This window comes from Arachis ipaensis, chromosome B8 (genome assembly GCF_059453495.1).
Source record: "Arachis ipaensis isolate K30076 ecotype BB chromosome B8, ASM5945349v1, whole genome shotgun sequence".
NCBI classification, from domain to species: Eukaryota; Viridiplantae; Streptophyta; class Magnoliopsida; order Fabales; family Fabaceae; genus Arachis; species Arachis ipaensis.
The window spans coordinates 5,693,368-5,823,061 of record NC_142443.1 but is presented as its reverse complement, the minus strand read 5'-3'; the positions used below and the strand labels follow the sequence as shown (position 1 = coordinate 5,823,061).

General features: G+C 29.6%; 8 protein-coding genes, 1 long non-coding RNA gene and 2 pseudogenes across 10 annotated transcripts; 4 read left to right on the top strand and 7 right to left on the bottom strand.

Annotated features, from left to right (window-relative positions):
* The first annotated feature begins 8,099 nt into the window (after positions 1-8,099).
* Positions 8,100-9,452, top strand: LOC148547066 (uncharacterized). Its single transcript, XM_088496595.1, has one exon. The coding sequence runs from the start codon at positions 8,100-8,102 to the stop codon at positions 9,450-9,452; it is 1,353 nt and encodes a 450-aa protein (XP_088352721.1).
* Positions 9,453-20,943: 11,491 nt separating this feature from the next.
* Positions 20,944-21,642, top strand: LOC107610400 (dehydration-responsive element-binding protein 1D pseudogene; annotated as a pseudogene).
* Positions 21,643-30,743: 9,101 nt separating this feature from the next.
* On the top strand, positions 30,744-33,674 carry LOC148547065 (uncharacterized; annotated as a pseudogene).
* A 15,901-nt stretch (positions 33,675-49,575) lies between these two features.
* LOC107614087 (stress-response A/B barrel domain-containing protein At5g22580) lies at positions 49,576-50,470 on the top strand. Its single transcript, XM_016316318.3, has 2 exons — positions 49,576-49,945; positions 50,070-50,470. The coding sequence occupies exons 1-2, from the start codon at positions 49,827-49,829 to the stop codon at positions 50,269-50,271; spliced, it is 321 nt and encodes a 106-aa protein (XP_016171804.1). The 5' UTR covers positions 49,576-49,826; the 3' UTR covers positions 50,272-50,470.
* Positions 50,471-63,839: 13,369 nt separating this feature from the next.
* Positions 63,840-66,212, bottom strand: LOC107610401 (uncharacterized). The gene is made up of 4 exons (XM_021110243.2): positions 66,122-66,212; positions 65,170-65,534; positions 64,943-65,009; positions 63,840-64,855 (listed from the first exon to the last, which is right to left on the bottom strand). The coding sequence occupies exons 1-4, from the start codon at positions 66,210-66,212 to the stop codon at positions 63,840-63,842; spliced, it is 1,539 nt and encodes a 512-aa protein (XP_020965902.2).
* A 35-nt stretch (positions 66,213-66,247) lies between these two features.
* Positions 66,248-69,048, bottom strand: LOC107610403 (uncharacterized). Its single transcript, XM_088495276.1, has 5 exons — positions 68,849-69,048; positions 67,920-68,692; positions 66,872-67,325; positions 66,568-66,778; positions 66,248-66,400 (listed from the first exon to the last, which is right to left on the bottom strand). Exons 1-5 carry the CDS (start codon positions 69,046-69,048, stop codon positions 66,248-66,250), a joined length of 1,791 nt encoding a protein of 596 aa, XP_088351402.1.
* A 22,602-nt stretch (positions 69,049-91,650) lies between these two features.
* LOC107614530 (uncharacterized) lies at positions 91,651-93,372 on the bottom strand. Its single transcript, XM_016316719.3, has one exon. It carries the CDS (start codon positions 93,135-93,137, stop codon positions 92,157-92,159), a length of 981 nt encoding a protein of 326 aa, XP_016172205.1. The 5' UTR covers positions 93,138-93,372; the 3' UTR covers positions 91,651-92,156.
* An 8,783-nt stretch (positions 93,373-102,155) lies between these two features.
* LOC110265619 (uncharacterized) lies at positions 102,156-102,827 on the bottom strand. Of its 2 annotated transcripts, none has more exons than XR_015896560.1 (2): positions 102,564-102,827; positions 102,156-102,472 (listed from the first exon to the last, which is right to left on the bottom strand). It is a non-coding gene; the product is annotated as an uncharacterized LOC110265619 (long non-coding RNA). The 2 variants fall into 2 exon arrangements; XR_002351778.2 differs by having other exon boundaries at positions 102,568-102,827.
* Positions 102,828-103,592: 765 nt separating this feature from the next.
* LOC107612982 (transmembrane emp24 domain-containing protein p24delta3) lies at positions 103,593-107,154 on the bottom strand. The gene is made up of 4 exons (XM_016314794.3): positions 106,575-107,154; positions 105,793-105,999; positions 105,299-105,375; positions 103,593-104,000 (listed from the first exon to the last, which is right to left on the bottom strand). Exons 1-4 carry the CDS (start codon positions 106,788-106,790, stop codon positions 103,856-103,858), a joined length of 645 nt encoding a protein of 214 aa, XP_016170280.1. The 5' UTR covers positions 106,791-107,154; the 3' UTR covers positions 103,593-103,855.
* Positions 107,155-108,575: 1,421 nt separating this feature from the next.
* LOC107612984 (PPR containing protein) lies at positions 108,576-110,743 on the bottom strand. The gene is made up of 2 exons (XM_016314796.3): positions 110,432-110,743; positions 108,576-108,879 (listed from the first exon to the last, which is right to left on the bottom strand). Exons 1-2 carry the CDS (start codon positions 110,700-110,702, stop codon positions 108,848-108,850), a joined length of 303 nt encoding a protein of 100 aa, XP_016170282.1. The 5' UTR covers positions 110,703-110,743; the 3' UTR covers positions 108,576-108,847.
* A 726-nt stretch (positions 110,744-111,469) lies between these two features.
* On the bottom strand, positions 111,470-112,706 carry LOC107612983 (putative ribosome biogenesis protein RLP24). Its single transcript, XM_016314795.3, has 4 exons — positions 112,549-112,706; positions 112,347-112,460; positions 112,096-112,232; positions 111,470-111,903 (listed from the first exon to the last, which is right to left on the bottom strand). The coding sequence occupies exons 1-4, from the start codon at positions 112,627-112,629 to the stop codon at positions 111,729-111,731; spliced, it is 507 nt and encodes a 168-aa protein (XP_016170281.1). The 5' UTR covers positions 112,630-112,706; the 3' UTR covers positions 111,470-111,728.
* Positions 112,707-129,694: the final 16,988 nt, after the last annotated feature.

The following is a 129,694-nucleotide window of genomic DNA, read 5'->3' as shown; positions in this document are numbered from 1 at the left end:
GTTGTGAAAGGATAGGCTGGGTGAAGGTGGTCCAGTTGCAGCTTGAAATTGAGGATGTTGGTAGTGTTAATTGAACCGGTGAAAACATTGCCAAGCTGTGAGGCCTACCTTTTCACAGAGCTGGCATTGTGGTACATTGTGGTATAGTTCCTTGCCACCATGTTAATCTGCCTCCTCCTCTGAAATTTTTGCCACCTTTGCCTCTTCTTGCATAGTCTCTATTACCTACTTTGCCATAGTTTCTGTAAATGCCATAGTCTTTTTTATAGGTGCTGCTGTCCGATTCATCTGCATCGTTCTTCTGAGCTACGTTGGCTTATATTATCGAGAGTTCAGATTTTTTAAACCTTTCATTCACTTCCTCCTGTGCTAATAGTTGTGATTTAAATTCCCTGATGGTCATTATTTCTATTCTTGCATTGATTACAGTGATAAAGGTATTGGATTCCTCACTTAAATCTCCTAAGGCAGCTTCAAAGTATTCATCTTTTGAAAGTGGAGCTCCTAGGGCAGCTAGTGAGTTTGTTACCTTGTTCAAACTTGCAAGATAGTATGCTGCTGATTATTCTTATTTCTTGATGGTTTTCATCTTTGTTTTGAGAATTCTGACTTTTGATTTCAATCTTGTTGTGAAGTACTCTTTAAGTGCATTCCAGATTTTATATGCATAGGTGTACTCAATAACTTGATTCACAAAATTTCTGTCCATGAAGGAGAGTAGCCACACTACGAGACATTCATCTTCTTGCTCCTAGTCCTCGAATGTCTTTGAGAGCACTTCATTTTCTCGATCTTCTTCAGAGCTGAATTGCTTTGGCCTAGAACCTTGAGTGAGATGACTCTAAAGCTTGTTTGATTTGATACACGCAAGAGCTTGCCGTTTCTATACTTTAAAGTTGTCTTCGTCTAGTTTGATGGTTGCTAAAAAATTTGCCAACGAATTTTGAGCGAGTAAGATAGTAAAGTTTGACGGAACTTGAGGTGCTGAAGGTGATCTCAGGGCTCTGATACCATGAACGGTACCAGAAATAATGAGGGAAGAGTATTTAGGGAAGAAAGACAGAGAAAATCAGAGAGAGAATGAGAGTAGAGGGTAGAGTGCGAGAGAAAAGAATGAGTGTATTTTCATTATGAGGTAAATTTCAATTAGGTTACATTACCGTGATGAGCTAATATATAAGAGGGAGAAAGTAATTAATTGATGCTTACTCGACAATTTAGTTATAATAAAAGAAATAACTAGTTATAGACTTAGTTATATGTAATAGACTTCACTCTAGGGATGGCAAAGCTCTCCGAGACGCGGGTATCCTGTAGGGACTACTCCGAATGGAGATTCGATTGCGGTAAGTTTTTTCGTGAGGATGAGAACGAGATAGGCGTGGGGACCACTAATCTCCGAAATTTATAAATTTACTTAATCGTTCTTAATAGTTTATTTCTCATATATATTTTTTAGTCATTTCCCATGCCATATATAGAGAGAGAAACCCAAAGTTCCTAATTCTCATTTGCATAACTCTTCTTCAATTCATAGCATCGTCCATACTCCATCCAATCTCTCTGCAGCCACCCCTCGCCACTCTCCGGTCTCACTGCATTGTCACCCGTCACCGTTTTATCACTCTCACCGCGTAGTTCTTTATACTTGTGGCATTCCTTTTCACAGTCGTCGTGTCCATTATCCTCTCTGCTATGTCCCCCACCTCGTCCACTACTTTGTATTCTAGCTCGCTGTGGAATAAGTCATCATCTTGTAGTTTAGACTTTTTATATAAAATATTGCTGTTTTTATATAAGATGGATACTTTCAACTTTATTTCTATGAAAATTAATAATTAGTCATAACTATCAGAAAGATAAGGAATGGGGTCCCAGTAAAAAATGGATCCGTATAGAAAATGAAGATAGGAAGTAATATTCCTCCATGACCGAAAACTGAGATAAAGACGAAAACAAAAACAAAGACGAAAAGCAAATTTGAGGACGAAAATGGAGAGTAAAGAGGCATCCTACTTAGCTTCATCCTTCTTCTAGCAGCTTCTAATAGCTATACTGACCATAGCCTTAACATGTATACACTATTATTGTATATTTTTTTTATTTTTTATATTGAAAGTAATCAATAAAAAATGAATAAATAAAAAATTTATATTTTATACTAAAAGTAATGCAAACATTAAAAAAATAATAAACAAATCAATTAGCGGCGTCAAACTACGTTCATAAGTTCGTTGTATAGTAGCAAGTTTTGGTACGGCTCAATCAGATAGAGCCGTAGAGAGATTGGGAGCAATAATGCTGCATGTTTAAGCTGCACTAGTTTAAGCTTAAACCATGTTCACAATGCACTTCAATTATTAGATTCTTGGAAAAAAGTCAACCTTAGCTTTTGCATATAACTTCATATGATATGGGAAGTCAACACCCTTTGGCCTCGAAGACTATTGTCTTTTGGTGGCGTTATGGCCGCACTCACCAGAGATTCTGCGGAACTTGCATGGACACATCAAATAAATGATTCTACTATATATGGACATTTCTTTAATTTGTGAAAATCTGGTTATTTATTTACACACATTGTATAGATAATAATGTTAGTGTTACAAGTGTGAGGAGTGCATGAAGTTAGTCCTATATCAAAAAAAGTAAGAAAGAGTGATGGGTTTATAAGATGAGAGACCCATTAACTTGACACCTTAAGATTTTGAGTTGAATGTGGTGTCTTCTCATCTTATGTTCTCTCGATGGTCAAGAGCTTTCTGCGGTTATCCCAACAAATAATTCTTTTAAAGAAAACAGATATAATACTTTTAATTTATATATTTGAATTTGATGTCTATTTTTATTATTCTTTTAAATTTTTTATTCTATCCTATTTGACAATAACAAATGACATATCTTTAAATTAACAAGTCATCTTTAAATCAACTTTACAAACTAAATATTATTATAGAATTAACACTAAATTATATTTGACTTCTCATATATTTTCATACATTATTTTATTTTTAGAATAATAAAAATTATAATATAATTAATAGTAATATCAGTAATTAATAAAAAATTATTATTTTATTTTTAAATCAACTTTACAAATTTAATGTCATTATGGTATTAACACTGTTTACATTAATAAATTTTGATATTTTTATTTTATTAGAAATTTAAGATTTTGTTTTGTTGTATTATATTATTTGATTTGTAATAAAAATAATAACGAAAATAATTAATATTAAAATTTTTGAGAGATAAATATCATCAAAAGTAAAATTGAACTTTTAAAATATTAAAAAATAATTTATAAATTATAATTAATTTTATGTAATTTAAATAAAGAGTAAAGTATCGTTTTTGTCCCCAACGTTTGGAGTAAGTCCTATTTGTGTCCCTAACGTTTAAATCGTCCTATTTGTATCCTTAACGTTTATAAAAGTGATTCAATGTTATCCTACTATCAATTATACTAACAAATCAGATTATATTTTTCAATTATTCTCACTTGGATGTATTCATTCTCGATTTTAATATTATACCCACTATTTGTGTTTAGATTCAATTATGTCCCTAGAAAAGTGAATTATGTAAATGTTGTAAGAATTAGTTTCAACATTTGATGAGCTATTTTTCGAAATAGATCATCGATTCTATCCCAGATATTTGTATTCTAAGGAATTTTTAAAACTCAAACTAAAGCGCACATGATGTGTAATTGACGGCAGGATAACATTGAATCACTTTTACAAACGTTAGGGATATAAATAGGACGATTTAAACGTTAGGGACACAAATAGAATTTACTCCAAACGTTTGGGACAAAAACGATACTTTACTCTTAAATAAAAAATCAATTTTAAAAAAAATCAATTTTTAAATAAAAAAATTGGTTTTTAAAATAAAAATAGATTTTTTTGTATAAAAACTAATTTTTTTCATATAAAAACTGATTTTTTTTAAATTAATTTTTTATTTAAAATTAATTTAATTTATTAACCTAAACGAAATTTTTTACTAATCAAAATTAAAATTATTTTTTTATTAATCTTAACTATATGTAATTCTACATATTAATAATAAATTTAAAAATAAAATAATTAAATTTATAAATTTTATTTTAATATAAATATTATTATATAATTTTTTATTAAAATTTCTGAGCCTTCAAACAAATTTTTTAAGTTCCGCTGCTGCTTTAAAGTACTCAAATTTCGATGTGATAGATATCATATGATTGATATTCCTGACAAACTCAATGAAGTAGATAATTTTTTTGAGAAAATTATATGGTACAGATCTGAATCTGTACAGATTTAAAGATTTGCTTACTTAAACTACACTTTTTAAAGCCACACTTTTTACTTAAAACCGTAACTCTTCACAAAGAAAAGCGTCACCTAATGGAAAAAAGTAAATTAGAAGATTTAAGAGAAGAAATAATTAAGTTATCAAAATTAATAGATCAAAAATTAATGATTTTAACTAATGTTAACTGTAATGACACCGAATTCTTAAAATCAATACAAAATGATTTTTCTCAAAATCTTTATTTTACTATAAATTTTATTGAAGGACTTCAAAAACCTGAAAAAACTTATTTTTCACACGGAATTTCTAAGAAATGTTACCATGGAAATGATTCCCCACATCTTTATCATACTTTTAACCCACAATTAAATTCTATAGTAGATATGCTTGAAGAAATATTAGTATCTATAAAATTTCAAAGAAATAAGGAAAAAGAAAATCCCAAAGAAGAAAAATTTCAAAATATAATCAACATAACAGATTTAAAAGTAAAACCACCACTAAAATTATGAATATTGAAGAAAAATTAGAAGAAGTTATAATGCTTTTTAAACAATTAAAAATGGCTCAAGAAAATAATATTATGGAACAGGGATTTCAGATAGAAGAAGAATTAGTAAATTCTGAAAATATAGAAAATGAAGAACACATCCTAGATTATTCAAGTGACGAAGAACCAGCAATTCCAATACAAGTAAAAAATGAAGCTGGAACATCTAGGGATAATCAATCTCAATTTAAATGGGAAACAGGTTTTGATAATTATGCTTTTAAAAAAGGGTTTATAAATAAAGATTCAAAATATACAAAAACACCATCAAAATACGTTCCTAAAATCCAGGAAATGGAAGGAGAGAGAATGCTCGATTTAGACTGTAAAAAGAATGAAAAAGAAATTTTCGAAAACTGGTTGAATTCCTTCTTATTAGAAGCCTTTACTAATCCAAAATTTAATGAATTATCTGGAAGAGATATTTGGAATTACATAGGGTTTCATACTAAAGGAGCTATAAGAGATTATATGACATCAATAGAAAACCAAATAATAGAAGAATTAGTAACAAAAACAATAGTTTATGATAAGATATTATATATAATGATGATTTTATATAAAGAATTTTTTGGAAAAAAGAATTATAGATCATAAACAAGAAGTCTATAATAAAGAATATCAAGAAGCAAAAAATCATTTAGCTAACATTCAAATATATGATCTATGTAATGTGGAGTCTTATATATGTGAATATAGAATACATTATTACAAATTAAAAGAAGAAGATAAAAATCATTATCTTAGTATGTATATAACAAAACTTCCATATCCTGCTAATGAATTTATTATGGGAAGATTTATAAGAGAAATAAATAGAGGAACAATTGAAAATAATTTTGGTGGAGCAACCTCTGCAATAAGAGAGGAAATAAAAGAACGTTGTATGCAAGAAGCAACTCAAAAAAGATTTGCAAATATAATTAGAATTTGCTGTCAGGATAATGAAGAGATACCTCAAAAATATGGTCTTAATAAAAATTTTCAAAGAAAAAGAAAATATCAATTTAGAAAAAGAAAATACTATCCAAACTGGAGAAAAAAGAGGTATTTTAGAAAAAGAAATAACAATAAAAACAAAAGACAAAAAAGTGATTATTGCCCGAATAAAAAAGAAAATTGTAAGTGTTGGTATTGCCAAGAAGAAGGACACTATGCAAATGAATGTCCGAAAAAGAAGGATAAAAAGGATCTTACTAAACAAATAGAAATTGCTAAGTCCTGTTTCATGGAACCATTAGAAGAATTTGATGATAACTTAGACTATATTTTTGAATATGTCTCGGAAACAGACTCAGAGACTGAGTAATAATGCTACATTTATTACTATAAAAATAACAGAAAAGTTTATAAATGCTTTCATAGATTCTGGAGCAACGCAATGCTTTGCTAGTTCAAACATAAAACTTGATTGGAAAAAATTAAAGAAACCATTAAGAGTTAGAATAGCTGACAAATCAATACATAAAATTAACCAAAAAGCAGAGATGGTTGAAATTTTTATTCAAAATTATATGTTCATTGTTCCATCTATATATATGTTAGACTCTGGAATGGATTTTATCATAGGAAATAATTTTTTAAAGCTATATCATCCATTCATTCAAGAATTAACATATATAGTTTTAAAAGCACCACACGATTCTTCAATAAATCAAAAATCAAAACGTATAAAAATACCAACTACCACTATAGATAAGATCTTAAAATTTAAAATATTTTCTATATTAGAGACATGTTATTTAAATTTATACTTTCAGATAAATATCCCAAAAAATAGTTTTGAAATAAAGATAGAAGAACTTTTGGATGAAATTTGTGCTGAAAATCCTTTAGATGTTAAAAATACAAATAACGAATTAGTAAGTATTAAATTAAAAGATCCTACAAAAGAGATAAATGTTCCAAATAAAATTCCTTATTCCGCAAGAGATAGAGAAGAGTTTTCATTAGAATGTAGAGATCTTTTGGAAAAAGGAATTATAAGATTAAGTAAAAGTCCTCATGCGGCTCCAGCCTTTTATGTCGAAAACAATAATGAAATTAAAAGGGGAAAACGAAGAATGGTTATTAACTATAAGAAGATGAATGAAGCAACTATTGGTGATGCTCATAAACTTCCAAGAAAAGATTCTATTTTAGAAAAAATTAAAGGAGCAACTTGGTTTTCATCTCTTGATGCAAAATCAGGATATTGGCAGCTTCATTTAGACGAAGAAACAAAGAAATTAACTGCTTTTACTTGCCCAACAAAAGAATCAACAAGTGTGTTACTCTATGAATGGAATGTATTACCATTCGGATTAAAACAAGCCCCATGTATTTACCAAAGATTTATGGAAGAAAATCTAAAAGAATTAAATGAATTTGTTTTAGTGTATATTGATGATATACTAATTTTTACAAAACGGGATAGAGAAGATCATCTTCAAAAATTATTAATAGTTTTAGAAAGATATAAAGAAAAAGGATTAGTTCTTAGTAAAAAGAAAGCAAGAATAGCAAAACAAGAAATAGAGTTTATTGGATTAATTCTATCTACTCAAGGAAAGCTAAAACTTCAACCAAATGTCCTAGAAAAGGTAAATTTATTTCCTAATAAAATAGAAGATAGAAAATAATTACAAAGATTTTTAGGATGTATAAATTATATTTCTGATCAAGGATTTTTAAAGAATATAACAGAATACACTAAAAGCTTATTTCCAAAAATAAGTACTAAAAAAGAATGGAAATGGGATGAAAAAGATAGTATGCAAATTCAAAGGATTAAAGAATTATGTGAAAAACTTCCAGAACTTTATATTCCAGAAGAAAATGACTACTTAATAGTAGAAACAGATGCTTCAGACATAACCTGGTCAGGATGTCTAAAAGCTAAGAAAGCTATAAAAAGTTTGGAACAAGGAAAAGAATCACTAGATTCTAAAGATTCCCTAAAGGAATTACTTTGCAGGTATATTTCAGGGACTTTTACTCCAACAGAACAGAGATATACCACTCATGAAAAGGAAACTCTAGCAGCAATTAAATCTCTTAAGAAATGAAAAATTGATTTACTACCCAGAGAATTTACGTTAAGGACAGATTCAAGCTTCCTAACAGGTTTCATACGATATAATTTAAAAGTTGATTATAATCATGGACGATTGGTAAGATGGCAATTATTTTTGTTACAATATCCAATAAAAATTGAATATATTAAGGGTGACAAAAATGTTATTGCAGATACATTAACAAGAGAATGGAGTTCGTCTACAACGCATTAGGTCAAGAAATTCAAAAATATGAGCAAGAGCTCGAAAAATGCAAGCATTGTCAGCAAATAAGGACACAGATCCAATCCCTCAAGAAGGCCATCGAAGCAATGAAATCAACACAACAAGCAGAAACATCAGAGTTCAGCCAGCTAAGCATGGTGGACAAATCAGGTGAAGAAAAAATTTCAGAAAATAAAACAATTGCTGAAATCATTAAAAAATTCACCCAAAATAAAAAATATTATGTAATTTATAACGGCCCCATGAAAGGAGTATATGATGCCTGGGAAAAAGCAGCACCATTCACACACCAGTCAAGGATAGTTCATAAAGGAGGGTTTCTAACACTGGAAGAGGCAAAGAAATCCTTCAAGGAATATAAAACTCTCCATCCAGAACAAACCCTAAAAAGAGCAGATAAAGCTCCAATTCAAACCCAGAGAACAGGGATAATAAGAAACATTCCTACAAGGGCTGAAATTAAGGAAAAGAAAAGGGTCTGTAGATCAAATCTCAGAGAAACCCTTAACATAGTCCTGAATTGGACTGAAGAAAAAAGGGCAATTTTGGGATATTATCCTATTGCCAAAGAACAGCTAACAAAGCTGGTTATATTTCCAGATGCTTCCCCATCTGACACCTATCAGTTTTTCCAATATGGATTAATTGATACAATTTTAATTTTTAATGATCTAAAAATTATTAGTGAGTTTCCTGCAGGATTCGTTGATGCAGTAAAGAGATTTAAAAATATGATTGACAATGTAAATCCAAGGGATATATCCCTAAAATTTACAAACAGTCAACCTATTTTTAATGAAGAAGAAGAATGCTTGGTTCCAGCACACCAAGTAATATTCATGTCCGTCTTCCCAGGAAACTTTCAACCAATTGATCAGATTCAAGACTTAACAATTTACAGTAATGAAGGAAGGCTGGCCAGCACATTAGCAAAGGTCTTTGAAAGAACTCAAAAAATAACAAAGGAATCTCACACAAGGATTAATTATAAAATTAGAAATACTTTGCTTGTGTCCAGTAAAAGAAATGAAATTGAAGAAAGAGAGATGAGACTCTTGGTGGAATTTGAATCAGCATTCTACAACTTATCCGGACTTTTAGAAAAGCTCCCTGAAGGGATAAAGAGGAATCTCTGCTATTTAATAAAAGACAGAGAAGACCACAAGTGCCAGCTATGTGCCTCAGAGTTATCTGAAGAAAGCAATAATGAAACGGAATCAACTCACATGATGAAAGAAGAGGACAATGCATCTGAGGGTCACATGATAAAAGAAGAGGACAGTGCATCTGAAGCATCTCTTAACATTATTGCATAGTGACGTAAGCACTTAGGTCATAGAGCACCAACAATGTAGCTGGTGCAAAGAGAACAAACAATGACGTAAGCAATAACGTCATAAGAAGGGTAAGGATGGGAATTGTCCATCAAACCCAACTATTATAAATAGGTTGCTTAGGCAATTGTAGAAGCATCAGACAATAGAAAGCAGGAGGCTAAGAGTACTCATATGCTAGGAGAGCAAGGAGAAAGCTGCCAAGGCGATTCTATAGTCTGAGGAAGAATTCCCTTAGGAAAAAAAAAATATATATATAATTCTAAACTCCCCTCTGGAGTTAGTATCTACAATCTCCTCTCTGGAGATAAAAACACCTTATGTAAAATATACTAAATAAAGGAAGTTTTTTTTCCAGAAAGGTACATCTTCATCCTAGTCTTTCATTTATGAATTATTTAGAAAGTTTAGAATTAACAGAAGAATCTGATTATTATAGATTAACTGCTTTATTAGATAATGAAAAACAGGCTGTTCTAAAAACAGAATTAAATCTCAAATCAAATGAAAATTTTAATAAACAAAATCTCTTAAAAGAAGTTTTTAATAGAAAAATATAATATACTATGGAAAAATTCAACTTGAAGCCCCTATAAAAATAAAATCCGCCAATGGAGAACTTGAGATAGCTTTGATAAATGATGAAGAATTGAGTAAACAGATTGAGAAAATTAAGGATCAACAAAAAAGATCTAAAATTGGATGGATTCATATTAGTACTATACAAGTCTTAATCAAATCTACATATATGAAAGGAATTAATTCACCAATAAGCTTAGCAATCTGTGACAAAAGAATTACTGATGACCCAATAGATCAAATAATCGGAATTGTTCATGGAAACCTGGCAAATGTAAATGTTAAATTCAACGCCCATCTTGGATATGCTATACCTTTATCAACTGAAAACCTTGGTAGATCTATAAGTTTGGCTTATAAATTTCACAGAAAGAATCTAATGGAACAAGATGATGAACCATTTTCGATTACATATGCTATAAATTATGCTTTAACAAATAGCCATCATAGTATAATATTTAAAAATAGAGAAAAAATTTATGTCGATGAATTATTTCAGAAAATTGTAAAAACAGAAATACCAAAATATAAAGCTATTGAAAACCCAGTTCTATTATTAAAAGAACCATCAGGAAAATTAGTTTCATCGAACTTTCAAATAAGAGAATCTAAAATTAATAGCCCTTTAAGTTTATCTAAGTTAAAAATTAAAGAAGAAAATTCTGAAATAAAAGAATTAACAAAAAAGGTCGAAAAATTAAATGAAACTCTAAACACTAAATTATGACAATAAATAAAGAAGAAATATATGTAACTTATCAAGACAAGAAACAAGAGCTCTTTAAAAGAGAAAATCGTTTAAATTATTTACAGTTTTCTGAAATAAATCAAAGAGCATTTGAAGCTCTAAAAATAATTTATGACAAGTTGAAAAGAGAAGTTGAAGAGCTAGAGAAATTAATAGAATCTCTGGAAAATAGTGATGAATCGATGATAGAGTTTGCAGAAATTCTAAAATAAATAATGAAGCATAAAAAGATTGAAAAACCAGAAAATAAAATAAAAAGAAAAATGGTGGAAAAATTAAAAAGTAAAATAAATGAATATAAAAGAGAATTAAATAATCTTCAGATCGAAATTGATGACCTTATAATAAAAAGGATAGAAATAAGAATAAATATAAACAAGTTGGAATTAAACTTAAAAAATTTATAAATGCTTGGAAAACCATATTATGACTTAAAAGAATTAAAACTATTGAAAGAAAAAATAGAAAATAAAGTTGAAAAATTAAAAAGATATTTAGAAACAACAGAAAGTGTAGAAATAAAAGAAGTTATTGAGGATTTGAAAAATTATATTAAAGAAAAAGACAAACAGATAAAAGATTTTATATACAATAATCCATACAAAAAAGAATATTATAAACTAAAACAAGATTGAAAAACTATAAAAATCAGAATTATAAATCAAGGACTAATAATAAATAATCACACAAGAAAAATAATAGAAATGGTCAATACTTTAGATTATAAATTTGCACCACCAATTGCATCTATACAAATTATAATTTTATTTGAAGTAAAATATGAAGAATTAATTTCGAAAAAGAAAGAAAAGTCGAATGTTAAAAAATTGGTATCAGAGTCAAGTTAACGATTAAGGGTAATACTTTCTCTTTAAGCAACACTTTTAGTGACATGCTTTTCAGCCACAAAAAGACAAAAATCTGTACACCCACATCTGTACACTAAAAAGTCCTTTTTTTTGTGACCTGACACCAACTTGTTCTGATACCATGTAATAGCTCTAGTATAAAAGAGACTAGCAGAATATGCTGGACATGCAGAGCACGAATGAAGAGAAGAGAAAAACAGATTTCAGGATTGTATTCAATTGAATATTGTGAACTAGAATCATATATATATCATAAGGCCATCCACTACACTTGTATATATATAATCGTGTGAGTGGTATGCATAGCAGAGCCTAAAGCTTTCTAACCGATTAGCTTAGCACACAAGAAACTGCTGTGACAGAATCTGGTATGAAGCAGAATCCTTTTTTACAGTTTGAGTTATATTATAAGGTTCATGCTCATTGGGTCGAAAATGAAACAAATAAAGCGCTTGGCTGAGATTAGAGACAAGTAGGTTCATGTGGCGAGTTCTACTCTAATTAAGCTTCATGTCTCGTTGGATTTTGTTCGGTTGCTCGTTGAGTCGGTTGGTTGTGACTTGTGAGGGACGGGACCTGAATACGAGTGCCGTAAGAATGAGTGACGTCCACGATTGTCAGTGGGTGAGTGGGTCGGCGGATTGGGCCACTTACAAAAATATTCCAATACTAAAATAAAGTGTGTACAAAGAGACGACAAAATTAAGATAAAATGGAGAGTAGATCTTTTTCCATGAAAAAAAAAAAATTAGATAGTGTTTAGTGTAGGATTTTATATTTTATTATTATTTTTTTTCTATTTAATTTTGATTCCACTTATAGAATTAAAGATGAGAGATCACTTTTTATTCTCTCATATATTAAAAAAAATAAAGAAAATTCATTCCCAATAAAATGTCACGTATTTTCGGAAAAGAATACTTTTTCACTTGAATTTATTTGTCTAGAAACTTCTGCCAGTTATCTAAACCATGGATAAAAGATAATGTCATGTGACGGTTCCGATGGATCAATAACCTGTCGAATAAGTGAATTCATCGAGTGAACCTCCAATTCTTGTTAGACTGGACCGAACATATTTTGTATACAAAAGACTATGGAGGCCACTCTGATAAACACGCCTAAAACGTCTTTTTTTAAAGATGTCTTTATGTTGTGTTTTAATTGGTTTTGGTATAATTTATTCGGTGTTCCTCATCACATATTATTAAATTCCTCAAAAGATTTTCTTTCCAAAAACAATAAAAAACATTTAATTTGGACTAAAACAAAAAAGGTAATAGATTAACTATTAGATTTTTTTTTAAAAGATTATTTACATAAAAAAATATATCACATTCATCAAAATATATATATATATATATATATATATAAGCTCTTAAAAAATTTTATAAATAAAAAAATAATTAATTTTTATTCGTATAATATATAAAATAATTACTATATTATTATTATATTATAGATTAAAATTTACTAATTTAAATTTTGTTTTTAATTTTAATATAAGCATTAAAAATAAATAATTTTTTTATAACAAGATATATTGTAATAAAATATATATAATATTAATTAATTTTTAAAAAATTCTGAAAAGATGGTTTTTTCTAATAAAGTGTTATTAAAAAATTAACATTATAAAAACTAATTTCAACCAATATGATATAATATGATATAATAGGTTATTAAATATATTTAATACAAAATACATTGAATATAAATTTTTATTGAGTTTAAATTTTAAATAATTTTTAATTGAATTTTGAATATTTTTATTTTAAAGAGTTAGAATATTTTAACATCATTTTTTTCGTATCTTTTTAATTGAATCTTTGATTTTTTAAATTATAAACCTTATTTATAATTAAGAGTAATGTTTTAACACCACCAATTAGTCACACATATAAAAATACAAGAACAATTCTATTGTCATAATTATAATCTAACTTTATAAGCAATACAATACAATGAAACTATATATAAATAATATAACTAAATTTTATCTACATCTATAGTCACATTTCATAAATAATATAATTAAATTATATTTATGTTTATAATTAAAATATGAATAAAAATACAAAAAAGTATCAAGATGGTTAATTTTTTTCATTCATAATTTTTTATTATTTTTGTTGTGAAAAATTTAATTGTTTTAATAATTAATTATTTTTTAAAAAAAGATAATTGAATAACACAAAAAATTCTTATTAAGAGTAATTTATTTATATATGATTAAAAAATAATTGAATAATTATATACGGTAAAAAATTAATATTATTAAAAAATAAAAATAAAATTTATTTTAAAATTAAAAATAAAGTTTATTTAAAAATAAAATTAAAAATCATGGTTTTTTTTCTTTTTTCCAAAATTTATCTACGAGTAATTCTATGAATATTTTATGATGAATAAAAATATTAAACTCATACTAAAATTTATTCTAATAAAATTTATTTTTATTCTACTAAACGTTAAATAAATTATTGAAAAGACTTTTGTTTCCTCCATTAGAGAAGAATGATAAACTTCCATACTTCTATTATGTTATGGCAATAATTTGGCCTGTTATTTTTTAATGTACATAATAATAATAATAATAATAATAATAATAATAATAATAATAATAATAAAACAAGTATATCACAGTAAAAAAGAAAGCACGTCACCAAATAATTTATCATTCGAATTATATATGAATCAAATTGATAATATGAGAGCTAACACTACAAAAATCGACAACAAAGTTAGAGACTTACAAAACCTTTCTTAAGATCATAGAAAAAAAACGTTTATATTTGTGTGATATACAAAGCAATTATCATAATATTATTATTATTATTATTATTATTATTATTATTATTATTATATATATATATATATATATATATATATATATGAGCAAAAAAAGTCCAACTGTATGTTTTAAAGTAAAATTTTTTTTAATATTTGATTAAATGTTCTTGTATTTAGTACTTTTTTTTGCACTTCCTCTTAGTTAAAAATATAATCATTATAATTTTTTAGTTATTATTGCTAGGGGTGTTTACAGATGGAATATGGCTGAAATTTCGATCCAATCCGCACTAAACTCATTAGATCAAATTCGATATTCGCACTTTTTATGTTTGGATCAGATATCAAATATATCCATAAAATAAAAAATATAAAAAAAATTATTTTTATAAAAAAAAGTCAATAATTTTTTTTGTTTACTTTTTTAAACATATTTACTTCTATCTGATTAGAGTGTGGATCCGATTCGATCCAATCCGATCATCTTACAGATCAGATCATATTCTCAAATTACAGATCAGATACGGATAAATACTGTGAATTTATATGGATATGATCTAATCTATGAACACCCCTAACTATTACTATAGGTTCATTGTTGCAAAAGAATGTTTCTTTTATTATAAACTATTATTAGATTTTAATTACCATTAAAACAACTGAATGGTCAACTTAATTACCATTATTATATCCATAGTTGTAAAAACCGAACTGGATCGGTTCGGTTTACTCTTTGGACCGTTTAAGGAATAAAATCGGTGTGAACTGGTAAGATCTGGTGCAAACTGGTCTAACCAAACTGGTCTGCTTGAAAAAATTTTTAAAATGTCTCCACAAGGTCTCAAACCAAGAATCTTGGAGCAAAAATAACCTCTACTTGCCACTTAGCCATTGCACTTCTAAGTACTATATTTGACAAATACTAATTATATAGTATACATAAATATCTAATTTAATTTAATTTTTATTTTTTCTATTTTTAAAATTAATTATATTTTAATTATATACCATTATTAATATAAATATAAATTTCACTAAAAATTTATTAATTTACTTGATCTATTTTATTGCTAGTATTGTGATTAAGGTTATTTGTTTTGATGTTAGTGTTAAAATCTACTGATATTATAGTTAGATGATAGGCTTTGTGAATTAATTATTTTTTTATTGTGTCAAAATAAGATACTATTGTAGTATTAAAATTTTATGATTTTTTTTATATTAGTTATTTTTAGAAGTTGAGACTTGATTCTTCATAAAATGTTAGTGAAGATATGCATTTCAAATTTTAATTTTAAGTTTTTAACTATTTTATATTTTATATTTACGTGAGACCAGTTTTATCGGTTCAACCAGTGATTTATCAGTTGAACCAATAAACCAGTGAACCAGTAGCTTGATCGGTTCGATCACTAGTTCAGTTCTAACAATTATATTTCAATCTAATTTTAAAAATTTCGATTTACTCAATTTAATAGTTATGACTCACAATTGGTTCCTAATCAAGCAACAACAAATTATGTCTCCCAATTGGTTCCTAATCAGTTCTAACAATTATGTCTCCCAACTTAATAGTTATGACTCACATTGGTTCCTAATATTATTTTTGTCACTGTCTCACAAAATCGTTAACGACATGCTGAAATGGACTAACGACTGCTACATTATACATTCTAGCGACTATTTGATGTGACAATTGAAATTTTTTTACCTTATTTTTTATTTTCAACTAAACACTTAAAACCCTAATATGAGTCACGGATACCTAAGTTAAAAAATCAAACTAAGTAAATTGAAACTTTAAAAATCAGATTAAAGCTCGAATATAACTTCAAAATAGAACTTTAACTTATGTAGTGATTAATTTAAATGAAAATCAAATAAATCAAAATTCAACATAATTTTTATCAATGTTTTTAAATTCGAAATTTCTATACCAAAATTAACTAGGATTTTTCTTTAAATTAAAAATTTAATGAAATAGTGACTTTAATTATCTTAACCAATGTCCTAATTAATTGCTTTTATGTCTTAAAAAAACCGTATATGAGAAGAAAATAATTAATTTGTCTACTTTAAAAAATAGTTATTTTACTAAAATGAGAAACTATTTTTTAAAAATTTTTAAGAACTAATTAATATTATATATATTTTGTTACACTACATTTAATTATAAAAATTTTATTTATTTCTAATACTTATATTAAAAATAAAAAAATTAAATTAATGAATCTTAATCTATAATATAATAATAATATAGTAATTATTTTATATATTGTACGAATATAAATTAATTATTTTTTTTATTTATAAAAATTTTTAAACGCTTGAGCTTGTTTTATATATATATATATATATATATATATATATATATATATATATATATATATATTGATGAATGTGATATATTTTTTTATGTAAATAATCTTTTAAAAAAAATCTAATAGTTAATCTATTACCTTTTTTGTTTTAGTCCAAATTAAATGTTTTTTATTGTTTTTGGAAAGAAAATTTTTTGAGAAATTTAATAATATGTCATGAGGAACACCGAATAAATTATACCAAAACCAATTAAAACACAACATAAAGACATCTTTAAAAAAAGACGTTTTAGGCGTGTTTATCTGAGTAGCCTCCAAAGACTATATGTTAATAAGTATAGAATAAAAAATATAGAATGCATTTAAGTTAGAAACTTAGGAGAGTTATAAAATTACAAGTGTATATTTGCTTGAGAAGCTGCATATTGTGTTACAGTCGTTTAAGAGGTACGAAAAATCAATTTTTTTTTAATATAAACGGTTTATTAGTTAAACAAATAATTTATAAGAATTAAATAAATAAAAGATTTTAGAGATAAATTTAAAAGAAGAAATGTAAGAGGAACACATATATTTACAAAGTTTACTGTATTAAAAATACATAAAAATTAGGACAAATTATTCAAATAAAATATTTGGATTCTAAAATTACAAAAATATAATTTTTTACGGTTTGGATACGAAAATATAACTTTTTACAAAATTATGTAAATTAGTAAAGAGGTTTCACGGTTTCTAAATACACATAAATGGAGGGTTTCACAGTTTACGTTCATGTTGCATTTGACCAGAAAGCAATGGAGAATTTATTTTTTTCTATTAATTTTGTCATTTAATCTCATTTACAACAAGAGATAAAAAAATAATTATCAAAATTTTTGAATTTTTTTTATGACTATATTTTACAAATAAATATTTTTTTAACATTATTGTTAGTACTCTTTGTTAAGTTTTGGTTTTTTATCTATCTTTTATTTATTTTTCTAGTTAATAGTATGAATATTTTTGTTCATTAATGTATATTATTGTATTTTTTTTAATAGAATTTTTATTATTCGTTGTTCATATAAATTTTTTAATTATTTTTATTAATACATATTTTTTTATAAAACTTTATTTTTTATTTGATTTTGTATATTTTTTATTATGTGTTTTTAAATTAGTATATATTTTATTTACTATTGTTAATTTTTATAATATATATCCCATTAAAAAGATATAATTAAATACAAAAAGAGTACTAAAAAATTATAACGAAAAGAATACTAAATTTTAACACATAAATTTAAATTTTCTTCTTTAGTATTCTTTTTGTATTTAATTATATCTTTCTAATTTGTATTTAAATTCTCCTCTCCTTTCATTTGTAAATGTGTGAAAATAACTCTCAACTATCACACCATAAATCGCTGGACCCCTTTCACGGTTTATGCTTATTTTTTATTCCAACAGAAATCATGAAATTTCTACTACGGTTAGTTTCTGAACAAATATAACATGAACGTAACCCGTGAAACCTCTCCAACAGTGTATTTAAAAACCGTGGAACTCCTTCGGCGATTTACATCATTTTAAAGAAAGTTGCATTTTTGTATCAAATTGCAAAAATTGTATTTCTATAATTTTAAAACTCAAATATTTTATTTGGGTGATTTGCCCTAAAAATAATAAACATTTCTCTTATGCATAAATTAGGGGTGTCAATGGGTAGGATAGGATAGGGTATGGTTTAGATCCAACCCTAACCATATCCGCTCTTAACCCACGGGTATCCGATCCTACCTACGAATTACAAAAAAGATATAATATTATTATATAATTTGATGATAATTTAAAATGGAACTGACTTTATGTAAAAAAAAAAAAAATAAATTATCAATTAATAATTTTTCATAGTGGTTATGAATTTTTTACATTTAGTGAGAGATTTTTGATTCAACATCCACTTAAAACATATTTTTATATAAATATATAACATATATATATATATATATATATATAGATAGAGTGCGGTTGGTCGAGTAGAGTTGAAACTCAACCCGCACAAAAATCTTACCTGCACTCTACTCTATTCACTGCAGATCGAGTTAACAATCCTACTCGACCGACCGAATGAAATCGGATTGGATACCGCAAATACATATTGCCACCCCAGCATAAATCAATTTTGCATTGACACTTACATCACGTGTACAGTGACGGTGTCTGATTGGTTGTATTGAGAAAGTCAACGTTGCACCGAATTATGTTATAGTTTTGTTATTGTTTTCTAATTAAAAGTCAAAGGTAATTAATGGGCTGATATGGCATAGGATTTTTTTTATCTTTTTATTTTAATTTCTTTGTTACAGGAGTAAAAAAATTGGAAAAATAAATATATTTATTTAAATAAAATAACAAATAAAATTTTAAAAATTTACATTTTAATTAGGTTAATTTTTAAAAAAAATATTAATAAAGTCTTCTATAATAATAAATATGAATAAGTTAGTTTAATTAAGACTTTTTATTCTAATTATAGAAATTAATTTAAAAATAGTGTGTTTATATTTTTTATTTTAAATATTTTATTAATATTTTTTTTAAAATTAATATATAAATTTTTAAAAATTTATTTGTTATTTTATTCTATTTTTTATAATCATAATTTTTATTATAATTTTATTTGATGTTTTTTTTATTATAATTTTGATGTTTATGAAGCAATATATTAACGTGCTTTTAACAACTTAATTATGATACAAATTCTCATCTTTCCAATTATATATAAAATGACGACAGTGGTAGGCTGGTAGCTGCTGATGGCGAAGAAATAAAAGACGAAACATGATGAAAAAAGAAAAAGGAAATAGAAAATGAACTTTTCAAAGTAAACACGTTCGTTGACCCCATAAAAGTTGACTTTTTATTTAGTCAGCGCTATGGACAGCTACCTGAAGTTGTCTTTGGTGTTAGAACCTCACAAACACAAACAAGCATGTAACGAATTCTATTCGTTTATATATGCTCCAAGGTTCACTAAATATTCTTTCATCATAAAGCAACACCAAAAAAATCATAAAAACGTGAGACATATCGCCATCAAAAGAGAACACGAGCTTATTCCAGAAATCCATTTTTCAGAAGAAAAATAATGTACAAATTAAGTAGCAATACTGTGCATGATACCGGTTAAGTTATATAGTATTTATACGAAACTAATAGATGTTATTATAGCTCTATTATTCAATTATTAATTTAGAATAGTACTACTGCACTTGTCTTCACTGATAATTCCAACGTGTAATGCTGCCATTAGTGCCATTGCCATATGCATGTCCGTCACCAATATATAGCACGGACCACTGTTAATACCTGGTCTGTGTTTCTGGGAGATATTTTTAAGAGGAATGTTAGGGACAGCAATTTTGGTGTTTTGTAACCATCAATTAGTCATCAATAATATTTTTAATGGTGTGAGATTACATCTAATAGTAGGAGATCACTCGCTTTTGTTTTGATAGTTAAGTGTTGGCTAGAAAACACAAAAGTTGCTGGCCCTAGACTTTTTCTATTTTTAATTAGAGTAAATCTTTTGTCTTTAAAATTTATTAAAAATTTTAAAATTATTTTAAAGTTTTATTTTATTTTAATTTTATCTTAAATTCTTTTTATTTGCATTAATTATATGTTTAGGAGCTAATTTTTTAAAAAATTAAGATCAATCCAGTTTTTCTAAATTATTATTGAATTAATTTTAAGTTTTTTAAAAATATTAAATTTTAAATCTTAATCTTAAACTAATTCTAAATTCTTAAAATACAAGAGTTAAAAATAATTTTATTATAAAAATGTAGTTATTAATATTGACTTATTAAAAATTAATTCATTATATTTATTTTTCAGTATATACGAAATATTTTTGGAACCAGCATAATAATATTTATTCTAGTCACCAAAAAAAATAATAATAATAATATTTATTCTAAACTCTCTATTTTAGTTATTGTTTAGAGTATAAGGTCACGACAAAATTCAATTCCATTAGTTTGCAGCACGTTTTCCCTTCAAGGCCTGCACCGATGTTTTCATCATCACTCTCTCTCTCTCATGGAGTCATGGTATATATATATATCCCTCTCTTCAACACCCTTGCATGCATCAACCAAGTATCCGCCATTGTCATGGAGTTTGAGAATAACGAAGAATCACTGTATTACTATTCTTCTTCTTCATCACTATCTTCTTCTACTTCATCTCAAACCCAACGCTCGGCCATCAGCCCACCGCCATCGTCATCGTCGCCATCACGCAGTCAGAAGAGGAGATCGGGGAGGAAGAAGTTCCGAGAGATGAGACACCCGGTGTACAGGGGTGTCCGGCGGAGGAACGGCAACAAGTGGGTATGCGAAGTGAGAGAACCAATCAAGAAATCAAGAATATGGCTCGGAACTTACGCTACCCCTGAAATGGCCGCTAGGGCACACGACGCCGCAGTTCTGGCACTTAGAGGCACCTCAGCCACCTTCAATTTCCCTCTCTCCGTCCCCCTTCTTCCCCTTGCGGAGTCATCTTCACCTCAACATATTCGAGAAGCTGCTTCCAAAGCCGCACAACAAACTAGTAATAATGATATTACTAACCCTCCTGTTTCTTCTTCAAATATGAATCTTTGTGTTGGTGTTGATGATGGTGGTGGTAGTGGTGGAGTGGGGTCGATTTCATCGACGACGTTCTTTGATGAGGAGGCAATGTTTAACATGCCTGCATTGCTTGATAGCATGGCGGAGGGTTTGCTTATAACACCACCGTCCATGAAGCGAGGAGCTTTTCATGATGATGATGAATTTCAAACTGACCTCACTCTCTGGAATTTCGATTAATCGATACCTATTAACCGATATATTAGACTAGTTCCAAAGCGACAATTTATTAAGAATGTTGTTAATTTTATAGGTCCCTGCATCCATGGTTTTTCTGCTTCTTTATCACTCAAATTAACTTGGGAGCCACTTACGATTAATCCCGTTTTATTGAGAAAGTCTAGGAATAACTTTTATTAAAATTTGGCTGGCACTTAATAATCAATAATAACTAATTAATAACTATACGTTACAAAATTTGTTGCACCTAGCACTCGTCCGTCTTATTAGTCCATAATATTATTGTTGTTCTTGTTGTGAGCTAAAGCTGATGACCACGCATATTGAATCCTAAGTATATACAAGAGAAACATTAACGATGAAATAATGACATTCATCCAATAAATTTTGACAATTTTTTTTTCAATATTTAATGTTGGTTTGTGATATATGCTTCATTAAATACTTAATTTTGGTAATACATACAGGATGTAAAGATGTTAGATTTAGTCTAAAGTCGAATATTTTAATTTTCAAATTTTAAAATATATAAAATAATTTTTAATTAATAACAAAGACTATTAGCATAAAATCTTAATTTGAACACGTGATAATTTAATATGAAAAATTTTATGGTACTGATAGAAGAAAAAAGTATGCTATGAAGACTATACATGTCTTATTTAAATAATGACGTGTAGTCTCTTTTTAATTCTCGTTGTTATGTAAGACTAGTAATGGGTAGGGTAGGATAGGGTTTAGATCCTATTCGTGAGTTAAAAATTTTATTAAAACTCTATTCTACCTTACCTGCGGGTAAAGAATCTCTAACCCTAACCCTACATGCACCCTAAAGTTGTAAATCCTACCCTATTCTACTCTATCCGCAGAAATATCAAATTTATTCAAAGCAAATATAAAATTCAATCATTCCAAATTTCATACATATTAATAAATGTTCTAAATTATTAAATTAGTTAACTAGTTTAGTAATTACTCACTTATTACAAGTTATTATATGAGAGAGATTGTGGGTTCAACTCTCAACTTCTTCATTATATACCTAATTTATATAAAATGTGTGTTATATATGAGGTGTGTGTAGAATAGAGTAGGGTACACCTTAACCCCTACCTTATCCTATCCGCAGGTATACTCAAATCGATCTCTACCTTACCTACAACGGGTCGAGTTGCAGTTGCGGATAGGATACCCGCAGATAAAATATGTATTGTCAGTCTTAGTGTTACGTTTGGTTTTTTGAATTGATTTTTTATTTTTTATTTTCCCATGTGAGGTTAACCACGGATAATTATGATGAGGTGAATTAATTTAACTATTTACACTGGATTAAACATCTAAAAGTTATGATGATGTGAATAATTTAGCTATTTACACTGGATTAAACATCTAAAGCTTTTGGCTTTTTTTCGTGTATTATTAATTTATTATACCTTTGTCTAAATTTTTGGTTTGGATTTTAGATTTTTTTTATAGGCTTCTATCTAACTAAAAGAAAAATTCTAGCGGACCAGCACTTTTTTAAAAATTTGGCCATCACTTAACCATTAAATATCATCTCATACCATTAAAAACAATGATAATGGCTAATTGATGATTACACATCACAAATTCTGTTGGTCTCCTAACACTTCTCTAACTAAAATTCCTAGTAATTGGAATCACAAATTTTATTTACTTTTAATATTTTAACTTATCACAACAATATTTGTTTAACTTTATTCCAAGAAAATAAAACGTATTACACTAACAATAAATCTATACTTTGTGTTAATATTAATATAATTGTGATGGTAAAATAAATAATATAAAACACACTTAATTTATCGGAGTTAAACCCTAAAATGGTTCCTGAGATTGGCGTCGTGCACTAAAATCGTCCCTGAGATTCCAATTGCACCAATTACGTCCCTGAGATTGAAAAAAATGCACCATATTAGTCCCTGACCTATTTTTCATTAACGACGTGATGACATGGCATGATGACGTGGACTGTAAGTGACACGTGTCACTTCATGATTTGGCCACGTGTAATGGTATGATGATGTGGTGACCAGTAACACGTGGCATGATGACGTTGATGGTTGTGCCACGTATTACAATGTTATTTGGCCACGTGTCCGTTTGTGCCACGTGTCGCAACAGTATTCGTCCACGTGACATCTATTATGTCATCGTTATATATGTACCAAATTAGTCCCTCACTTTGCATTAAGTGACTCATTTTAGTCCCTGAAATTGAATGTCGTGCACCAAACTAGTCCTTTCACCATTTTTTCTTCTTTTTTTTTTAATTTAAAATTTTAATATCTTGGATACACTAATTTCAATTCTATTTTTTCATATATCGTTTAAATACAAGTGCTTTCATAAAAATTTTTAAGATTTTAGTTTTAATTATATAATTTTTTAATAATTTAACATTGGTAAATTTTGTAATATATAAGTATGTTATTACAAAAAAATAATTATATGATTGATTAGACACATTTTTTTCACAAAAAAAATATGTGTTTTTAATAATAAATTAATAATTAAAATAAACATTTTTTGTCTTACACGTTTTCGTTATGTGTAAATAAGCTAGATTGAAGGCACTTCAAGCACCCTCACTACCATCTTTGACCTCTGTAGTCTAGACGAAAGAGGTCAGAGATGGTAATGAGAGAAGCTTGAAATGCCTTCACGTCAACTCCAAGATGGCGGTTATTAGGAATATCCGCAAGAAAAAAATATTTTATAAAAGTACTGAAAGAGGTCAGAGATGGTAGTGAATGTGCTTGAAAAGCCTTCACGTTAACTCTAAGTCGACGGTTAGGGTATTCGCAAGAGAAAAAATATTTTATAAAAATACTTTTATTTGAAGAACATGTGAAAAAATAGAATTGAAATTAATGCATTCAAAAATATTGAGAATTTTGAATTTATAGAAAAAATTGAGAAAAAACTGGTGAAGGGACAAGTTTGGTGCACGACATTCAATTTCAGGGACTAAAATGAGTCACTTAATGTAAAGTGAGGGACTAATTTGGTGCATATACAACGATGACATAGTGGATAACACGTGGACGAATACTGTTGCGACACGTGGCACAAATGGACACGTGGCCAAATAACATTGTGACATGTGGCACAACCATCCACGTCAGCATGCCACATGTCACTGGTCACCACATCATCATACCATTACACGTGGCCAAATCATGAAGTGACACGTGTCACTTACAATCCACATCATCATGCCATGTCATCACGTCGTTAATGGAAAATAGGTCAGGGACTAATATGGTGCACTTTTTTCAATCTCAGGGACGTAATTAGTGCAATTGGAATCTCATGGATGATTTTAGTACACGATGCCAATCTCAAGGACCATTTTGGGGTTTAACTCAATTTATCGTTATCGTAATATATTTGATTTGAGTAAATGCCCAAAATGGTCCCTGAAATAAAAATCGGTATTGAATTTAGTCCTTGATTTTTCTAAATGACCAACTAAATCCCTTAAATTCAGAAACGTGCGTCTCCGTTAGTCCCTCGCAGAATTGCCGTCTAAACGTTGTTGATGTAGAACGTTAATTGCCATGTGGGCATTCCATTAAACGACGTCGTTTGAAATAACATCTTCTCCCCCTTTGAATAACATCTTCTCTCCCTTAAGCGCAGAAGTTCAAATTAGACCCTAATTTGACAGTTAAAATGACGTTGTTTAATGGAATGCCTACATGGCAGTTAACGTTCCACATCAGCAACGTTTAGACGGCAATTCTGCGAGGGACTAACGGAGACGCACGTTTCTGAATTTAAGGGATTTAGTTGGTCATTTAAAAAAATCAAAGACTAAATTGAATGCGGATTTGAATTTCAAGAACTATTTTGGACATTTACTCTATTTGATTTATTTAAATTATTTAAAAATAAGTATAAAGTCACGAAATATGATTCACAATATTCAAGTTTTTTTGGGATAAACTATAGCATAGATTATTATTTGAAATTTATTTCAATGTTCAAGTAGTCATCTCTTTCGTTAGGATGATAGACTCGTAGTGAATAAAGGCTTAAACATTAATAATATTCATGTAAAGTTTAAGATATATTACATTTGAGTAGGAGACTGGTAATAAAATTTATCAAAGTTATTACATATACATTAAATATACATAAATATACACACAAATAGTTAAATACACCGTGATTAATTGATAATTAATTTTTAATATATATGCCTTACACTACAAGAAAATCAGCAGATAGCGGCGGTTATTTAGCAGCGGTTTTATTCAACTGCTGCTAAATAGAATTTGTCAGCGGTTCTTGTAGTGGTTTTAGGGGACGCTACCAAATGAGCTTATTTTGCAGCGGCTCTTGTGGCGGTTTTAGGGGACGCTGCTAAATAATCTCATTTTGCAGCAATTTTTTTGTAACCCCTGCTAAATGTCTAGTTGTTGAATACATTGATACTCGTTTTGCAGCGGTTTTTTTTCAACCGCTGCAATATTATTTTTAACTTGAATTTGTTTTGTATAAACATTATTGCCTTCTTATAACTATTTTAGTCCTCGCTATTTTTTTTTACGAAAAACATGTTTCAAATACTGCAACTTAATTAATGCATTAAATAAATTTTCAATTTTGTGTTACATAAAAAATAATTCAGTTATTAAAAAAAATATTTATACATGAATAACTAAAAACGAATTTACGAATCAGGTTTTCTCTTGTTGTATCATCCATTTTGAGTTTGTATTTAACCATAACTGGTAACATAAAAATCAAGTGAACGTCCGAATTCATATACTCAAAACAAAGTTCAATGGAGCATAAAAATCAGAATTACTAAAGTAGACAAACAAGTTTTGAGTCAAAATTTCTCATCAACATCGTATTGACCTGGCCAGAAATACTCTGTCAAAAAAGTGCTACAGTGACGTGATAACGGATCTGATAAGTCATCTCCAAACCATGGCAACTTGTTCAGATCGAAACTCCTTTTTGCAGCATGTACGTCATCTTCTCTATGTTGGGTGTTTAAAGTTTCATTGTCTTCTTCTGGAACCTTATTAAGCTCAACATCCCTGGAGATGTCATATCCACCAGAGGAGATAGCATCTAAATCGTCTTCTGAATCAGTGTCTGCTCCATCTAGAGTGTCAGCAACTATTTCGCCTGAATATTCAGCTGACACTAAATATATGAACATGCAACCAACAACATATAAATCTACTTAAAAGATAATGATAACTTCCAAGTCATTCTAGTTATTAAGGAAAAAAATTGCAGAATTATGGAAAGAGGACTTTCAAAATTAACAAATATAAAATTAACTATTACCGTCTCCTTTGTCGGTAGTTTGGACATATTTCTTGGAAAGAAGCTCTCTAATAGCACGTTCTATATACTTCAATTCCTCTTTTGAAGCAATCTCCAACTCAACACTATGCGAGTTATTAAAGCGCATCTAAACCGTAATAAAATGTATAGTTGATGGTCTATTTTGTAAAGCATATTGTGTCTCTGTAATAATACACTTTCTGTGCTAGAAGTTTATTTCTAACCTTTAATTCAGCAAGTATGTCTTCAGATGTCATACCAGCTACAAATGTCACAAAAACATAGCCAAATTTTTCCTCGTACCTTGATCCCCATTCATGAAGTTCCTAAAAATTTTAGCATGAACGTAACAACTATCACTGGTTAAATGTTGTAAGCATATAGCAACTTAAAATACTTATTATTCAAATAATGTTTAACTCAAGTGTTTAAGGGTACGGCTAATGAACAGACCTGCACAGTAGCTTCGTTCGCCGTTTTCAAGTATTCATTAGAACAAGATCGTCCTGATATAGCCTCCAACCAAGACCTAACATTCAACTTACGGGACTATATGTGTAGCAAGTGTCATGGGACCGTCCTCATCATTATTGTTTTTGTGATTACCCTGGTTTATCTGATTACCCAGTGCCTCGGCTGTCGCCTGCATAGCCGCAGCCATATTTTCCAGGGCAGCCATGAAGTCTACTGGATCATTCCCTGCCGGGCCAGGAGTAACGATGCCTATCCTACCTCTACCTCGGCCGCGACCGCGTCCGTGAGTCGACATCTGGTCCCTTCACACACCAAACAAGTGATATTAAGTTGATCAGTCTCAATATCGCAAGTCTAATGTTTCAAGTTCCAAATGCATGCTCATGAACGTTTATGCCACATATATCAATCAGATATCCTAATAGCACATACACACACCTAGAGTATGCCCAGAAGCATAATCAGTCCATCCCTCAGGCTCTATAGGAACGAACTGCTCTGATACCATAATGTAACACCCTACCACCCAAAACTTTACGCTTAAGTCGTAAAATAGAGGTGACGAGGTTTTACGACTTCTAAAAATTAAAATACATACTTATAATGGTAGAAAAAATATAATAGACTAGGAGCCTTGAAAAATGGGTAAAACAAAATCGCAAAATGAAAAGCGCCACGCTCTGAAAACGGAACAACTTGCGTGTGAGGAAAACTATAACTGAAAAATGTAAGATAATAAAAGTAGGAATAGAAAGCCATAGGTACCAAATATCAAGCTCCTAACTCAGTCTGCGAAGTCAAGGCTGGCCGGAGAAATATTTACATATATATACATATCCAAAACCCAGGATGTACATAAACAAAATCCTGCCTCTCCATAAACCTCCAAGAGGATCAAAAAGAATAAGTTATGTGGAGAGAAAGCTAAGTACGTGTATATACATCACTGCACAACAAAATGACACAGTAACCACTTCGCTTCAGGTGACCAGACGCCTAATGAGATACCTTTCGACCTGCATCTGAAAAACAACAACATAGTATGGAATGAGAACCGGAGGTTCTCAGTATGGTAAATGTGCATGCATAGTTAATATAAAAGGTCTCGGGAAAGCCAGAGGCATTCCTAGAACATCGACACTCAGATTTCAGCTTAAGAATTCAACTAAACCGGAAGTTAGGTAAGTTATCTAAGATATTCTAGTTCTGAATCTATCTTTAACTTAACATTCTACTTTCTGTCACTTCTAATCCTCTGAATCACTGGTGGAACAACCCTCGTCATTCCTTCACCAGACAAGGGGCCTTTAATTACATAGACAAACATTACAGACAAGGAAAACACAAATAGAGAAGCATTTACAGCAAGTAGAACAAGTAGCAGATAAGCAGAATTTAACAGTTAAGCAAACTAAAACAATGTACACTCAAGCAACCAAACAAATGCATATGATGTATGCCTGTCCTATGGCTGATGAGTCTCATCTGTCGGTTATACAGCCAACCCGACATGTCCTGGTAGTTAACCATTAGACAGTCCCTCTGTGCGCGCATCCCCAAGCTCAATAATATTCCATGGAGTCAATCTCCAAGCTCAAACATAATATTCCATGGAGTCACACTCCAAGCTCAATAATATAATATTCCATGGAGTTAAACTCCAAGCTCAATAATATAGTATTCCATGGAGTCGAACTCCAAGCTCAATAATATAGTATTCCATGGAGACGAACTCCAAGCTCAAATATAATATTTAATATTTATATATATATGCATGCCCATGGGGGAATCCGGGGAGTTAAAGTGCCCGGTCACATCTTGCGACAGAGGGTCAATAAATAGTCTCAAATACACAAGCCACGTAATAATCTCTTTCTTTTTTAAATACCACCTCAAATCAAAACTCCAATTCTTATAGAAGTTTTGGCAATATCTCCTCTAAAGCTCGAATTTCTGCCACCCTTCAAGGGTCCCAACTATCAAATCAAACACCTCTCAGTCCTTCAAATCATTTCCGGTAACAAATTATTTCAAAATCAAACAAATACCAATATTAAATCTTTTTCCAAAATCAACCAACTTCAACAGCAAATTATTAACAACAGCTAAACCACACATTTTATACCATATACACAATCCATCAATTATTCTTTCAATTCATTCCTATCTTAAGGTCTTCTAACCTAAGTTTTCACGTGATATTAAACATTAACTATGAGAAACCAAAACCATACCTTCGTACGAAATCAAAAATATTCAAAGCTCAAGAGAAGCTTTCTGAGTGAGCTATCGAAGAAGAAAATGTCCAGAATCGTCTGTGCCTCCTAAAACTCCCGTTGGCCAAACCCAAAGGAAAAAGGAGCTACGTCACTGTCAACTTTCACTAATCAAAAATGGTACTAGCATGTAGAGGAGGATGTTACGAATACTCTTACCGGATTAGATTTTTTATTGGAGTTACGGATAAAGGTACCTAGTATGGGCCATAAAGGTACCTAGTATGGGCCGGAAGGAAAAAATAATCTCTGTATATATAATATGTAATGAAATTAATAATGAGTCATTCACCATTTCTGCTTTAGTGTGTTCGGTGTTAAAATATTTAAGCTCTCATGCATGTATATATTTGATTTAAAATTTTTACAAATTTGTTATCTGAAGCTGAAATTGCGATGCCCCAAATATTCTGATACTTAATTTTTGACCCTTTGGTTATTGATAATCTGCTACTTTACATGCAAGATATCCCAGTTACTTTGCATTCAAACATTTACAAGATTAATTAGATATACCTGTAAAAATTGTTGATATATGAAGGTTGAATTAGTGTCAATATTCACTGACACTTACCCCTAATCTTTGGATTGTCGCCTCAAAACTGGGCATCACTTGTTTAGGGAAAATTTAATGCGATAGATATTTAAAGGTCATATGATTCTATGTAACAACTTCTCTAATGCTCGCTTTGCTTTGATTTAATCAAGGTTACATTAATTTCTCACATCACTTAGACAAGTGTTTGTTGGGGATCAAAAAGTTGTTGCTATGTCATTGTTAACACCACCAAGTTTGTCTCCTATATTAGCACCTTTGAAAGTTGATACTAGACTTTTCTTGAATAATTAATTTGATTTATTTATTATCATTCAGACAACGAAATTGTTAAATAGTGTACTATGTTGTTTGAAACTTGATTCATATATTTGGTATTATCATTGTGCACTATTGACTTTTACGTTGTTGTTCTCTTGCTAATTGTCTAATGACCTTGTGTTGTTTAAAGGAATAATCAAATGCCAAGGAAACCTCGGTACACTGTTAGTACTGCAGCCGGAACTGTAGCTGGCCCTAATAGTCAAACCCACGCTACTCCGGTGAGTTATTTAATGCACCAGTTATTTAAAATGTTTATTTGCCTTTTAGTATAGACTTTTATTCAATATAATTTGTGGGAAAACTGACAAAAATTGGTTGATGTACTAACTACTTTGTTTTTAGGACACGGATGGAACACATGAAACGGGAGCAAATACTTCAAGTGCACAGCGACGTGCTAGAGCGCCTCCACCTCCGCATTCCGGCAAAGGTGCTCGACAATCCCGTGTTAACGCTATACCGTTTCGACCACCGCGCAATGAAACACGGCTGGCTTCGTCAAGTGACATTGGGGACGCTCGAGCTCCTGCGACAAATAGAAAGCATCAACCGGATTTACATAAAGTTGTAGATGACCATTCAGAAGATGAAGACTATGACCCGGAGGCAGATGAGGTCGCGTCATTCGATGACCATCTCGACGACTTATTTGCCGCACATGAAGTCGAACGTCAAGGCAATGCCAACAGCAAAAAAAAAAGGACACCGATTATTGGGTTGTTGATGTCATAGGTTTTCTTTTGATGCTTGTTTCTTAGAAAATGTAATGACTATTCTCCGTGCATTATAATTCTCTTAGTAAACTAACATTTAAAGTTTGTTCATTCTGTTAGAAAATGGTGTGATCTCTTCTATGGAGCTGACTGTTAAGGAGGCATTAGCACTTCCTCCTGGAAAGAAGATCGTACTACACCATAACAGAGAGTTGCAATAAGTTGGTCAGGCAGCGGGTTTATTGAGTGGGTTCTTGGGGACATTGGGGTATGATTTTCAACAGTTACCAATTTGTGCAAAAAGTTGGAAGAAAATGAGCAAAGCTTCCAAGGAGTATGCGTTTGACCAGGTTAAGGTAATGTTTATTTTTTGTTTGATAAAGTAAGGCGCTACTAATACTCCATGTAAAATGCTTTTTTTTATCTATTAAATGAACAAAACAAGAAAAGATTAAGACGCACACACATGATATCGACCATACAGATTTTTATAGAATATCGATAAATTTCTAAGAAATTTTTTGTATAGTGTAAATTGCACTAGGTAATTATATAGCGTAATCCCCAATTAATCCGGTCCTTCGTGTATAGTAATGTAACTAATAATTGTAGTAATAATAATAACAATAATAATGATAAAACTTATAAACCTCATGAGAATGTTAAAGCTGCTCCTATTGTTATTAATTAGAGAGTGACTAGCTATTATTTATGACTTTCGGTTAAATGAAAATGTCTAAAGAAAATAAATTTGGAACACATTTGAACAAGTTGATTCTGTTCTATTCGTAACTTTGAAATTTTGAATGTTTATGTGGTTTTAATTTTTTGTTGAGAGATTATTTCATTGTTTCCTAACTATGAGGATGCTGTCTTTTTTTGCTGCAACTCTCCGTTAGTAGGTGGATTTCTTTGGTTTTCTATTTTATTTGTTTTAGTCTGGTAAATTAGAGAAGGATAGTGCATGTTGGGTTTCTTGTAGTTGACTTCTGTGAATTTTGTTGTCGAGAATTGTTCATGTCTAATGATGTGTCTTTTGATAATATTTAAGTCTGGTTGAGGTGGTTAATTATTATATGTTGTCTTTTGATCTGAACTACTTGTAGCGAGTCTTCCACTATGAGGACAATAAAAGAGGGTGGATAAAGCGGGGAATTGTACAAAGAATAGGAAGCTGCTAGAGGAACGCAAGAAATCATTTGTTCCATAAGGTTTATGATGGAGAACTAACTTTTGAGGAAAATATCAAGCGTAAGCCAACAAGAATAGAGGCAGATCACTGGAAAAAGTTTTTTCAATATCGGTTGGACGAAGACACAAAGGTAACAAATATTTAGTTGAAATTTCATTGTATTCGAATTTAAATCATAATAAATTACTGCTAAGTATGCTGAATTTATTGTGATAGTAGAAAAACTACTACCCAAAAGTTCATTACCTTATCCTTTTTTGTGTTTCCTGAAGTTGTACATACAAGGCTGACTTATAAAATCATTAACAGTGTAGTAATTTATCCAGATAACATTTAATTTTCTTCGTTTTGTGTGTAGGAGATGTGTAGAAAAAATGCCATTAATCGATCAAAGCAACTGTACACACATATCGGAGGTTCTAAAACGATGACAAAAAAGAGACACGAAGAAGTAACTAATTTAACTTCAGTTCCAGAATGTCGACGTGTTTCTGGTAATATAGTGTCGTCTGTTATATAATTGTGTGTTGATGGTTGTTATAGGAGCAACGACAGGGAAGGCCTATTGGTAGAGGAGAGGGATGGACCATGAGTCATAAAAAAAGGAATAGTTCGTATATGAATGAAGATGCGCGTTTGGTTAGGGTAAATCATGTTCTTTACTTTTTCAAATTTCTCTTTGCAATTACTACCATTGAATTTAGATTAGTGTAAATCCGGTCCTCACATGTTTGCAATAAGCAATTGAACTTGTTGAGAGCCAAGACCCCTCTAGCAAGGAATTTTCACAGAATGATTCCCTTGCACAAGTGCTTGGAAAAGAGCACCCAGGAAGAGTTTGTGAACTCGGTATTGGTACATGTCCGAGTCGGTGTTTTCGTAACATTCCAGAGCAGTCGGACTACGGTGTACAGATTGAGGAGTATCAGATGGAGATTGTGAAACTTAAGGCGGATGCAGCAGAACTCAAGGCAGCAGCAGCAGAGGAAAAGGCAAAGAGAGAGAGAATGGAGGCAGAGGCAGCAGAGGAGAAGGCAAAAATGCAGACAATGAGAAATTTGTTAAGATACATAATCCAGCAACAAGGAGGTAATTTGCCACCTGAAATAGCTGCAGATTTGGATTCTTTGAGAAGTGCACCAACCTCATCCCATGCAAGATAATGTGCGGGCACTAATGATTTGAATTATCAGTGTTGGAATCTAAATACTCTTTTATTGTTCACTGTCATAATGACTTTTGAGATATTTATTTGTAGTTTTTCATTTTGTTGACTTTATTTGTAGTTTACAGTCATGGATACATCAGATTCAAATTACCATTATAATGAGTCACCTTTGCAAACTTATTTTTGTTTTGTTTCGTGTGTTGTAGTTGGATTGGCTGTTGGTTATTTTAATAAATTAAAGCAATTGAGTGGATGAACGTATAAAGAATAAAAGAATTGGCATATTTTATTATAAATTCTGGTTTAACTTAAAAAAAAGTGTTACTCGACATTTGGCAGCGGTTTTAAATCCGCTGCTATATCATAACAGTAAACGTATGGCATTTTGCAGCAGTTTACAACCGCTGCAATCTCCAAGAAATCATATTTTTACGATTTCGTAGCGGATAAAACCGCTGCAAAATTATACCGCTGCTAAGGGTTTAACCGCATATTATCTTTCAGCGGATTTATCAATCGTTGCTATCTGTTTGGATGTGGTGTAGTGTTATAATTGAAAATTTGTTATATACATGCTATTTAAAAAAAAAAAAAAAGATTATGAAAATAAGACATTTAAATAATCCAAAGAACTAATCTTCGTGTTATTCTAAAGTTATGGTTATAATTAACTTTTTCTGATATAAACTCTCTTTAGGTATAATGCACAATTAACACGTGAAAGACAACTCTTTTTAGTTTGTGTCTACACTCATATAAGGAGTAATTCATAATGTAATTGAAATGGATAACATACCTATAATAGAAGCTAAATTATTGGAGAGCACAGTCCAAAGTTAGTGCCTTATACTATAACTGATAAATGTCAAACGAACCATGTAGACCATGATATATGAAACCATAGACATAAAAAACGACCCAACAAATAAGTTACTTTGACAAGGGTCTAAAGGTATTTCCTGTATTTCCATTCAAACTTACAATAGTGGTCTTTATAAATGTTTCAAAAATTTACTCCAATCTTTTGCTTCTCAATTGTTACCGTTAAAGAATAATTTTTGAATATTTTATTTAAATTAAAAAAGCACGCCACAAACAAATATTATAGATAAATTTTTTTTTTTTTGATGACTATAGATAAATTTTATTTAATTCTCTTTAAAATACGATTTACTATTTCTAATATATCAATTTTTTGTTAGTTGATATTTAAATAATTTAATTACTATCTATACTAATAACTTGAAATTTACTCCTCTCATGAGTTTTACTCCATTTTAATATTATTCTTAATCAAGAATTTTTCACTGTGACTAAAATTAGAGCCTACACTTAAAGTTACAAAGTTATCAAATTGAAAGAAAATATGCTTTCAAATATAATATCGTAGCGAATGTTATTATAATAACAATTTTTTATACATATGAATGATAAATTATTTATTTTCTTAAGAATGATTTTTTTTTCTACTTAGCCACTATTTTTTGTCAAATCGAATCTTTCAAAAGCCTCTAAAACTGTACCTAAGTACCTTCATGCTAAGACGGATTTCTTATGTTTTGTTCTAGCTATAGAGCCTAATTAATTGTTAATTAGAACCAATGTTTTAGTTAGTAAATTTGTAATAGTTATTTGATAACTTCTTTCATTGATATTAATTATTCTAATAGTTTTTTTTTTTTTTGCGAAAAAGATTTAAGGAGGAATTTTTGTTACCATGGTACAAAGAATTTAGAAAAAAAAATTATTTAGAAAAGTATCATTTGTTTTTATTCTTTTTTTGTGATTACAAGATTCTTACCGATATATAAATTAAGAGTACGCTAATAAGTACGCTACTTATAAAATAATATCCTAATAAATTATATTAATTTTTTTTACCCTCTTTAATATTTTTTTAATTTTATTCCCTAATTATGATATTCTAATACTCTTTTTTAAGGTGAGTAGTGGAACCACCAATACTCAACTTGGTTAGTACTTTAAGGAGAGCTTATCTTAAAACTGCTTCTCTCAAATAGAAGCTCAATAATGCTAATGAAAGCTGCTTCTTCTTGTTCTCGAGAGGATAGGAAGCTACGCGGGGTTAGGAACCTATGACACTGCCAAAGAAATCGCCATGGTTTATGACAGAGAAGCCATTCGCCTTCGAGATCCTCATGCTCAAAGTAATTTTCTCAAGCCTCTAAGGAGGAAGAATATGAACAAATTTTTGATACCAACAATATGAAGAACATGCCTTCTCCTACTTCTCCCACTTGGCCACTTCTGCTCTTCTATTTCATATGATGGATCTGGAAGTAAGGTTTTAGGAGAGGATCAAAGCGAGTTCAGAGATAAATCACCTTCTTCCTATTTTCTTGATGAAACTTGCCAATTCCATTTTATTTTCAGTGACAGCAATTTCAGTGATGCTACCATCGAGCAGTCTATTGAATTATGTAACTTGGATTTAAATGATTACTTTTTCAATTACACGCCAAATTGAAATAATCAAGAGGAAGCTTTTCATGTTTAGAAATCGGAATATATAGTGGATTAGTGAGGGAGTGATGTTTTAGATTTTTGTTCTTTTTTTCCTATGTTTTATTAGGCTAGTTGATGAGTGATGGGATATGTAATTAGAGATGGAGCATGCCTGAATTTATCATAAGTTTTGATTTTTTTTTCATATTTATTTTGTAAGGATGTTATTAATTATTGTTAGTATTATTATTATGCCAATTCTAGTGATTTTTTGAAAAAAAAATATTAGAATATTATAATTAGAAAACAAAATTAGAAAAATATCAAAGAGGGTTAGAAATGGTTGATTTTGAGTTTCTAAAATCTAACTTGCTCTAATATCATGGAAAAAAAATTATTTAAAAAAGTATCATTTGTTCCTATTTTCTTTTTTGTGATTACAAGATTGTTACCAATATAGATCAAAAGTACGTTAGTAAGTACGTTAATTATAAAATAATATCTTAATAAATTACATTAATCTTTTTCTGACCTTTTTTGATATTTTAGTAATATTATGATTTATTTTAAATAATAATTTAATTATTATAAATAGTATTTATTATAGTTAAAATATTAATTTTAATTAAATTTAAGTAATTTAAATTACTAGTATAATTAGTAAAATCAAAAGTTAACGCATTATAAAAGAAAATTATATATTATTCTAAAAAGAATCGGATAGAATTAATCAATATTATACTATAATTTAATCAAATATTTCTAAGTCTTTTATTTTTTTTAATACAAGAAAAGAGATTACATCGAGAAAAAAACCTTCGTCAAAATGTTTGGTCTTGATGAATATTTTAACTTTTTTTCTCGCTGTTTATAACATAGCCGGAGTCTCTTGTATGATATATATTGCTGGAAAACTGACGTTAGTTACACAATCAATTTTATTAGATACACAATAATTTTTATAAATAATATGAATAATAGATTTTATAATTGATCTAATTAAATAAAAAAATATTTTATTCTTAAATTATCTTCTAAACTTTAATATTAGGATAATTATTTGCATATTTAGCAGCCATTATTAACTGCATATAAGTAAATCAAATCGAAAAAAATAACAATTTAATTAAAAATAATGAACATAATCGTTTACATACCTATTAAATTGAACATTCAATATATCTATTATTCACATTGTTTAATATTTTTATTGTCTATCTATATTAAATAATAAACTTTAATTTCATGTTAAGTGTTAACTATTGACTTTTAACAAACTTAGAATAATGTTGACCAGTTGTATGTGCATCAGTTTATAATTGATTGTAGGGCTGGCAATGGGTAGGATAGGATAGGGTTTGGACCCTACCCTAATCCTACCCGCGAGTAGAAAATCTCAATAAAACTTTATCCTACCTATCCGCGGGTTGATAATCTTTCAACCCGAACTCTATCCGCACCCTAAATTACAAAACCCTACCCTACCCTACCCTACTCGCAGAAATATCAATTTTTTTAAAAATAAATATAAAAACCCAATCATTCCAAATTTCATATATATTAATAAAATAAAAAAATAAACAACTAAATTCAAATTAAAATAAAAGACAATAAAATCTTAAAGAAATTCAACATAAAATTACAAACATACATATTGTTATATTAATAAAATAAAAAATTAAGTTTAAATTAAAATTAAAGATAATAAAGTCCTAAACAAATCCAACATAAAATTACAAATAGCATAATTATCAAGTTCTTAATAAAATTAAAATAACATAAACAAAGAAATGTCTTCAAACATTTCTTTTAATTCCAAGTTCTTGCAACATTATTCTTCAGTCAGTTCAAAAAATGCATCATCATCTTCATTAGCAGTTTGATAATCAAGTTTTTTACCTAAAAATCAAATACAACAATTTTATTATATATAATTTTAACACAATTATAATTTCTAAACAAATTAAAAAACTTGAAAACATAAATAACCTCTTTTATAATATTTTGTCCACAACCAATTTTAATTGCACATAAGAGCTTCTACCATATCTTCATGAAGACTACCATGATGAGTAGCAATTATACGGCTACTTGTGTTAAAAGAAGACTCAAAAGCAACAGTAGACACAGGAATGGCAAATATATCTCTTATAACTGAGTCGCATCATAAAAAAAATTTTAATTTACCACAAATTTCTTTTGCAAGTTCCATTCCTCATTACTTAGCACACTTTTATAATTGGAGTCTTTTTGTTTTAGTCGAGCAAAGACATTTCTTACAACCATGCAGTTTCTAACATCACATAAGTGGAATTCCATCTAGTCATACAATCAAGAGATAATTTTTTGATAAAGGGAACACCTGACTTACTACACCAACTCACAAAAGTTTCATGTCTTTTACTAGTTGAAGTCTAATACACCACACTGTTACGAATTTTCTCCACACTTTCTTTAACTAAATTAAAACCATCCTTCACAATTAGGTTCAAAATATGAGCACAGCAACGCATATGCAATAACTTACCCTCTAACAACAAATAATTTGAGTCTAGACGTCCCAACAACACATCAATCATAGCATCATTTATAGAACAATTATCCAATATAATAGTTGATAATTTTCTATCTAAGTTCTACTCCAACAAAACTTTCATTAATGCAAAGAACTTCACTTGAATGAGGAGCAGGAACATAAGTAAAATTGAAAATTATTATAAATATATCAAATAAAAAAATATCATAAGTACATCAAGCATTAGAAAGCATATCTTATACTAGAAGCAAAGTTTAAGGTATTACCTCAATACTCAAATTTGTAAATTCCATGAACTATCAATGTAGTGTGTTGTAATAACCATGTATCCTTTTTCCTGATTGGAAGTCCACATGTCAGTTGTAATAGCCACTCGACTATCATTTGCATCCATCATCTTGTTTATATTAAGCTTCTCCACTTCGTACATTTTAAAGATATCCTTTTTGATTGTGTTTCGGCTTGGCATCTTAAACGTTGGTTGCATTGAAGCAAACACTTCTCTTGTTGCAACATGATTCACATATGACAAAGGATACTCATGCATACAAATGGACTTGGCAATCAATTTTCTTGTATGAGATGCATCAAATATAAAAGCATCTGAACTATTCTTTCCATGTCTTTGAAGAGATTCGGTAATTGTTGATTATCTTGAATTTGCTAATTTTATTCTCTTACAATAATGGAGCACATGTTTCTTCAAATTTGTAGTCTCATTCATTGGATTGGCACCAAGAACAGACTTACAATGATTGCACTTTACCTTTCACTCTTTTCTCTCTTTATATCTACTAAAGTATTGCCAATAAACACTTTTTAATAAAGATTTGTTGCTATTTTCACCCGAAACAGACTCGTCTGGAATAAAATTAGCAGTTTCTTCAACAGAAATTTCTTCTTGTTGTTCTTAAGTCACTATATCCATATTGGTACTATCCATTATTGTCTACACAATAATAAAATAAATAATTAAATATTAAAAATTCAAGCATGCCGAAAAATCATTAAGATTCAGAAAAACTATTTATACATAAAAAACTTAGGAATCCAATTTTTATACATAAAATTTATCAAACTAAATTTACCATTTATTCAGTCCACTTTCGCTCTTTCTTTTAATTACAAGTTTCTCTCCTTAAAAAAAAAACAATATCCTTTTATAAAAATTGAAAATTTCTTTTATGACCTGATTTCATATTGAAAAATCGTATGTGATTAAACTGATTTTTCATCGATTTAAGAATACAATTTTTCAATATATATTGCATTCACATCAACTGTAAATCTGAGCAACAAATTTGATCAATTCAAGCATTTACATTTCAAAAAAATAAAACTGAGCTGGTTGGACATAGCAAGCATTGAATAAAATTAAATAATACAGATAATTATAATGTAATGCAAAGGCATATATATACACATGCATATTGCATAAACTGTAATAGTAGGACCGAATAATTACATGAACTTGGTTTTTCTTTTCTTTTTTTTTTTCTCTTATTTTTGGTATAGCTACTTCCCTACAGCTACCAATCACATCATCTAACCAAACTCTAGCCTGAAAGACTTATGATTCACCACCAGTATAGAATTATAATCTTTTGAATACAGAAAAAGAGCAAAAGTCACAGATTCAAACACAAAGTAAAGTCCCAATTTTCACAGATTCAAACGCAAAGTACATACCAAGAAGAGCACAGAGCAGCAGCGTAGAGAGGAGAGAAGGTCACGAATCAGCAGCGTTGCGAGGAGAGCACAGAGGAGGAAGAAGAGTGGCGGGCTGGCGGCAATGGAGGAACGAGGAAGGAGAGTTGGGACTTGCAGTGAAGCACTGAGGCTTATGGCTTGGGAAGAAACGGCGCTACCAGCCTCCCACTTAGTCTTAGGGTTTCTGATTTAGTAATTTCTGAATCATGAATTATATATGATTTTTATTTTTGTTTAATTTTTATTTTATGGTAACTTTATAAATATACAAATGCAATATATTATCAAAGTAAGTAGCTAGCTTAGTGGTTATTTACTTGCTACACATGAAGGAGGTTGAGAGTTCACTATGCATATAATTTTTAAAAAACATGTCATATATTACCTGGACCGCACTCTACCCTACCCGCAGTGGGTCGGGTAGCCTATCCTACCCGAACAGGTTGGGTCGGGTAGTATACCCGCGGGTAGGGTATGTATTACCAGCCCTTATTGTTTGGAATGATAGAAAACCATGTAATTCTCCTATATTAAGAGATACTTTTAGTTTTGAGAAATTCTATAGTGCCTAAAACATTAGTGTCTAATCTGTCTAAAAGATGAGAGAGACAATAATAAATTTTACTTTTTATTTTTGTATTAAATAATTGAAAAATTAAACACTATAAAAGATACATTTAATTTTATATTTTTTTGGTGACTAAACAGAAAAGAAAGAAAAAAATAGAGACAAAACCAAATTAATTGACTAGGTTCATATCTAAATCTATTAGATGTTAAAACTCACTCCATGGTTGACCCCAATTCGAGTGAATGTCCGCACCAGAAGTAGCTGCTTTAGCCATACAATCTGCAACACTATTTGCATTCCTCTGAATTAAAAGAATAGAGACTCCCCAATTCCAATTCATAACCTCCTGTATATGCTTTGGCAAATCCCATTCCGGAATATCCTTACCAAGCATTTTTTGGTTTACCAAGAAAAGAGCTTCTAAACAGTTTGTTTCACAAATAACCTCACGAAATCCACTATTCTAAGCAAGAAGTAAACCTCTCCAAATTGCATATAATTCAGTAAAAAGAACACTTCACACTTCGACTTTTTCAGTGCAACCTTTCAACCAATATCCATCAGAATTGCGAATGATACAACCAAAATCAGCATAGCCAAAAAGAGCAAAACAACTAGCATCACAATTCAATTTAACAGAATGAACTGGAGGTGGAACCCAACGCAAACAAAACAAAAGAGAAAACAACATAATATTTTTAATGTATGATAGATAAATAGAACATAGTGGCATAAGAAATTATAATATTATCGCTATAATTTTTATTTATTTACATGGTATTTTTTCACTTATTCGTGATATATATAATTTAGTTTCCGTGTGTAATCCCACATACAACACGTGATATATATAATTTAGTTTCATTTATGTGATAAATTTAAATAAAATTTTATATTGGGAAATAACAATTTTTTTTATAATATTACTCTATTTTTTATTTTCTTATATTATATATTGGATGAATTTATAAAAAATGATATTATTAAAATTAGAGTGGTAATATCTATTTTTTAAAATATAATTTAGTTTTATGTATTTAATAAATTTAAAAAAAATCTAGGTAAACAAAAAACATACTTTGGAGAGTGAGTTGAATACAAAGTCCATTGTTAAAGCCCATGATCCTAATATGGACTAGTACTAGTACTAGTATTACTCCTCAGCCCATTCTTTTTTGGACACATACAGGGGTAATTGGCTTTGATGATGAGTTCTTTTCTATTTCTTCTGAGACACTCATGATTAGTTCGAGCCCATAAAGCTAGCTAGCTATATTCATGCTTCTCATTGCAAAATGCAAATGTCCAATCCCTCTATGAATCCATCAATTCCGGCATGGTTTAAAACCACAAACAGTTGCAGCCGAGGCTTGGTGCTAGTGGCAAGATCTGCTGCCTCGCAAGTAACTGCACCCGGGTTCAAGTCTTATGAAAGGATAAATGAACCCTTAAAATGAACTCATGTAGTGTGTGTGAGTGTGTTGTGTGGGTGTGTAATACATGAGTAATGCCTAGAATTAGGGGCTGTTTAATCCATCTGACAAAAAAAAAAAAAAAACCACAAACAGTTGGATCAATGGCAGCATCAACTACTTCACTGGGAGCTGCATCCGAATTCGAATTCTCAATAAAGAATATAGAACTCATGTTAGTAATAGTAGTATGTGTGAGTAGGGGTGTGTTGTGTTGTGTAATGTATAAGATAAAAAAAAATCACAATTATGTGTAGTGTGCATAAATTAATTTTGTTATTTTATAATATCTAAAATTAGGAGTTATCTAATTTTTTTGACCCAAAAAAAAATACACACACAATGACACAAACATAATTCTAATGGTAGTTAAGGTTAATAATACTAATTTTATTTGTGAGTATCCAATTTGACTCAATCTATTCGAACAGAATTGATAATCCAATTCACAATAAATTTAACTAAGAATTAATTGGATTAAATTACGAATAGAATCATGTACGAATAAACCTAATTCTATTTAACTTATTCGTATCCCTAACATATATATTATAGTACATAATTAAAATTTATTTTATATATGTATATATATATAAAATAAATTTAATGGAGATCAAACTTATATCTTCTCTTTATATAATTTCATCAAACTGTGGAACCAACCACTTCAACTGGTATTATAACACATTTTTTATTTCACAAATATTACTTGATATGAACGAATATATAAAACAAATTACACAAATTGATTTTGTTATAAATAGGATCGAGTAGGATTTGTGAGAAATTTTAGAATGTGGATAGTATTAGAACGGAGAGATCTTCAACTCGCATATAATATATATATAGTTAAATTTTTAGAAAGATTTTAAATTTATCAATAAAATTATTGTAGAATCTAATTTATATCCTATTTATTCATTGTCAATGTCAGTGACAATTCTTTAAATTGTTAAATTCATTATATTTTGAATTCAATTTTTTGAGTTGTTTGTGTATATATAATATGATTAATAGTCAAATTAGTTCTTAAAGGATTGGACATTTTTAAAAAAATTTTCTATAACGTTTGTTTTGAGGTACCGAGATAGAGATAGAGAAACCGAGATTTAGTATCATGTTTGTTGGTTTAGAGACTGGTACTAAAATTTCTGTCTCTATCTCCAAAATTTCAGTATTTCAGTACTTCTAAAAAGTGGAAACACAGGGGACTAAAATTTTTAGAGATGAAGACTGAAACTTTAATAACACTTTATACCTAAAATACCCTCATTTCAATTAATTAATTTTAATTTTACTCTTTGTGCAAATTAAATTAGAGTTTCATTCTTTTTTCAATTTCTGTCTCCTATTTTGCACCAAATAGACTATTGAGATTTATTTCAATCTCTGTGTCTCTGTCTCTCAGTCTCAGTCTTTCCGTTTCTGTCTCTTCACCAAACGCTGTATTTAAAGATTTTTTCAATCAAATTGATCCTTTTAAATTTATGAATTAATTATATTTGTCCTTCAATAACTCCATTAATGATTTTTGTCAATGATTGATGACGCAAAATATTAAATGATAGCATAAATGATACCTAATATGTTCGATTGAATGTTAACCAAATATGTTTATGAAAATTTATTAAGTTATATTAAAAATATAGTTTATATAATTAAAAAATGGACTAAATTAATAGAGTTTGATAAATATATCTAGTTAACATCTAATTAGATATGTCAAGTATTATATATATTGTCAATTAATATTTTTTATTATCAATTATTAACGAAAATTATTAATGAAATTATTGAAAAATAAATATGATTAGTTCATAATATTTGAAGAACTAATTTAATTAAAAAAATTTAAAAAAACTTCAAAAAATATTTTATTTTTTAGAGAGTAATTTAATTATTAACTTATATATAATATATGTATATCAACCTCCAAACCAACGAATGTCAAATGGTGAATTTCAATGGATTTAGTGATTACTCATTAGCTATCTCTCGGTAGAATTTGAAGTTAACAAGACTGAATCCAATATAATAATGTCCATATTAATTATGATTCAAGTGTATATGTCTAAAATAAATACAATAATTTTAATTTGTGTGTATTAGATGTTAACATAAATGTATATATTTTATATTAAAAAATATTTATTTATATAATAAAATATTTTATATTTATTAAAATTTATTAATATTTTTTTAATATTAATTTTTAATATTTTTTAAGAAAATTTAATAATATATATAAATATAGCACATTCAATATACACATAATTATTATATTGATTTTAGACATATCCATAATGACAACCTCCTTCACCGTGCATTTTTTCATAATGTCAGAAAACTAAATAAATGGAGCAAAACACTCATACACACACGTTTTGAGTTATGGCCGCAAATAGTAACTATATATATAGTGTTGCCTAGTGAGCTATAATTTCTTGCTAAGTAGTAAGTACTCCTAGTTGCTTCATTGATTTCCTACCTCCTACTGAGTTCTAGCTAGCTAGGCTCATGTGTTTCGCTTTCAAATTCAATTCAATTTAATGGATTCACATGGTACCGGAAAAATAAATACTTTAAATTGATATTTAAAAGATATAACGATAAATTAAATTAATTAAATTTAAATATTGACAAAATTGACTATAAAAAAATTAAATTAATTTTATTTGTCAAAAATACTCGTTCAATAAATTTTAAATTAACTCCATTAAAATTTTTAAAAAATTTTGAAATTATCTATTTTTACTTCATTCTAATTCCTTCAACTTAATCTCTTTCAAAATGAGAATCAACTTCTCTCATCCTCACTTTTTTTATTTTCCCTCACTCATCTGAATCAATTCTCTCATCCTCTTTACTCTCCAATCAATACTCTTATATAACTTAGTTTCTCTCACTCAATCACAGCGATAAGTTTATCATCTAGTGACACTGTCTTCAGTCACCTCTAACTCTCCAGATCGTTGCTGCTAGCTTTTTCACAGCTAGCTTCGTCGCCGTCAGATCTACTTCTCGCCAGCATCATTGTCTCAACATGATCACCGAGTTGCTTGATTGCTATTCTGCACCACTGATAACTCCTTCTTGCAGCCAACGTCGTCAATGCCATATCTGCATCGTCTCACCAACAAATCTCGTAGTCTCACCTTAACAACTGGACTTTTTTATTGCTATCTTGCGTCGTTGACAGTTGCTTCTCGCCGTCATCCTCATTGTCGCTAGAAGGAGGAGTAGCGCCACCCCAATTCCGAGTACAAATAGGGGTAGCAATACTATCCAAACTTGTGGGTACCCACTCTGCCCTTATTCACTCGGGGCGGGTTCTTGAGCGGAGTCAGATTTAGGTTAAACCCGACCCAGTATATATAATATATACATAAATATATATACTTTTAATATGTAATATATATAAAATAATTAGTAAAATGATTAATAATAGTGTATCATATTTAAATTTTTACTTTAATTTATGTTATGTATATAATGATGGCTATATAAATTTTAAAATTTAATTTTATTTATTGAATTTAATAATTATAGGGGCGTGTTAAGGTTTAAGCTTTAATTTTACTACCTCTGAGTAAAAATGGGACGGGTTCGATGCAGATTATTGTAGGACGGGACAGGATCAGGTAAGGCAAAAATCTACCCCTACTCGCTCGGTCGCTTCATTGCCACCCCTAAGTACAAATCCAATCCCTACTACGGCGACACCACAATTATCAATAACAACTATGTCTCTATAATTATACTTATAACTGCAACAGTTTTGAACACTTTTTTTTTTTTTAATTTGAATCTGAATTTGATGGAGGTATAAAAGGTGAGGGGATGTTCTAGAAAGCAAAACAAGAGGTTGTTTCTTTTGTTGAGTTGGGAAAGAAGTTATTGTTTCTTAAACTTGTTTTAGGTGGTGCAAATAGTGGCTCTTTGATGATTTTAAAAGAGATTTAATTTTTGATGGGGCTATTAGTACTATAATCTGGCTTGATGATTCAATTATTGTGAAAATTAATTTCAAAAGCTTATTGCCATTTCTTTGTGATGAATGCAACTCCAAATTTGGTTGTAGAAAAGTGCGACGGCTGGAAGTTAGGTCATGGCGGTGTCGAAAATAACACTTTTTCAATCCTTCTTAGGGTTGTCACTCTTCTATAGTTCTTCAATTAAAATTAAACATTTTTGTTTAATTTTAATTTGGTGGTAGTGTAAGTAAAGGTGGAGTGATTCTTTTTGTTGTGTTGTATTATTTCGATGATGTTGTTGATGGTGATATTGGTAGTGAAGGTAGTGATGGAAGAGGATTACAGAGATTATAATTTGAAAAATAGAGGGGTAGTTTTGATTATTGTTGTTTTAAGAGGTTGAAGATGATGATAAGAGCAATTTAGAATTGACATACTTTTTTAATAAAATTAATAAAAATTTAACGAATGAATATTTTTTACAAGCATAATTAATCTTTCATGGATATAAGATTAGTTTAATTTTTTTTTTTGTCAGTTTTGTCATTGTTCGAATTTTTCATGGTCAGAAATGGCTATTTACTTTTAATTCTTTAACTAATTCAAATTGATCGAATGGGTTAGCTTACTCGTTTTCTTAATCAAGTGTTTGGGTTCGAATCTTATCTTGTGTATGTAATATTTTATTGACCAATAGTAGAACAAACTCTCAAATAAAGTTTAAATTTATAAAAGATTAATCCTTAATGCTATAAGAAACAAAAAAGAAATTGATTTTTTTGTCAATTAAATAATAATATAATATAAAATAATTTATGTTATATGTTATAGACGAAATGATTAATTTGACTAAATTTTATATTCATTAAAAGTAAATTTGAAAAAATTTTTTAATAACAAAATTAACACGTGTAATCTTTAGGAACATTTTGAATATTAAACCTTAATTTAATTTCTTCCTCTCGTTTTCACTGTGCATTGTTACCATGGAGTGTCTATTATTGCTTGTTGCTGATTCAACCGCGAGTCTGGCGAAAAAAAATAGAAAAACCAGCCATTAATTGAAATCGTCATGAAAGAATTAATTTACCATTTGCGTATATCATAATGACTCTTGCTTCTTTAAGACAAGATCCACATGTGAAAGGAAATAGTGAGAGAGAAAACAAAAATCTGTGCATTTAAGCTTATGTCATTTTGTTAACAAAGAAAAATCATACAGGAACTTCAATTAAAGCTTACTATTATTCACTAATTAAATGCATCATCGTTATCAAATGATAGATGGAAATTGTGATGAGTCATACAGAAAAATTAAAAAGAAACAAAGAAAATCAATACAAAAGAAGACATTCTGATTGATTAGTGTTGATTAAGACATATTACCAGCTGGGGTCTAATATTTACTTTGATAGACATTTATAGATGACGGATCATTTCACAAACCCACATTATCTTCTGCTTTAATCTAATAAAACTTTATTAGACCATCCAAGGTATTTGTAGATAACACATCATTTCACAAATATACACAAGATATAGTTGCCCATAAATATGTGTGTTTAAGAGTATGAATTAAAATTATTAATTTAATTTTTTTATATAAAAAAATAGAATAAATTATTTTTCTATAAACAAAAGTTCAAACATTGACAAATATGTTCATATATAAATGAAAAAAATTATCCATATACTAAGAAAGTCAAAATATGAATAAATTGTTATTTTTATCACAAAAATTCTGAATATTAACAAATCTACCTATAAATAAAATTAATTTCGAATATTTTTGTCACACGAAAATTATTTTTCGTGAGTACAAAGTTTTTTTTTTTTTATTTCATGAGTAGATTTATTAGCGTTCTAAAATTTTATAAATAAAAATAAAAATTTATTTAAAAAATATAAAATAAAAAAGATATTTATTAAAAAAATATTTAATTTTTTTCCTAATAATAATAACCTGTGTCCTACTTAAATAAATAAATAAATCATTGGCGAAAATAGTGAATTAATTGAGAATAAATTAGTGAATATTGTGACAAGGGTAGTGAAGAGTGAAGACACTAGACAGACGAGAATATGAATTTAATGTGACTTAGACATCATTCCTCTTAAGACTAAGATTCCTTAAGGATTAAGTACAGAGCATGTATGTCCATCCAAGTCCAATAATTTACCCCCTTAGCTTGGCGGTGCACATGGCAAACGACATGGGCAAAACTCCACCAACTATCACTGCACATTTCTCACAAAAAGTAAAGTTTCTCAGAGCCAAGAAAATGTGTCCCCCTTTCTATCTTCATCATCATTTTTCCTCTCCTTCTAAATCAGCCCAACCACCCATCAAACTTCCATGCCAAAAATAAATTAAAACTCTAATGTAAATTTGGAAGAAACACTTTAATTTAATTAGAATAGTTTAACTTTATTAATCGGTAAAAATTTAGGTACAATTATTTTTATATGAAATTAAAATTAATAGTTAAAAATTATTAAATAATTTAATATATTTTGTTAAAGAGAAAATGTTAAAGACTAATACTTTTATTAAAATTTAATCAGCATTTAATCATTAAAAAAAGAGTGTGTAGTTTTACATTATTAGATATAATTTTATATCATTAAAAATACTAATAATAGTTTTTTATATCATTTAACTTTGGTTACTATATGCAGCAGGCGGGATTCAAATTCCCCGACACTTACTTAAGTCAGATGAGTGAGTTGACCACTCGACCAACCCAAGTTGATTAAATACTAATAATAGTTAATTGATGACTACAAATCATCAAATATACTGATCTCCTAATACTACTGTTTGTAAATTATTATCTAATAATTTTTAATTATCAACTTTATATATTTAAATTTCCAACTTATTATTCTACTGTGTGTCATGTTAAAAAATATATAAAAATAAAGAATTTAATTTAAATATAATTAATTTTGTACGTGCATTTAATAACATTTAATAACAGAAAAAGAATTTTTTAAGTCCATTGCACGAACCAAAACAAGGAAAGAAGAGAGCATGGATGGGGCCAGCCATTCATGTGCGATGATGACACAAAGCAACAAGACAAATTTTTACTGTTTGATGGTTAGGATAATTTTGCCTTATTATTTGATAAGTCTATATAAGATCAAAGAAGTGGGTACCTTTCATGAGATTGAGGCCATGGATGCTGTCTCCTACAACTTTTTTTGTTTTGGTAATTGAATGTGACTGTGAAAACAATGGGGTCATGGGGTTCTGACTTCTGACACTGAACATGTTTCAGGGTACTGTGGACTCTGTGCTTTTAACGCGTAAATAAAAACTCTGCTTTATATATTATCATGCTTATTGTTATAGCCTCTTAGTTCTTCTTCCAAAAGTATAGTAACTAGTAACTAGATAGATAGATAGATAACCATGGCAGACTTCAAGCACTTTGTGATTGTGAAGTTCAAGGAAGGTGTTGCTGTTGAAGATCTCACCAAAGGGATGGAGAAGTTGGTCTCTGAGATTGATGCTGTTAAGTCCTTTGAATGGTACTAATTAATTTCTTTCATTAATATTTATCTCCTTATTAATCCTAGTGAGAATAGCAAGCTAGCATGAGAAAGTTACATTCTTTGTATTATAATCATGTTTTGTTATGTTTGTGTTAAAAAGGGGACAGGACATTGAAAGCTTAGATATGCTGAGACAAGGTTTTACTCATGCATTCTTGATGACATTTGGAAATAAAGAAGACTTTGTTGCATTTCAGAGCCATCCAAATCATGTTGAATTCTCAGCAACATTTTCAGCAGCTATTGAGAAGATTGTGGTGCTGGATTTCTCATCTACTCTTGTCAAGAAGGCACCAGCATGATCCTACTTATAGTACAATAATAATAACAGTAATAATGATAAGGATTGTTCCCTCTTTGAAAAATGCTTGATCTCTTTATTACCAAAATGTATGTTATTTTTGTGTGCTTGCATTGTGTCCACTGTTTGTAGTTCAGTTGTGCTTTATTTAATATGTTCCTGCATGATTTCCTGCAATTTGAAATCTTATGAATTCAATGATGAACTCTTTTTTTGCCTTTTAATTGTTGATGATGGATAGTTCTAGGAGTTTGTGTTTGGTAATGTCAATTTCAATCTGAAAGCTCCTTACATGCACAAAGATGCATTTGGTGTATCATGTACTAAAACAATAATTTAATAGTACTAATTTATACCATTAGATTAATTTAGTTTATGATATGCCAAAATTAATGAGAAAATGCAATTGATAACTTGGAAAACCAGAAAAAGAAAACAGGTCCTAACTCCTATGTAAAAACTACAGCATCTTTTTCACCTTGACAGAAAGGCCTTCACTAACTTTGAGACAATAACATCATCACTTGCCCCTGCCTTAATTATAGAGCCTAAACACGAGTGGGAGAAAAAGATGCTTTCAATATGGCAGAGAAAACGAGACAGAATCATCAATGTCAATGGTGTTCAACATGCATGTATTTTACATCCCCATAATCAATTTTAAATAAAAATATGGCTCCAATTTATAAATATTCCATGTCAAAAAGGCAATGACAAATGAAATCAGAAAAACATAAAGCCCCACAGAGATTCCCCCCAAAAGCAATAATATAATATCACCTTTTTCTAATAAAAAAAAAATTAGAATATAAAAAATACCAAAAATAGGGTCATTAACATTATGCCCTGAATGAAAATTAGGTATGGTGATGCTGATCGTGTAGTTAATCTATTTTGTTATATTTAATATATAGTTTATTTATAAAATATATATATATTGAAAAAATTAATTTATTTAGTATACAAATCAATTGAATAGTTCATTTCTTTTTTTTATATTAATATTCAATCTGATTAAAAAAATTAATATATAAAATTTAAAGTGGTTAATATTTTTTAATATTTTAATTAACATTGATTTATATATTTTTAATAAATTCTTTTTTCCTTTGATGATTTTTAGAGCACATTTAAACAAAATTTATTAAAAAAATAATACGTAAATAAACTTTTTTGTTATATAAATGTAAAACAATTACTGATAATTTTTTTCTTTATACTAAATTAAGATATATATTTATTCAAAATTTAGATTATCTTTTCTTATTTGTTCAATTATCTCAGCCCAATATCTTTATTACAATTCAATTAGACCAAAACTCTTTTGGATCAAGTTCACTGATTTTACTTCTTAAGCCAAAACAATAATAAGTATCATGTTTTTGTAGGTAACTTTTTAAATATATACAACAGAGTTTAGAAAATTTTCAAATGTACTGGTATATTGGTGTTTTAATAATTTTTAACTATTGATTTTAATTATAAAAATATATATAAATATATAATTAAGATCAACGGTTAAAAATTACTGAAAATAAAATCACAATTCACAACTTAAAGTAACTTCTAGAAATAAAATTTCATCACACTTATTTAGAAACAATTATTCTCCATATACAAGTCATTTTTCTATACAAGTCATTTTACCCTAATTCACCTCACGCGCCTTTTAATCTAACTAATTTTTCAATCAATGCGCGAATATATAACTGCCTTTTTCGAAAGGATTTTGTTTCCGTTTTCGAATTTTTTCAACGTTTTCACTCTATGTTCTCTTCCATCTCTGCGTTTTCTGTGTTTCTCTTCATTCGTTCTCTACATTTTTTAAATCAAGTTTTAAAATCAGTTTTGAACAGTTATTTCGTTGTTGAATATAATGAATAATTTAAGTTCAGATTGTCAATTGAACCAGAACGAAGTTGATTATTGTTTTGGATTCAATCAAGTGGCTGAGGTGTGATTCAATTCTAGTTAATATTTTCGTTAGTAGTTTATGATTCTGTAGGTGAATAATGTTATTTTTGTTTGTGAAAATTGTTATTCATCGTTGATGGTTTAAATTGAATGTAATGTAAAAGTTCTGCATTAAAGAAAATATTTTCTGTATTTGGAGCAAATTTCGGTGTAATACGAAGATATTTGAGTGTATTATTTAAGAATTTTTGGTGTATATGTGCTGATAAGTTCTGCATAATTCAAAATTTTTCTTTTCCCTCCTCCTCATCTTCTGCTGCTTCTTCTTCTTCTTCTTCTTTTTCATCATCATCATCATCATCTTCTTTTTTTTAATTCATCTTTTTTTTGTTATTTTATCTTCTCAAATTTCGTCTTGTCTTACTCTCTTAACAAGAATAAAAGCAAAACAAATCAAATAAAGAAAAAAAAACACATAATGATATAAAATTACTTGAAAGAGGATGAACTTACATTTATTCAACTAAAAGAAAGAAAGAAATAAAGAAAAAAGAAGGAAAAAATACAATATTAGAGGAAATAATTTTCTGTATTTGCAGCAAATTTGGGTGTAACACGAAGATATTTGAGTGTATTATTTAAGAATTTTCGGTGCATGTGTGCTGATAAGTTTTGCATAATTCAAAACTCTTCCTCTTCCTCCTCCTCATCTTCTGTTGCTTCTTCTTCTTTTTTTTTATCATCATCACGATCTTCTTCTTTTATTTCTTATTCATCTTTTTATTTTTGTTTTACCTTCTCACATTTCTTCTTATTTTGCTCTCTTAACAAGAATAAAAACAAAAAAATCAAATAAAGAAGAAGAAGAAACACATAATACTGCAAAATTACTTAGAAGATGATAAACTTACATTCATTCAACTAAAAGAAAGAAAGAAATAAAGAAAAAAAAGGAAGAAAAAATGCAGTATTAGAGGGAACATTTTTCTGTATTTGTAGCAAATTTGGGTGTAATACGAAAATATTTGAGTGTATTATTTAAGAATTTTTGGTGTATGTGTGCTGATAAATTCTGCATATATAATTCAAAACTCTTCCTCTTCCTCCTCCTCATCTTCTACTGCTTCTTCTTCATCTTCTTATTTCATTTTTCATAATTCTTTTCAAATTCAATTTCACAACTTCTTTTACTTTTTGCGACGATTTTAAGAGATTTTTGAAAGATTTTGATCCTTGTTTGAATTTTGACCGTTGCAGTTTTGATTGATGGAAAAGAATTGTTTGCGTTATTCAAGAGTTAGGAAAGCACGTGTTTAGGCACGGATCCAGAAATTTTAATATGGAGGGGCCGAATTTTAGATAATCTTTTTCTTTCTATAAAAATAATTAACATATAGTTATTAGAGTTAATTTTTTAAAAGATTTATCAATATATATATATATATTTATAATTTTTTTTCATAATTTTATTTTTAATATTACATAAAAGAAATATAACAATATCAATATAGTACATTATAAAATTATAAAATACCAATAAATCATAGCGTGTTTAGTTAAAAATTATCACATATCTTATTAATTAAAATTAATTCTTTCAAAAATTTTAAAAAATTTGAAAATAAATTATAAATTATCAATTGTTTGAAAGACACAGTACCCTTATAGAATACAAGATATAAGATATATTTATAAAAAAAATTTTAACAACGTAAATTTAGAAGAAAAATGAGTATTTTTTAAAAGAAAATAATATCTAAAGTACATAATGTGATTACTAAAATATAACTACGTAAGTCATTATTAATATAATAATATAAATGTTAAATATGTTAATATAAAAAAATAATTTCTTTAAAAATAAATATAGAGATTATTATATAAAAACTAATTTAAAAAGTACAAAGACTTGAGGGTATGATATTAAATTAGTTAAGTAAAAAATATTAGTGAATTAAACAATTAAAACATAAATCCATCACATAGTAAAAAATAATACATATAAAATTACTAAATTATATAATATTTTTTTATTTTTTAAACACATATTTCATATATAAATATAGTTTTTTAAATTTTGGGGGGTCAAGGCCATTACTCGCTCCCTTCTAGATCTGTCTTTGCACGTGTTTACACAATCTAAATTGAAGACTGTTTTTATTAGATTTAGACTAATTTATATAAATTTATATCCTAAAATAACTTATATCTATAACAGATGTAATTTAGAAACCTGCTCTTCCTATGAACCCTCCTTTTAAATTTTTTATTTTGTTTTCAAATCAGTTTGTTGAAGGTAATAATTACATGAAAAATCCTCAAAATCATTCTACTAAAGATAGATAGGACATATATATAAAACAAAATTGTCCACTATACATTAAATTCTTGGAAGCTCCAACTGTAAAACATCTACCAAGCCTTGGGAGAGAATAAAATGATCAAATCCTACTTTAATTTTAGCATGATAATAAATATGCCGCTGAAGGTTTTGCACAGCTTTCTGAGTTCTTTGTCACTTTCATTACTACTTGAGTTTGGCATGGTTACGATAATAATCTTAAAATCTAGATTAATAATATCTTTCATCCATCAGAGTTAAACTGGTTACTTAAATGGAACAAAAAATAGATCCACATTAAGGGAAAAATGTTTAATGTTCAAAGAAATGATAACAAACACATTATTAATCATGTTAACAAACGATGATAACAAACGCGTTATTACAAAAATGCTACATAAAACTAACGATGGTATTGAGATTGGACATTTGTCTAGCAATGAACCTGCTACTACCTTTTTATTATATAGGTTTAATTATTTTATTAGTCTTATAGTTTTGCAAAATTTTTCAATTAAGTTTTTATATTTTTTTTTCCTTTTAATTGGATCCCTGCATCATTTTTTTTTCAATTTGGTCCCTATTGACAGTAAATATTACAAAAAACATTAAGAATGGGTAATTTGACCATTATATCCCTCGTCTACCCACTTACAAATCAATGAAAATCAGTAGGGTTTTGAGTTCTCACTCTCTTCGTCTCTTCCTCAAACTTCTCCTCTTCCGTTTGCTTCTCTTACTCTGTGAATACTTATGGATCAAAGTCACTTATCTTCAGGAGTTTCTAGTTCCAAAATCCTCGTTAAGAAGAGACATCTTTGTTTTTGTGGTGAGGCAGTTGCTGTGATGTCTTCTTCAGCAGTAGCAAGCCATGGAAGTAGGTATGTTGGTTGTGGGAGAATGCCAAAATGCAAGTTCTTCGAGTGAATTGATGATGAAGAAGATGAGAAGAGTGGATAGTTGAAGCAAAAGGAAAGGAGGGGTTCGTTGCTTTTGTGGAGACATTCTGATTCTTCGGAATTCAAGTACATCAAAAAATCCAAAAAGAAGATTCATTTCTTGCCCTAACAGGAGATGCAAGTTTTTTGAGTGGGTTGATGAAAAAGAAAAAAAGTTATCTGAAAAACACGGAGTAATCAGTTCACAGCAAGAATTTAGAAGGGTTAGAGAATTGGAGGCACAAGAAAGGAAGATAGACAGATTAAGTGTGGATCTAGAGAGATTAATTGCAGAGGTTAAAGAAATAGATGCTTGTGTAGAAAGGTTATGTGGTGAGATGAGTTCAATAGAAGATCAATTTGCTAAAATGGAAGATACTATGAAAAAGCAAAACAAGATACTAATTATGATAATTTTGATATTTGGTGTTTTGATTGTTGCAGTGTTATATGTAAAGATGTAGAAAGTATAGCTGTTATGATAATGTAATAGTCTATATAAGTCAAAAGTGTATTGTTTGTTTTGAGTGCAATAAAGATATATGAAATATTGTTTAATTTCTCTAAATAAAAGTTGTTCCTTTTCTATTTAATATGCATAGAAGTATGATATAGAAAAAAAGTAGCTAAAACAAAAGATGCATTGAATTATAATAGATATAATTGTTTTTTACATTATATAATGCAGGACACCTAGATAGCCACAAAATAAATGTGACACCCTCTCATAACAGTTTTTCACTCACATAACAAAAGTGGTCCACACCACATAATAAAAGTAGTTCAAACCATAAAGAAAGCAGAGTTACAGGTGAACACTAAAAATTCTACATAACACAATACATATAAAAAAGAAACCCTAAAAAGTCTTCAGCCTCAATCAAGTGTGAGGTCAACATATTTAAGTGGCTGACTTGTTGCCTTCCTAACTCCAATCTTAAGTCTTCCACTTCTTCTCACACCAAAGATTTTGGTCTTGGACAAAGGTTGAGATGCTGGTGTAGTGAACAGTGATGCTGGTGTAGGCAAGGTGGCCGGCTGTAATGGTGGTGCAGGTGTGTTTGGAGGCTGTGATGGTGGTGCAGGAATGTGTGGAGGCTGTAATGATGGTGCAGGAGTGTTTGAAGGCCCTAATGGTGGTGCGTCATAGGTGCAGCCTTCCCTCTACCCCTTCCTCTGCCCATCCCTACTGCTGCTCTTCCTCTGCCTTTCCTTCTAACCATCCTGGATCTAGCAGTAGCAGCAACTTCAGATCCATTTGCTTTAATAACAGCACCAAGTTCATTAACAGCAGCATCATCTCCTCCAGTTCCAGCAGCAGCATCAGATCCTTGTGTGCCTTCAGGAGCTACAACATGAAATAGCAATTAGTAATAGTTTTTCAACACATGAACAAAATAAAGGAGCAACCAATACCTGTTACTATAAGGCTTGGACAGAGTCTCCTATTGTGTCCATATTGGCCACAATTACTGCAGGTAACAGAAGTTCCAATTCTTCTATGTTTTGTTTGTGTTCTGTTTTCATCGGGTTCCCTTATCCAAATCATCATTGGCCTTCCTAGTTTAACTCTGAAAATTGGAGGGATGATGGTATCACATTGTATCTTTGGCCACATATTTTTTCCATTGATTGGTGATATTAACTGCCCATATGTAGCAAGGTATGCTGTCTTGTTGTAGTAGTTACTACAATAATCTTCCGGGTTGTCACCCTTCTCAAAAATAGCACAGCAAGCATGTGGACAGGGCATACACACAAAGCCCCAAAACCTAAAACTATACCTTCCAGCCATCAAATCGACAACAAACATTTCCATGATCATCCTGTTCTTATGGTGCACTTCAAACTTGAGGTCTCCTGCCCATTTAGCTTGCGATTCCATAGCTCTAATCGCAATGACATCTAGCCGTTTCCTGGGTTTTGGCAAAACAGAGCCCTCATACCTCTCTGTCTTCTTCTTTTTCTCTACAAACCTTGTCATTAAGTAGCACCTAATCCATTCAAACATAGTAAGAATTGGCTTGTCTCTTGCCTCTAGAATTCTTCCATTGAATGCCTCTTAGATGTTGTTCATTAACATATCACTCTTGGCCAGAAATGTGAAGTGACTCTTTGTCCACAATTTTGGATCCAAAGCAAACAACTTGTCATAACAGTCTTTGTTGATTTCCTTAAGTTGATTCATCATTCTTTCTCATTCTTCCACATAGGTAGCTTTGGCGATAAATAGAATGAGGTCCCTTAGTACAGTACTACCCCTAAGTATCTATGTACAGTAATCCCTTAGCTTAGCATACTGTTGGATTGTCCGCCCATGTACCTCTTCTCTTGCCTTCCTCTTTGCCCAGTAAGCCTTACCAACAGTGATATTGACCATATATTTGTCTTGGATGGTCTGAATAACTGTCATAAGCTTCATTTCCTCGCCTCTACTGATGTTGTTGGCAATCTTCTTTGAGATCCAACTACTTGATGCAGGTCTTCCGCTATAGTTCCTTCCACAAGTATGCTTTCCATTCAAAGTCTTGATCCTGAAACAGTCAGAACCACCAACCTTACTTGCAAAACAAACCCACTTGCACTTTCCCTTTATTCCTTTGCAAACAACTCTGCACCTCACCTTAACATTTTTTCGAAACCTAATGTCCCGACCATTCAATAGGGCATGCTCCTTAACAGCATCTTTAAATTGAATCAGTGATTAAAATTTCATCCCCACTTGAAATTCATACTCTTTGTTCACCTCTGCCTCATTATATTTGGGAAATCTCCTCTTTTTTATCATATCATCAGAGTCCCCTCATAACTGTCTATATCATCAGTCTCATATCCATCAGATATGCCCCCAACTTGCTCATCACCCTCTGTTAAACCTTCATCACCTTGAGCTATTCTAGCTGCTGCAGGTCTCTCATCATTCAGTGGGCCAATAAATTCTCCAAACGTATTTGATTGTGGATCATTATCCTCCACCTCAAACCCAAAGTGATCCTTATGGTCACCATCGTCAGCACTGTCATCAAATACCTCTTCAATCTTCATCAGTAGAAGGCTCTGACTCAGCATCCACTTCAACCTCTATCAACCCAGAGCCAGAGCCACTGTCTTCACCTTCCTCTGGCACATAATCAACATCACTAGAAGTGATTTCAATCCCGTCAACTTCTCTGGCTCCATCGACAACGTATACCTTGTAATGTTTGTAGGAACTTGACACCAATGACCTAGCCATTCTCATTGCATTCCCATCGGACTTCATCTCTCTACGACCTGATTTCAAATCCATCCAAGGTTCCTTGTACCATACCCTAGCGTATCCCTTATATCCTAGCTGCTTTAGCTGACTCACAATCTCTTGCAATGACCATTCATCAACGTCAAAATGTAAATCCTCCACAACCATTTCTCCTAAATACTCTAATCTGTGTCTACTGTCAACAAATTTGCCACCATGGTGGACTTCAATGGTGAAATCCGAATCACCCATAACTGCATACCAAAAACAAGAAAATATAATACCATAAATTCCGCTTCAACCATTTTCAGAAACAAAAAGAAGCTCTAATAAACAATGTGACAAATTTTTTCAGGAGAAAAAAAGAAAAACCTTTCAATGACTGATAAGGTTAAACGTTGTCTTACCTAGAAGCAGCATCAACGCCTACAACGACGGCAGTGACACCGGAGAAGCGAAACCCTCCAGCAATGTTCCAGTGGAGTTGATCTCGGCAGCTGACGGAGTGTGCAACCAACGAACGAAAAAGGGGAGGAACGTGAATGAGATTTTTCTCTAAGTTTGGAAGAATGAAAAGTTTTCGTTTAAGTCTGGGAGGGTTATTTTGGTCTTTCAGAAAATAAAAGTGAAAGAGAATTATGAATTTAGGAAAAATTTAGAGAATCATTAATTTAGGAACGGAATATTCCATTAAATCTAACTGTTTAGTCACAATAGGGACCTAATTGAAAAAAAAATTGGTGCAGGGATCCAATTTAAAAGGGAAAAAAATATAGGGACCTAATTAAAAATTTCGCGAAACTATAGGGACCAACAGAGTAATTAGACCTATTATATATTAACTACAAAAAAATAAAAAAAAAGTCTATTAAAAGTCTTAATAATTTAAATAAAATAATATATATTAATATTTTTTAAAATTCTTAATATCTATTTAATTTATGTTTTTATTAATATTTTTTAAAACTCTATCTCTTCAAATGTATATGGCTATTATTGATTCTTACTATATATCATTTATATCTTTAGTTCTTTTTTTTTTTTTTAAAAAGATAAATTGATTATATTACAATTTTTCAATTATATATTGTAATTGATTCTTTCTTTAATTAGATTTATAGAGATAATTTATTCAAATATTGACACCAAAATATGTCACATATTATTATTAAGTTTTCGTTTTAATTCTACCTATTAAATTTTCTATATCCAATATTAATATCTCATTATATCTTACTTACTTTGATAATTGATCTTTTTATAAATAAAATATCTAATTCGCTATATTTTCATTTATATCATGTGATTTATTTTTTTCTTAATAGAATAATATATCGAATCTCACTATGGATAATTGATTCTTTTCTAATTAATGTTATTATATTTAAATTATTACATCACATAATTATTCTTTTAATTTTTTTATTTAAATGTTAACAAATCTAATTATTTAATACATGATTTTTTTTTTCTAAAAAAACATCTATATTAAAATTATTAGAATTATTGATTAATAGAAATATAAAAAAAATATGATAATTACTAAAATATCTATTTTAATCATGATTTAATCGTTAAAAGTATATATTAAAATTTTATTTTATATATTTGTGCAAAAATAATTTAATCATTCATGGGAATAGACATTTAATCATTAAATCATGTATTAATATAAGAAAAATATGAATTAGGATAATTAGAAGAATTACTGATAATTAGGAGTATTTTAATATTAAATATTAATTTATGTATAATTGAATATCAGACATTTTTTTAAAAAAATTAAAAAAAAGAGGTATATATAACTGCACTAGAATGTGCCTTATTAGCATACTTGACGCCAATCATAAGATGCGTTGTAAGATAATACTAGTACATATATTTGTACGATGCACAAAAAAATGTCATTTCAATTTATTTTTTTTAGTGTTTTTTAAGTTTATTTTTTACTAATTTATTTAATTTATATAAAAATAATTTAGAGTCTTAATTTATTTTCCTGATTATTCTCTTAATTTGTAAATAAATAAAATTTTAGATTTTCTTGTCTTTTTAATATTTTAAAAAATTATTTAAATTCTTACTTATTTAAGTATTAAGAAGATGAATTAAGCCAACCTCTAATCATTAGTTATATTTTATTATTCTGTATTATATTTTTTATAAATATTCTTTAATAATTATTAAAAAATATAAATTTATGTTACATATTCGTATATAATATGATAAATAAAAATTAACATATTACAATACAATGGTATAATTATAAATAAATTGGCTAAAAAAGGGTATTGTAAATTAAATAAGATACTTATATTATTATTATTATTATTATTATTATTATTATTATTATTATTATTATTATTATTATTATTATTATCATTCTCTTTTCTCAAGGAAGATTCCAAAGGAGCTCTTTCATTGAAGTGTCTGCCGCCCGCGGATGATGCGGGCCGCCCTGATAAGGAGCAATTCGCGCTCTCGGATGAGCCAATAAGGTTGCACCTCTGTCCACCCTCTTTTTTTACTATGCATACGGATCTGGGGTAGTGCTAACTAATCGAAAATCTTGTTAGAACTCTTCTCTTTCTTATTATTATTATTATTATTATTATTATTATTATTATTATTATTATTATTCTCTTAAACGCATAAATATAAAGAAATTAATTCGAAATCACCATCAAATTTTGCTTCTAACCCTACCTATTACTCAAAAGCTAAATTCCCATAATTCAATTTTCATTATATCTCCATTAGATTCTCTAATTATTATTTTTTTTTTCTATATGTATATCACAATTAATTTTTCTTTTAAATGGGGTGTAAAAATAAGAACCTAATTCAAATATCCACGTCAAATCATCTCTAGTTATTAACTTTTGTTTATCAATATTATCCAATAATATGTTGTAAAATAATCTCCTCTAAAATTTTAAATTGCATAAATACAAATGGATAATTTTAAACATTAACAGAATTATATACAAAAACATATACATATTCATAATATATATAGATTTCCATTGTGAAAGTGTTACAAATTTATAAATTGTTCTTTTCAACAATTAATTTTAAAAACGAAAATGCTTTTCAATCAATATTCACTCAGCCAACACTTCAACCTATATATTATTCATAATATATATAGATTTCCATTGTGAAAGTGTTACAAATTTATAAATTGTTCTTTTCAACAATTAATTTTAAAAACGAAAATGCTTTTCAATCAATATTCACTCAGCCAACACTTCAACCTATATATTATATAATTCAATTTTTAACAAGGTAAAAAATTAATTTTAAATGTTACAGTTTATTTTTTTTAATTACTTTATATATTCACTTTTCATATTTTGTTTTCAACTAACATCAAATTCTAAAATAATTGGTGATTAATCTCATTTATATTAACCTTTTCATTTTTGTTTCTTTTTTACCGTTTTAAATTTTTCTTCTTTTTTACTAAAATTTTCATAGCACTATTTCACATTTAATTCCGTTTCCTTTATTTATATTCATCCATCAATATTCATTTTAAAATCAACTATTTTAAAATTTAAATATGCATCATAACATGTCACATTATCATATTTCACACTAATCTTATCCATACGATTATGTTATATCTTGATTATTTTTCTTAATTATTTTTTTCTATAAAAAGATAAAGTAAATCCTAATTTATTACATTTTTTTCTATTAACATGCAAAAATGAGAATTGATTCTTTTTTTAAAGAGATATATAGAATATAAAAACATGAATCAAAATGTGTCATATCACTAAGTTCATTTTATTAGGCTTGTTTCTTTCTTTTTAAATATTTATGTCGACAATTTTATTCCTATTATATATTAGTTTACATCCCTTAATTGATTATTTTTTATAATTAAAATCCCTAAATAATTACATTATCATTTTTTTAATTTTATTTCATGATTAATTATTCTTTTAAATAAATGTATAGGAAGAAAGTGATTCAAATATTAGCATGAGAGTACGACTTTCATCAAAATTTTTACTCAATTTTACGTATTTAAATATCTCATGATTGATTTATTCCAACAATATTTAAAGTATATTCTCTGATTAATTCTTTTTATAAATAAAATTTTTTATTTATTGCATTTCAATTTTCAAAATATATATACAAGACAATTTAATTACCCATTATGATTTTTTAATTATATACTATAATTGATTCTTCCTTTAAATAAATCTATATATATATATATATATATATATATATATATATATATATATATATATATCTTATTCAAATTAAATATTCACACCATAATATGTCACATATTATTAAATTTTCTTCTCAATTTTACCTATTAAATTCTCTATATCCAATATTAATACCTCATTATATCTTGGTTACTTCCGTAATTGATTTCCTTTTATAAATAAAATCTCTAATTCACTATCTTTTCAATTTTTATCATGTGATTCACTTTTTTTTAATAGAACAAGTTTAATTACTCGTGCCATGCACGTGATAAGATTGAAATTATAATTTTAAGTTGTTGTGTTAAAATTAATTTTAATTATAATAATTTAATTAATAAAAAAATAACTTGTATGCGTTGTTTTTCTTTTCTTAATATAGTGTTAATTGCATTAACTATAAAATAGTTATTTGATCTACTTTTTTCAATAAATCAGACATATATACTCAATATGATCATAAATAATCTAGTAATACTTAAATCCACCAACAAAGTTTTACATATTGGTTGACTGTGAAGTAAGAACATATCAAAATCAGCTCAAAATAAAGAACAAATTAATAGAGAATCCTAATGCAGAAAGTTATGTAATAAACAATAAATAATTTAAACCTACTGAATAACAATTTAATGCTATCCTTTGATACCTGCAAAATATATACATGAAATAACGCGGTATCAATGTTTGTATATAAAATTATATGGTTAACGTAATTATAAAATTGTTTATCAAGAGAATAAAATAATACAAATTTTTATGATAATTTTAATATTCTCAAACTATTAATGTACAATAAGAATTCATCTATTAGTTCCTAGAATTTCTAAATTTTTTGAAGTGATAGTAATAAATTTTAATAAATAAATAGATTTAGTAAGACATTTTGTTATTACCTTTTCATTATAGGCTCTCAAAAACTTCTCTATATACCACATTCATCGTGCAGTTATCTTCCAAGTATCCATGATCTTGCAACAGCACTCGCAAACCATCTTTACTCGTTACCCTTGATAACGCAACATACAATTGACCATCGGTAAAAACTGGCCTTAAAAGGTAAATTCCAACTTTCGATAGAGTTTGTCCCTGTGACTTATTTATTGTCATTGCAAATGACATGATAATTGGGAATTGTCTTCTTTGAAACCTAACCGGCAATGTTTCATTATTTGGAATTAGATTCAGTCTTGGGATAAGAACAATACTTCCAGCTTTGTTACCAGTTAAAGTCTTGCATTCTATCACATGATTTCCCATTCTTCTAACTTGCATCCTCGTTCCATTGCACAAACTATTAGTTTGGTCTATATTCCGCAGCAACATAACAGGAGCGCCAACCTTCAGAACCAACTTGTGTGGTGGTAGACCTGAACAATTTATTCCATTTAGAATCTCCGGCGAGAAAGCATCTAACTCAAATTCCATATTTCCCTCCTCAGCACACACAGAGTCTGAACTTAAGTAGACTCTTTCTTGTCCAGGTAACCCTGCGGTCATCTTGTTGTTGACATCAGTGACACAATCCAAAGTTGGTGCAAGAATTGCTCTATCCTTGAAATAATTTTCAACTGATAAATTGGATAACATATCTGGATACACGAAATCAATGAGGTCATCCAAAGCTGTCTCAGAGTTCTTAACCAAAATGTCAGATGGTATATGAACGATCGATTCATCATCTGTTGTATCACCAGCCAAACCATCACTAATTTTGAGTAGCCATTCTGCAAAATTTCTGAGTTCTTGTATGTTGTTTTCACCTAGTGACAATCTCATGTTTTTTGTAAGCTTCAAAACCTTACAGTTATGCCACAAATATGAAGAATTAATAGAAGATTGAATTATATCTTGCCTTGAGTCTCTGGGAATCACAGGTAAAATTTGTCTAAAATCTCCTCCGAGAACAACAACTTTACCTCAAAATGGCAAATGAGCATTATACGAATCTGAACACCTTAAGATGTCTTTGAGGCATTTGTCCAAAGCTTCGTAACAATACTTACTTATCATTGGAGCTTCATCCCATATGATTAATTTGGCCTTGGATATTAACCTTGCAAGAGAACTTCCCTGTTTAATGCTACACAAAGAATCTTCATTTATGGTAAAAGAAATTTTAAACCTTGAATGTGCAGTTCTTCCATTAGGCAATAAAAGTGCAGCAATCCCACTCGAAGCAACATTTAAAACTATACCTCCTTTAGACCTAATTGAGCATGATATAGTTGACCATAAGAATGGGAAACGAGGCTTTTCCCATGTCTCCCGAACACGAAGCCAATTTTCCATAACCACCTTGACCGTATAAGAAGAAAAGTCCACCCATATTACCGCTAACAGCACCAATTATTTGATCGTATGCAAATTTCTGCTCATTAGTTAGCCTTTCTAAATACCCACCTAGTTCATTCGCAAGAGCATTAATGTCAAAGTTCAACTCTTCCATTATAATTCTGTCTTCTAAGCTGGACACCAAATTTTCTGAAGAATATGGCATTCCACAATATTCTTTCAATGACTTGCCATTTGACTGGAGCAAATCCTCAATTTTTGCAAGTGCAATATCTTTTATTTGGACTTCTGACATGATCAAATCTGTATTTTTTCAATTTAAAATAACACAATTACTTGAAAAATTATTAAATTAGTCTCTGGTAAAAAATGTTTGAAATGCATTGTTGAATGATAAATAACACTCCTTATTTTTGGTTTAAAAAATGCTTCATTAGTAACATGTCCTTTTAAAAAATATTATTGTGATTAACATGAATATCAAAATCATTATAACATAAAAAAAAAGCACACAAACAACCGATGCAAATGCAAGTATTGGAAGTATGTGGATTTAGTTACGGTTTTTTAGATTAAGTAGATATGGTTTACAGCAATGAATCAAATTTTGTATTAAGAGGAGGAAGTAAAGCAAGTACGAAACTAATATATATATAATCCAATTTTTAAGTAATATTTTGTTATATTTCCTAAATATTATCAGAGAGAATGAGAAAAAGTTAAAGTGAACACTAATAAATAATTTGCCATATGTATGATAATTTTACTCCCAAAAAAGACATTTTGTTAAAGAAAATAACTCTTAAAATTTCTTATCCAATATTTTTGTTATAATTATATGATAAATTGAATTCTACCATGGAAAAAAAATTATAATAGACTATAGTTACCTTCCATTTGTAGTAATCTTCTTTGTTCATATAGTACGTCATCGGAGAGAAAGTTCCAAGTCTTTTGCCAAATAAAATCTGGCCTACTCATGTTATTTGCTGTTAATAAAACAACAAAAAATCTCCTTAAAAAGTTGCAGAGTGCCATGTTCCTGCTTCAGAGATTGCATCAATGAATTCTCTGTCATCCTGCAACAGTCCTAGAGCATAGCATACATCTTTGAAGGAGTCATAAACGACACCATCAACTGTTCTTAGATCACTGAAACTCGTGCATCCCTTTTGAATGTTCAAAAGTAGCCTTAGATAGTAATCTTCCTTATTCATTGGTGGTATATGAGATATCCTTCCTATGGCACATAGCCTTGCTTTCTATGAGTCCACATATGATGCTCTCCATTCCAAACAAATTTTGTTGGAAACTCAGAATAAGTCAGATTTTTTACATCATTATGGGCTTCATTTGCTTTGAACCATCCAATCAACATAGATTGCTTGAAAAAAGAAGTCTCAACAACTGACTGAATTGTATCGGTATCTTTGTAGACAATTGGCATATCATCAGGAAGATGGAATGGCAATCTTATTACTGCTGGTTCCTTCATTTGAATAGGATAACCAAACAATCTCCATGCAGCTTCACATGCTGATATATATCTACAATCATAATAATTACGTATTTCATCTACCTAAGATTCATTGTTTTGATAAAATGCATCTGTCACCCTGTCATTACCCTTGTGAAGATACTTGAACAGATATTTGATTGCTGAAGTTTGGCAAGTATACTCAACATTGATGTAACATCCAAATTTTAGAAAAAGACCGGGATTGTACGGAACTATGAAGGAATTGTCAACCTTTATATTTTTCTTTGATACAGTTCGCCCATCATCTCTTCTTTGATATCTTGGAAAGCCTGCTTCGTCAATAATTGTCCTATCTCGGAATGCTTTGGGAAAAAACTTTGAGCATTTACCATTGATCATGCATTGGCTCTTACTATTTAAATGACCGCATGGACCATGAACCATATATTTCTCAACAGCAGCATACAATTTTGGATTTTCCCTCTTATCTGAAATCTCTGTCTTAATAACCTTGTCTATGTCATCAACAGTTCGTGGTTTTGATTCCGGATGCATGAATAAAAGAAGATGGGCATGAGGTAGACCTCTCTTCTGAAATTCTATGGTTAGACAATCTGCAAATTTAAAAATATGATATTACTAATAATTTGGACAAAGTATATAAATATTTATGCGAAATTCTAAAGCATATAAGACTAAGTACATTGCAAATAAGTTAGATAGTGTGATTTAAAAAACAGTTGATTCTAAACTAAATTATATAAACCTAAGCGTGTAGTCCGAATAAGCACGATAAAGTAAATAGGAAAAAAATATGCTAAAATAAAATCATATAAAACTATATAAGTGTACCATACAATGAGCCTGAGGGAATACAAACTATATAAATGCACTGTAATACACTCAAGATAGTACACTATCGAATGATCGTACCATGTATATGCTATATACATAATTGTTTCTTAATAATGATAGTGTGCTATACAATGAGTGTACTATAGATAATATAGATAGAGTAAACAAAAACTCGTAGGAAGATTAGTTATACTTACATCCAATAATCTTTCCAAAAAATGTTCCTTTCTTCAATTCCTTAATTAATTTATCAACTTTCAACTTGAATATTCTACATAAGATGTCTGGTCTATCCTCTGCATGGAGTCCTTGGGGTGTTACCTCTCTTTTTATCTCATTCTATTCTGGATTACATGTCATAGTGATAAAGTAACTTGGATATCCAGCATATTTACATATTGTAAAAGCATCTTTGCAATTGTTGAACATGTACCTTGGACCACAGGTAAAGCTCTTTGGGAGAATAATTCTTTGTCCAGTGTTAACGGCATTAGTTTCACCACGAACCATACACTCATGCAATTGCTTGAACTTGCCTAGCCTCAAGGTTGGTTGTTTCAATCGTAAGTATAAAAGTCGTTCTGACTCAACCATAGTGTAGGCATCTACTGTGAATTGTTGCAGTAATCTTCTTGACCGCAAAAGGATTTGAGACTCGTTAGTCCTTCTCTGAAGTCTGTATGCAAAGAAGTCTCTCATGCTTATTGTTGATCTTTTCTCAGTTCTTCTGACATTTGGTCGAGAAGAAGTAGCTATATGTAATCTGTAACCATCCTCACCGTATGAAAACAATAAAGGATATTGAAGAGCAAGGTACATTGGATGTACTACTTCTATCCTCTGCAAGATTCTTGATTTTGTCTCAATTATTATATCCCTATTAACTCCGCTCTCGTCAATATCTCCAAGTATCAGTGCAGCAACTTCAGATGCCGTTGGCAAATTATATGTCCTTGCATCAGTATTTCTTCTGGTTATTAACCGTAACTTAACATCAGCAGAGCCATCAATTTGGTATCTATCCCGTGCTGAACGAAATGCCTTTGCTAGGACATTATTTTCATCCATCATGACTTTCAAGGACGAAACAATTTCAGTTTCCATCAATTCTGCAATGATGTTTGACCTGTTAATAAATAAACAATATATGAGAACTTCAATTCATTTGTTAAGCTTCGAGAAGATCGCATTAGAATTTAACTCATCATAATATATTACTATAATTAGCGTTTTAGATAAAATTAGGAAATAGAAGAATTACACGCGTGAGTCGAACAATTACCTAAATGATTCCATGCGGTTTGTAATCTCATTCTCAGTATCATAAATGTATAGCTGGGCAAATTTTGGTTTCTCACTTTTCAGTGGTAGTAAACTGCCAATACGGTGATAATTTTGACCTCCAGTGCGAAAGATAGGAGGTGCACCACCTTTGTTTATCGAATGTTCAACTCTTCCTGCCATAGAAGTGAATGCAAACATTCCGTTAAAAGCCCTTATGTTTTTAAGAAAGTATATGCTTTTTTCGTCCGTTCCACTATGTAACTCTTGCAACGTTTGAGGTGGATGCTTCAAGAAAGGCAATTCAACCTTTCCTTTCATACAACATAAAGAAAATATAGGATTGGAGCTGCATCTTGACTTTTCCAAGTATAATTATCCATGCCATGCACGTAATAAGATTGAAATTATAATTTTAAATTATTTTTTAAAAATTAATTTGAATTATAATAATTTGATTAATAAAAAAGTAACATATTATGTATTATTTTTTTTAATTTAGTATTAATTGGATTAACTCTAAAATAGTTATTAATCGGTTTTAATAATCTACTTTTTTCAATAAATTAGACATATATACTGAATGTGATCATAAATAATATAGTAATAGTTAAATTCACCAATAAATATATTAGTTATTATCACACTATAAAACAAATTAAATATAAAGGCTATTAGCATTTATAAATCTATAAAATCGCACTATCTTTGTTCGCGTGCAAGGGTTTACTTATCAGATAAACTTAAAATATGAACAAAAAATATTTATAAATTGGACCTAGCATCACTTGAAAGAAGAATAATGAAAAATAATCAACTTACCTTATCATCCATGAGAAACATTTCTATGTAAGTCGTCTTGTTCTTGTCAAATTTGGATGAGACTTTTCATAATCTTATATATTAATTTGGGTTAAATCTCTCTCTCTCTCTCTCTCACTCTCTCTCTATATATATATTATGATAGTTTTTCTTAATATATATACATATACATAAATAATTCTATACATATACATAAATAAAAAATATGTGAATTATATTTTGTTAAACTCTATGTTACCGGTTATTAAAAACATCTAAATCACATATATTAATTATTTTTTTGTTATAATTATTTCATTTTATATATATGATTATTTTTATTCTACAATCGTGGAATAATTTTTTATTTTTTATATCTATATATATTCTTCAATTCTGACTCCATTCATACGCATATTAACAGTTTTTTCCTAATAGTGATGTTTTAATTTTTCGTTTTCCTTTTTTTCATGTATCTTTCTTTTTTTTTTAAATAGTGATGTTTTAATATTTTTTTCTTTTTTTAAATACATTTTTCTTAATAATTACATTACTAATCTGAAATATAAAATGAGAAAGAAAATAAACTTAAAAATCTGGAAAAAAAAGAAATTTTATATTAAAAAATATAAAAATAATATATTCAAAAAGAATAGTCGTAATATATAAATTGAGTCAACAATTTAAATTTCTCTAAAACTAATTTAATCAAATATCAATATTAGAAATAAATTACTTAAATAATATTTAATCTATTCTAATCCTTAGACACGTATAGATTAGAGTCATTCTCGTAATGACAACGAATTAAAACAACGTCGTAAGTTCGAACATTTAGAATTCGTGCAAATTCATACCATTTTTTTGTTCTTTGAAAACTTTTTGTATCCCTGATAGAGTTGAATCGAAATTCTTTTTATGGAAAAAGAGTTACGGAGATGGCTTTGATGTGTTGGAGACCAAAATCCGGAAGTCACTATTTATATTTGAGTGTCACACACATTAAACTCGAAAGACCAAATAAAATAGTATCTCTAATTTTATTCTCATTTAATTCTAAATCAAAAGCAATAATGACTTATTTAATTCAACATTTATGATAATAAATGAGATGACCATTATATAAGTTATTTAATGTAAAATAACTTAATTTACGATTATAATTAATATATGTATTGCCCATAAATTAGGAAATAATAATTTCGTAAAAAAATAATCATTCAATTTAAATTACAATTAATTGATTGATAAAATTATAATAAGGGATAAGTACGATTTTGGTCCCTCACGTTAAGGGTTAGAATCGAAATCGTCCCTCGTGTATATTTTGATTTAAAATCATCCTTAACGTATTTTTTTGTATTAAAATCTTTTAAATTTTTTTGGACAAAAATGCCCTCCACTACCATCATCACCTTTACCTCCATCACCACCAGCACCTTTACTCCCACCACCACCACCACCACCTTTACCTCCACCACCAAGAAAAACAACATCAATAAAATCAACATCATCATCATCATCAACACCCACTGCCACTCCACCACCACCAACGCCGCCGCCGTCCCCCTCCCCGCTTTCCCCTTCCCCCTCCCCCTCACTGCCTCCCCCTTCCCCCCACCCCCACCCCGCGTTCCCTCCCCCTCACGGCCTCCCCCTTCCCCCCACCCCCCACCCCGCATCCCCTCCCCCTCCCCGCCTCCCCCTTCCCCCCACCCAGCGTCCCCACCCGTCCCCTCCCCCTCCCCGTCTCCCCCTTCCCCACACCCTGCGTCCCCACCCGTCCCCTCCCCCTCCCTGTCTTCCCTTCCCCCACCCCACTCCCACCTCCACCTCCACCTCCACCTCCACCTCCACACAGAGAAACAGAAACAGAAAATCAACAAATTCAAGCATAAATTTAACACAAGCAGAAACAGAAAAGCAAAAAATCAACAAATCAGCAACAATAATATTCCACAACAAAAGAAGAAGAAATCTAGAAATTCACAGAATTCATAGAAGAAGAAGAAGAAGCGGCGGGCGGCGGGCGGCGGGCGGCAGTGCGGCGGTGGGTCGGCGGTAAGAAGAAGAAGAAGAAGAAATGGGCGGCGGGAAGAAGAAGTGGCGGGCGGTGGTGTGGCGGCGGGAAGAAGAAGAAGAAGAAGAAGAAGAAGAAGAAGAAGAAGAAGAAGAAGAAGAAGAAGAAGAAACGGGCGGCGGTGCGGTGGCGGCAAGAAGAAGAAGCGGCGGGCGGCGGTGCAGCAGCGGTGCGTCCCCCTTCTCTCCCCCCTCCACCCTCCCCCACCCCCTTTCTCGGCCCCCCTTCCCCCCTTTCTTTCTTTCTCTCCCCAATCCCCACCCACCCCGCTTCTCTGATCCCTTTCTTTCCCCTCTTCTCTGCTCCCTGTCACAACCCCTTTCCTTTCTTCTTTCTTCCGGCGACGGCGACGGCAGTTCCAAGCTTTGCCGGCGCCGTCCCCTCCCCCCTTCCCCTTCCCCCTCTCCCTCCCCTCCCCCCTTCGCATTTCCTTTCGGCCCCCACCCCAAAAACGCGTTTCCTCTCCCCCCTCCCCAAAAACGTGTTCTTTTCTTTTTTTTAATAAATTTTTTAATTTTTTTATTATTAAAGTAGGGGTATTTTAGGAATAAAATTAAATTTTTTTTAAAAAGGACGATTTTAATACAAAAAAACACGTTAAGGATGATTTTAAATCAAAATATACACGAGGAACGATTTCGATTCTGACCCTTAACGTGAGGGACCAAAATCGTACTTATCCCTTATAATAAATTGTATGATATTTAAAAAATTAACCAAATCAATTAGTTGATATAATTAATTTATTATAATAAAATGAATTTAATGAGTTAAAAGAAATAAATCGAAAAACACCATCAGAAACATGTTATGACAGTTTTATCATTAAGTGCAGAAATTTAATTTTTTCATAATAGAATAGATATTTACAAATTATTATATTAAACACAGACTAAAAAAATACACTAAACAAAATAAAAGCATCAATGGTAAAATATAACCTAAAAAATCACTTAAATTCAAAAAAAACCTGTGATGAATTATAATAAATCTATATATGAGAAGTAAAAGTAAAATAAACAATTAAAAATAAAGTAAAAAGAGCAATTAAAAAAAGTAAAAGAAGATAGAAAAGATAATGTGTGGAGTAGATAAAAAATGTATTGCAATAGAAGATTAATATAATTAATTAATACAAATGATGAAAGAGAAAAATTAAAATACGATCTTATTAAAAAAATTTCAAAAAAATATTTTAAAAAAGAACCTATTAATCAACTTTTATAAAAATATTACAAAAAATTTAAATTATCTTTAAATAAAATAATAATACCCTTAAGAATTATTAATCAAAATAAATAAAAAAATTAATATAAAACAAAATCATAGAAAAATGTTAGCAAAATTAAGATAAAAAAATAAAAATAAAAAATTACAAATATTTTACCTGAAGTACAAAATAGAGAGAGAAAAGGGATATATAAAATAATAAGATAATAATTTAAATTAATTGAGTTTATTTATTTCATTGCTTTATATATTATTTATTAAATAATTTAATATTTATCTCGATCATATTAAATAATAAATTAGTTATAATTAATTTGGTTTAATGAATCAAACAAAATTTAAAATAATTTGATATTTACTCTAATTAAATTAAATATTTGAAGTTATGATTAATGTAATTTAATGAATCAAATAAAATATGAAAGGATGAAATATTTATCCTAATCAAATAAAATTACATAATTTATTAGTTATAATTAATACAATTGAATGAATCAAATACATTAAATTGAAAAATAATTAAGTTAATTTATGTCTTAAAGACACATTTTAAAAATATTTATTTTGTAATAATTTTTATAAAAGATTTTTTATAATATTTTTAACCTATGGTTTATAAACCATTAAAAAAGTACATTTATAATAATCCATTAAAAAGTACGTAATTAGTTAATACAAATAATTAATATAATTTATTTAGTTCAATAAATTAAAAGAAATAAATATGAAAGGAAGAGATAAAGAGAAAGTAATATTATAAAAATGTATATCCATCAAAAAGCAATAAAAAAAGTCCTTTTTAGTTATTTATTTATTAATTATTAATTTATTATAATTAATTTCATAACATTTATTACACGTTATTCATCTTATAAATTAATACAATCAATTTATTGATATCAATTATTGATAATTAATTATAATTGATATAACTTATTTCACTATACTTTCTAAATAAATAATTAAAAATGCACGTTTCAATTTTTTGTTAAAGTAAAGTAAAATAAAATAAAATATATAAATTGAGTAGATATAAATCTGAAAATTATAAATTTTATTAACAACTCAAATAAATTAGTACCATAAAATTAAATTTAATATCTATTTTAAAAAATAATTACTGATCTTTTATTCTTTTAATTATTAATAATTTAAATAAAATAATACCCTATAACTTATTTTGTTATTTATTTTAAGTAATTACTAACATAGTTGTTAGTAATACCCAAGTATATATTATCAACATAATTTTATCACGGATATTTCAATCTTATCGTCATTGCAATTTTGTACCGTCTTACTTTTTTTAATTGTTATTATTAGAATTGTTAAATAATATTAAAAAAATTCTTTAAAAATAGAAATAGCGATGGCACCTTGAATAATTAATTCAATAGAATTAAATTTTAACGAATAAGATAATTCAATCAATTATACAAATAATAGCATATTTATAAATATTAATATTAAAAATAGTCTCACTAATGTAAATGATCAATATAATAATTATATAAAAAAATAATTAATTACATAATTGTATAATTTTCAAGATCCTATATAGTTAAATCTAACGGACAAATAAAAAAATATTTATATGATAATATCCTAATATTTTAGCATACTATAAATCATATTATAAATTTATATTTTATATTATAATTTTAAGTCAACTCCTTAAACACATTATAACATAAACTATCTAAAAAGATACACCAAATTAACGAATATCACATGGGTCACAACATACACTTTAAATTGTCACGATATTTCAAATAAAAAGAGCATCAATATAGAAAAATCAATGAATATATATAACTAAAATAAAGAGCAACAAAGAGACACACAAAAAAATAAAATAAAATAAAGAGAATCAATAAAAACATTAACATATAAACCACATACACAAACAATGTATATATTAATTGTGAATCACAAAAAAAGACAATATACATACATACATACATACATACATACATACATACATACATACATACATACATACATACATATATATATACATATATATATATATATATATATATATGAATTGAAGTACACATGACAAAATAGAATATTACAAAACAAAATTATAGTAAGATATTTAAAAACAACATAAAAAGTCACTAATTTTTTATTAATCAGAAGCTAAAATAAAAAAAAAGTGTGCGCCTAATAATAAGTAATTAAAATAAACAAAAATTTTAAAAAATATAAAAAAATAAAATGTATAAATAAAGATAAAAGAATAAAAATTGTACCTAAGCACGAGGGAGAGGGGAGGGAAGGAGGGAGGGAGAAAGAGAAAAGAAATTTTGATCTTGTATAAATAGAGGGTATTGAGAAAAATAAATTAATTAAATTAATTCATATATTTCGTTATCATATTTATTATTTATTAAATAATTTGATATTTACTCTAATCAAATCAAATAATTAATATAATTAACAAAATTAATTAATTGATATAATTAATTATAATAAATGGTAAAATTTGAATGTCTAATCAAATTAATTAATTGATATAATTAATTAATTATCATTGATTTGCTTTAACGAATTAAATGAAATAAATCAGGAAACACCTTAAGAGCATGTCGCATGAGTTCTGTTATTAAGTGTAAAAATCTGATTTTTATATAATAGAATAGATAGATAATAAAGATATTTTCTTAAATTAGTATAATTGTGCATTATTCATTAAATATTAATTGTAATATTATAATATAATTATAATAATAAATATATTTTTTTTAAATAAATTTATTTAAAAAAATATAAATTGGTTATTAATAACCGATGCCATTATCATATAATTATCATATTATTATTATTATTATTATTTAATAATGAATAAAAATTAATTATATCAATATTTTTAAAATTAATATAATTAAAATGACTAAAAATATTTAAAATCAATGTGCGTTATTAATATCATAAGATTTGATCATTTTGTGATTAGAATAAAATATTTTTATCATGATTACCACGACCGGTGCCATTATCATATTATTATTATTATTATTATTATTATTATTATTATTATTATTATTATTAAAATTATTAAAAATAATTTAGAATAGAGAAGAGTGTATTCATTTTGGAGGGAAAACGAAATCACGAAGGATTGACACCTCACATTCATTAGTTGGGGAAAAACCCAGTTTTAGAAAACGAATTATGTCAAATTATATATGAAGCAGTTTTATATTGCTACCATTATAGAGACTTACTATAATTATATCAAATTTAATTATAACTGTAAATAAATAAAATAGGAAACAATTAAAACTAATTTTTTTCTTTTTATAGTCAAAATTTATTGTAAATATAAAAAAAATAAGCACTAATGATTAAAAAATTGAGTAAAAAATAAAACTCCATAAGCTAAATTTAATTTGTTAACTAATTAATTCTATGTCTATATAATATTATTATTATATATTGATTAAAATTGTGAATACATACTAATAAAATTATTACATACGAATGAGAATTAGAACTATATCAATTATATCAATTATATAAATTCAAAATAATAATAATAATAATAATAATAATAATAATAATAATAATAATAATAATAATAATTATTATTATTATTATTATTATTATTATTATTATTATTATTATTATTATTATTATTATTATTGGGTAATAATGATAATTCACGTGATAATAAATTTTATTATTCAAAATTTGATTTGATTGATTTCTATTTTATTTACTTACATAAATGATTAAAATATATAACATAAATATCGTAATTATTATAATTTTATGATATAATTATAATTAACATGTTTTATCATAATTAAATATTAATTTGATGTAATTATAATAAAAATATTTTTTAAAATAATATAATCATATATTATTTATGAGTTAATTATTTGGCAATAAACTTTAATATGATTTTTACATCTTCGCTATGAAAAATAACTACTTAGATATACTAAATAATATGTAACATATTACTACCTGTATAAGCTAAGGCACAAAGAAAGGATTTAATTAAGGTGATTGAAACTTTCACCAAACATAATATGACCTCAATATAATAAAAAAGGACACTCAATTTTGCATTAATTAGCTAGTCGTGGAAATAACATAATCATACATTATTGATGTTTCATTATTTTTTCTAGATAAAATCTGTCGTTATTGACAAATAAATTGTGTTTAGGTCAACGATTTACTGTATGCTTAGGTAGAAAATTTTTGTCAAATATAATGAAAATACAAATAAAGAAATAAAGGATAAAAATAAACTTAATTATATCCGACACTACTTCATTTTATTAAATTATTTAAAAATAGCACATACACAAAAAATACTCATAATATATAAATTGAGGCAATAATTTAAAATTTTATAATTATAATTTAATCAAATACTAATATTAATTAAAACCAAATTACTTAAACAATATTGAATCTATTTTATGGATGTGATGCATTGTAAACAATTGTGACAAAAGACAATCGAATTGGAACATTAGACGATAAGAATAAGTTAGAGTAATAACAATTAATAAATTATCATACTGAATTTGAACAATACATCAATATAGGCAAAAACACAACGAAGAGGATGACAAAATTAATATGAATTTGGGACATTTATTCTGCAGCGCACAATAAAAATCTAAGAACACTTGCTGCAATAAGAGCAATTTAAAAAAAAAATCTGAATTTGAACCAAATTGACCAATTTAGAATGGTGAATCTAATGAGAATTTATGCAACCGAACAATTATTTTTCAGTACACAGTCGGTAATAAAATGCTGTAAAATCAACTTGAAAAAATATTGATTTATGAACGTTTAACAATGATCAAGTAAAACTTGGAGACTAAAACAAACAAAATAAAATCAAACAAATCCCTTAAATTTCTACAGTCCATTGAACTGGAATTCACCAATTTTTTTAAACAAATTGTTCATGAAAGCTCAAAGATTAGCAGCAAAATTAGTCTATAAACTTAGATACACAATATAATAAAAATGAGTATATGAAAATATTATAAAAAATTGAAAATTGTACCTTAAAAGGATCAACTTCAATAAAAAATAAAGAATACATTCTTATTCTATGAAGTAGTAAAAAAAATACTAATTATAAAATTATGAGTTGACTCTCAAATTTAGATTCATGTACCATAGAAAAACATTATATATAGACTGTAGTAAAACAAAAATAAATATGTAAATTACTTATTATTAAGGTAATTTTTTATTATGTACAGTAATTATGCATCATATATTAATTTTGTTAAAATTATATAATTTTATCATATCATGAATAGAATCATTATTTTCTATGATAAGAGAAATCTCGGATAATGAATAACAATATTATATCTAATATACACAGATTGAAATAAAAAGAAGGTAAGGATAGATTATCATGCACGATTTTAATAACTTAAAATGCTTGAAATAAATATCATAAGAAAATAGAATTATAACGGGTTAAAGTAATAAAAAAATTATAATTTTAAAATATGAACAAAAATTATAACGGGTTATATTATTATTATTATTATTATTATTATTATTATTATTATTATTATTATTGAATAATGAATAAGAATTAGAATTATATCAATATTTTTAAAATTAATATAATTAAAATATCTAAAAATATTTAAAATTAATGTTTGTTATTAATATCATTATCATATATTATCATTATTATTATTATTATTATTAAAAGTATTTTTAATTGATAATTGATAAGTAATTTAATAGTGTATTAAATATTGATTTGATATAATTATAATGAAGATATGTTCTTAAACTAGTATAATTATATATTATTCATTAAACATTAATTATAATATAATTACAATAAAGATATTTTTTATAAAATAATTTAGAATAGAAAAAAATTCACTCATTTTGGAGGGAAAACAGAGGCGTGAGACTTTAGTAGCCGGGAGAAAATCCAGTTTTAGTATATTAAGTAGATAGATAATATATTAAATCTCACTATGGATAATTGTTTCTTTTCTAATTAATGTATGTTATTATATTTAAATTATATCACACAATTATTCTTTCTTTTTATTTAAATATTAACAAATCTAATTATTTAATACATATTTTTTTCTAAAAATAACGTCTATATTAAAATTATTGATTAACAAAAATATAAGAAAAAATTATGATAATTACTAAAATGTCTATTTTATTCATGATTTAATCATTAAAAGTATATATAAAAGACTTATCTTATATATTTGTGTAAAAATAATTTAATATCATTCATGGAAATATGCATTTAATCATTAAATCATGTGTTAATATAAAAAAATATGAATTAGGATGATTAGAAAGAATTATTGACAATTAATAATATTTTAATTATTAAATGTTAATTTATATATAATTGAATAGATATTTTTTTTAAATAATTAAAAAGAGAAGTATGCATATTGACACTAAAATATGTCATGTCATAACATGTTGGTGGTCGCTCTGATAAAGTTACCAATTTCAACTTTTTCTAAAGATGTTTTTCATTTTGTGGTTGTTATTGATTTAAAAGCGTGTCACTAAAAGTGTTGCTTAAAGAGAAAGTGTTACCCTTAATCGTTAACTTGGCTCTGATACCAAATTTGTATAGATTCAATTGGTGGTGCTTTATTTAAAGGATTTTGATAAAAATAATTTGCAAATTCATAATCTAAAGTATTGACCATTTCTACTATTTCTCTTGTATTTGTTATATGATCATTTATTACTAGTCCTTGATGTATATTTATAATTCTGATTTCATTTTTATAATTTTTCAATCTTGTTTTAGTTTATAATATTCTTTTTTGCATGGATTATTGTATATAAAATCTTTTATCTGTTTGTCTTTTTCTTTAATATAATTTCTCAAATCCTCAAAAACTTCTTTTATTTCTACACTTTTTGTTGTTTCTAAATATCTTTTTAATTTTTCGACTTCATTCTCCATTTTTTCTTTCAACAGCTTTAATTCTTTTAAGTCATAATATGGTTTTCCAGGCATTTATAAATTTTTTAAGTTTAATTCTAACTTATTTATATTTATTCTTATTTCTATCATTTTTATTAAAAGGTCATCAATTTAGATCTGAAGATTATTTAATTCTCTTTTATACTCCTTTATTTTACTTTTTAATTTTTCCGCCCTTTTTCTTTTTATTTTATTTTTTGGTTTTTCAATCTTTTTATCATAGTTGTCAAAACCGAACCGGCAATCGAACCGGTCAGGTTACTAATTTACTGGTTTATTGGTTCAACCGATAAGTTACTGGTTCAACCGGTAAAACCCCTCTCACATAAATAAAAAATATAAAATAGTCAAAAACTTAAAATTAAAATTTGAAATACATATTTTTACTAACATTTTAAGAACAGTTAAGTCAAATTCTATAAATAACTAATACAAATATAAACATATAACTAATTCATACTACTATATAGTATCTTAATTAGATACAATAAGAATAACAATCTATGAATTATATCCAAAGAATAATTTCAAGGTCTAAATATTTTTATATAATTAAATAATTATATAATTTTTTTTCAGAATAAGTAATTTTTATTTTATTTTTTTATTCATTATCATTTTTTATTTTAAAATTAATTAATTTGTACTTCAATTAAAAAATGAGTTAAGTATTTCCATGTTTATATATATATATATATATATATATATGTATGTATTAGTTAGAAAGAATTGATATATATATTTTAAAAAGCATTTAAAACGCTAAAGAAATGGGTTAGTCCAGTGGTTGTTAACTTGGTCTTCATTCCAGAAGAGCCAAGTTCGACTCCCATTGCTTGCAATGCATTTTTTCTAATTTCCGGTCAAACCGGTCGGTCCGATTCGGTTTTTACAACTATGCTTTTTATGCTTCATTATTTATTTTAGAATTTTCGCGAACTCTATCATCGATTCATCACTACTTTCTAGAGATTCTATTAATTTTTCTAACTCTTCACCTTCTCTTTTCAACTTGTCATAGATTATCTTTAGAGCTTCAAATGCTCTTTGATTTATTTCAGAGAACTTTAAATAATTCAAACGATTTTCTCTTTCAAAGAGCTCTTGTTTCTTATCTTGATAAGTTACATATATTTCTTCTTTATTTATTGTCATAATTTAGTGTTTAGGGTTTCATTTAATTTTTCGACTTTTTTTGTTAATTCTTTTATTTCAGAATTTTCTTCTTTAATCTTCAACTTAGATAAACTTAAAGGGCTATTAATTTTAGATTCTCTTATTTGAAAATTTGATGAAACTAATTTTTCTGATGGTTCTTTTAATAATAGAACCGGGCTTTCAATATCTTTATATTTTGGTATTTCTATTTTTACAATTTTCTGAAATAATTCATCGACATAAATTCTTTCTCTGTTTTTAAATATTATACTATGATGGCTATTTGTTAAAGCATAATTTATTGCATATGTAATTGAAAATGGTTCATCATCTTGTTCCATTAGATTCTTTCTGTGAAATTTATAAGCCAAACTTATAGATCTTCCAAGATTTTCAGTTAATAAAGGTATAGCATATCCAAGATGGGCATTGAATTTAACATTTACGTTTGCCAAGTTTCCATGAACAATTCCGATTATTTGATCTATTGGGTCATCAGTAATTCTTTTGTCACAGATTGCTAAGCTTATTGGCGAATTAATTCCTTTCATATATGTAGATTTGATTAAGACTTGTATAGTACTAATATGAATCCATCCAATTTTAGATCTTTTTTGTTGATCCTTAATTTTCTCAATCTGTTTACTCAATTCTTCATCATTTATCAAAGCTATTTCAAGTTCTCCATTGGCGGATTTTATCTTTATAGGGGCTTCAAGTTGAATTTTTCCATAGTATATTATATTTTTTCTATTAAAAACTTCTTTTAAAAGATTTTGTTTATTAAAATTTTCATTTGATTTGAGATTTAATTCTGTTTTTAGAATAGCCTGTTTTTCATTATCTAATAAAGCAGTTAATCTATAATAATCAGATTCCTCTGTTAATTCTAAACTTTCTAAATAATCCATAATTTAAAGACTAGGATGAAGATGTACCTTTCTGGAGAAAAACTTCCTTTATTTAGTATATTTTACATAAGGTGTTTTTATCTCCAGAGGGGAGATTGTAGATACTAACTCCAGAGGGGAGTTTAGAATTATTTTTTCCTAAGGAAATTCTTCTTCAGACTATAGAATCACCTCGGCAGCTTCCTCCTTGCTCTCCTAGCATATGAGTACTCTTAGCCTTCTGCTTTCTATTGTCTGATGCCTTCTACAATTGCCTAAGCAACCTATTTATAATAGTTGGGTTTGATGGACAATTCCCATCCTTACCCTTCTTATGACGTCATTGCTTACGTCATTGTTTGTTATCTTGCACCAGCTACATTGTTGGTGCTTTATGACCTAAGTGCTTACGTCACTATGCAATAATGTTGAGAGATGCTTCAGATGCACTGTCCTCCTCTTTTATCATGTGACCTTCAGATGCATTGTCTTCTTCCTTTATCATGTGGGTTGATTCCGTTTTATTGCTTTCTTCAGATATCTCTGAGGCACATAGCTGGCACTTGTGGTCTTCTCTGTCTTTTATCAAATAGCAGAGATTCCTCTTTATCCCTTCAGGGAGCTTTTCTAAAAGTCCAGATAAGTTGTAGAATGCTGATTCAAATTCCACCAAGAATCTCATCTCTCTTTCTTCAATTTCATTTCTTTTACTGGACACAAGCAGAGTATTTCTACTTTTATAATTAATCCTTGTGTGAGATTCCTTCGTTATTTTTTGAGTTCTTTCAAAGACCCTTGCTAATGTACTGGCTAGCCTTCCTTCATGGCTGTAAATTGTTAAATCTTGAATCTGATCAATTGGTTGAAAATTTCCTGAGAAGACGGACATGAATATTACTTGGTGTGCTGGAACCAAGCATTCTTCTTCTTTATTAAAAATAGGTTGACTGTTTGTAAATTTTAGAGATATATCCCTTGGATTTACATTGTCAATCATATTTTTAAATCTCTTTACTGCATACGAATCCTGCAGGAAACTCACTAATAATTTTTATATCATTAAAAATTAAAATTGTATCAATTAATCTATACTGGAAAAACTGATAGGTGTCAGATGGGGAAGCATCTGGAAATATAACCAGCTTTGTTAGCTGTTCTTTGGCAATAGGATAATATCCCAAAATTGTCATTTTTTCGTCAGTCCAATTTAGGACTATGTTAAGGGTTTCTCTGAGATTTGATCTACAGACCCTTTTCTTTTCCTTGATTTCAGCCCTTGTAGGAATGTTTCTAATTATCCCTGTTCTCTGGGTTTGAATTGGAGCTTTATCTGCTCTTTTTAGGGTTTGCTCTGGATGGAGAGCTTCATATTCCCTGAAGGATTCCTTTGCCTCTTCCAGTGTTAAAAACCCTCCTTTATGAATTATCCTTGATTGATGTGTGAATGGTGCCGCTTTTTCCCAGGCATCATATACCCCTTTCATAGGGCCATTATAAATTACATAATATTTTTTATCTTGGGTGGATTTTTTAATAATTTCAGCAATTGTTTTATTTTCTGAAATTTTTTCTTCACCTGATTTGTCCACCATGCTTAACTGGCTGAATTCTGATGGTTTTGCTTGTTGTGTTGATTTCATTGCTTCAATGGCCTTCTTTAGGGATTGGATCTGTGTCCTTATTTGCTGACAATGCTTGCATTTTTTGAGTTCTTGCTCATATTTTTGAATTTCTTGATCTAATGCGTTGTAGACGAACTCCATTCTCTTGTTAATGTATCTGCAATAATATTTTTGTCACCCTTGATATATTCAATTTTTATTGGATATTGTAACAAAAATAATTGCCATCTTACCAATCGTCCATGATTATAATCAACTTTTAAATTATATCGTATGAAACCTGTTAAGTAACTTGAATCTGTCCTCAATGTAAATTCTCTGGGTAGTAAATCAATTTTCCATTTCTTAAGAGATTTAATTGCTGCTAGAGTTTCCTTTTCATGAGTGGTATATGTCTGTTCTGTTGGAGTAAAAGTCCCTGAAATATACCTGCAAAGTAATTCCTTTGGGGAATATTTAGAATCTAGTGATTCTTTTTCTTGTTCCAAACTTTTTATAGCTTTCTTAGCTTTTAGACATCCTGACCAGGTTATGTCTGAAGCATCTGTTTCTACTATTAAGTAGTCGTTTTCTTCTAGAATATAAAGTTCTGGAAGTTTTTCACATAATTCTTTAACTCTTTGAATTTGCATACTATCTTTTTCATCCCATTTCCATTCTTTTTTAGTACTTATTTTTGGAAATAAGCTTTTAGTGTATTCTGTTATATTCCTTAAAAATCCTTGATCAAAAATATAATTTATACACCCTAAAAATCTTTGTAATTGTTTTCTATCTTCTATTTTATTAGGAAATAAATTTACCTTTTCTAGAACATTTGGTTGAAGTTTTAGCTTTCCTTGAGTGGATAGAATTAATCCAAGAAACTCTATTTCTTGTTTTGCTATTCTTGCTTTCTTTTTGCTAAGAACTAATCCTTTATCTTTACATCTTTCTAAAACTATTAATAATTTTTAAAGATGATCTTCTTTATCCTGTTTTGTAAAAATTAGTATATCATCAATGTACACTAAAACAAATTCATTTAATTCTTTTAGATTTTCTTCCATAAATCTTTGATAAATACCTGGGGCTTGTTTTAATCCGAATGGTAATACATTCCATTCATAGAGCAACACACTTGTTGATTCTTTTGTTGGGCAAGTAAAAGCAGTTAATTTCTTTGTTTCTTCGTCTAAACGAAGTTGCCAATATCCTGATTTTGCATCAAGAGATGAAAACCAAGTTGCTCCTTTGATTTTTTCTAAAATAGAATCTTTTCTTGGAAGTTTATGAGCATCACCAATAGTTGCTTCATTCATCTTCTTATAGTTAATAACCATTCTTCGTTTTCCCCTTTTAATTTCATTATTGTTTTCGACATTAAAGGCTGGAGCCGCATGAGAACTTTTACTTAATCTTATAATTCCTTTTTCCAAAAGATCTCTACATTCTAATGAGAACTCTTCTCTATCTCTTGCGGAATAAGAAATTTTATTTGGAACATTTATCTCTTTTGTAGGATCTTTTAATTTAATGCTTACTAATTCGTTATTTGTATTTTTAATATCTAGAGGATTTTCAGCACAAACTTCATCCAAAAGTTCTTCTATCTTTATTTCAAGATTATTTTTTGGAATATTTATCTGAAAGTATAAATTTAAATAACATGTCTCTAATATAGAAAATATTTTAAATTTTAAGATCTTATCTATAGTAGTAGTTGGTATTTTTATACCTTTTGATTTTTGATTTATTGAAGAATCGTGTGGAGCTTTTAAAACTATATATGTTAATTCTTGAATGAATGGATGATATAGCTTTAAAAAGTTATTTCCTATAATAAAATCCATTCCGGAATCTAACATATATATAGATGGAACAATGAACCTATAATTTTGAATAAAAATTTTAGCCATCTCTGCTTTTTGGTCAATTTTATGTATTGATTTGTCAGCTATTCTAACTCTTAATGGTTTCTTTAATTTTTTCCAATCAAGTTTTATATTTGTACTAGCAAAACATTGTGTTGCTCCAGTATCTATGAAAGTATTTATAATTTTTTTTGTTATTTTTATAGTAATAAATGTGGTATTATTACTCAGTCTCTGAGTCTGTTTCTGAGACATATTCAAAAATATAGTCTAGGTTATCATTAGATTCTTCTAATGGTTCCATGAAACAAGACTTAGCAATTTCTATTTGTTTGGTAAGATCCTTTTTATCTTTTTTTTTTTGACATTCATTTGCATAGTATCCTTCTTCTTGGCAATACCAACACTTACAATTTTCTTTTTTATTTGGGCAATAGTCACTTTTTTGTCTTTTGTTTTTATTGTTATTTGTTTTTCTAAAATACCTCTTTTTTCTCCAGTTTGGATAGTATTTTCTTTTTCTAAATTGATATTTTCTTTTTCTTTGAAAATTTTTATTAAGACCATATTTTTGGGGTATCTCTTCATTATCCTGACAGCAAATTCTAATTATATTTGCAAATCTTTTTTGAGTTGCTTCTTGCATACAACGTTCTTTTATTTCCTCTCTTATTGCAGAGGTTGCTCCACCAAAATTATTTTCAATTGTCCCCCTATTTATTTCTCTTATAAATCTTCCCATTATAAATTCATTAGCAGGATATGGAAGTTTCGTTATATACATACTAAGATAATGATTTTTATCTTCTTCTTTTAATTTGTAATAATGTATTCTATATTCACATATATAAGACTCCACATTACATAAATCATATATCTGAATATTAGCTAAATGGTTTTTTGCTTCTTGATATTCTTTATTATAGACTTCTTGTCTATGATCTATAATATTTTTTTCAAAAAATTCTTTATATAGAATCATCATTATATGTAATATCTTATCATAAGCTGTTGTTTTTGTTGCTAATTCTTCTATTATTTGGTTTTCTATTGATGTCATATAATCTCTTATAGTTCCTTTAGTATGAAACCCTATGTAATTCCAAATATCTCTTCCAGATAATTCACTAAGTTTTGGATTAGTAAAGGCTTCTAATAAAAAGGAATTCAACCAATTTTTGAAAATTTCTTTTTCATTCTTTTTACAGTCTAAATCGAGCATTCTTTCTCCTTCCATTTCCTGGGTTTTAGGAACGTATTTTGATGGTATTTTTGTATATTTTGAATCTTTATTTATAAACCCTTTTTTAAAAGCATAATTATCAAAACCTGTTTCCCATTTAAATTGAGATTGACTATCCTTAGATGTTCCAGCTTCGTTTTTTACTTGTATTGGAATTGCTGGTTCTTCGTCACTTGAATAATCTAGGATGTGTTCTTTATTTTCTATATTTTCAGAATTTACTAATTCTTCTTCTATTTGAAATCCCTGTTCTATAATATTATTTTCCTGAGCCATTTTTAATTGTTTAAAAAGCATTGTAACTTCTTCTAATTTTTCTTCAATATTCATAATTTCAATGGTGGTTTTACTTTTAATTCTGCTATGTTGATTATATTTTGAAAATTTTCTTCTTTGGGATTTTCTTTCTGAAAGTATTTATTTAATATCTGTTTGATTTCGTTTATATTAGGTTCCTCTTTTTCCTTATTTCTTTGAAATTTTATGGATACTAAAATTTCTTCAAGCATATCTACTATAGAATTTAATTGTGGGTTAAAAGTATGATAAAGATGTGGGGAATCATTTCCATGGTAGCATTTTTTAGAAATTCCGTGTGAAATATAAGTTTTTTCAGGTTTTTGAAGTCTTTCAATAAAACTTATAGTAAAATAAAGATTTTAAGAAAAATTATTTTGTATTGATTTTAGGAATTCGGTGTCATTACAATTAACATTAGTTAAAATCATTAGTTTTTGATCTATTAATTTTGATAGTTTAATAATTTCTTCTCTTAAATCTTCTAATTTACTTTTTTCCATTAGGTGACACTTTTTCTTATAAAAAACTACGGTTTTAAGTGTTTTGTAGTGAAAAGTATGGTTTTAGAATGTATGGTTTAGATTTTGCCACGTAGGCGTCTTTAGAAAAAGTTGTTTTTGTGATGTTTATGTGAGTGGTGGCTTAACATGTTTAGTGTCAGAATACTATCCCTCGTAAAATAATATAATAATTGATAGAGTAACATCTATCTAAGCTCATCTCTCTCTTAAGAAAAAAAGTGATGAACATGAATCCATTCAAGAAACTCCATATACTTTATTCTTTACTAGTCTTCAATCTCATACTGATGAATACTTGCATGGCCCAGAATAATGCTAATAACTCTACAAGCTACTACTGTATGTGATGATGATGATGATATCAGAACTCATCATGAAGCATCTTCTTTCTTGAATTCATCATCTCTATTAAGCAGAATCACCTTATGCAGCTCTCAGAAGCTATACTTGAGAACTTCTCTTGGCCTATTGCAAGTTTCTTCAGTTGATTATGATGCTAAATTACTCACTATCAAGATCGTGATGTGAAAATGCCTTATCCATGTTTAATTATTGAGGATCTTCATAAAGTTGAAAAGGGTTTTCATCCTGAGGATTTGAATTGATCTCACTATAGCTAGATCCACAAAACAACTTCTTCAGGGTATGATTACAAGTTAGGGACAAGGATGTCATTTGACATTATTCCAGGACATATAAGGAATCCTTGTAAAAAGTGTGAAAGGCCTAATGGCAAATGTGGTCGTGCCTTGAAGTGCTTCTGCCATCCTAAAGAATGCAGTGAGTGACTTCATATATTCTGACCTATTCAAAATTTTGAAAAATCATTCTATTATTTGTCTAAATCAGTGTGATTCCCTTTTTTGCTGCAGAAGACAAGATTATACCCCAAAAAAGTCGGTCCATAAAATCTATTAGCAATAATATTCTTTTATCTTTCCTTTCTCTCATCATTGGTGCAGTAGCAATATAGCATTCTTCATAGATGTTTAACTAAGCACTGTAGTATGTTACAAAAAGAGAAATACACCATCAGAATTTATTATTTTTTGTTATCATTTAGCCAATATTAATGACTAACTGATAGTAAAAAATAATAAATTTTGATAGTCCTTTAATATTTTTCGTTTAATTTGGTAGTCAAATCTCATTGTTGAATGTAACTTCAGGCACAGTTATGAACTCATGATGTCGTTTTCTATCCATTTTATTCAGTTCTGTTCTCAAATACTACCAAATTCTAATGCCATTAAATTTTCCATGTTACCATGTCATCATGATAGGGTGAATTATATGATTGTTGCCACATGAAATTCAAGCCCATTATTATTAATAGTGATCTAATTACTACTCATGAGAATCAAATTGGGTTGGACTAGTGTTAGTTCACTAATCAGTTTAAGTAAGTATGGTAGTTTGAATTTCACTTTGTATATACAGTAATTTATTAGCCAAAGATAAACCTTTAAATACTAAATAGAGTTTTAATTTTGAACAGATTAATCCTTAACCTTATCCTGACAAATTAGAGGATAAAAAGAAATAACCACCGACGAGTATAATGCCAACCATAATACATTCTTGCAGTTTATGGATAACAAAGTTAGGTACGTAATGCCTCATACTAGGTCTCATGGTTGCCCAAATTCAAACTAATATTTTCGGTCGGGCTCCGTTCCATACTTTTTTATGATATTGGGCCTAGGCCCTAAAGAAAGAAGCTGCATAGTAAGACTAGCAGTATATTCTCAACCAAAAAAAACACTAGCAGTATATTATGTGGAAAAAATTTCAAGTCTCCAAATTATTTTAACCGTTGGTTTTAATTAATATATATTATATATATTTTTTTATAATTCAGATCAACGATTAAAATAACTGAAACACCAGTATACGGTACACTTAAAATTCTTCCTATATTATGTCATAACAACGTAAAATTAGTAAATTACATATAGTAGTGCCTATCAAAGCTATTTACTTGTAGTTCCAGATTAAAAAATAATAACAATTTGTTTACACGTGTAAAAAAATTATACACAAACAAATAATTACATATTGTCTAATAAAAATAATTTATTTTTAAATTTAATATTTAGAAAAATTATTTAAACACAAAATTTAATTAAATGACCATGTAAAATTCTTTTAATTCTTAAAAAGAAAAAATATGTGTGTAAAAAAAATAAGTAGCAGAAAATTCATAATTATTTTGTTACTAAGATATTAGTATTATTCTTAAAATATTTTGATTTGTCTAAATAATTTATTATCTATTATTTATTATTAAAATCAGATTTCTTCAATTAATAGTATAAATAATGTGGCATGTTCTTAAAAGTATTTTAAAATTTATTTTATTTGATTCGCAAAAATTTTAAAGATTTCTCTAATAATTTATCATTTCACCTGGATATTAACTCTATTTGATATATGAATGAATATGTTAAGTATTATTTCTACATTTCTTGATTAATTAATAAAATTAACAATTAATGTTGGTAATTACTAATTACTTCATTCTCCATTTCCCGTTTTCCAGCCATCCCTACGGAGATTCCCATTCCCTATTTCTTCATATTTTTATAAAAATTTTTAATAGAAAACTTTTTTAAAAAGTTGAAAAAATAAAAATAATATATATAGTACATTAAAATAACATTCACAAATTCTAAAATAATATATTAATTAAATTTCAACATCTAAGTCCAAAAAAATAAAATAATACCGTAATATAAGAAAATAAAATAAGTTTTAACATAAAAAATTGTTATACTTTATTTAAAAACAAATAAAATTATTATTTATTGATTTTATTATTTTTAATATTAAAAAAAGTTAAATTTTAAATTTAATTAATTTTGTAAAATTTTTATAACTTAAATTACTATGCAGGCTTTTATTTAAAAAATGAAAAAATACTTTATATATTTTTTATATAAGTAAATATCCTAGCTGTATAAGCGTAAAAATGAATTCTTCCATGTATATTGACATGATAAATTTATATGCGAGAGGGGAAAAATGCATAATTTAAAGAGTGAATATCTCATCCGATTTTCGACAATTATCTCGAGAGGGGAAAAAATACTCAATTCGGCTTCTGATCTTTTCTTTTAGGACAGATTAGCTCCTGTGCCAAAAAAAACAACATTGACTTTTTTTAGCACAAGAACTTCGTTGTCCTTTCAACGTAATTGGGGATTGGATTGAATTTTTTTTGTCAAGAGCCTCGTTTTCTTTCAAGGTAATTTAGGGCCGTTTTGAGTTTTTCTCTAATTCAAATATAAAGTCGATTACCGGTTACCCTTATCGTATGATCATACTAACTTGCAAAGCATAGAAAACATCCTTTGAAGTCTGAAGTAAAGAATAAATTTGAATTCAGTGAAAGGACATAAAATAAGATACCAGAATCAAGCAGCTACCGGACAATGTTATTAATTATTTATCATAGGCTCATAGCTATAAATATTTGTATGTACTTTAAATTATTAGAACACGATTAAAATTAATTTATATGTATAAATAACTATAAAAACCATCGCTTCAAAGGGACGAACATGATAAAAATTGTTTTACCATATGGAAATAAGAGTGCTTGTAATGATTGTTTTACCATATTGCAGGGACCATGGTGTTACAAATACCTGTCAATGGGTCTAAGGACAGAAAAAGAAGAAGAAATGAAGAATAGACCATATTGGTAATAAGAGGTTCCAGCACCACTCTCCCCAAGTAAAGACAATAACATTATTTAAAACGTTGAAGAAGCTGCTTCCAATGATTTTGATATCAAATGAAAGTGACCCCAACCAAGCTTAATCTTAAACTACTTCATACTTCATCCTTAAGAGCACATAATTAAACTGCAATAAGCTTGAGCATTAAGCAAATCAAAATTAAATCATAGTCTTCATTAATAATGGTTATGATGAAGAGGTTTATCTTTTAGCTACATAACAAAATTTGTATTTGTAGGAGCATAGGAGAATAATGTGGTCCAGATATTGTTCAGATGATAAAATTCTTAACTTTATTCTTTACTACTATTACTACTATAAAGGGATAAAATGCAAGTAAGCTAAGAAGCAAACCGAAATTTAAATTTCCCTTTAAGAAAATCTTCATCAATAATCCATGTCTTGAATCCAAACTTGTTTTAGTAAAAAAAAAAGAGAGGACACAGTATCACACAAATTACACAGATAAATTGTTCTGTCTTGATAAGCCTCATGACTCAACATTTCTACAATTCTAAAAATATTTTCTTTCTGTTTCCTATGATATAGGAAATGAATCAATATATATCCTTACAAGAAGAAAAGAAAGAAGAGGACCTAAAGCAAGTACAAAGGCCTCTTTAGTAATTCTGTAAGAACAGAAAGAAATATAAAGATATTATGAGATACTATGTAGAGAAGAAACATACAGAATAAACAAAATAAATTTTTCTTTTTTCGGAAAACAAAATTTTCCAACCAAAGCTAGAAACAGTGGGACAAAGGCACTCAATCAGTGAGTGTATCTTTGTCTCTATTATCTCAGTATTTTTATATTTTCTGTCTTAAAACATTTAGTAAAAAGAAAAATAAGGAGTGAGATGAACAAGTTCCATTTTTATGCAGTCTTACAAGCATAGATGAGGAATGAGAATTCAAGAGCATCTTTATCTTTGAGTGAAGGCTTCTCTTGCAGCCACAATCTGCTATCCAAACCACTCCTTGTTCTGAACATGAACACTGCATACCCAGAAGAAGAAGAAGAAGAAGAAGGATTGAAGAACCAGTTATGAACATCCCAAAGTAAATCAACCAGCAAACCATCAACAAAAATTGTTTGATTTCCCCTGAAATTCCACTGAAGCCTCTTCACACGGATCACTGTCTTCTTATCAATGCAAACCATCAGAGCCGGCGGCGGCGACGACGAAGACGAAGAAGACTTTAACAACCCTTCATTTCCATTTCCACCACTGCACCTTATCATGATATCATGCCACGTTCCATTTTCACAGAACTGAGCCTTTGTGGTGTAAAGTGTGTTACCTGAACAATGCTCTCTTCTTGATAACAATGAGAATTTACCCGAACTTGTTGCTGCCATGGCTTTTAGCTTCTTGGTAACTGATTCTTCTGCTATGTGACCAATGATCAGTGCTATTTCCAAACCAACAACAACCGCAACATAGAAACCATCAACCGGTTCAGGTCCAGTGTCGTATTTAGCATTGGAAAGATCCCAGAAGACTTCAATTCTTGACTCATGATTGGAAGATTCAACCATCAATTTGCTTCCTTTCTTCTTCCTGAAGAACCTTGAATTGGTGTTGAGCCTGAAAGGTGGTGATGGTGGATCTTGTGTTCCAAAGCTTATAGTGAGTCCTTGATTGGAGAAGCTCTTGCACCATGTGACTGTGATCATCAGAATCTGGTGCTTGTTGGAGAGTGTTGATCTGTAAACAGAGGAAACTGAGTTTCTTGTTGAAGGTGTGAGGCTTGGATTGATGCAAGCGTTGCTTGATGATGAGTAGCTAGAACATGAAGCTTGTTGTCTCACATTCACTGCGTTCTCACTAAAACATGACATTATGTCCCTCATTTTCTTGTTCTTTTGGTAAGTTTTGTTTAAAGATCTGAACTTTTTGGTGAAATGGATAATGGGTAGTTTTTGTTTATGGGTTCTATGAAGGAATCATAATGAGGTGATTGATTCATTTGCATGTGTCTTTGGAATTGTGAAGGGGAAAACTCAGAGGAAAAGAAGAAGAAGAAGAATAGTGCTGTCACAAAGGACCATTACCATTTAATTTCAATTTAATATAATATATATTATATATGCTTCTTACCATATAGTATACCCTTTACTTATATACCTCTATATTATTAAAAAAGAAGAGGAGGTTGAGGCAGATACCTAGGTGGCGTGTGCTTTTTAAAATCAGTTATGCCAGTTAATACAAGAATTTAAAAGTTGATAAAGCAAAAAAGTCTTACCTAAAAAGGATACATATATATTGATGGATCCTCCCTCCTCCCACCCTAAATTTCAGCACAGTTTTGTGACATGATCATATAATATATTTTGCTTTAACTTGTGCACTTTGTGTTCGGTGAGTATGGAGTACTACTAATCACAATTAGGCTTGGTTTCATAAAATTTTTGAAGAGAAATGTTTGTTTTTGAAATGTACAAATTTTTTATTTTGCATTTGGTAAATAAAAAAAAAATATGTATTTGTATTTATAACTGTAAAACAATAGATGTATTTTTCAAAATGCTTAAAGTAGAATTTTTTAAAAATGATTTATACTCATCAAAACTAAAAAATTTAATATAATTTCGTATATTAATTAATTAATATTAAAATTTAATTCTTATATTAATGTCTATAGCATTTTTAAATTTTAAAAATTATTTTACTAAATGTATTTATATTACTTGTGTTTATTGAAAATTATTTTTAATTTAATTTATTAAATATAAATATTATAACTTAAAAATTTATCTTTTAAAAATTAGTTTTTATATTAAAAATTAAATATTTTACCAAACCAAGTTTTAATAACAAGAAAGTGCTGGGAATGATGGAATATTTATTTAATTTGTCATTAATGTTTAAGGTTAGATAGTACTATAATAATGATATTTCTCTTAGTTGAATTGGGAGATCAGATCCCCAAAGAGACCATTGAACACCGAACATGATAGAAGAAGATGATTTATGTTTTTTTTTAGCTAGAATAAAATTGAATTATTATTCTTCTTTTCTTAACATATAACCAAGAAACAAGTGCAATGGGAATACTATGATTATGAATGTGTGTGATGGTGAAAGTTGGCCCACAAAATAAATTTGGACTGTAAACCTACCAATTCCTACTCCCAAAACATCTATGATTAAAAGCAGTAAATTTCATGAAGAAGGAAAATCACAATATGAGCTAAGACATGGTAATATTAATAAGGGCTTCTTCTTCTGAATTTTCCTAACTTTACTTTAACTGTCAAAGATAGTAATAGTAGTATATGATATCATGTGCATTTGGAAAAAGAAAAAGCATTGAATCAATACAACCCCATGAAGAATTATTATTAAAACCTTGGGTCAATAGACAACTTCCCATTTCTATATCCCTCACAACTTCCCTTCCCCCACCAAGTTAAAGTAGATAGAACATATATAATTAATGGGTTATGCTACGTGTACACCAAAATCAGCCACCAATATAAAATATATACTGAAATATAAATACACTTTAAAAATAAATTAAATCATATATATATTTATACACAAATATATTAGTGGCTGATTTTAATGGCTGATTTTGGTGTACAAATAACATTTCTCATAATGAATTTCTGAATTCTCTATGTTGTGTAATAAGTCGCATAAATGAGATAGTGAATGATGAATGTTATATATATATATATATATATATATATATATATATATATAGACATACATAACATGAAACAAGGCATAATAATAAGGGGCATCATGATTCATAATTCATTATTCTCTGTGTTAAGTATAGGGCATGTTTTTTTGGGTTATGGACCCGAGCAGATCTGGTCATCACATAAACACACTTCTTAATATGAATAATCCAACATTATATTCAAGCTTGCTTGCTTATGAGAAACGTAACCGTTCTTTGTATATAACTGGACCTACACAATCAAACTTGAAACTACAAGGCTATAATTTAGGTAATAGGTATTTGAGATTTTGAGTAAGTGTTTTTATAATTTATTTTTTCTATTCTAAGACAATTATCAAATTGTGCCTAAGCTAGTAATATTATTAAAATTGAGAGGCTAAAAGTTGATAAATTGGACCTACAATGCAACCAAAAGTTTGATAATCAAAGTAAGTCATAGTGATTTATACGACTAAATGAGACAACTTGGTTATTAATTAGTTATGCTCTACGAGAAAATTCATGTGAAGTCGACTTTACGTGAAGTTGATATCTGAGAGCTGTTAGATAAAAATTTAGTCAAATCAGTCAAATTATCTAACGGTTCTCAAATATCAACTTCACGTAAAGTCGACTACACCTGAGTTTCTACCGATGCTCTATTGCAATATATGCTAACTCAAACTGAAAAGTTGATTGGTGAGCAATGTTAAGTGAATTTTAGTTTATAATCCATAGAATTAATAATCTGTTCACAACTTTGCACATCAACCTAGCTAGCTAGCTGGAATCGCCAAAGTTAAGGTTTTATATCCCTTTCCTACTTAGCTTTTTGTCAATTCATCCTATTCCTTATAAATGGTGGTAGTTAGCACATAATTAGTAGTACAGACCAAAAAGATCCATGGTAGGGATTCATGAATCAAATCTACCTGTATCTCATTATTAACAAACTATGATACATGTATGTTTCTTATATACTTAACTTTTTCTCTAACTAACCTTAATTTTCTACATATATTATATATAATCTATTTTTCCTTTTCAATTTTTTTTCTCATTCCTAGCTAGCTAGAGCGAGTTGGGTCCCATTGTTTCTTCTTTATCTCTTTTGACCCCCTAATTTAAGGTTAGAAAAGTTTTCAAGTATACCAATATGCCGGAGTTTTAGTAATTTTTAATTGTTGATCTTAATTATATATATTATATATATTTTTTATAATTAAGATCAACGGTCCGGTATACAGTATACTTTAAAATTTTCCTTAAGGTTAATTGAACAAAGATTCCAAAGGATGATATATACATACAGAACTAACATAAGCGTGAGGGTATAGTACGACAATTTAAAAGAGATGAGGAATCTTGCCGAAAATGAAATTCTTGTGTCTTGACCTTATGTAACGCCAAGAAATTCTCTTCAAAAACGAAAACCCATGGCGGCAACTATTATTACTTGCAAGAATTTGCATAAATATGATTTATTTTTTAGTGATTCTTATTAGGTACGCACTAAGCATAGTACATCAACGTGATATAAGAGATATGTACTTACATTTCAATTCTAATTAACGTGATAACATGACACATTAACTCGTGTCAACTATATATTACTAAAGTTGAAGGTCTTATATTAACATGCCCACAAACACTAAAATTAATTAGTACTAAAACCTTGGACTTGGCTTCGCCCTTTGAATTGTACTAAAATTAGTGGGATATTTATATGTTTATTGCACACTTTTATTTATATATAATTGTAAACCATATTTAATATGCTTTAGAAAAGGTGGCCAATTCTTGACCTAATACCATTTTATTTTTATTTTTATTCCCAAACCTTAATAAAATAAACAAGGTCCACTGGAGATTTTGGAAAATTCAAACATCAAAGTGCTGTGTTACATTATACTTGATCCAACAACAATATTAAATACGTAATCCATATGCATTCTAACAAGTTGCAAGCAGATGAGAGAATGATAAAGACAAACAAATCATGGTCAACTCTTCTTCATCTTCTCTTTATGTATATTTATATGTCGAAAACTCAGATGCAGTTAACTTCATATAAAGTTGATAACTGAGAGTGGTAAGATGATAATTTAGTTAAACTTATTAAATTATTTAACAACTCTCATTTATTAACTTCACATAAAATTAATTACACCTGAGTTTCTGTCGATATATATATATATATATATATATATATATATATATATATATTGAATGAATACATACATACATGCTGCAAAACGAATGACAGGATGTCCATTATTTGTCCTCTTTTGACAGGAGTATAATTTTTATTAATTGAGAAGAGTTTTTTTTGGCGCATTCTCTCTCACTAATAAGGGTTATATTATTAAAAGATCTAAATCCTTAATTATTATCTTTGAGTAATGCTAGGTAAACAAAGAAAACAGTCAGAACTTACCTTATTTAGCATTCATTAATTGTTGCGACAATTAATAAGGTAAATTATGGTTGTTTTTTGCTGATTTTCTTTGGTTACCAAACATTTTCGTTATCTTATGTACCCTGAAATTAATACAATAATTTTGAAGCATCATAGTAATTAAGAAGTAAGAGAACAATGAAAAATAGCGTCTTACAAATAGTAATATCTTCATCATAATTATTAACACTACATGAATGTTTAAACTATGGTCAAGTGGCCCTACTAAAACTATGTTTATTAATTCCAAACCACATGATGGGGTTTCCAAATTCCAACATTGCTTTAAATAAAACTAGTGCAATGTGGGGGGTGGAGGTGAAGGGAGTAATAATGGAGAATTTATATGTCTCTAGAAGGTTGAACCTAAGTTGGTAGTTATTGGATCTCTTAAAAGAACCACTGCCCTTTCCATGTGAACTAGGGTTTCATGTGCCAGTGCCCATAATTGCGCACATAGTATTATATGATTATGCACATAAGAAATTAAATCCTCCAAAATTTGTTTCATTAAAAAAAATAAAATAGTACTATTATAGTTTTAATTCATGAACGGCTTTTAAATTTATGCTTGTCCTAATATATGTACAGCAAGCTATCTTATAAAAATCATTGGAGCAAGAACTTGTTCGTTTGGTGTACTACATAAAATTCATCACTGAATATAGGATGCAATTTTGGGTGTTGCTTGCTTAGACATACAATATTGATTTATTATATTATGTCACGTGGGATTTGACAATTTAATTTATGTGAACTTTTTTGTATTGTATTCAGTGCAAATATCATGGGCTACATACCTGACTATATAGATAATAAACAAAGTGCTCATTGGCCGGGGTATTAACTATTAAGAGAGACATTTTATTTTATTTTTGATAAAAACTTTGGCTGTTTAATTAGCATTTTACCTATATACCGTTTTAATGCAATAAGCAATTAATATATAAAAGTTAACAACAGAAGAAACGAACTTTTTCTACTTTTGGCAATAATGCAAAGTGTTTTCCTTCAAAAATAAACAAGGCTAGCTTGAGATATAAGCTTGTAGGAACATGACTTGGTTACTACTTACTAACTATGACTTCTGATAGGGGAACAAGAAATCACACAAAATCTATAAAGGAAATCAAATCAATACCTTCCATTGCTGTGTAAACCAATAAAGAGTACAATTGAAATTATTCTTGTGCTACTTGTAATTTGTGATCATGATAAGAAAATCAATCTTAACTACTTTAACTGTTACTAAGATGTCCTCTTACAACTAACTATTTAACATATTATATATTCTTTTCTATTGGAATAATTGGTAGACTGAATTAAACTATTGTGGTTTAACTGTTCAAAGCAGTTCTTATTTTTTATGCTTATTCTTGATAAGAAAGAAAATTTCAAATTTTTTGTAAACTGGAAAAATTTAAAATAGTGCTGAGGTAGGAAACTTTATTTCTTGATAATAAGCTAATTCAACCCCAAGTAAGATTACTTAATAATCCAATACTAAAAATAGTTCAAACCCAAAAAGAAAGGGACCTAAATGCTTGACCAAAATTTTTATATATTTCGTCATTTTGTTACTCAAAAGTTTAAAACTTCCTAGTGAAGATCATCGATACATATAGTGGTAGGTCCCAGTGGGTTCATTAAATATGTTTTGTAGTGTAACTAGTGATCAAAACTATAATGACATCTGATCTACTTAACCATGTGCAAATTTAGACTTCCAAGCAAATCCTCCATAGATGAGTAAAAAATGCAATGCACCACATGAGTAATTAATGCCTCTGTTTCAAAGACAATTAAAAAATGAATCTAGTCTTGATGGAATTTTGTTAGTTCTTGGAAGTTTGGTGAATCCATTTTCTTCTTAACTGAAAATAAGACTAATTTAATTAATTCATGAAAATGACTCTTTTTATTCCAATATAATGTATCTTTCAACCCCAAATTTTTCTATCATGATAAAATGTGATGTCCGCAAACAAAAACAATCCATTCTATGTGATTTAGACAAATCGGATGATGTATCAATAATCCGGTGGATTCGTTATGTTTATTCTTATTGACATATCACATAGCCTATCCAGTTATGTAAGGATAAGGACGGAATGCGAATTTGCAATATTGGATTACGTTTTAGTTTTTGAGTAGTCATTGACTTTATAAACATTTTAAAATTTGAGAAATAATTATTACAATAAGTAATTGCAATTTAATTATTAAGTTAATATTAATGATTATATATTGTAAAAAACTATTGATTAATGAATTAAATTAATAACAATTATATATCATATTAAAGATTATACATTAACGCAGATTGGCCAAAGCCCAAATGAAACAAACATTTAACCGCAAAATTAAAATGATTACCGGAGCGTTTGGAATGGTGGCAAAGAGGAAGTGGCATGGGCAAGAAACAGTGGAGTGACAAAATTTTAAGTAAATTATGAATTGTGTTTGGACGCAATTTAGGAAAGAGCCACTCAAAACTATCAAAACTTGTCATCCCAAATTGGTCAAAGAGGGATTAATATTAGGGAAGTTCTTTTGTGCCTATGATTTTTGTGTCTAATTGCCTAAAAGTAAAGATAGAATAAAATGGGACCCACTCTTTTATTTTTAAATTCTATGTCTAAAATTTAGGCACCATAGAAAGCACCTTAATATATTATATTTCCCTTTTGTTCTGCTTAAACTTGTAAAACATCCAAGTATAAGAAAATGATGTTCTATCCTATTCTACCGTGCATTTAGCCATTTATATCAATACATTCTATTATCTTAAAAAAAAAAATCCGACAGTGATTTAGTGTGTGTTTGGATTGCAGTTTGCAAAGGGAGTTTGCATAAAATTGATTTGTGTTTGGCAATCTTTATATCAAAATTGATTATAGTAAAACAAATATTGTTTGAATTATACTACTCAAAATCACTTTTAGATAAAAAATTACTAAAAGAGACATCAATTTAAATAATTTTTTTATATGTATGCAAAATCAGAATACTAACAAAAATAATATAAAAAATATTTATCATATAAATAAAATAAATACAATAAAAAAAATGAAAGAGAGTACTATAAATTTTATAATATCAAACAAAAAAAAATATTCTATAATTTTTCTAGTACTATTAGTACTCTTTAATTTAGTATTATTTTGAACTATAAATTTTCATTATTTATGGCTTTATTGTTACTTATAATTAATTTTTTATTTATTTTGTCCTTTTTTATATGATCATAGATAATTTATATTATACAAAATTTTGATAATAAACGTAGTATATAATAATTATAATTACAAATTTTATAAAGTCATAATAAAAAATAAAAAAATTAATACAAAACAAAAATAGAGTACATCAAAAACTAGAAAAAAATCATACAGATAAGAAATAATAAAAATTCCATAAAATCAACAACATATATCATATGAACAAAAAAATACAATAAAAAGTAAATAAAATTCGTATGAATAAAATCAAATAAAAAATAAAAAAATTTCATACACAACATAAATATAATGCAGGAAATGATAGAAAAAAAAGAATTTATATGAAAAAAAATAATAAAAATATCTTTAAAAAAAGGTCAACAACATTTGTCATATGAATAAAAGAAATACAATAAAATAAATAAATAATTATATGAACAAAGCCAAACAAAAATTAAAAAAATTTAATAAAAAATATATCTATAAAAAATAGTATAGTAAATAATAAAAAAAACTTATAAAAACATAACATGAGAAATCAGAACACTATACAAATAATATAAAAATATTTATCATATAAATAAAAAAATATAAGTAAAAAATACAATAAAAACATAAAAATTTAAATATGAAAATGAGTATTAAAAATAATAAAAAAATTAAAATATTTAATTTGCTAGTGATTAAAATAAATTTGAACTATTTTAATGAAAAAAAAAATTGTAACTAAGAACTATGAAGAAGTAGGAAAAACTGTAAAGAATTATTGTGAATGTAATAGTTAGTGGTATCCTTTTTATAGAAGAAAATGAAGGGTAGGATTGGTAAAAAAGAAATAAAATTTTCACCTAATTTTCCAAAGACAATAAGCAACCATGAACGTGAAACGGAGAAGCTACAAATTTTAGCTTCTCTTGAACGTGCGTTCAGAAGCAGAATCAATTCTGCGTTCATGAAAATAAAAATGGCCAAATATAAAAGTGAAGCTTTCAAGAAGCTCAAACGTGCTTCTCTCCTCCCCAACGTGTTTGCCAAACACACCCTAGATCGCATATGACCAACAAACAATCACAATGGGACAAATAGAAGTCTGTTATACATGCAAGTGAAGTAAACATGAGAGGTCATTTCACTCACACTCATCCGTGACCTGTGATCTGTGTAGATCATGTTTTGTGGGGAAATTGTTGATTAGCTTATTCATGGCTTCTTTCTGTTGTCTTGATTCTTACAATGTCTTGCTAAGTTGCCTAATGTAGCTATCCATTTCTTTATTGAACTGTCCTTTAAAGCTCTTGCTAGCATAGATTGAATCTTAAAGTCACCTTAGTTAGGATTTTGGAGGAAAAAGGCAAGGGAAGGAAACATGGATGGGAGGGCGTATAAAATTTGACACTATAAATCTTCCATTTCCCTCCCCTCTCCTCTAGAATCCGAAATCGCAAACAACCCCATCAGGGGTAAGGAATTGTGGATTTTGGAGGAGAAGGGATGGCTTGTAGTCCAACTGTCTATCTTTACATCAAAACTTAATCTCAAATAATTCGCATGATATTATTTCAATGACAGTATACAAAGTATAACAAACACAAAACAACATTTGACTTATCAAAAGTTACAAATTTACATACATGTCAGAGGCAGGCAGAGGCTACTAACTACTCAAAGAAGCAAACCTGCTCAGCACTTACAGTCAAGAAATCTGAAATTTCCAAATTCTCAATGAAAGAGCCTCAAAAGTTACCCAGCTTTCAAGGAATTCAACAAGATGAACCCCCATCAGTTTATGCATCATCCTTTATTAGATTGGACTGACATAGCTAGCAAACCTCCCTGTCATAAACAAATGCAAACAAGTATGTCAGATGCCCCAAAAACAAATAAAACAAATCCCATATTTCTCAAGACACAAGCTTATGCCTACACACTAGTATAATCCCTGGCCCTCAAGCTATGGTCTCCAATCAACAAGTTAGTTCCCACCAAAACTGAATTATTTCTTGTTCATTGAAAATATAGTAACATCTGAATGCATAAACCTCAGAAATCAAGGGCCAATGCCAGAATCTCGGCTCCAAATTGTTTCGGCAACGTACAGCGCTGAAAAATAACCATCTTCGTCAACTGACTGTTGTACTATTGTATAGAATTTTTTTATAGAAGAATTAAATAAATAAATAAAACATACAGTTTGACTGTTATCATGGTAAATAATAATTTATTTTTTTTATTTAAAATTTTAGTGAAAGAAGACATACTACAATAAAAAATAAAATATATTTATGAATTTATTAATAATAAATATTTAAAAGAAATATATTAAGTGATTAATTTTTTAATTCTCTCCGTGTGTACATCTTTTTTTAATAAATACTGTTTTCGATATTAGTATTTTTTTAATAATTATATATGAATTTATTATTTTTGTTAATTAAAAAATTTAAATATGTAGTTAATTAATAACAATTATATTTTTATACAAATATAAAAAAGATTTGGTATACAAATAATTTTTTTTATGTATTTTATAATTTAATTAATATAATTAATCACTATTTTTCTACTAAAATATTAACATTTAAAATGACACACAATATATTAGGATACATAATAGTATTTGTATTTTATAAATATGCTTAATAATGTTTAGGAATTTAAAAACTAACCTTAATTATTTAAATTATACTTATAAATTAGAATATAATTTTTATATTAATGGATAGGTACTAATAAATTTTTATATTGAAATAATATTTTTGACCCGGGCTTACACTAGTTGTAATTAAAGTTTTCTTCAGTCATAAGAACACTACTCAAACACCCAGTCACATGCACTATGAGATTCTTAAACCACATCTCACTCTGAGGTGAAAATTGGATCCTAGTGCAACTTTTTAATAGGCAGTCAAATCTACCCTGATCCATATCTTTAAATGTAATGACAGATCAAAGATTTAGTGACATAGAATTGATATAGATCTGCCATTCAATGATCGCCAATATATTTGGTTCAGGGGTATTTGCATGGTTGACAGGTTGAGCCGGCAGGCTGGCTAGCCGTCATCGAGAGCAGCCGTAACACTTGCCAGTGTTATGACACTATACAGAGCCGGAAAAATCCTAGTCCTGGTAGATTCTCTAAAATGGAGGAACACAGTTGTGTTAAGGACGACAAGAGTCTCCTAACAAAGCAATAACATGACAAAGTTAAGATATCTATATGAGCTTCTTCTTCCGAAAGAAGCGCTTCAGGTACCACAGCTGCAGTGCCGCCGCCATGATGCACACACCAAGAGACATGATGCTAAACCAAGCAACTCTTGCATTTGTTCTTTCACTAACTTGCCTCATATTTGCTTCCCTGTAAAATAGTCCCAGAAAGCAAGTCATACAATAATGCACATGCATTAATCAATCATAATGGTTACAGTTATGTAGTTAAAGCATAAAATTTTTAAAATTTATTAATAATTTTGTTGAAAATATTTTTTTATCAATAAGGGGGGCTAAATGCCTAATAATACCAAACGAACTACATAGCTAACTATTCTGGAGTGAGCTGTTTTGTTGAAATTGATACTTGTAAAGGTTTATAATAATTCAGTGTTAGTTCCACTTCCAGCCAACCCAAAGTATTAAAGAAACCCTACCCAAATTTTTAACCTAACAACTAACTTTGAGCTGAACCAAATTTTCAAGCTAAATTGCCTCATGAACACAGCACTCGCCATCTTGAATCTATTTCTCAACATTCTTGCCGTTGCCTAGGAGTGAAAATAGTCTGAGCTAGGTTGATCTTCGGCTTAATTGAACCTAGCCCGTATTGCAATCCTCTGAGGCAAGCCAAAGTCTATTATCTCGCATAAACTTTCTTAAGCCCTTGCTTGTTTAAAAGCCTGGTTCAGACTCCATGATTCTATTATTTACAAGTTTCATTTTATAGGAAGATATTCAGATAGACAAAAAGTTTACATCTAAGAAGGATTTCTAAAAGCTGAATGCTATGATGGCTATCCATATGGAAGTTATGGTAGTTCCGAAGTTTTGACAAGACTTAAAAAGGATAACCAAAATAAATATCACACTTTGCTACTATTTGACAATATTTTTTTTATTTGAAAATAAAATGAAAAGAAAAAGTATGATCAAATTAAAAAACTGTAGCGAAATTGGAAGAAAGTGTGTGACTTCAATTTTAGCTATACATTTTAAATATTGTCAAAATTTCATAGTAATCATATCAACAAAAATAATAGCCACCACAAAATTCAGCTTTCTAAAAAGGTCAAAAGTCTACTTCTAATAATAAATTGTAAGAATTACTGTCCAAAATGGTCATCGAAACGTCATGCTCATACATACGTCAATTTGGTCTTTGAAATATTAGATACCTCAAAGTGGTTCATGAATTTGGTGAGTTATAGAGTGCTATTGTCAAAATTGCATTTCCGCATTACAATGTTAGTTTCTATGAGCAATATGCTTACTTAAATATACCATTGATCAACTTAGTTTCAAAGGTATTATAGAGGAAACGTAGTTTTCCTAACTCATGTCCCCACCTAGAATAATGCATGCCGAAATTAACTGGTTAAATCAAACTCTAACCTAACATAGAGGCTATCATTCACTATTAAGATTTAAGAGGAAGAGACTTACTTATCCTTCAAATAAATTAGATACTGATGGATAGCTTGCACTGCTCCCTCAAGTTTCATCAGCTCAAGTTCAACACCCTAAAACAAAATTAAAATAATAACAGCATTACAAACTTAGAATACTAAATTTATAAATTACAGGGGAAATAACAGAGCATGAACGGTATCAATTTTGATAAGTCAAACTATCAAGGATTACTTATGTATCCAACAGTTAAAAATAAGAACACATAATTTAACTCTATTTCTAAGAACATACATTGGTTACAACTGCAATTTAGGTAATACTCACGTGAAAGTTGAAACCATTGTATTTTGTTACATAAAACAAAACACCCCTATAAATATAAAACTAATTTCCCTTTGATGTCGCTTGAAGAAATAGAGGGGAATCAAGATGTATTTCCAACATCATGAGTGATCAACGTAAATTGCCTATCATTCTAGCAATGAAATAATAACTATTTTGGATTTTGTTTTTTTCCTTCAGCTTACCTCAATCTTTTCTTTCTTTGCAACAGATTCCCAATCCTTGGCCGAAATTCCAGTTTTCCATTCAATGCCGAGAGATACACCTTCTTGATGATGACCATCCATCCAGAAGCACGCCACATAATTCCCACCTTCCGCAGTTGTAAATGCAAACTGACCTTGTGTCACATTTTCTTTCTGGTGAAGATTATTTCCATAAGGAGACGTTACCTGTGAAATAAACAAATTATTAGCAATTAATTTAGATTTTAAAACAGCAAAGACCTCAAGTCTTCAATAGCTATGCATTTGCAACAAGCTAGATCAGACATCTATAAAATTTCAGTGTTCAATGTCCTTAACAAATTGCGGTTGCGTTGTCTTCAGCAACAAAGTTGATTGCAACTTGTTTCCAAGTTGGGATTTTAGAAGAGAGGAAAGGAAAAGAATAATTTACAGTCATACAGCGTTAAAATTAATACTAAAAGCTTTTTTTTTTCCCTCTCACTCCAATACCCCAATTGAGAAACAGCCCCTAAATTGAAGCTATAATTGTGGTCATTTCGATTTATGTACATTTTCTCCAATTTTCCATATGGCAACTGCAACTGTAACCCTAACCTTAATCTAAAACTACGCTAGCAGGTAACAGCTATTCTTCCATGATTTATCATTGACTAGGATTCATTTGAGTGAGAAATTCATCGTACGCGATGGATAATAGATTATCTTTGACTACCTTCAAAAAATGTTTACACGGAAAAAAAGAATCAATCTGTCTCAGAAAGAGTAAAAACAGAAATTACCTTGGCAGAAATACCAGGAAGATGGTGATGACCCTCACCAGGAATAACATAGTAATCAGCTAAAACGACGACGTTTGATTGGATTTCCTCGGAGATACACTTAGTTCCCGAACTCGGAATTGTTAACCACACGGCCTCAGCTTGAGGCAGCACAACAAAAAGTGTGGTCAAGCAAGAAAACACCAACAGCATCATAATAGTCATTCCGGAGTTCATTGTTGACTTTATTTGAATTAGAGACTTGGTCACGAGGTCTCAGATCTATAAGAAAGACACAGAGGAAGAGAGTATGGATATAAGAACTATGAGTATTTGGCTGAGGTAAAGTTGAATATGGTTGGTCTTGGTTGGGTAGGTTCAGTTCAGTTCAGGCGTTAATGTTTATGAAGTTTTGGTTCGTAAGAAAGGACATTGGTGGACGGGGCAGTAGGAGGCCGAGGTGACGCATATGGATCTTATGTGGCTTCGGATTGACCAATCATATCAACCATTCAGAGTCTTGTCAGCAGAGGTGCCACAAAATCAATATGCATCAGCCACTACTTGTTCAGGGTGCAAAATTAAGGAGCGAGTCTTAAAGTCTTTTTCTAATAAATATAATAGAAAAGAACATATCCATCTCTGAACTTTTTTATTTGCTGACGTTTAAGTATGTGAAAATTTAAAAATATATTTAACTTATTTATTTTTTTAAAATTTGGACATATTAATTTTCGAGTTTAATTTGTTTAATTTTAAAAAAATTTTCACGTGTACATTTGTGCATTCGTGTCAACCAGGTTCATACAATGGAAGTCATGTTTGATTTTTTCGTTAAGTCTGACAAATCAAAATGAACATGAGAGATCGATATGTTCAGATTTTGAAAAAGTCACAGACTTAAATGTATTTTCAAATTATCGAGGACTTCAATATCTGCAGATCAAAAGATCAAGAACCTATTTATCCTTTTTTTTCTAAATCTAATTAAGTTGGTGTAAAATTCAGTAAAAAAAATACGTGTATGTATATATATATATTTCGGCATTTTCTGCGGTACACAATTTTTTATTAAAAAACACAAAAAATTTTTGATATAACACATAAATTTTTAAAATATAAAAAATAAAATTTTACACATAACACAAAGTTATTGATATAGCATACAAATTTTCATGTATAGTATATATTTTTTTGTATATAACACACAAATATTTGCATATATCACAAATTTTTGTTGTGAATGTATTTTGTTATTTGGGTGAGTCAATTTTTTGGGTATGTAATCCTTCAAAAATTTTTATGCTGCACATAAAAAATTCTATGCTATGCAACAAAATTTTTGTGTTGTTCACAAAAATTTATGTATTGTGCGTATTTTATTGGTTGAATGTCAATATTAAAAAATTTTGTGTACTAAAATTTGTGTGTTATGCACCAAAATTAATGTGTTGTGCATCAAAACATTCTATTATCTTTAAAGAAAAAAAAAAAAAAAGAATCCGGCAGTGACTTAGACAGTTGGACTACAAGCCATCCCTTCTCCTCCAAAATCCACAATTCCTTACCCCTGATGGGGTTGTTTGCGATTTCGGATTCTAGAGGAGAGATTTCGGATTCTAGAGGAGAGGGGAGGGAAATGGAAGATTTTTAGTGTCAAATTTTATACGCCCTCCCATCCATGTTTCCTTCCCTTGCCTTTTTCCTCCAAAATCCCAACTAAGGTGACTTTAAGATTCAATCTATGCTAGCAAGAGCTTTAAAGGACAGATCAATAAAGAAATGGATAGCTACATTAGGCAACTTAGCAAGACATTGTAAGAATCAAGACTACAGAAAGAAGCCATGAACAAGCTAATCAACAATTTCCCCACAAAACATGATCTACACAGATCACAGGTCACGGATGAGTGTGAGTGAAATGACCTCTCATGTTTACTTCACTTGCATGTATAACACACTTCTATTTGTCCCATTGTTATTGTTTGTTGGTCATATGCGATCTAATCTTTACATCAAAACTTAATCTCAAATAATTCGCATGATATTATTTCAATGACAGTATACAAAGTATAACAAACACAAAACAACATTTGACTTATCAAAAGTTACAAATTTACATACATGTCAGAGGCAGGCAGAGGCTACTAACTACTCAAAGAAGCAAACCTGCTCAGCACTTATAGTCAAGAAATCTGAAATTTCCAAATTCTCAATGAAAGAGCCTCAAAAGTAACCCAGCTTTCAAGGAATTCAACAAGATGAACCCTCGTCAGTTTATGCATCATCCTTTATTAGATTGGACTGACATAGTTAGCAAACCTCCCTGTCATAAACAAATGCAAACAAGTATGTCAGATGCCCCAAAAACAAATAAAACAAATCCCATATTTCTCAAGACACAAGCTTATGCCTACACACTAGTATGATCCCTGGCCCTCAAGCTATGGTCTCCGATCAACAAGTTAGTTCCCACCAAAACTGAATTATTTCTTGTTCATTGAAAATATAGGAACATCTGAATGCATAAACCTCAGAAATCAAGGGCCAATGCCAGAATCTCAGCTCCAAATTGTTTCGGCAACGTACAGCGCTGAAAGCACCACAGAAATAGGCGAATCAGAGACTCTAATTTGTTGCCTTCTCCCACAAAAAAAGGGTTTCCATTGTCTCTCTTTTCTTTATTACTTCCTACATTCTCTACTGATAAGTCATTCAGACTTTTTTGGTCCATTCATAAATTAATGTAGCTGGATAATACGCAGGTAAGTGAATCTCAAAGGAAAACCACTGGATCAAAATCCAAGCTGCCAATTAGGGATGTCAATGGGGCAGGGCGGGGGCGGGGGATGCCTCCCTGCTCCCCATCCCCGCCCTCAGATTTGCTCCCCATCCCCGCCCCATTCCACGCCGTGGGGGAATATTGCTCCCCATCCCCATTCCCCACAGGGCCCCATTCCCCGCGGGGACCCCATTCCCCATCTACATAATAGTTCTAACTAATTATTAATTTCCATATGAATAGAGCTACAAGTATCTATCTTATACAAAAACTGCAATATTTTATACAAAAAGTCTAAATGATACGATGGTGACTTCTTTCGAAATAATGCAATGGAGGGACGCAACGACGGGTCAAAGGAAAAAGCAATGAACGAGGTGGGAGATGCGGCAATAGAGAGGAGAATGAACACGACGGTAGAGTTACGAAAAGGAACGCCGCAAATAGAAATTACGACGCGGTAAGGATGATGGCATGGTGAGGTGTGACGATGCGGTGAGAGGGTGACGAGGGGGTGGCTGCAGAGAGGTTGGATGGAGTATAGACAGCCTTAGGGATCTCTGAATTGAAGAAGGATTATGCAAATAAAGATTAGGAGTTTTGGGTATATATATATATGTATGTGTGAGAAATGACTAAAAAACATATATGAGAATAAACTATTAAAGATAATTTAAGGAATTAATAAATTTCGGGGAATAGTGGGGACGGGGCGGGGATCCCCGCTCGGGTCCCGCGCCTGCTTCGGGGGAATTTTGTCCCCCATCCCCATCCCCACAGGGAAAATTCCCCACAATCGGATCCCCATTCGGGGCAGTCCCCGCAGGGATCCCCGCGTCTCGGGAATTTTGCCATCCCTACTGCCAATTGCATTGTTTACATTTTCAAAACTCTACCATAACCTTGAGCATCAAAATCGTTTAATAGAATGCTTGTTGAGGTTATTCAAGCTTATCGGAAGCAACAATACGAATTATCAAATGAGAAAACAACAGCAACATCGTCAATCATAAACATGACTATTGCAAATGGAATGTGCAAATGTGCAATGCCAAAAGTGAAAACCAAAAATGAAAAGAGAGAGGGAGAGAGATACCTTGTGAGGAGGTGGTAGCTTCGGTGGGAAGCTTGGAAACAAGGTAAGATGAAGCAATGGCTGTGTGCAATGGCTTCAAGGAGCTCAATTCTCTTCGGAGGAGCGAGAACCTCGCCGGAGCGATACGGTTGTTATTATGCCGAAAACCGAGATTGGAATCGCGCAAAGGGAAGGACGAGGATGATGACCTCCCTGCCGTCGATTTCGCGGTGGCTCTACAGATGGTTCGCACGATTGTGCTGCTGGATCTTCTTGCTGCCATTGAAGCCATTTTTTTCAAGGCTTTCTCCTCGAATGGAAACCCTAAAACCCTCTGCAAAACCCTCACAAACAATCGATCAAAATGGGCCCAGCCCAGTTTTGAATCATGGAGAGCATTCTATTCGGCCCATAACAAAACAGATTCGGCCCAATAAAATCGAGCTGAATAATCAAACTCGTAATACTTTCCCTGACCAAAAGAAAAAACCTCGTAACACTTTCCTGACTAAAAACAAAAAACTCGTAGTACTTTTGATGAAAGAGAAAATATAAAAAATGACTCATTGCTTCTAGTCAGCACATGACAGTAATTTCAGCCATTGAAAACCAGTTCAATTGAGTTGTGAAATTTGTACACTATAAATTCCATCACATAATGATAATATTTATTATCTCACTGCTTCTCGACCTGTAGCAAATATCGAAAAATATTTATTATCTAACGATAACAAGAATAACTCACAAACTCAATTCCATCCCACTTTGATTCATATATATGTTAGAAGGGGGAAGCCTATACATCTCAAAATTTAAAGACATCTTACAGTGTACTTTTAAGTCTTATCGGAGTAGAAAATTTACCTGAATTCGCAGGAATAGTTTATCAGATTTTGAAGTACATGCTTCATGAATACTAATTTGAAAGGAAGGGAATAACCGTTACTTAATGTTGTTTAATCTCACTTCAGTGAGAACTCATTTGCCCATAGAGCAGCAAGGGCTGCTCCTGCTAAGCAATTTGGAACCATAAGATGATCACAGTTCTTAAATCTTAACTTGGATTGAATATATGCTATGCCCAAGCAGACACACCATTCTGATATGCTTTATATAACTATGTCTCACAATGTATCACATTCAATGTTTACATTACAAAAAGCTCACCCCAAAACTCTCTTTCAAAACCATAACATTCACAACATGACATGAATCATCTCTCAAGTAAACTAACACTAGTAATTTGGACCTCAGAAGGCCACTAATCCGGCCGCAAATATCAAACCGGAACAAAATAAGGCGAGCATTGCCAAACGAATCACTCTTCCATAGGTCGATTCTGCTGTGATTGCTGTTGGGAAACCGTGACTTTGATCTTTGGTAAAGTGAGAGACGGATCCTGCTGAAGGGCCAAAGGAGCTTTGACCAAACTGATACCCTGCTCCAACTCCTTCGTAGCCTCCCTCTGCACCTTCACCTTGTTTCCCTTCATCCTGCAAAAGTCGCCGCAAAACATCAACAAACAACCACATTAAAGACATTTACGAAGCTCTTCAATAAAGTTTCATTTGATTCAGTTTATTCTTTATTGACTAGAGTTAAAAAAATTAAAGACATTTTCCATAGAAACCAAGGTTCCACAAATCCACACTATATACATAATAATAGAAGATTCAAGAAAGGACCTATTCTTATGGTGTCTCTCCTCTCTGGTGACCCTGATTTTATCAATCTTAGGAATGGCCTTAAGCACATTCTCAGCAAGGTTCCTGTCATATCTCTCAGGTTTGTTCCGCTTCCTCTCGAATTCAAACGTTGAATCCTGAAACAATAGCACAATAACTCTGAAACCCTAAGCATACAACGATAAATAAAACAAGATATATAAAAAAAAAAAATCAAAGATAAAATTTGATAATAAATAGTAATAATTGACCTGAGTCATATCCTTTCCATGCACTCTTCGATATGCCTTGGTCCATTTGACCTTACGAGGGTTCCTCTTCATTTTAAAGTTCTTATGGCATTTAGACCTACAAAATCGAAAAATCTGCGCAACAAAACGAGGAGTTAACTTATGGTTTCTCTAGTGAATTGATTGTATAAGAAATTCATAGAATTGAAACTTTGACTTGTACCTTGGCATCATTACGAACGAACTGGATTCCATGACCAGGATATACGGTTGAGGAACAAAACCAACACTTCTCCAATCTCATTGTGGCTGCACTGCTACAGAGAACAGCAACTGGAAAAGGGTTTAGGTTTTAGGGTTTTCTCTTTTTGTTTTTGTTATGGATTCAGGAAATGGGCAATGGATTGGAATTGGGAACCAACAAAAACATTAATGAGAAATATGGGCCATAAAAAACGGGTTGGGCCTATTTTTCATATTCCTAAGAAACAATCTGAATCTCGCCAAAAATGAAATGTGTGACACGGAAAAAAAATGTGAAATAAAAATTAAAAAAAAAACTAATCCACCATTAAAATAATTAATTAATTTTAATGATTCTTTATCTTTATTTTTTCATTAAAAATTCATTTCATTTTATCTGTTAAATTATACTAAATTAGACATTGTCATTTAAATCAAATAAAATAAGATAAAAGGACATATTAGTCCAAAATAAAAGAGTAATGTTGATATTTACTCTAACTCTTTACATACTTATAAATAAATTACATGGACTTCTATTATCTACAACGTTATTATATACAATATTATATACATACCAAAAATCAATCTCCAATTCATATATATGTTATTTAACTTATTTTTATTACGTATTTTGTCTTTTAATATATATTTTATATAAGTGATTGATTTTTTGTGTGTAGATAAGATGGTTAATATCACATCAACTATTCCTTATTTATTACATATTAAGAAGTATTACATAAACCGATTGTTTAAGTCCCAGAGAGAGTATAATTTCACCTAACTTTTGACTTGTTCTCCATTGGAATGAAGAATGCAGAAGGGAAGGGCGTGTTTGGGAATGAGTTGGGTGGTTTTGATAGCAGTTTGAATGTTGGCTAAAGTATTCTGTAATCTGTATTGTTAATTTGTTAGATAGCATGCAACTATGCAAGGTATTAATTCCTCTGGCACTCTGGCAGGCGAACTATGTTTTGAACGCGCTTTAATTTGTTCACTACACATTGTGACAGCTTTTGCTAATGACTATGAGGGTTGCTAGTTTTGATTCCCCCTTTATTGATCCTTTGAGTTGATTTAATGTACATACTGCCGGTGTGAATGAACACTAATATGGTCCTTTCCCCTTTGGTGTTCCATTCTTAGGTTGGCTGTCTTATTATCAATCATTCTCAACCATATTAAGCTGCCTACCATATTAAAGCTCTAGTATGGAAGAGCAAGTTCCACGTCATATGTAAAACCAATCATTATTATGTCAACAAAGTTTCAGTTGTTTGTTTCAATCACCATGAAGTAGAACGAATTGGTTTTTTTCAATATAATTGTATGACAATGTCAAGGAATTAACATTTTTGGCAATGTCAAGGAATCAATATTTTTAATGAAAAATTGTAAAATTAATTAGTCTTGACTCAAAGGTAAAGTATTCAAGAAGTATTAGGACGGGGAATTGATTTAGATGGATCTCCTGGGTGTTCGAAATGGTAGGATGTAATTGATTTTGGGAAGGGTATGATGTAGATATGAGTTTATGAATTGTAGAGGTATTAGGGGAAGGGTGTATATTTTGAATTTAGGACAAGTTTATCCATAGATAAATTTGATGATAATGTATTGTGTGTTATTAAAATAACATTTCACTAATTAGATTTAAATAAATTTCATTCTATCTTTTGTATTTTTTTTTTTTTTTGTTTTCTTTAATCACTAATGAATTTATCGTCAAAAATAAAAATTTACCGGTAGTAATTTGATCTGACTAATTTATCAATTTAATCACCCGCTAATATACGATACTAAATTCAATAAAATAATCTAATGATATTTAACATTTTTTTAATAAAAAATTCATCCTATGTCAGATTGAATAATTATATGCTTCAGTCGAATAGAAACATAATAGATACCCACAAATTTAAATAGTGTTATCATTCATAAATAATAACCAATTTAGTTCATTTATATCAAAAATGAGATTTTCACCAACTTCTTTGCTCTAAAGTTGATCAAATTATCAAGAGTATTTACTCATTTTGGTCTCTAAAGAATTTCGAACAAGAAATTTTAGTTTCCAATTAAAATTAATTACTCGATTGGTCTCTAACCCCATCAGTCACTTAGGTCCTTTGAAACTGTCAATTCTAGCGGAGAACAAAATGGTCCCTGGCAACTCTAACGGCGGACAAAATGGTCCCTGACCCTTCTGTTCGAAAACGATGCCGTTCTCCTCCAATTTCTATCGTATCTCGCACAACCCTAACAGTCTAACACTGCAACTTCAAACTACACAATACACACTCTGCAACTTCAATGTTTACAAGAAGAAAAATCATCAACTTGTTCTCAACCAATTCAAACTCAGTAAACTAATGACTATGTCTCTCAAGTACTTGTCGTCTTCGATGGATCTTATGAATCTATTCCGCAAGTCTGGTTTGTTAAGACATGCCGTCGTCGTCGTCATCGCCATCTCCCTCCTCCTCTGCCCTATAATCTCCATCGCCACATTATCCACCCCTCCGATCGCTTCCTTCCATGGTTCTAAAAATCAGATCGGACCGGCTGGTTTGACCGGGTTAACCGGGAATCAGTTCTCTAGCCAGTTCGATTGACCTTGGAAACCGTCTTGCAAAAAATAAGTTAAAAAATTGATCAAACCGGCAGTTAACTGATGAACCGAATGAACCAACTGGGTTTTTTAAAGTCCCAGTTCGCTGCCCCCATCCCTCAAAACGGCGTCGTTTTCTCGAAAAACACAAAAAAAAAGCTGAAGTAGAACACGGATCCCTACTTCTTTTTTTCTTTCTCAGAATAAAAAACTCCCTCCTTGAAGAACCCTAACCCTATCAAAGCCTCAGAGAAAATTACCAAAGCAAAGCAGCTACCATCGCACCCATCACTATCGGCGCCGCCAGTGACAACAGTGGTTGCCTTCCTCGCCTCTCGAAGGTTTGCTCCTCTCATTGCGTCGCCAGAAGATCGGTTCGGAGCTGCTGTCGCTGTCTCAGTACTCATCGCTGAGCCCGAACCTGTCCTCGTCGCGTCGTCGTCTCTGTCCTTGTCTCTTCCGCCGTCGTCGAGTCTGTGTTCTCTCTCCCTCCATGAACGACCCTCTTCTGCTGTTGTCGTAGAATTACACAGGATGGTTATATTATTTTGGTATTTCTGAAAAAACTGACTTGCTGCTTAAGATTATGTTTAACTGTGATTTTTATTCTTTTTTTTTTTCAGCATTTGGAATGATGCCGACAGGAACACAGTGGTACTCAACATTCTTAACTAAAAGTGACAACGAAGAGGGCTTAAATGATAGGGTTAATGAAGATGGAAAGAACAAAGAACTCGATGATGAATTTGATGATTTTTTTGGTAGCAAGCCTGATCTAGAACTACAGGTTGTGGATCCAAAGAGGGGTTGGAGATTTCGAAGAGTGCACAAGGTATCCGATAGTAGCCATTGTTTAATTGTTTATGATTTTTATTTGTTAATATAGACATTGCTAAAGATGGAACTTCAGTTTGGTATCTGCAGAAAATCTAATCCACATATATAATATACTTGATTCCTTTGAAATTCTATGATTATATTAAAGTTTTCATTCTTCACAATACAAATTTTTAAGAAGGAATTAATTTTTAAGTATTATTAATGCTAATAATCTTTAAGCATGAAAAATTGAATTGATTTTGAATATAACTGTACTGAAGCCACTTAAAGAGAATTTTTCACTGAACGGAGATGGAGCCTTTGAAGCCGAAGAAAATTACCAGAGCTTAGAATAGCTTCTTTTTATTTATTTATTTATTTATTTTTTATTTATGTTATTCTTTTTTAGCTTAAAATGACAACCAGTGATATGTTTTCAATTTTTCATGTTACACTTTGTATAAAACATTAAAAATTATTAAATTTGAATATTTGAAATTTGTATATTAAATTTTTAATAATTTTATTTTATATTTAATTAAATCAGTTGAATACCAGTTGAACTTCTCAATCATTGAACCAGTCACTCTATTAATTTATTGACCGGTTTGATTTTCGCAACCTTGCTTCCTTCAGCTTCTTCTCCGAACCAATGTTCAGTAATCACTTCAGTTTTCATATGAGCGATGACGGCGACATTACTCGCTGTATTGATAGCTTGGATGCGAGGGCGATGCTATTTGCCAGATTGGACTCCAGGAATGAAGGAATGAAGCACTCAGGATCCATTCCAAATGAAAATTTGAATATGTCGAAGGAGAATCTTCTCACAATGTCCTAATGTCCAACAATCTATATTGCTTGCCGGAGAGTGAAAAAAAGCGTTCCCTTGGGGTAGTTGTGGAATTTGGTTTTGAAGATGTGGTAGACGTTGTTGGGATTAGAGGTGATGCTGTTATCGAAGACGTGGAGCTGGATGTACCAGTCATAGAGATTTAAGAAGGATGTGGTCCATGACATGTTGAGAAAGGTGCGACACGAGTGACAATTACACCATAGATTGATCTTGGAGTTGAAGAGGAGGAAGGAGAAGATGAAGAAGAAGAGTACGATGAATGTTAGGATTATGCAAGATACAATGAAAATTGGGTAAAAACGGCGTCGTTTTGGAATGATAAAAAATCTTTGGTTTTCCGTACTCAACCAACCAAGATGTATAATATTAAATATAAGGCAAAGCACATTAATAAACCCTTTGAATCACAAAATTACATGGATCCCCTAAAGCATAAAACGTTACGTGCATGCCCTCATAGACACTTTTATGTAAATCGAATCAATCAAATTCGAACTACTACTCTACTAGGATTATGAATAGATCATTAGATTTGATTTAGTTGATTTTGAAGTCTATCCATAGTAAATCAAAACCATTAGCTTCGAATTACACACACGGTTTTTGCCCCTAGTAATTCGAATTGAGTGGATTCGAATTAAGCACTAGTTAATCGAATGGACTTACTTCGATTTACATTGAATGAAAGCTAGTGGTAAATCGAATCCACTAGCTTCGAATTACATTTCACCAAATCCCACCCCCTTCCAAAGAAAATTTGCGGCAAAAAACCCGTGGGATTAACACTATGGAAATGGAAGACAACCCAAACCGTATCTATCAATTAGACGGCGTTGTCCATATTGCTGGTTCCATCTATGAAGAGCTTAGCTTTCGAAATTGAATATCTATAAAATATAAATAATAGTTTTTTATTTTAAGTCACTTATAATTTTGTTATATGCGCAATTGAGATTTTTAAACTATAAATGGTAGTTAGAGTAATGGTTTAGTGTTTTGCTAGAATTTTAAAAGTACAAAATGCACGGTGAAATAGTGATTAACAATGCTTAGTTAGAGTAGTGATTAACTAGATTAGAAGTTGTTTAAGAATTTAGGTATACCTAATTTAGGTTTCTAATGTTAGATTAAATAGACAGCAGAAGTTTGACAAGAAAGTAAATTAGTTTATTTTTTTAGATTTAATATAATTCCCAAACAGGGTTAAGTAGAATTTTGGTCCCTAACGTAGAGGCCGAAAGCTTATTTCTTTTTTGGCCTTTTTTTCGCTATAAAATAGTCTCGAAGGTTTGAATTAATTTTAAAATCGTTCTTTGGACGAAAATACCCCTCCCCTCTTCTTTCCAAAAATCAACCAGAAGCAAAAGTGCACAAGGCAGAAGCAAATGCAGAAACAGAAGCAGACAGAAGTAGAAAGTAGAAGCAGAATAACAACAATCAAACAACCACAACCAGAAGAACAATAACAACAATAACAATGGATAACGGAATTAGAGCAACAACAAAAGTATAACCAGAAGCAAAACTAAAAACAGAAGCAGAAGCAACCAAAGCATCAACAACAACAATGGAATAAAAGGAATAAACAGATGCAACCAGAAACATCAACAACAACAACAACAATGGAATAAACAGAAGCAAAACACCTTCCTTTAAATCTGAAAAATTAAAGAAAAAATAAAAAATTGAAATAACACTACAGGGACCTCGAGGTAGAGCAGGTGCTCTGCGAATCACGAGGGAAAGGGCTACGGCGGTGGTGGGGGAGGAAGGGCTGCGACGGTGTGAGGGAGGAGGGGTTGCGGCGGTAAACTGCGAATCGCTAGAGGAGGAGAGCTGCGGTGGTGGTGGCAGATCACGTGAAAAGAGGCAAAGAGCTGCGACAGTGGTGGCGACGGTGGTGTGGAGTGTGTGCGAATCCCCTCTCTTCTCTTTCTCTCTCCCTCTGCTCTCTCCTCTCTTGTCGTTAGTGTGAGTGTGTGCTGAGGAAGAAAGGAGCAACGGCAAGGAAGCAACCGTGGCGGCGAGGAGCAGCGGCGGCGGTGTGGAGATTCCCTTCCCCCTTCCCCTCTCCCCTGGAAACAACCCCCACCACCCAATGCGCGACTTTCCCTAAATCCCTTCCCCCTTCCCCGTTTTCTTTATTGTTTTCTTTTTTTATTTTATATTTTTTTAGTTAGGGATAATTTGGTAATAAAAATAAAAATTTGGTAAAAATAACGATTTTAAAACTAAGTTAAACCTTCGGGACAATTTTGTAGCAAAAAAAGTCGGGGACGAAATAAATTTTTGGCCTCTACGTTAGGGACCAAAATAGTACTTAATCCTTCTCACGGCCTTGGACGCACTCCAACGCTACCGTGCCGGCACTCGAACTTACTCAACCTCTTGAGCTAAGAACAAGTCAGCCTAACCCTCAATACTTAGCAAGAAAGCTAAGAACACAAGAGAATACAAAAGAAAGGAAGTTTTGGTGGAAAGAACACTTTATTACTCAAGTGTTGGTTACAAATGATTCACGCACACTCACACTAACTCTCACCTCCTATTTATAGCCATCCACCTCCTCAATGGATGGTTAGGATTAAATCTAATCGACAGCCTAGATTAATCATCTAGAACCTTATTTACAAATATCCATCATACCACAACTTTCTAAATACTTCTAGATTCTTCTATACTACTGTTTATACTCCTATATACATCCACACTCTTCTAGAGTACTCTATGGTCTTCCAGAGTATTCTAGAACCTTCGAGAGTATTTCGGGACCTTCTAGGATATTCTAGAACGTTCCAGAACCATCTAGAGCATTCTCAAACACTCCAGAAAACTATACAAACACTGTTAAATTTAACCTTCTAAAATTTACCGTGACAAACTGCTTACAATACTTGAATGTCTCGATGCACGATGGGAATATCCAAAAAAATCGGTGAAAATACGCTGACTCCCCGTCAACCAAGCTTGCAACTCGCACACGACACGTCTTCAGCACTGCGATACTTCCTGGCATCGTTATATGCACACCGAGCATCCATCTTGGCAGCTCATTGTAGGCCTCCTCCCAATCCCCATGTATCTACGCAACGACCTTCTGCTTAGCCAACCACACCTTCCTATACGTAAGTCTAAACTCAAAATGTGCCTCTGTCGCATTCTGCAGAACCTTGATGGACATGGTCGCATAGCTCTGAACATAGGAAGGATGTAAGCAGATATCAGAAGATAGTTAAGCTTTCTATGATTACTGAAAATCGAGGTGGCCAAACATATATGAGGTTCGTTATACCGTCTGAACTCCCAAGTCTAGAGTCAAAAAGTGTGGTGGGTACTGCTGAGTTTCTGAGCTCGATACTTCACCAGGTCCGACAAGAATACTCCTCCAATCCCTATATTATCATCGTTGTCATCAGCAATCGTGGCGGATTCTACGTCATCATCATCCCCCTAGGACATCTTCCACCACATCCGATTCTCCAACCACTTCAAAAACATAATCATTACAGGAGTATTCATGTTAGCACCTAGTTCTACAATCTCATCGCGGTGTAGATCAGCTGCAAAAGATGGAGATGCCACCATATCTCCTGCAGATGTAACTACAAATAGAGATGAAGACGTAACAACAGGAATTGAACTGGAGGCTCTTGCCATAGGTAATCATTAATGATTTCGGTTCGATCATCCTGAGTTAGAGACCACATCCACAAGCTTCGTCAATAGTTCAGGGATTCTCACCTCTAGAAACTGACGATGATAGTGAAATAAAACTTCCAAACCCTCGTCACTGCCTATCACAAACGAGTCGTACTTCACCCCACCCCAACAACAGAAATCAGAATTCGATAATATAACTTCTCGATCCGTTTCATTCTATGCAGACCCAATTTCTGTAGTACGGTATTATGAAAATCAACCAGACTCATAAAAGATCTAATAAAGACGCTCAACAGATCTTTATCAGTAAATTTTATTCCTGATCGCGTTTTTTTTTAATCGTGCTTTTGTAGTGTACAAGAACTAGAAAATTATCCCCTGTAGCCATGTTGAGTGTCAATATCTAATGAGGATTCAATATTCGATTGGTATTTATATAGATTGGACGTGTACTTTAAATCAAATTATATTAATTCGGTTTAATAACAGTGTTATAAATGGTAAATTGAATTTAGTAGAATCGATTTATCCTATAGTCTTATTTCTTGCGTAAATAGAATTCATTTCATTCGATTTATCGTAGTGCACTCATCATTTCCAGGTAAATCGAATCTAGTAAGATTGATTTACTACCATCAACTTAAATAAAATGATATTAATTTAATTTACTATGTAAACTCTAAATCGAATATATTCAATTCAATTTACCTGGAACCTACACGCTCTTTAGCACGAAATTTTGAGTCCCGCGTGTCTATCATTTCACTATCAAGACATCTTGAAAGTGAATCGTATTCACACAAGAAAAAGTACTTGTCATTCGTTGGTTATTAGGGACATCCCAAAAACTTCACTACTAGAATTTAGACATTTACTAACACTTTTTATCTAACATTTTTTAAAATGTTAGCTATACTAATAAAATTATACTTTTAGTAACTGATAAACCCCAATTTTGCAGTTTATCTTGTGTTGAATTTAGGAGATTTTATCAACTTATCTCATATTTATTCAATAAAATAGCATGGTTTTGTAATTCTCCTTTATTTGTGCTTGATGATTAAAAACATGCTTTTGCGCCTTTAATTGGTTAAATTTAATCCACTTTGATTCCACTCGATGCCTTGATATGTTTGTTAGTGATTTCAGGGTTAAAAGGCAAGGAATTGATCAAATGAGTGAAGAAAAAAGCATGCAAGAAGGAGAATTCATAGAAAATAAGGATTTGGAAGATTCAAAGCGATGCATACGCGTGACTGACGCACACGCGTGAAGAAGGAAATCGTCAAGGCGACGCGTATGCGTGACTGATGCGTACGTGTGATAAGGAAAAGTTGCCAGTGACGCGTACGCGTGACCCATGCATACGCGTGACAAGCGGCACGTGACCTCATTAAAGGCAATACGCTGGGGGCAATTTCTGAGTTCAAGAAGGCCCAAATCCAACTCATTCCTGATGCTTTTGAACCCAAGAATTGAAGGGGAATGAGGGGAGAAGTAGTCATGGTTTAGTTTTAGCTATGTTTTAGGTTAGAATTGTAGAGAGATAATTTCTCCCTTCTCTCTAGAATTTAGGGTAGTTTAGGTCAATTTTTCTTAGATCCAAGTTTTAATTCTTGTTTTAGTTCAACTCTCTTTATATTCTATTATTCTATTGTCTTAATCCTCTTAGTCTTTCTTTTTAATTTTTTTATGTTGCCATTTTTACTTTCATGAGCCCTTGTTGGATTTTTATTTTCTTTAATGCAATTTTATATTTCCATGTCTTTTTATGTTTATCTTAGTTCCTATTGTTGATTTCTTGTTGTGTTAGTTATGGTTTTCATTAATCCTTGTAATTTATGATGTTTACTTTTATTGCACTCTAGGTGTTTGATAAAATATTTTCACTAGTTATAGAGTAGTTTTCTACACTCTTGGCCTAGGCTTAGGGAATTGAGTGACCTTGAGTAATTGGGTCTAATTGAATTAGTGATTTGAAAATTCTTAGTGGTCAATTTGATACCCATTAACACTAGCCTACTACTAAGTCAATTAGTAGCTAGGTTGGGACTTATAGATTGATGTTGATCAAGCCTATTTGACTTACTTCAAGCATAGAAGTAGACTTAATGGGTTGTTACCTCATAATTGTCAATATATGGTTTGTAGACAAGGATGGTGATCTCAATTTCCATGCCTTAGCCAAGAGTTCTTTTCCTTTCCTTTATTAGTTAATTATCATTTACTTTATTGTTATTTACTTTTCTTGTTAATCACCAAATCAAACCCCCTTATTCCTTCATAGCCAATAATTAAGCACTTCATTGCAATTCCTTGTGAGACGACCCGAGGTTTAAATACTCTCGATTTTTATTGGGGTTTGTACTTGTGACAACCACATTAAACTTTGATTGATAGGATTTAATTACCGATTTAGACTATGCTATCAACGAAGAAGTTCTCTTTTCTAGAGTGAAATTCTAAACCGGCACAAATCCTACTCATCAGTAACATTTGTAAAATAAATGTTAGAAAATATAATTTTTATTAAAAATAAAAATAAGATACAAACGTTACCAAATTTCATTTTCCCCTAATTTCATAAAACCTAGAATCTCGAAGCTGGGTTCTCTTCATTTTCCCCCAATTTCACGCGTCTGAATGTCGTTCTCACTCCCACTCTCGAAGCTGTGAAACCACCTCTCGCTCCTCCTCTTTGATCTCTCGCTCCGCCTCTTCGATCTCTCGTTCTGCCTCTTTAATCTCACGGTTCGCGAATCGAAAGCAGGCCACAATCTGGTGTTCTCACTCTCACTCCAGCTCGCGTTGTCTCGCCTATGATTCATTCTCTCGCGCCATCGTCTTCTCGCCTGCACCACCGTCTTCTCGCCTGCACCGCCGTCTTCTCGCCAGTTCTATCGTCTGCTTGTCCCACTGCCTGGTAAGTTTCAGTTCTCTTGTTTAGTTAGTTTCTTGCTCCTTCAATCCTCTTTAATCTTTACGTAATAATTAATTTGATGTATAATTATTAGTTGATTTAAGTTTTTAATTGGTTATTTAGTAGTTAGGTTTTGAATTTAGGTTTTCATTTACCGATCTCGAAACATGTTTATTTGCTTATTAAGTTGTTAAAAACCATACATTATTAGGTTTTCATATCCTCTGTTTTCTAGTTGCTTTTTCTTACTAAGCTTGGATTCTAATTTCTAATTTCTGTTTTGTTTGATATTGCCAATTGGAAAAACTCATATATTGATTCCAAATGAAATTGTTGTATAGATTAGTAATTAATTTGATACAAAATAAAAAGATTTAAAAAAGATTTTATGATAACATTTCTAGTTCAAATAAAATCAGACATGTTTGATTCTTTCTTAAAATATTTTTTTTTGTTGGAACCACATTGCTTGCTGCAAAAAAAGGCTTGAAGTTGCAATATGAACATAACCTGAGTTATTTTTTCTTCTGTATGAGTGTAAATGTAAAGTAAGCATCAAAGATCAAAATTAAAGTAGTATATGCGGATATACAATAACTGTCATTGAATAATAATTTGTTTGATAGTAGCAGATACAGTGGGTCACATATAGCCATTAAAACTCACAAATGCAACATTGTTCAAATAATTGTTGAATCTTGTGCAGTAAAATTTGGTACATATATATTAATACTTACAAAAGGGGGGTTACATTGGTGAAATGAGTGAAGTTGTTTATGAAGAAGTAACGTTAATGCTTTGCTTTCTGATCAGGCGAGTTCAATTCCTGCTATGGTTTCTGTGATGCATGACAACTTTTTCTCTCTTCAGAATTGGAATTGCGTAAGTTACTAGTTGAATACGCTATTGCATCTTCCCTTTTCTCCTTTGAATCTTCCCCTTTTTGAATTGTAAAATAATAATGTTCTACTATGTCTATTTCAATTACTTTATGCTTCAAATTACAAGTTTTACATGAACAATTAATTTTATCTACTTTTAGTATTTTATTTTATTCTTCATGTAGCCTAGGAACATGAATAGTTCCAGTTTACCTAGTGTACTTCTACATCATATGATCTCTGGCCTTTGGCTAACCTCTTTCATTGGCTAGAATAGATTATTTATTTGACGTATCATAATATGTAAGTGAAAATTCAAACATAAGATATCAAACAAGAGTAAGTATGAGAAAAAAAAATGGTTACTTTTAGTAATTGGATATATTTGGGATTGATGGTGGTGATTATGTAAAAGAATCATAACAAGTAAAGGCCTCATCAAATATAGTTGACTTTATTTAGTGTGATAGGGCTCAGGTGTTGTTATTGTTGTACTAGTTGTTTATGTCCCCTGCTTTGAACTAATATTCTTGACTTGTTTAACTCTAGAGCTATAGCTGAATTTTTCAAAAGTCGAATTGTCCCAATTTTGGAGGACCCTGCTGAAGATCTCAGCTTGAATAAGATCTTGGAAGGGAAAACTAGAAGGATCTCAGCTTGCATGTTCTATAGCATATTGGTGAATTTTCACAAACATTTCCAAATTTTACATAATAACCATAGTTATAAAACATGAATATGCAAGAGAATACTGATAATAACCTAAATCAGATTATGCTTTTGGAGAAGAGGTAGAAAGAATATGTGTTTTTTAGAAGAATATATATATATATACTCTCTATTTTAAAATAAATATACTTTAATATATTTGAAGTCCTGGAAAAGAGAAACTTAAAACTGGAAAAGAGAAACTTGAAACTGAAAGCTCTTATTTACTATAAGGATAAGAGCCTCTAGCTATATCCTCTTGTATTGTTGCTCTTTATTCTCTCTTGATCTTGCCCTTTTTTTATTGTGTTTGAAATTATTAGCATTTTGGTCGCCACTTTCTATAGTGCTATGACAAAAGACTTGATTGTTCTTGTATGTGTGTTATGAGACAATTCAGATTTCTGTATTTGCAGTGTTTAATTAATTAATCTTTCTTTTATGTTGGAGTTTGCAAGTAGCTTCTTTTGGAGAAGGTGTATCTTTGGAAGCTAAACTTTTGAGTAGGTTAATGAATTATATCTAAACTTTTTGACGTAGATTTTGTTTCACTTAATAGTATATATGATACACCTACATAATGGCATTGCAGAAAGGAAGCAGCATTGCGCCAAAGAGAGGTAATGTGGGAATAACTTGAAGTGTAAATGTGTGTATCATAAAAGAAGTATATATACTTCACAAAGAATGAAGCTATTGTTCACCAAATAATAACATGTACCATCTCTTGTTGGATATAGGCTGCACTTAAAAATGCCAAAGACTCTAAGGATAAAATTGGTAAGAAAATCACATCTCTGCAGGCTGCAGTTGAGGTGCATATGCTCCCCCCTATTATTGCCAGCATAAATAATTTTTCTAAGAAATATTCCTCTTTTGTTATATGTTGAAATGATTTCTTCTCCAACAGGACGCAAAAGTTGAAGTGGCAGCTGTTGCGAGCCAGCTAAATGGAGCTGAATCTGAAGTGAAAGCTCTTCGGTCATTACTGCTAAATTTTATCTTGTGTAACATTTTCTATGGATTATAGGTATCTGTGCAGATGTTGCATTTTTAAAGTATGAACTTTGGTCATCATTAACCCTTCTTCCTTTTGAGGTTGTCCTTTCTGCAGGACAAAAAGCTAAGGAGGAATGCTGGAAAAAAGGCATGAAATAAAGACTTCTTATTCTTCATTTCATACTAATTTGACAGTGTTATAAAACAAATCTGTGCTCATGTTATTTTTTTTAGTAATAATTTTTGCTGTTCTGTTTTTTGAACCCTTGGTTTTTTCAGATATAATTATAATCAGTTTTAAGCAAGTGATGAAGCCCCAGACAAGAGAAGCAAATTTGTTCCAGACTTGAATGATCTTACTGGAGAAGGAAATATCGAGAGTATGCTTTCAGTTGGAATGGGACTAAAGGAGTTGGCATCTTTAAAGGTTTCTTTGAATACATTAGTTTTCTTGTTTTCCTAACATTCCTCTATTGCATATTTTTATAATTAAACCATTTAAAATTTTCATATTTTTGTTTAGAAGGCATTGTATTTGCTGCTTTTGAATTCCCAATCAATAGTTATCATGCATAACCTGTCAAATCATTTTTCCTTTCTCATTTTGGTTGCTTACTTTAGGTTAAGGATGCTATTATACAAGTATTAGCCCGAAAATTTTGATTTTTAAACTGTTCAGGTAATTCTTATTCCCTAGAGTAGAACATTAGAGATCATCTTCAACTAGTGAAAAATAGTTTAATTTTTGCTGTATATATAGTACATTAGTGATTTTCAAGTGGTAGGTAAGTTCATCCTTATCCTCTTTGTCTTGATTTTAAGCTCTTAGATATATATAAAACTGTATTGAGAGAAGTAGTTATAGTTCCTCCAGTCGGGTTAGTATACCAGTGGCAAAGACTCATTGTTTTCATTCTTACTTTAATTGTGCTTGTTAATGGATTGTAAATAAAGAATATAAAAGAGGTTATAATTTTAATTCAGAATTTTTTTGTTTTTGGAGTAAAATCAGGTTATCTTTTGTTATTAATATTGTCAAAACAAGTTTTTATTAACATGTATAAAGATTGAAAGAATAGATGTTGTGCAATGAATGGAGTGTTGGAGTATGATTCTATATATATGAAAGGAATGCACAAAATTTTGTATGTTATATGTCAAAATTTTTTCCCTTATTACCGTACATGTATTTGACAAGTGGAGTGTATGTATAGGTGACTCCATATTATTTTTGACTTAATATGTTCAATTGCATAAGAAGGCAGTGATAGATTTTTTGCAGGTTTTTGGAGCTCTCTGCGTGCGAAAGGAAGTTGGGGAGACTATTGGTGCTTCAGATTGCCAATTACTCATGTTTTATGTACTGTGTATCACTTTTTTTTTTTTTTTTTATATGAAATATTCATAAAGTTTAAGTGTTATAAATATTTTTTTTTCATTTTATTTGCATCACAAAACAAACTTGTACAATGATTATTGATTAATAAAAGAGGTTATAAAAATTTCATTTTGTGAATGTGAATTTAATGAAATATTTTATGTTGTAGTAATTAATTTTAGTATATTTATATTGTGTATAATATAAAATAAAAAATAGTATATTATAACTAAAAAATGTTACTAAAGATATTTTGTAATATTTTTTAAGTGTTACAAAAAATATCTATGGTAATATTTTTTTAAATGTTACATAAAATATCTATTGTATCATTTTTTAAGTGTTACAAAATATATCTATGATAATATTTTTTTAAGTGTTACAAAATATATTAATTATAATATTTTTTTAAGTGTTACAAAAAAAAGGTCTACTGTAATATTTTTATTAAATGTTATTAAATTTAAAAAAATATTAATAAAATTCTTTAGTAATATAGAATATATTTAATATTTGTTAAAATATTATTAATATATATAAATAATATTTTAATAAGTATTGATAACATTTTTTAAATGTTAATAAAAGTCAAATATATAATAATATCTCCGAATTGAAATATAACTTTTAAATTAAGTTTTAAATTAGTGAATGTTATAAAAGAGAGTGACAATACCATACACAAAAAAAATTTAAATTAACTTAAGTGAATTTGATTTATATTAAAATAAGTTATCTACGTAATATTTTTTTTATTAAGGAAATTCATATAAATTTAATTTTTATTTCATTTTTTTTACGTGATTTGTCCTAAAATACAAGTACACGCATATATACACACATATCATTATACATTATACACGTGTATAAAAATATATATAATTTCAATGTTTAAGAGTTGAAGACTTGACGTGCGTCTGTATTTCTAAAGTTTGAACACGTGTGCCTGCGCCTCTTCACCAAGAAAAGTCAATTATTTTTTCTTTTGTTTTAACTTTTTATTGCTTATTTAATTTCTTTCGAAAAGACTACGCATTCTGCGACTTTGAATAGTGTTTTGGCTATACAATAAAATGGATTGAAAGTGAAATACACACGTTATGCACATGCTACACCTAATATTATTTGAGGTATATATGACTAATATTACGTTATTTATTTCTATTCATGAATGTTCCAAATTATATATATACAAGAGTGGTAGAGAATTAACAAATTTTGTAATTTATAATTATTAATTAATTATTATTAATATTTTTAATAATATAAAATTATATTTAATAATATAAAAATTTTTTTATTAATTAAATATTAACTAAATTTTAATAAATTAAATGATCATTTACGTAGTTAATATAAAAAGTAGTTATTTTTATTGATATGATATTATATAATTAAATATATGTATAAAATTATTTTATATTAATCGTACATCAAAATTAAATTTATATATATATTTTGTGTGGAAAGATGTTGAAAAAATTATTATAATATAATTATATGACTGTATAAAATTTTATACTATCAACACATCAAAATTATACTCTATATATACACGCACTTTGTTTTATGCTTTCCCACACGTATACTCAATAAAACCTGAAATTCGTGGTTTAGTAGTCTCAATATTACATGGAGTACGCTAAAGTTTTTGGGCTAGGGAAAAAATATTTAGTTCTTATGAAATGATTTTGGTTATTAACATAAAAAATAGAAGAGAAAAATAAATTAGCTTCCTGTAAAATTATCAAATTTGAACATAAAAATATCTCATTCTTTTTAAATATGTTTACAAAAAAGTGGAGCTAAATATATTTTTCTGGAGTCTTTCTAGAACATGTCTCCCAATATTTTGTAGATTTGGTTAGGAGAAAATAATTTTTGAGAGCTAGAATAATTTTTTTCATTTTGAAATATAGTTTGTAAAAATAAAAAAGAGTAAAGTATCATTTTTATCCTCAATGTTTGGGGTAAATTTTAAAGTTGTTCCTAACGTTTCAATCGTCCTATTTAAATCCCTAACGTTTCAAAATTGACTTAATGTTGTTTGCCATTAGGGATCTGTTAATAGAATTGACGGCGGGACAAAATTGAGACAATTTTAAAACGTTAGAAACTTAAATAGGATGAAAACGTTGGGGACAAAAAAGATATATAGAAATAAATTTTAGTTTTATCCTTCAATAGTATCATTTTTTTACAGTACATAGTATTCAATTATTTTTAATCACATCTAACTAAATTACACTTAATCACATTAGTTTTATTCTAAATAAATTAAATTTTTTTTA

Excerpts from the sequence above, each read along its gene's own strand:
- LOC107614530 (XM_016316719.3), bottom strand. The coding sequence starts at position 93,137 with ATGAGGGACATAATGTCATGTTTTAGTGAGAACGCAGTGAATGTGAGA.
- LOC107612984 (XM_016314796.3), bottom strand. The coding sequence starts at position 110,702 with ATGGCTTCAATGGCAGCAAGAAGATCCAGCAGCACAATCGTGCGAACC. Across the intron at positions 108,880-110,431 it reads AGCTACCACCTCCTCACAAG|GGAGGTTTGCTAACTATGTC; the intron begins GTATCTCTCTCC and ends TGTTTATGACAG.
- LOC148547066 (XM_088496595.1), top strand. The coding sequence starts at position 8,100 with ATGGAGTTCGTCTACAACGCATTAGGTCAAGAAATTCAAAAATATGAG.
- LOC107610401 (XM_021110243.2), bottom strand. The coding sequence starts at position 66,212 with ATGAGTAGGCCAGATTTTATTTGGCAAAAGACTTGGAACTTTCTCTCC. Across the intron at positions 65,535-66,121 it reads AAGATTACTACAAATGGAAG|ATTTGATCATGTCAGAAGTC; the intron begins GTAACTATAGTC and ends GAAAAAATACAG. Across the intron at positions 65,010-65,169 it reads CCTCGTTTCCCATTCTTATG|GGAAGTTCTCTTGCAAGGTT; the intron begins GTCAACTATATC and ends AGCATTAAACAG.
- LOC107612982 (XM_016314794.3), bottom strand. The coding sequence starts at position 106,790 with ATGAACTCCGGAATGACTATTATGATGCTGTTGGTGTTTTCTTGCTTG. Across the intron at positions 106,000-106,574 it reads TTCCTGGTATTTCTGCCAAG|GTAACGTCTCCTTATGGAAA; the intron begins GTAATTTCTGTT and ends TTTATTTCACAG. Across the intron at positions 105,376-105,792 it reads CAAAGAAAGAAAAGATTGAG|GGTGTTGAACTTGAGCTGAT; the intron begins GTAAGCTGAAGG and ends ATTTTGTTTTAG.
- LOC107612983 (XM_016314795.3), bottom strand. The coding sequence starts at position 112,629 with ATGAGATTGGAGAAGTGTTGGTTTTGTTCCTCAACCGTATATCCTGGT. Across the intron at positions 112,461-112,548 it reads TCGTTCGTAATGATGCCAAG|ATTTTTCGATTTTGTAGGTC; the intron begins GTACAAGTCAAA and ends TTTGTTGCGCAG. Across the intron at positions 111,904-112,095 it reads GAGAGACACCATAAGAATAG|GATGAAGGGAAACAAGGTGA; the intron begins GTCCTTTCTTGA and ends CGACTTTTGCAG.
- LOC107610403 (XM_088495276.1), bottom strand. The coding sequence starts at position 69,048 with ATGTTTGCATTCACTTCTATGGCAGGAAGAGTTGAACATTCGATAAAC. Across the intron at positions 68,693-68,848 it reads AACCGCATGGAATCATTTAG|GTCAAACATCATTGCAGAAT; the intron begins GTAATTGTTCGA and ends ATTTATTAACAG. Across the intron at positions 66,401-66,567 it reads CAAATGAAGCCCATAATGAT|GGATGCACGAGTTTCAGTGA; the intron begins GTAAAAAATCTG and ends AACATTCAAAAG.
- LOC107614087 (XM_016316318.3), top strand. The coding sequence starts at position 49,827 with ATGGCAGACTTCAAGCACTTTGTGATTGTGAAGTTCAAGGAAGGTGTT. Across the intron at positions 49,946-50,069 it reads GCTGTTAAGTCCTTTGAATG|GGGACAGGACATTGAAAGCT; the intron begins GTACTAATTAAT and ends TGTGTTAAAAAG.